The 144,179-nt window shown below is 48.0% G+C and overlaps 1 protein-coding gene across 1 annotated transcript; it reads right to left on the minus strand.

Moving 5' to 3' along the window:
- Positions 1 to 211: 211 nt before the first annotated feature.
- On the minus strand, positions 212 to 71,960 carry LOC102448833 (ovostatin-like). Its single transcript, XM_075902489.2, has 36 exons — positions 71,802 to 71,960; positions 68,456 to 68,639; positions 67,525 to 67,681; positions 64,532 to 64,584; positions 62,494 to 62,514; positions 57,068 to 57,236; positions 55,709 to 55,793; positions 51,472 to 51,586; positions 49,413 to 49,527; positions 49,031 to 49,140; positions 48,254 to 48,412; positions 46,712 to 46,936; positions 46,079 to 46,136; positions 43,717 to 43,862; positions 43,212 to 43,361; positions 40,540 to 40,710; positions 37,905 to 38,019; positions 33,558 to 33,642; positions 22,509 to 22,737; positions 21,643 to 21,769; positions 19,718 to 19,821; positions 18,138 to 18,189; positions 17,138 to 17,221; positions 15,862 to 16,038; positions 15,446 to 15,527; positions 14,385 to 14,541; positions 13,846 to 13,920; positions 10,944 to 11,109; positions 10,226 to 10,446; positions 8,335 to 8,550; positions 8,072 to 8,196; positions 7,703 to 7,793; positions 4,623 to 4,691; positions 3,929 to 4,031; positions 760 to 835; positions 212 to 308 (listed from the first exon to the last, which is right to left on the minus strand). The coding sequence occupies exons 1-36, from the start codon at positions 71,870 to 71,872 to the stop codon at positions 257 to 259; spliced, it is 4,395 nt and encodes a 1,464-aa protein (XP_075758604.2). The 5' UTR covers positions 71,873 to 71,960; the 3' UTR covers positions 212 to 256.
- Between the last annotated feature and the right edge of the window lie 72,219 nt (positions 71,961 to 144,179).

The following is a 144,179-nucleotide window of genomic DNA, read 5'->3' on the forward strand; positions in this document are numbered from 1 at the left end:
CACAGGTGCTATGAGTGCGACTCTCCTGAGCACCTAACAAACTGACACCCTGAGCTGAAGGGAAACCAGCAGAGAAGCAGCTGCCAGCCCGTGGGCTGTGGTGACTGTGGGAGGACGATTTTCTGTGTGACCAGAACTCTCCCTCAGCCAGGAACACTGGAGAAAAGGCGTCGGCTTCACTTCATTGCAATTAACCAGCCCACACACCCTGTGATTGTAAGTGTGGCATTTATTAAATGGCCCTCGCCCAGCTAAGTCACTGAGAGCAGGAGGAATCCATCATCACGCTTTCACAGCTGTCACTTCTCCTAGTGACACAGGGAAGGGAAAAGAGACTGATTAAAATCTATAGACTTTTTCATGCAGAAATCATTTTTCACCCTACAAAGTATTATTTTGGAGGAATCTTCTGCCAGAAATGTGATTTCCCAGAATCTAGTCTTCTACAGGTAACACCCGTGTACAGTGTGGACCTGCCCCCCTGGGTGGAGTAGGGTCTCTGGGACAAATCACACATGTACCAGTTTTGTTAGGCTTTATCAGCAACTTCTGGTAATGATCTTCAGGACATGCAGGTAAAATCCCCAGGTGGATCCTTGCAAAGGTTGGCAGAGATCACCCTTTCCTGATCCCCAATAATGTGTGTGGATTTATAGCACCGCTAGCTCTATTTTTCCTTTTCCTCCCCCTGGGCAACCAGCTCTCTGATACTCTCCTTTCCCCATTCACACCCCTCAGGCATGTCTTACTCTCAGTTACCTTCTCCTGACTCCTAGCAAGTTGTCACCAGCAGCCTGGGCACAGGGTGTGTTGTACTCAGCAAGAGCGTACTCATCTGGGAAAGCAAAGGAGGAAAACGTTCTATTCCAGTGACAATTTGCCCCATCTGCAGCACAGGCACCTCTATCCTCAATACGTATTCCAGGCCCACCAGCATCTAATGGATCTTCTTGTGGCCTCCCCAGCTGTCTAGGGCCTTGTTTCCATGGGGGATGTGGAACACATGGTCAGCACCGGCTGCATTCTACTGAGCCCACTGACAATGTGCCAAAGGGAGAAGTGTCAGTGAGCACAGAAGCCATTTCTGAGGCTGGTTATGTCGGTGAGATGGCAGAGTGCTCGGTTACAGGGAGCAGAATCTTCCCTCCCCTCCTCTGGACATCTCTCCTGCTCTGGGCAGAGGTGGTTCCCAGTGGTTATCCCAACCCTGGGCAACCAACATGGGACTTCAATGTGTAATAGTAACTCTGTAGCCCTTGGCACTGCATGATGACTGAGACCACAGAAGCTGGTTGAATAACAGCTATTGCCTCCCCCACTTTGTCTTTCTGTCACAGCCATGAGTACTCAGCTGGTGGCTACTCGGGCCTTGATACTGTGGGTGGGTCCAGGCCAGACCAGATGAGACAGAAATGCTGATTTATTTTTACCATCCCGTCAAATCTCTGTTGTGATGGAAAAGTCACACACTGAATGAGATCAAGGGCAAACATCCCTCTAGTGCATGGGTTCCCAAACTGGGGGGCATGCCCCCGGGGGTATGTGAAGAAATTCCACAGGAGGGCATGAGGCAACCCAGCCCCCCGTCCCCAATCAAGTTTTGCTGCTATTTTTTGAGGAGGGGGCAATGAGGGTTTTTCAAAAATCAAAAAGGGGGCATGATGCCAAAAAGTTTGGGAGCCGCTTCTCTAGTGACTGTAACAATAGTCCTGGGGGTGCCGTTGTTCTTCCTTTCTTGTGTTCAAATGAAACAAGAAGCAGGGGGAGAGAGAACACCCAGTGTCCCCTCCTGGGCCCAGCATGCTGTCTAATAACCCCTAAGAATTGGAGGAGCCAGGGAATGCTGGGAAAACCAGTAAAAATTGAAGCTTCACTGTGACCCCTGGCCAGAAATTGTTAATCATTCTGCAGGGTAAATCAGCCAAATTCAACCCCTATGGACATACTAGCAGATAATGGTTGTGTTTTTGTGTGTTTACATGTATACCATTAGAGGTTAACAATGGGACCAAACGGTTCCTGTCTAAACCATATTCATCTCTCTTCGAAGCCGTAGCCAATCACGTGGAAAGGATGAAACACGGGCAGTTGTTTTATGTTAATCTGTGTAGTTAATTACCAGTGATGCCTAAGAAATAAGACTCCAAGATTGCCTACTGGTCACCTAAGGCAGGGGTGGGCAATAATTTTTGGCGGGGCACCACTCCAAGATTTTGGAAAGTGGCCAAGGGCTGCACTTTTCTGTGAAGGAGGTGCAGGATCTAGGGTGGAGGTTACGTGCAGAAAGGCACACAGGGTAAGGGCCTGGGGTGAGATAGTGTGAGGCCTGAGAGGGAGTTTGGTTGAAGGAGGGGGTTATGATCTGGGCAGGGGATTCGGGTGCAGGAGGGAGAACAGGGTCTGGGAGTGAGTTGTGACCTGGGGGAGAGGGTTTGGATGGTGACCTGGGGGAGGGAATTGGGATATGGGAGGGGCTGTGATGCCAGAGGCAGGCTGTGGCTGGGAGGCGCTCATCTAAATGTCTTCCAGCCAGCAGCCCTGCAGCACCCCTAAGGCAGGGTGGACTCCCTGCCTCCCGCAGCCCCAGACAGCTTAAAACTGCAGGCTCCTCTCTCCATGTGGCTCTCAGCTTGGGGAGCAGGGAGAGGCTTGCACTGCCCCCACCCCACAGGCCAATCTCTCAGCTCCTATTGGCCGGTTGTTTCTGATCAATAGGAGCTGAGGACTGGGCTTGGGATGGGGAGATCACACGAAGCTTCCTCCCCCCTTCAGAGCACCACATGGAGCAGCCACTGCTTAACACAGTGGCAGCTGCACGCCTGAGGGTCCTGCCAGGGTGTCCCCGGGCCAGATCCAGAGGCTTGATGGGCCAGATCCAGCCCATGAAACGTATCTTGCCCACCCCAGACCTAAGGACTCTTTTTATCTCAGATCTGCTTGATGCTTTATCAGGGGAAGCTTTAAGCCATCAGACAGATCTCCAGTCTCATCTGGCTCAGCCTGAACATGGACATTGGACTGTGACCAATGGACTAATTCTGTAAGAAATCTGCATCCACAAGGCTCATCGTTTCTACAATGAATCTGATCTCAGAACGGTCCTGACGTCTGCCTGCATACTGGTCTCTCTTAACCAATGTTTTTTTTTTCATAAAAAGTACTTTAGTTAATAGGAATTGGCTGTTAGTTTGGACTTGGGGTAAGCTCTGAAATATTTGTCAACCTGGGAGTCAATGGGTCTGATCCTTTGGGTTAGAGAGAACTTTTTTATGGGATGAATAAGATTTTCAGTAATCTGCATCATATTTGACTTGTGAGTCTGGTTGGAGGCTTTAAGAGAACTGTCTTGTTGGTGTCTGGTAACCGATGAGGCATTATAGCAGCTGGCTTGGTACATCTAAGTATTGGAACAGCCACCAGCTTTGGGGAGTGGCTGCCCCATTCTTTGCAGTTTGGTTCTAATTGAGTAACCTCAGCTTCCTTTTGCTGAGGGTGGGTGGGTGTCACACTGGTGCTGAAAATGGGAAGGGGGCAAATGCTGAAAAGGAGAGAAGGCTGCATCTGAGCACTTGAGGAGATGGGTCAGATTTTGCAGTTAATCAGCGGCTTGCGTTGTGCTAAATCTTAGTTCTTGAGGGACACATCTTGCTGTGGGTGGTTGATCTTTCAGTGTTTGATTTAGTAGGTCTAGTAAAGACCCACCAAACCGAATGCTGAGGACACCCATTTGAACACTGCTACTCCTCACAAGGAGTACAAGAAGTCAGTGGGAGTTTTTTCTCCCATCAACCTCCCACTGTGAGGACAGTGCTGAAACTCATTGTAACATACTTTTCTTTCATACCCAGAATTGTGACTTTTAAGGCGACCTTCCCCCATAGTATGGACTTGGCCTAGGTCTCTTCTTAGGCTCAGGCAGGCCTCCTACCTGTTTCGTAGTAGTCATAGATGTGCACTGAAGCAGGTTTGATATCAGAAACAGGAAAGCTTTGCTCAACTGAGAAAGAGAAACGGATCTCTTTCTGAGTCACCTGGAAATAGGATGGAAACAGGCATCAGACTTGGGTTCATTTAATATCCACTTTATCTCATCATTCCGAGCAGAGATTTCTAAGTCCCTTTGTCTCTTCTCTCCACCATAAACAGCTTTTAGTTTCTGTCAAATGTTCCCTTTCTTATTTTTCAAATCCCTGTGTAAAGTGCTGTGTTTTAAACCGTCTGCTTTTGGGGGCAGGGACAGAGGCTTATCTCTGTGGAAAATGCTGTGAAAATGAGCAGCTCTTCCATAAAGGTTAGTGATAAATCCAGAGCTCCCTTTTCATGGCACAATATTGCTGTTGTGTTCCTGCACTGCACTGTACTCATTTGTAGGTCTCAGAGCAAAAAATATGCAACGTAACTGCCATTATTCTAACTGGATTTATGTAGAGTGGCTAGGTAATTTGAATAGCCCACCCTACTGGTTATATGCAATGGTAACAAACACGTGAAATATCCACGTAGGAAACAATAAACAGGCTTGCTGATAATGTGTGGCTTTATTTCTGTAGGAATGTAGTATAAGATTTTACATAAACTATAAAGAAAAAAAAGAAAAAAGCCACATTCTTCCCCAGACTTACGTTCCGTAAGTAGAAGAAGACATGGTTGTTCTTGGTGTCCACCTGCATTACTGTGCGAGTCTTCTGATGCTTTAAACAAGGCAAATAATATCAACTTTCAACACAAGAGACATCTCCAAACCTATAATAATTTGTAGCTAAGGACCTGCACGAATCCCAGCGTGTCTGTAGTGCCACAATGACATCTAGTGGGCAAAATTGGTAATTAAAAAATGATATGTATTGCAGGCGTCCTAAGGGTATGAAAAAATCACCATAATGAAACACAGAACTTTTCAAACTTCAACCTTTTTTGCATTTTATTATGTACTCAGAATTAGACCCATATTAATCTAAAATTTTCCATGTTCCCATTTTTAATGAAAAGTGCAATGTCTCTAACACTAGGTACTTGTTTAAGCAAAATGAATAGACAAATATGTTTTCAGAGCTAAAAAAATAAGAACTTTCTTTCAACTAAGCTCAGGTAAAAAGTGTGAAGGATATACAAATTCCACACAATATTGCCAAAAATCAAGTTCTGGGTTTCATACAGCTCCAGACCCAAAGGATAAACCCAACCCCAGTATAATAAATGTGATCTGAATGCCCACTCATGCCCAGAGAAAAGCAGACCAGGATTGAACAGGCTCTGAAAAGAACTGCTTTTCACCACATCCCACCCTCTCCTTTCACTTCTCTGGAAGTTAAGTTGCATGGTTTGATGTTCACAAATATTTCTGTGGTATACGCCAATCATAGCTGCTGTTGAAAGGCATTCGGGGTAGACAGGCCTGAGGTTGAAAACCCACTGCCAGCTCAGATTTGAGTGTTTGATCTCAGGATCTGAGCCCATCACTCAGTCTCTGTATGGAGAGGGGGATAGCTCAGTGGTTTGAGCATTAGCTTGCTAAACCCAGGGTTGTGAGCCCAATCTCTGAGGGGGCAATTTAGGGATTTGAGGCAAATTTGTCAGGTATGGTACTTAATCCTGCCATGAGGGCAAGGGACTGGATGCAATGACCTTTTAAGGTCCCTTCCAGCTCTATGAGGCAGGTATATCTCCATAGATTAGCCAGGCTAATGCAAGCAACAGACTGGTAACCATACCATCACTGGCAGGGGTGTGTGTGCCTGTCTATCTAAGCATAGGCTAACTGCTTTCCCATTGTATTCTCAATAAACACAGCGCATTACCTTTTCCGCATATAAAGATCCTGTGTGGTTCTTAGGGTATGTCATGATCATAAGAGATGGCCAGCAGCCTGGGGACTAAGGGATTAATTACACCTAAGGCAGGTAGAGTGGTCAATTGGAATGTAGGTAGGAATTTCAAACTGGGACAAAGGAATTTTTGGTTTTTCCCTCCTTTGTCTCTGGGCGGTGCCTCTCCAGCTACTGAGGGAGACAGACATGTCTCTCTCTCCAAGAAACAAGTCTACACTTTCTGTAAGTCAGGTAAAGTTTAGATAAATCCGTCAGGTTTCATTGTTTTATGGTTTGGGAAATGGGATCTGATGTCTGTGCACTTTTAAAAAATGTTTTGGCTTCCCTTTGTAACTAAGTTCTAGGCCCATGGTGGAGTTTCTTCATGAGTATATTATTTTGTTACTTTTCCATCTAGTCATTATGCTTGCAACAGGAATACTGTGGTGATAATAAAAGTTCTTTCTCTTTTCTTTTTATTAACCTGGTATTGGTTAATGGTTTGTGTCCTGGTTTGTACTTTAGGGGTGAGATTTCCCAAGTGATTTTCATATCAATACGTGGGTGGTGGCAACGGAGATTTTATTCCCAAAATCTAGATTTTGGGGGGAAGTTTTATACCAAAGCCTGGTAGATAAGGTTTTGGGGTATTTTTGCTGGCCTCCACTTCTGCATTTATCGTGCCAGAGTGGGGAAGGAGCCATGATATGGCATGTCTACACTACAAAGTTTTTATATGCACACTGCAATCACATCCTTTCGAAAGAACAGAGGGGTTTTTTTCTGACACTGGTAAACATCTTTCTATAAGGAAGAAGCCTTTTTCCAAAAGAGCTCTTTTGGAAAAAGGCAGGTATGAATGGGGAAGAGGGAATTCTTTCAGAAGAAGAGGAAAGAGAAAAAAGCACAGGTGCTCTGGTGGCCATTCCATCCATAGCAATCACAGCTTACATGGGAGGTAGCCTCCATCCAGTGCGGACACTATCTTTCGAAAAAGCAGATGGCTGTTTCAATGCGCTTTCGCGGGGTGGACGCTCTCTTTTGGAAGTTTTTTCAGAAGATCTCTTCTGGAAAAGCTTCTTCTAAAAGAAGCCTGCAGTCTAGATGTAGCCTTATAAGCATAAAACAGTTTTCTCCAAGACCACGGTAAGTAATATCCCTGAGCTCTCCCTCACACAGTTTAGAAAGGCACCAAGCCACTCCCTGGTATCAAAACGGTTGAGAAACATTTCCACAGTGTGCGTGGCTGGGAGTTGAAACTAATTAAATCCAGGCTACCAACAGGGTGCACATTTTGAACAGCAAGGGATATGAACCATTGAACCCCTTTCCCAAGACATGTACTGCATCCTCCATCATGTGGAGGCTTTAACTTGAGATTTAGTGATTTTCTAAGACATGGGCTTTAGCTCAACTGCAAGTTATGGCTTTGCTACAGGACTGCCAGGTGACGTTCTCTGGCCTGTGTTATGCAGATGGTCAGACTGGATCATCTCAGTGGTCCCTTATCCTGTGATCTCTGAATTATAACCTGGGGGGTGAGTCTATATACAACAGAGGTGGGTAGGGAGATATAGGTTCTTCCAGGCTTGCTAAACTGCACTGCGTACATTGGCATCATCCCATGGCAAGGCCTGGGGACCACATACCCCATGTGGATGAGGAGGCACAGTGCCCAAGGCCAAGCACACTTACCCTCTCCAGGGGTAACTACCCTACTTGAGCACAGGGCGTCAGTGGCTAGACCCTGGGCACAAATAGTTTAGCAGAATTCTCCACGTGGCTTAGGACACCAGTTCGCTACTCAGCCCCTCTCCTTTTCCAGCCCCTGGCGTAATGGCCTCTGACCCTGGCTGCCCTTTGGGCGGATTACTGACAGCACCCTATTCCCGTACCTCCTGCAAGGACGACCTGACAGGGACGAAGCCCGAGAGCATCTTGACGTCGATCAGGGCCATGTTGGAGGCAGTGCGCTTCCCGGCATAACTGAAACAGGAGAGACTGGGTCAGTCTGGATCGTGACTGGGGAGGAAATACAATGACACGTGCAGAAATCTCACTGCGCTGTGGGGCCCTTCCTGCCCCTGCAGTTCCACCAGCGGGTGGAGCAGTTAGCGGTAGGAGTCAGTGTCATTCCGCAGAAGGCCCTGCATGCCTTCCTGCAGCCACGCCATGGGCTGTTAACTGGTCTCCTCTTCCAGTCCCTCCCCTGAGACTTTGCCCTTTGTGGGCTCCAGAGAGCCAGGGCGGTGGCATGAGCTTACCTGGCGGAGACGACAAGGTCAAACTTGGGCAGGAAGCTGCCTGCACAGGAACCATTCACTGTCTGCACGGAGAGAGAGAACCCAGAGGCCTTTTGGGGAAGGTGGATGTTGTACCTCAGGGTTGTCTAGAGGAGAAAGAAACTGTCATGTAGCAAAGTAGCCTGGGCAGCCCCTGCTGTGATGCTGCAGCACTGCTGAAAGGAAGCAAGGGGAGAGTTAAGAACTGAAAGGGCTAGAAGCCTGGGGGTGGGAGTCTTGTTTACCTGCAGAAAGACACAGCCACTGCCCTTCACTTCCACGCTGTATGTGCCAGGGAGGCTGGGCAGGGACACCTGCTGCAGCAGGAAGCGGTTCTTGTTGTCCACCTGGAAAACCTTCTTCGGAAGTTCCGGGGAGCTGATCGTGACCGTGTTCCGACCGTCTTTTGAGAAAGTGAGATACGCGTAGCGGGCCAGAGCTTGCAGAGCAACAACAGTGTCCTGAAAAATACCAGGCCCCTCATTAGAGAGCTACTCTGCTGAGATACAGTGTTTGAGATGGGAACCGCTCCTATACTGCAGAGAGCCCAGCACCTCCCGTTCTGAGAGGGGGAGCGAAGGCGAGTCTGTGGCTTGAACTGAATTAGGACACCTGCACCCTGCTGCTGATTGCCACTGACTTGCTGTGAGAACTCAGGCAAATCACCACCTCCTTCCATGTGAATAGGTTACCAGGACGCCTGTAGCAGAACTCGCCGTGCCCTGGCAAGTAGTTACAGCAGCACAAGCCACCCAGCAGCATGAACAACAAAGGAACATGAATTTAGGCAGCTGGTGAATCAGCTCCTAGAAAGGAGGCTCCTTCCCCACTCTGGCACAATAAATGCAGAGGTGGAGGCAGCAAAAGTACCGCAAACCTTATCTGCCAGGCTTTGGTATAAAACTTCCCCCAAAATATTAACAATCTAGATTTTGGGAATAAAAAACTCCGCTGCCACCACCCGACTAATGATAAGAAAGTCAGGGCAGAGATCACTTGGGAAAGCTCATCTCTAAAATACAAACCAGGACACAACCATTAGCCAATACCAGGTTAATAAAAAGAAAAGAGAAAGAACTTTTATTATCACCACAGTATTCCTGTTGCAAGCATAATGACTAGATGGAAAAGTAACAAAATAATATACTCATGGAGAAACTCCACCACAGACCTAGAACTTAGTGGCAAAGGGAAGCCAAAATATTTTTTAAAAGTGCACAGACATCAGATCCCATTTCCCAAACCATAAAACAATGAAACCTGATGGATTTATCTAAACTTCACCCTATTTACAGAAGAGTGAAGAATAGTTTCTTGGAGAGAGAGACATGTCTGTCACCTTCAGTTGCTGGAGAGGAACTGCCCAAGGAAAATGGAGAGGGAAAAACCAAAAATTCCTTTGTCCCAGTTTGAAATTCCTACCTACATTCCTATTGGCCAACTCTACCTGAGTTAGGTGTAGTCAGGGCCGGCCCGAGGTATTCTGGCACCACAGGCATGGGCGCGCGGTGCCACCCCCAGGCACACGGCACATGCGTGGGCCCACCCATTGGGAGCGGGCCCACGCCCGGGGCACAAGGTGCATGCGTGGCCCGGCTACAGCTGCTGGTGCGCAGCGCAGGGCCCACCCCTAGGGCGCATGGCGCAAGCAGAGCCCAGTCCGGCCCAGCTGTCGCTGTTGGCTTGTGTGCCGGACTGGCCAATGCCACGGGGATGCGGGCAGGCCGGCGCTGTGGGAGCCAGGCACATGGTGCCTGATGGCAGCTGTAAGGGACGCTGCGTACCCCTTACAGCTGTCATCAGGCGCCCCTCATTGGTTGGCGCCCTGGGCAGCTGCCCGGCTCGCCCATGCCTCCGTCTGGCCCTGGGTGTAGTTAACCCCTTAGTCCCCAGGCTGCATGATAGCATCCCACTCCCTCACTTCCTGGACCCTGCCCTACACCTGCTCCAAACCTCCTGTCAGATACATGGCTTTGGCGCCTGATTTGGGCTATTTTGCACCTAAAGGAGAAGGAAGCTTCAGAATCTCAGAGTCCTCTCTGGAAGCTCCCTCCCAGCAGTAGAGGGGCAGGGGACTCAGCTTGAGGGTTTTGACTGGTTTCAGGGTCTATTCCTTTGAACAGAAGCAATGGTCACCTGTGTGGAGGAGAAGCCTCCGTATGGATTCTGCTGCTTAGCAACCCACTGCACGATCTGAGCTGCATACGATAGATTCTTCTGTGTCAGGGTGGGTCCCTGGAGCAGCGCCAGCAGCACATAGCAGGTCATCTCAATCTCAGCAGAGGCAGCGCGGGAGTTGAAGGAGGGGGATATTTCTGCCAGAGGCTTGTCTTTCCGCTCCCAGTATATGGAGCCACCTGAGAGGAGAAAGGATATTGTGAGAAGCCCGATCAAGAACCTATTGGTTTTTGTGCAATGCTGCCCTGTGGGAACTCAATGCTGGTACCTTGCTCCCATCCCTCTTTCACACAGGGCTAGGAGGTCTGGGAAGTTGTGGAGGGCAACTTCATTTCCCAGTAGCTACATTTTTGTGCTGCAAGAGACTCAAGATGCGTTTCCAGAGAAATGGAGTGGAAAGGAAAGGAAAGGAAAGGAAAGGAAAGGAAAGGAAAGGAAAGGAAAGGAAAGGAAAGGAAAGGAAAGCTGCAAGAACATCCCACCTTAATTTCCCCTTCTGCATAGGCCACAAGGTAAAGAGATATTCACAGAATTCACATTCTACTTTGAAGAGAAGCCCAATCAAGGCTGCAGCGGAATAAGAAATAACAGAGGCCAGACATTAAAGGCTGATGTTTTTCATACTACAGACTATTTGCCCAAACCACTCTTAATGGGAAACTCAAATGACACTCACCAACTTTTTTAGCTGATTTGTCCAGCTTATCTAGAAAGAATCTCCATTTCTCCTTGTTACCCGCTAAGCCATACGTATAAGCCAGGAGCGCTTGGTCATAAGTGTTATCCACATTCTTGACAGATGCAGCATCCAAGCAGGACAGGCCTTTGTGGACCACTGGGTGCTATCAATACAGATGTGTGTGAGAGTTGTTTGGAATACAGTTTAGTGCAACAACTTCTTAAAGATGTCAACCTCTCGTTAGTCATTCATCACTAGACACTCATGCTGTGCGTGGCATGGTCCCTCTCACAGGTAGCAGTGTGCAGGAAGATCTCTTTAAGAGGAGGTCTTTTCTGAAAAGTGACCATGAGGAAATGGCACCTTCTTACTCAACATATCTGCTGGACTAGACCTGTGTGGACCAGAGTTTCATTCCTAGCTCTGCTTCTTGCCAGCTTGGTGATTTAGTCACTTTGCTTTTCTGGGCCTCCACTTCTACATCTGCACAAAGATAATGATACTGCCCTCCTTTGTCAAATGGTTGGGGATCAACTGATGGAAGGTGCTAGATGTGAGCTAGATATTATTTATTATTATTACTGTTATTTACTTGATGACTTTAATGACAAATAATTTTTCACTTCTGTCAGATATGTGGAATTATTCCAACTCTGGGAGAATGAGCTGGACTCGGTTTTGGCTCATACAACAACAAGGACTTGTTAACTATCCTCCAACTGCACAATCACAGATACATCAAATGAATATTAAGAAGGTGATAATGGGATTGCACAGGTGTAACTAAAGACACAGCTCAATCCTGGAGAATGTTTTATTGCTGTCTATCTTGGACTCTGATCTTGTCTCCACCATACTATCTGGGTGCCTCTCAATCTTTAAGGTATTTAGTCTTACAACTCTTCAAAGAGCAATAGGAAGCTCCATTCATGGATCAATGACTGGTTAAAAGTCAGGTGAATGCATCATTTTCAGAATGCAGAGAACTAAATAGCAGTGTCCCCCAGGGATCTTGTACTGGGACCAGTGCTATTCAACATATCCATCCATTATATGGAAAGGGGGATAAAAGTGAGGAGCAAAATTTGCAGAGAGAATCCTCGAACACTAGAACTGGAAGGGACCTTGAGATATCAAGTCCAGTCCCTGCCCTCATGGCAGGACCAAGCACTGTCTGGATCATCCCTGACAGGTGTCTGCTGACCAGCTCTTAAATATCTCCAGTGATGGAGATTCCACAACCCTCCCCACCCCCAGCAATTTATTCCAGTGTTTAACCACCCTGACAGGCAGGAAGTTTTTCCTGATGTGCATCCTAAATCTCCCTTACTACAATTTAAGCCCATTGCTTCTTTTCCTATCTTCAGAACCCAAGGAGAACAATTTTTCTCCCTCCTCCTTATAACGCCCTTTTAGATACTTGAAAACCACTATCATGTCCCCTCTCAGTCTTCTCTTTTCTAAACTAAACAAACCCAGTTTCTTTCGGTCTTCCCTCATAGGTCATGTTTTCTAGACCTTTAATCATGATATAGAATTACTGAGGATAGTTAAATCCAGAACAGATAGTGAAAAACAACAAAGTGGTCTTCCAAAACTGGATGTGTGAGCAACAAAATGGCAGAGGAAATTCAGGGTTTATAAATGCAAAATGATGCATATTGGAAAATACGATCTCAACAATACATATAAAATGATTGGGCCTAAAATAGCTGTTATCACTCAAGAAAAATCCTGGAGTCATTATGGGGAATTCTCTTAAAACTTCTACTCAATGTGCAGCGACAGTTGAAAAAACTGAGAGAATGTTAGCATCCATTAGGAAAGAGTCGATGAGATCAAAATATCATAATGTCACTATATAAAGTCATGGTATGTCCACATCTCACATACTATGTGCTGTTTTGGGTGCCCCCTCTCAAAATATATATTTCAGAAATGGAAAAAATACAGAGAAGAGCAACAAAAATGATTAGAGGTATCGAACTGCTTCCATATGAGGAAACATTGAAAAGACTGTTCAGCTTGGAAAAGGGACAGCTAAGGGGGCCTATGATAGTTGTCCATAAAATCATCAATGGTGTAAAGAAAGTGAATAGGAAAGTGTTATTTACCCTGTCACATAACACAAGAATGAGGGATCACAAAAGGAAATTAATAGGCATCAGGTTTCAAACAAACAAAAGGAAGTATGTCTTCACACAACACACAATCAACCTATGGAACTCCTTGCTAGGGGATGTTGTGAAAGTCAAAAGCATATCTATGTCCAACAAAGAATTACATAAGTTCATGGAGAATAGGTCCATATGTGAGTATTAGTCAAGATGGTTAGGAATCAAACTTTGTGCTCCAAGTGTCCCGAAACCCCTGACTGCCAGAAGCAGTAACTGGATGACAGGGGAAGAACTGCTTGAAAGTTGCCCTGTTCTGTTCATTCCCTCTGTAGCATCTGGCACTGGACATTGTTAGAGGGCAGGATACTGACCATTAATTGGACCCAGTATTGCCATTCTTCTGTTCACTGACCAAATCTGAGCTGGAGTCTGCCTTTAAGGAACTCTGCTTTCTAGCACAACTGGGATATTGTTGACAGCTAAGACTGGCTAATGATAAGTGGATCCCTAACCGCCGTTAGACTGGGGATGCAAGACATGACTAGCTGATATAGTGCATGAAGTGCCCAGTGCATTTGCAAAGCCATTGACACATAATCATTCCGATACATCATTGGATACAATATAGACCCCTTGATACAGCCAGATACAAGCTTAGTGTGCAAAAGCAAGTGTTTAAGGCATCAGTGAAGAGTAGAAAGGAGGCACAGATTTGCACTTCCATGCTCTTTGTGACGTATGCCTGGCCAGTCTAATAATGCAAGTTAGCACTTTATTCTTACTGAGCTGAGGTGTCCGGCCTTGAGCAATGCTGCAGTAACATAGGCTGTGAGTGAAAGTCCATCTTCTGTTTCACCCTGAGCAGAATACAAAGAGATCATTATAAAGCAAAATGTAGACAAGTGAAATACTCAGCTACCAGCAAGATTAGGACAAGCATTGAATGTTCATACAAAGACATAGGGTCAAATTCTCCCTTCAGGTGCCCCAATATAAAGGGAGAAGCATTTTAGTAAGTTTACTCACAGCTTACACTTGGATAATAAAGCAGAAGGTGTCCCCATACGCCTTAGTTATAAATGCATGTATGCAGCATAGAGGACTAAAACTAAGACTCTGTGGCTCATGAACCCATCCATTTCTATTGCATCATCTGTCAGTACTAGTAGGATTTATAGTCTGTCCGGGGAATGGTGCTGGAGGTAACTTATCCCAATGACATGTCTGAACATTTGGGGATTAGAATGCCATGGGGCAGTGGTTGGACAGTTATAGCCCAGTGGTAGGACTGGAAGCTTGGAAGAAAGCTGAGATCACTCACATGCAAGGCATTATTGAAATGCTTCCCTGCATTTAGGAAGCAGCCATCTGCATTCTGCTTACTCGCCAGCCAGTTCAGGGCTTGAGATAAGACATTATCATCAATATAGATGTAGCGTTTGGCTTCTTCAAAAGACTTGTATACGAAAGCAGTGAGCCTGCAAGGGAAGCAGACAGCAGGAGTGAGGAGCAGGAGACAGAGAATCTCTCTTTTCTGCTGCCACTTTCCATATGGGGGATGCTGGAGGAGAATCCAGAGCCCAATCTGGTCTCATTTAAACCTCCGCTCCATGGTTTTCCCCATAACCATCCTCTGGTGAGCAATGCTACATGGAGAAATCTGTACAAAGGACAATCACCTGGGACTGAGGGAACATTGAACAGAGGGCCCATGTTTCAAGGCCCATTTTCCACCACCCCCAGAACTCTCCCTTAACAAAGCCATTCCTAGAACAAGGACAGGAACACTGGTATGTTCCCTGCTGGGCAGTCAGAGGCTAATATAGCCCCACATATAGAAAGGCAGGAGGTCCCCAGTCACTCAGCTGCAAAAGGTGCAGGATTGACAGGCAGCCATGCAGACGGGATTGACAAACCCTACCCTACCGAGTGATGTTCTCTGTTCATGCCCAGAAGAGGTACGCTTCACACTGAAATGGTGTACTGAGCTAGCCATTCCCCTCACCTGCACACCCCACCCGGACTGCACCGAAATCTGGAGGTGAAAAGCAACATTTGCCATTGCCCAATTCCCTCAAGCAACACAGCCCCCCTGAACTGGGGGGAGAGGGTGGGAGTGGAACGATGCTGTAGAGGTGAAAGGCTCTATCGCCCATTCCCTAGTCCCAGGCCATCTGTTTCTCCCCAGCCTCAGGAGACTGTAAGCAGTGCCATACAGGTGAAAGGCTCCATACAGCCCTGAGCCAGTCAGTCTTCCTGCTGGCACTTCCCTCCCTGACCACAGTATCCGGCTGTAAAAGTATTCCTGTTCCAGCCCACAAACAGCTTCTTTCCCTATCCTGGGACCCTGCACAGCTTCCTGTGCTTCCCTGCACAGCTTACCAGATGCTTCCTTCCTCATCACTGTTCCCAAAGGAACTGAAGGACCCATCCCAGCGTTTGTAGACCAGCTGCCTCTGGTACCCTGGAGCCAAAACACAAAGGACATACGCTCAGTGGACCTTTTATTGCTTTGATACATTGAAGCTGAAGAGTTTTGGATTGAATAATGAAGGCAGTTTGGGTGACTGATCTCACTGGCTAATTGTTTGTGCCCTGCAATGTACCATCACACACATCTCTGAGGCTCTCTGAATCTATTGTTTTAGTTGGGGTTGGTCCAGCTTTGGGCAGGGGGCTGAACTTGATGACTCCAGAGATCTCTTCCAGCTCTAGTAACTATTGCATGTACACTGGGACTAGAATGACATTTTAGCAAACTCAGCTACAGGATTAGAAGGAATCTTAGTATTTCTCACCGCTGACTAAGTAGCCAATGCCTTTGAGTTTGGTCTCTTCTCTCAGCTGTCCCGTCTTATTCAGATAGTCCAGGATGTAGATGTTGGGGGCAAACAGGGCCATGTTCTGCTCCCCGCAGCCATAGGGCATCCGGAGGAGATTCTCCAGGTTCCTCATGGCCATGCCCAGGAGATCCCCTGAGCAACAGAAGACAGAGGGAGTGAGTGGAACTCTTAGCTAGTATTTAACACGTTACATGATACAGTTTTATTCCCCCAAATTATGCATTTGCAGAGGAAAACAGAGAAGTTTCAGTGAAGACCAGAAAGGTTGGGTGAAAAAGGAGAAATCCCCACATCTCTCCACATGGGTAGCTTCTTCGGCCATTTATTTTTACAATACAGAGCTGCAGACAAATGAGATAAATAAGAAAGATCTAAGGAAATGGAAATCAATAGTAAAGAATGTCTGAGCATCGGTACTACGTTACGTGCTCAGAAATAGCTGTTATCCTTTAACAAACAGGTTCCATTCTAGGATCCACATTCTGTCTATGCTGCAATTTTAAAGTGATTGACTTCCAGTGAGTTGCATGGGCACATCTGAGTGCAGCAATTGGCCTAGGAATATGTCACGGCTAGGAGTATGTCACTGCTTCAGTTTGGTCACTGGGACCAGCCATACTACAACTCACATTGAGCCGGAAAAAGACTGAGCCCCAGTTCAAAATTATGCTAATTCATTCCAGATCAACAGTTCTCATGGGTCAGTATTTCCACTGCCTTGTACCTTGTATTGTTGTGAGAGTTCCTCAGATCCTAGATATCCTTTTCAATGGGAAATTCTGAATTACCAATTTTCTTTTCATTCCAAATGGGAATGAAAAAATATTAAAATTTCAACATTTCCCACAACTCTCAAGTTTTGTTTCAGAAAAATAAAATGACATTTTTTCAAACTCATCAAAGCATTGTTCTCATTTTAACAAGACTGATTTTTGCTGAACTGACATTTTTTTGAATTTTTTTCAGCAAAAATCTGATACATCCCAACAGAATGGTTTGGTGTTGTTGAATCAGAGCCTTCCAACAGAAAAACCATTTTATTGGAAAAATTTGGACAAGTTCTTAGTTATTTATAGCTGTGCAAAATGGGTGTGAAACACTAACAGCTCCGAGTGACAGGATTGTACAATCACTCTACACTCCCATAGCACTGGAATCAGTGAGTGACAAGGTAAGATTGAAGCCAGGGGAATATCAAGCCCTTTATTGTTAGTATGAACATTAAACCTACCAAGGACAGAAAAAAAGGCTCTGGCAGATCCCTGCACCAGGTTTTCTGGGAGCTTTGGAGAGATGCTTTCAGAAACAGCGCTGTCTGTTGATAAAATATAACAACAATAAATCATTTTAGTTGGTTTCTTCCCTAGCTACTAACTATCCCTTTTATAGTACCTATTTTCCAACAATTATCACACAATTTAAGCATCACATCATCCAAGCATTATTATTCTCAATCCAGATGGGGGAAGCATGAGAAAGTGAGGTAATACATTTTATATGGTGACTTAGCGGCAAAGCGGAGAATCCGGACTGCCAGTCCAGTGCCACAGCCACATGACTGTGGCTTCTCTCAATATAACAAACAGGGTGTCTAGGTAGGTCTGCGCTGCGTCGAGAGATGTGACTGCCACAGACATCCCAAAGTAGCTTTGTTCCAGTTAACTAGAGTAACAATAGTAGCAAAGTGGCAGCAGCGCAGGCTGTAAAAGACCCTGCATAGGTACTTGAGTGGCCAGCCAAGGCTGTCAGGGCTCCAGTACTATTGCTATTTAATGTAGTGAAACTAAACTAGCTAGTCAGTCTCCAGATGCTACAGACGCCCTCCTCATTTCCACGCAGATACATTCTATGGCATGCAGTTGGGTGGTGTTAATATAATCATGAGGGGGTGGCTCTGCACCATCCCACTAGCCATTACCTGGCAAGGGCTGTGCTACTGCTTGGGGGCCTGAATGTGAAACCCACCACACTGGTTCAATGATCCAACAGGACTGATATGTGGAAAGCAACAACCAACCACAAGTGAAAAACATTGCTTCAGCTCCCTCAGTTTCAAAGAACCAAGGATTATTCATAGGATCATAGGACTGGAAGGAACCTTGAGAGGTGTTCAAGTCCAGTCCCTTGAAGGGCAGAGAAGGGCCTTGGTTAAAACAGTCTTCATCTGGACGTCTCTCATACAGTGATCACTTGCTGAATTTAACAAGAGGAAATTGGAGGGATGCTCTTACTTTTGGTACAAATGAGGGAGCTCTGGGTCTCTTCCTTTCTGATACCTTCAGGCTGACCACAGCAGGGAAGTGCAGAGGGAGGAAGAGAAGAGGAACAGACAACAATGAACAAAATAATTCTGGACAGCACATCTTTGTAGCAACCAGTATTGCCCAGGGACATCCAAGGGAAGGTGACTGCCCTTTCAATCCGGGGCGGTGGGGAATCACTCCTTCTTTCTCTTGGTAGCCAACAGCGTTGGCCCTTTGTATGCTATTCCCCTCCTCCAGGAAAGCAGCGGGGAAGTGGGCAGGAGAAATTCACAGCTGAGGAGGAGAGCTAGGCACAGTTCCAGCTTTCTCTGATACGGCGGCTGCCAGACACTTCACATGACAAGTTCTGCCCCTTTCTCTTCCCCCCTGCAGCATTCTTACAGAAATGGGCCAAAGGCATCAAATGTATAGAAAAGAATTTCCTCAAAGTCTGAGATCATCTCTTCCCCACAGACTTCCCTAGGCTTCCACAGGTGTTAAGAAAAGGCAAATTGGCCCCATGAGTGTCTGGTTCCAGACAAGTCTGCAATAATATGCCGGATGCCATCTAATAATGCAAATTCTATTCTCAGTTCTAGCTGGACTGATGGCCACTCTGCACCACACTGGCTATGTGCCTGCAACCATATCTCATCACCCTCTGTTGAGAGACAGGGGACAGCCAAAGAAGATACTCAGGTAGAAAAGCTTGTGGTTTTAGTGATGAAGATGCCTGGCTCTGGCTCTGGCTCTGGTGACTATAGAAGGTGGTTTCTTTAGACGTGCATGGATGTACGGCTTGAACGACAGCCAAATCCAAGCAAGTGAAGCCTGTCACAAAATATGTGGGACAGTGAAATTCCATCAGAGGCCATTTTGGTGCAGTGTTTGGCAACTAGTTTGGAGAGAGTAGGTTGAACTTTGATGCCATAACTCCTGTGTGGATTGCAGCCTGGCCCACTACGTCCTCTGACAAGTATCAGAGGGGAAGCCATGTTAGTCTGAATCTGCATAAACAATGAGAAGTCCTACGGCAAAGACCCACTTCGTCAGATGCCACAGGATTGTTACTTCCTCTGAGTATCACATGTATTCCATGGGCTTCCCAGGACAGCATTTGTGTCAGTCTCAGGGACTCTCTTAAACTGCCTTTACGTGTAGCTTAGCACTAGACAGGTGAGAAAAATAGAGCTTGTGTTAGACCCAGAGTTGATGCTTTCACTAGATGCTTTGGGAGGGAGAGCTTCATTAAGCACAGACACTGTAACTGACTGTTCTTTTCCCATTTTTTCTCCTCTCCTTTCCCTCCATGTCCCTTCTCTTTCTCTGCTATTTATTTGGAACCTGAACCCCCTTAACTCCATTCATCTAAAGAAGTGGGTTGTGCTCACGAAAGCTCATGATCCAGATACATGTTTTTTTGTTCTCTAAGGTGCTGCACGATTCTTCACTGTTTTTTAAGTTTTTTCAGTTACAGATTAACACGGCTCCCCCTCTGAGATTAGTGAGAAAGAGTCAAATAGAATTTAAAGAGACGCATACCCCAGAGACACCATTTTTTATTATACCTCAACTAACAACAGGTTGATGACTGTGTCCACGCGTTCCAGTCTTTGCTCCTGAGATGCATCGATCGACCTTGCTTCAGCAGTAACGGTAAAGCTCACATTGCCTGAAAGAAACCCCCGATTCCAAGAAAGAAAATTAATTTAATGCCAATGTAATCCTAGGCTTTTATATTCACTCCTCCTTGGCTGGCCTGAAGGAATTCTGGGAAATTCCCTCCCTTCCAAAGCAGCCAATAGTGTTTATGAATTCTGGTCATTGATTTTACTGTTGCAGTTCATCACAGATAGAATAAACTACTATTGGTGAATCTTGTCTCTGACACTTACAGGGCAGCTTGGCAGAACTTCACCGAGCCCCTTGCAAGTACCAGCAATGTGGAAATTGGAAGATGATGCCAAAAGCTTTGTAATCAGTATAAAATGTAACTTAACAAAAATCCTATTACTCTGGAGACACAGAAGCTTTTCTATTGTTACCTTTGCAGCTAGTAATCTATTACAAGCCTGCACTTTACCATGCTGTAATTTTGGATAGAAAAATTATTTTGGCTTTAGAGAGTTCACAATTACACTATAGAGTCGATAAAATTCTTTACGCACCAGGCTTTTTGAATGCAAGTTTGAAGTAAAATGATCTCTTGTTTATATTTTTTTGGATATTACAAAAGATCCTTGTATAAAATTTGGACCACAATGATGATCCCTTTGGGGAAGTCTTTGTAAGTTAAAAAATCATGTTACACTTCCAACATTCTACACATAACAAAACTCTAAGCCATTTAACGTAAAGGCTACTTTTGGAAAGAAAATATTGAAAACTTAGAGGCAGATTCTTAGCTTGGACTTTACTGTAGCTAATGGAGCCAATTTATATCAGGATCTAGTTCAATATTTCTGTCACACTTTGTTGTTATTGAAAGATTTCTGAATTTGGGTGCTTTCATGTAAATTTTCTATTTCTGCTGTGGGTTTCAGTGAGCTAAGAGTGTTTAAAGAGCATGTAAAATTCTTTGTTAACAAGGAGCAAGTTCCCAGGATTGGGCAGAGGTGGGGTTATGTACAGAAATCCAGGACAAGTAGGCTGTCCTGACAAAATCATCTGATTTTGCGGAAAAACTTGCCAGCTGTCTACACTGGCCGCTTGACTTTCCGCAAGAACACTGACGATCTTACATGAGATTGTCGATGTTCTTGAGGAAATACTATGCTGCTCCCGTTCGGGCAAAAGTTTTTTTCTGAAAGCACAGTACTGTTTTCCGCAAAAAAGCCCCGATCACGAAAATGGCGATTGGGGCTTTTTTGCGGAAAACCGCATCTAGATTGGCCACAGACGCTTTTCCGCAAAAAGAGTTTTTGTGGAAAAGCATCCTGCCAATCTAGATGTGCTTTTCCAAAAATGCTTTTAACGGAAAACTTTTCCATTAAAAGCATTTCCGGAAAATCATGCCAGTGTAGATATAGCCGTAGAATCCTGAAGATGTGTCACATAAAATCAGATGAGCTCAATGGTCTTTCCTGGAGCATAGGAGGACTGAAATGTTGGGAACAAAAAGCGGTAGAACACAGGGGCTTACTTCACTGTCACGTGCCTGCAAATACTGAGGCAGGGGAGATCAGCAGAGCTGCTTCAGTGAAGTCTTGTATGGCTAGCAGAACTTCCCAGAAGTTCCTGTCCATAGGTCAGCGGGTGGGTGATTGCAGGGCCAGATTAAGACCTTTAGAGGCCCTAAGCACTGAAAAGTTTATGGTGCCCCCCATATGTAATTCAAAATAAAAACAATACTATACCATAAAATATCTTTTTTTATGCCCCTGGTTTGCTTGTGCCCTAAGCACATGCTTAGTCTGCCTATTGGGTAATCCAGACCTGGGTGATTGGATAAACCAGCAGTGGCCTTGAGAATGACAAAGGCAAAGAAACTTACCCAGTTTTTGGGGGATAATAGTCCAGGACGAGGTTTTCCTCTCGTTGGCACACACCCTTGCAGTGTTGCCTCCTGGGGAAACAGGCTCTATCTTGTAATCCTTGGACTCTTTCAGGATGGTAGTGACCTGAGAGAGGGAGACAAAATAATATTTCACTGGCTGTTCTGAGTGCCAGCATGAGGCATAAGAAGAGGTTGGTTTCCTCCAGAGACTGTTTCTGCCCTGTACCCACTGAGCCATCCTGGGGCAGAGAGGTACAGCACATGTAGGAGGGATGGGGCATTCTTCAGAGGTGATAATAAACCCTGTCTTCAGCCCTTAGGCACGTCTGCAGACACCATTCAAGTAGAAAGTGAACTGTACTTTTCAGAATGACTTATTCCAATACCCTGGCCAATGTCCTCTGATGGTTGTCTACATGGTGAGGCAGTACCTGGCAAGCCATGGTATGAATCTACAGCACACTAGCATGCTGTGCACTAACTGGCTGCATGGGCCATGCTGCCATGAAAATTCTGTCTTGTGCTTTGAGAACACCAAATGCCAAAGGACAGACCCCTGCAAGGAGGACAGTAGCAGGATGTAGATACCTCTCAGAATGAGTTCTCATTTATGATATGGTCTGTCTGCACTGAAGGATAGAGCATCAGTCAATAGACAGAGCCAGCATAGCGCCCCTCCCCCCCCCCCCACACACACCCCATCACCGTGTGAGAAGCCAGTGCAAAGAAGGCTGAGCGGTTGGAATGAGACTGGGAATGCTTCGCTCTGCACTGCTGCTTTCTGCTCTAGCTGCAAGAGGTAACACCTGCTGGAAACACGACTGAGAGCGGCTCAGGAAGGACAGGGTAAGGCCATACTGTACCTCGATGCATTTGTCCAAATAGTTGAAGGCATTGGCTATTAAATTAAACGTTTCCCCTCGGACAATGGAGTAGGGCATGGTCAGATCGACAAAGAAGGGCTGGAAGGCTGTGAGGGAGGTAGAGGGGGCTATGCCAAACCCAGCCTCCTTCTCCAGGCAGAAGGCGCTGACTTTCCATTCTGTGATGGTGTCAGGGATGGTGAATGAGACACTGGCCTTTCCATTGGAACTAAAAGTGCAAGAGACAAAGCGAGAAGAGAATTGGATCATTCACCGGGTATTTTACAGCGAATCAATAGGAGAGACTCTGAAACCATGTTCTCCTTTCCCACTTCACAGGATACCCCACTCCCTACTCAGAAAATGTGGTTAGCTTGGAGGTAGAGCTGAAATTCATAATTGTGACCACAATGTTAGAGCCCTTGTAAGGATGTTGAAGTTGCTCTTTTTTAAAAAAAATTAGAGAAGTAGGGGATTGGTTTTAAAAAAAAAGAAACACAAAAGAATGCTGTAGTTTTGCAACCCCAAATATCCATACCCACAAATCAGACATGGCACTGGATGGGTGACATTAAACCACAGAAATATACACACTCAAGATCAATAGTTTTTAGGCCCTTTTCCTTGCTTTTTTGTTGCAGATTCTATTGGCAACCATGGGAGAACGCTGAAAGCAACCCACAGTTTTTCTTGATGCTGAAAATAAAAAAAAGTATTTCCTGACCCTTTTTGCCCTTTAAACAAACAGCCTTTGATGCCATAAAGTTCCAGCAGCGAACTATCAGATTCCAGAGACTTGGAGCTGGGTAATATATGAGGGTACGTCTATACTACAACGTTAATTCGAACTAACTTAGTTCGAATTAGTTAATTAGAACTAAACTAATTCGAACTAACGCGTCTAGAACTAAAAACTAGTTCGAATTAGCGTTTTGCTAATTCGAACTAGCAAGTCCACATTGAGTGGACCCTGAACAGGGCTTAAGGATGGCCGGAAGCAGTGCCGGCAGGGCATCAGAGGAGGACTTAGAGCGTGGAGATGCTGTGTCAGGCTAGCCGAGGGCTGTGCTTAAAGGGTCCCGACCCCCACCCCGGACAGACAGTTCTAAGGGGTGCCCCGCTTGCAAAGCAGTCCTGGCTTGAATTGCCCGGAGTACCCACACTGGGCACATCACACCACTCGGCCATTAGCCCGGCTGCACTTGCCGCAGGCTGCCATCTGGGCAGAGGGAGTAATCGGGGGGCTGCAGGAGAGCTTCCACCCCCAGAAGCCCGCAGAGCCAGCCCAGTCCTCCCCATCGGGGGCTCGTGCCCCATTCCTCCCTCACCTCCTTCCACTTACCCTTCCCTAGTCCCTTTTCTTGATGTACAAAATAAAGATAACGTTTCTTCCAACATTGACTCTGTCTTTATTGAACAAAACTGGGGGAGACTGGGAAAAGGAGGTGGGAGAGGGGAAGAGAAAGGCTGGGAGAGGGGAGGGCAACTAACATGATCAGGGGTTGGGAACAGGTCCCAGATAAAGAGAGGCTACAGAGACTGGGACTGTTCAGCTTAGACAAGAGGAGACGGAGGGGGGACAGGATAGAGGTCTCTAAAAGCAGGGGTTGGGTGGAGAGGGTGCATTCAGAAAAGTTCTTCATGAGTTCCCATAAAGAAGGACTAGAGGACACCAAAGGAAAGGAATGGGTAGCAGGCTTCAAACTAATAAGAGAAAGTTGTTCTTCCCCCCCCCCCCAAAAAAAAGACCAAAGAGTTAACCTGTGGAACTCCTTGCTGCAGGAGGCTGTAAAGGCTACAACTAGAACAGAGTTTAAAGGGAAGTGAGATCAAGTCATGGAGGTTGGGTCCATGGAGTAGTCTTAGCCAGGGGGTAGGAGTGGTGTCCCTGCCCAAAGTTTGTGGAAGGCTGGAGAGGGATGGCACAAGACAAATGGCTTGGTCACTGTCTTCGGTCTATCCCCTCCAGGGTCCCTAGGGTTGGCCGCTGTCGGCAGACAGGCTACTGGGCTAGATGGACCTTTGGTCTGACCCAGGACGGCCATTGTAAGCTCAGGGCTCAGGGTCGGGGGTCTCAGTGGACCCCCTTGATTTTCATGCACACCTGCTCCTGGGTGGCCAGGCTGGCAGCTCTCCTGCCCTAGACGGCCACTTTCCTGTGCCTAGTACGGAGATCGTGGACGAGGTCCACAATGTCTGCACTAGCCCAGGAAGGTGCCCGCCTCTTGCGGTCCAGGGCAAGCTCCCGGGAGCCACCAGCCTGGTCCCGGGAAGAGGGGGAGGGCTGGGGGACATCGGGTGGGTGGCTCTGTTCCGTGCCAGGTGCAGGGTCTGCTGGCTGGGTGCTGGCAGGCTTGCACCTGGCACGGGCACCGTAGCCAGCCTGTGCCCCTTTAAGGGGTCCGGGGCTGGGAGGGGGGCATAGAGTTTCCCTGGTGTTGGCCAGAGTGGCCACCAGGGAAACCTGGGTAGGGCTAGCCTCCCACTAGTTCGAATTAAGGGGCTACACACCCCTTAATTCGAACTAGTAAATTCGAACTAGGCTTAATCCTCGTAAAATGAGGTTTTCCTAGTTCGAACTAAGCGCTCCGCTAGTTCGATTCAAATTCGAACTAGCGGAGCGCTAGTGTAGCGGCTATGAATGTTAGTTCGAACTAACGTCCGTTAGTTCGAACTAACATTGTAGTGTAGACATACCCTGAGAGTTCATAGAGGCCTGGAAAGCAGCCACATTACAAAACCTTCCTTGAGACCTCCAGCGAGTACTGGGCAGTCACTCAGAGACTCTCTTAAAGATGGGTTGAGCTCTTGAGGCAGGAAAGAAGCAGCCACCTTGATGAGGGGGGCTGACTTGTCCTAAGTGGCCAGTGTTCCAATGTTCTGGCTAGATACAGATAGCTGCAGCGGCACAGGAGCCAAGCAAACAGAGCTGTAAACAGGAGAGTTTGAGTGGGAGTTTGTAAGGGGAGTTTGGATATTGGAACTTGTTTGGAGTTTGTTTTTGCTGTGGAGGGGGTGTTTTGGTTTGTTTTTGTGTTCACCGGACTAATAGGATTTTGGTGAGAAAATAGATAAAACACAGAGGCATTAGTGGCCATGGCCCAAGTAGTAGAGAACACAAGGAGGATGATTGGATGTGGTAGCTGCGGTATGTACATGATGGAGGGGGTACCTGAAAGGAGTTTTGTTTGCATGAAGTGCTGCCTGATAGAGCTGATGGAAGAAAAGATCCAAGGACTGGAGATGCAGGTGGAAACTCTGGTAGAGTTTAGAAGGGGGTTTGAGCAGATAATGGGGCAAAGGCATGAGGTGGCTGAAGGGGAAAGTTTAGATATTCAGATGGAAGCAGGATCAAGGGCCTCAGAGGGGGGACTGCTGGGCGAAGAAAATGGACAGTGGAAGCATGTGACTCAGAGGACCAGGCAGAGGAAAAGATGGGCCAGTGAAGGAAAAATAGAGCTCAAGAACAGGTATGTGGAGTTGGAGAATGAAGAAGGGTTATAGCAGGCAGATAATGAAGATGGAAGGGTGAGGAAGAAGAGAAGAGTGGCTAGTCCCATAGATAAAGGGGAAGAGTTAATGGGGACAACACCAATAATGAGCATCAGGAGGATACAGCGTGGGTGGAAGAGGATTACAAGGGAAAACATGAATGGCAAGGACTTGCAGCCAGAGGAAGCAAGAGATAGACCAGAGAATTGCACTGTCACTAGGAAAAGGCAGGTCTATGTGATTGGGGACTCCTTATTGAGAAGAATAGACAGGCCTGTAACCAGAGCTGATCCAGAGAATAGAAGGATGTGCTGTCTGCCAGGTGCTAAGATACGAGATGTGGAACTGAGGTTGAAGAGGATTATTAAGGGAGCAGGAAGGAATCCATTGATCATCCTTCATGTAGGAACAAATGATACGGTTAGATTCTCGCTGGAACGAATTAAGGGAGACTATGCTAGGCTGGGGAGGACGCTCAAGGAAATTGAGGCTCAGGTGATCTTTAGTGGGATTCTGCCTGTTCCTAGAGAAGGGCAACTAAGATGTGACAGGATTATGATGATCAATAGATGGCTTAGGCAGTGGTGCTATAAGGAGGGCTTTGGGATGTATGGTCACTGGGAGGCATTTATGGACAGAGGACTGTTCTCTCGGGATGGACTTCACCTAAGTAGGGAGGGAAATAGACTTCTAGGATGTAGGCTGGCTCAACTGATTAAGAGAGCTTTAAACTAGGAATTTGGGGGAGATGGTTGGGAGATGCCCAGGTAATCTCTACGCCAGATTTTAACACTGAGAGGGAGGAAAATGAAGTAAGAAAGGATATAGCTGGGGGTAGGAGAATGAACATGAAGAAGGGTGGGGTGGATACTAGTCTAATAGGTTATATTGGAGGTATAACGTCCGTACCAAATTGGGTAAAGAATGTGAATGAGGCCAAACAGCAAAAATTAAGATGTTTGTACACCAATGCGAGGAGCCTAGGTAACAAAAAGGAGGAACTAGAGCTATTGGTCCAGGAAGTGAAACCAGATATTATAGGAATAACAGAAACATGGTGGAATACTAGGCATGACTGGAGTACAGGTATTGAAGGGTATGTGCTGTTTAGGAAAGACAGAAATAAGGGTAAAGGTGGTGGAGTCGCATTGTATATCAAAGATGAGGTAGATTGTAAAGAAATAAAAAGTGATGGAATGGAGAAGACAGAGTCTGTTTGGGCAAAAATCACATTGGGGAAGAAAACTATCAGATCCTCCCCTGGGATAGTGCTTGGGGTGTGTTATAGACCACCAGGATGCAATTTGGATATGGATAGAGACCTCTTTAATGTTTTTAATGAAGTAAATACTCATGGAAACTGCATAATCATGGGAGATTTCAATTTTCCAGATATAGACTGGAGAACAAGTGCTAGTAATAATAATAGGGCTCAGATTTTCCTAGATGTAATAGCTGATGAATTCCTTCATCAAGTAGTTGCTGAACCAACAAGGGGGGATGCTATTTTAGATTTGGTTTTGGTGAGTAGCGAGGACCTCATAGATGAAATGGTTGTAGGGGACAACCTTGGCTCGAGTGATCATGAGCTAATTCAGTTCAAATTAAATGGAAGGATAAACAAAAATAAATCTGAGACTAGGGTTTTTTATTTCAAAAGTGCTAACTTTAATAAATTAAGGAAATTAGTTAGGGAAGTTGATTGGACTAAAGAAATTATGGATCTTAAAGTGGAGGAGGCCTGGAATTATTTTAAGTTAAAGTTGCAGAAGCTGTCAGAAGCCTGTATCCCTAGAAAAGGGAAAAAAATTATAGGCAGGTGTGTTAGACCAAGCTGGATGAGCAAGCATCTCAGAGAGGTAATTAAGAAAAAGCAGAAAGCATATAAGGAGTGGAAAATGGGAGGAATCAGTAAAGAAAGCTACTTTATTGAGGTTAGAGCATGTAGGGACAAAGTGAGAGAGGCTAAAAGTCGGACCTTGCAAAGGGAATTAAAAGAGTTGGACCTTGCAAAGGGAATTAAAACCAATAGTAAAAGGTTTTATAGCCATATAAATAGGAAAAAACAAAAAAAGAAGTAGGACCGCTAATTACTAAGGATGGAGTGGAGGTTAAGGATAATCTAGGAATGACCCAATATTTGAACAAATACTTTGCTTCAGTCTTTAATTAGGCTAATGAAGAGCTTAGGGATAATGGTAACTTAACAAATGGGACTAAAGATATGGAGGTAGATATTACCATATCCGAGGTAAAAGCCAAACTTGAACAGCTAAATGGGAGTAAATCAGGGGGCCCAGATAATCATCATCCAAGAATATTAAAGGAACTGGCACATGAACTTGCAAGTCCATTAGCAAACATTTTTAATAAATCTCTAAATTCAGGGGCTACGTCTACACTGGCCCCTTCTTCGGAAGGGGCATGCTAATTTTGAACTTGGGAATAGGGAAATCCACGGGGGATTTAAATATCCCCCGCGGAATTTAAATAAACATGGCCGCCGTTTTTTTCCCGGCTTGGGGAAAAGCCGGAAGAAAGCGTCTAGACTGGCGCGATCCTCCGGAATAAAGCCCTTTTCCGGAGGATCTCTTATTCCTACTTTCAAGAGATCCTCCGGAAAAGGGCTTTATTCCGGAGGATCGTGCCAGTCTAGATGCTTTTTTCCGGCTTTTCCCCAAGCCGGAAAAAAAGCGGCGGCCATGTTTATTTAAATTCCGCGGGGGATATTTAAATCCCCCGCGGATTTCCCTATTCCCAAGTTCAAAATTAGCATGCCCCTTCCGAAGAAGGGGCCAGTGTAGACGTAGCCAGGGGTTGTACCATTTGACTGGAGAATTGCTAATATAGTTCCGATTTTTAAGAAAGGGAAAAAAGCGACCGGGGTAACTATAGGCCTGTTAGTTTGACATCTGTAGTATGTAAGATCCTGGAAAAAATTTTGAAGGAGAAAGTAGTTAGAGACATTGAGGCTAATGGCAATTGGGACAAATTACAACATGGTTTTACAAAAGGTAGATCGTGCCAAACCAACCTGATCTCCTTTTTTGAGAAAGTAACAGATTTTTTAGATAAAGGAAATGCTGTGGATCTAATCTACCTCAACTTTAGTAAGGCATTTGATACAGTACCACGTGGGGAATTATTGGTTAAATTGGAAAAGATAGGGATTAATATGAAAGTTGAGAGGTGGATAAGCAACTGGTTAAAGGGGAGACTACAGTGGGTCATATTGAAAGGTGAATTGCCGGGTTGGAGGAAGGTTACTAGTGGAGTTCCTCAGGGATCAGTTTTGGGGCCAATTTTATTTAATCTTTTTATCGCTGACCTTGGCACCAAAAGTGGAAGTGTCCTAATAAAATTTGTGGATGACACAAAGTTGGGAGCTATTGCCAATTCAGAAAAAGATAGGAATATCATACAGGAAGATCTGGATGATCTTGTAAATTGGAGTGATAGCAATAGGATGAAATTTAATAGTGAGAAGTGTAAGGTTATGCATTTAGGGATTAATAACAAGAATTTTAGTTATAAGCTGGGGACACATCAGTTGGAAGTAACGGAGAGGGAAGGACCTTGGAGTCCTGGTTGATTATAGAATGACTATGAGCCGCCATTGTGACATGGCCGTGAAAAGGGCTAATACGATCTAGGGATGTATTAGACGAGGTATTTCCAGTAGGGATAAGGAGGTGTTAGTGCCATTGTATAAGGCATTGGTGAGACCCCGTTTGGAATACTGTGTGCAGTTCTGGTCTCCCATGTTTAAGAAGGATGAATTCAAACTGGAACAGGTACAAAGAAGGGCCACTAGGATGATCCGAGGAATGGAAAACCTGTCTTATGAAAGGAGACTCAAGGAGCTTGGCTTGTTTACCTTAACCAAAAGAAGGCTGAGGGGGGACATGATTACACTTTTTAAATATATTAGAGGGATAAACACCAGGGAGGGAGAGGGAGAGGAATTATTTAAGCTTAATACCAATGTGGATACAAGAACAAATGGATATAAAATGGCTAGTAGGAAGTTTAGACTTGAGATTAGACAAAGGTTTCTAACCATTAGAGGAGTGAGGTTCTGGAACGGCCTTCCAAGGGAAGTAGTGGGGGCAAAAGATCTATCTGGTTTCAAGATTAAACTAGATGGGTTTATGAAGGGGATGGTTTGATGAGATAACATGATCTTGGTAACTAATTGACCATTCATTATCAGTGGGAATAGGTCAATGAAGGGATGATAGGAATTACTATAGAGAACTTTCTGGGTGTCTGGCTGATGAGTCTTGCCCACATGCTCAGGATTTAGCTGATCGCCATATTTGGGGTCGGGAAGGAATTTTCCTCCAGGGTAGATTGGCAGAGGCCCTGGAGGATTTTCGCCTTCCTCTGTAGCATGGGGTACAGATCACAGCTAGAAGATTCTCTGCAACTTGGGGTCTTCAAAGTATTTGAAGGCTTCAATATCTGAGATATAGGTGAGAGGATTATTCTGGGAGGGGTGGGTGAGATTCTGTTGCCTGCACTGTACAGGGGGTCAGATTAGATGATCATAATGGTCCCTTCTGACCTTAAAGTCTATGGGTATGTCTACACTACCACCCTAGTTCGAACAAGGGTGGTAATGTAGGCAACCGGAGTTGCAAATGAAGCCCGGGATTTGAATTTCCCGGGTTTCATTTGCATAAAGCCGGGCGCCGCCATTTTTAAATGTCCGCTAGTGCAGACTCAGTGCCACGCGGCTACACGCAGCACGGACTAGGTAGTTCGGACTAGGCTTCACGAGGAGTAACAGTAGTTCGGACTAGGAAGCCTAGTCTGAACTACCTAGTCCGTGCTGCGTGTAACCGCACGGCACGGAGTCCGCACTACGGACATTTAAAAATGGTGGCGCCCGGCTTTATGCAAATGAAACCCGGGAAATTCAAATCCCGGGCTTCATTTGCAACTCCGGTTGCCTACATTACCACCCTAGTTCGAACTAGGGTGGTAGTGTAGACATAACCTATGAGTCTAGATGGGGAGGTTGCACCTCTCCTCCTGTGGTTTGCAGAGTCTCTGAGGGTGTGTCTATACTACAAAGTTAATTTGAAATAGCAGTAGTTATTTCAAATTTATTTCAATAGCATCTACACAGCCATACCACTATTTCAAAATAAATTCGAAATAGCGGAGCTCTTATTTCGAATTTGGTAAACCTCATTCTATGAGGAGTAACACCAAATTGAAATAGCTATTTTGAATTAAGTGCTGTGTAGACACTTAATTCGAAAGAGAGGGCCTCCAGCCCCTCCCAGAGAGCCCTGCTGGCCACTCTGGGCACAATCAGGAAAACTTACTCTCCTCTCCCTGAGCCCCGGAGACATTAAAGGGGTAGACCCTGGCCACAGTGCCTGTGCCAGCTCCAAGCCTGCCAACCCAGAGCCAGCAGTGGCCACCGGGGCCCCTGACCCAGTGGCCCCAAAACATGAGCCAGAAATCCATTGGCAGCCAGCCCTCCACCGCTCCCCAGGAGCAGTCTGCCAGCTCCCAGGAACCTGACAGGTGCTGGAGCAGGCGGGTGCCTTCCTGGTCTAGGGTGGAGATCATGGATCTTATTCAGGTTTGGGGGGATGCCCCCAATGTCCATGATCTCCGCACTAGACAGAGGAATGTGGCCACCTATGGCAGGATAGCTGCCAGCCTGGCCACATGTGAACCCAGGAACAGGTTATCATGAAAGTCAAGTTGTCGAGAACCCCAAGCCTGAGCCCTGAGCTTCCCCTCCCCCTTCTTCCCCTTGCTTCCCCCTTCCAGCTTCCTCCTTCCAGGTTTCCCCCTCCCCTCTCTCACCCTCTCTCTTTCCCTCTCCCACCTCCTTTTCTCAGTCTCCCCAGAGGTCAATTCTCCCCTCCCCTCAGTTTGGTTCAATAAACCCAGTTTCTTTTTTTGAACATATGTGTCTTTTATTTGACATCAGGAAGGGGGGCTAGGGAGGGGTAAGTGGAAGGACATGAGGAAAGAATGGGGCACGAGCCCCCAGTGGGGAGGACCGGGGAGGCTCTGAGGGCTCTGAGGGCTGAACACTCTCCCTCAGGGCCTCCTGGATCCTGACAGCACCCCAATGGATGATGGACACCCTGGATGGCAGTCTGTAGCAAGTGCAGCCGGACTGATGGCAGCTCTGGCTCCATGTGGCCGAGTGCTGTGGTGTCCTGAGTGTGGGCACTCAGGGCACTCCAAGACAGGACTGCTTTGCTGTCCCTCATCGAGGCAGACAAGCAAGCGGGGAACCCTGAGAACTGTCTGTCCGGGGTGTGGGTAGGATCCCTTTAAGCACGGCACTCAGTTAGCCACAGGCAGCAGCCCCAAACACTAAACCCTAACCCGGTGCCCTGCCGGCACTGGTTCCGGCCAGCCTTAACTTCGGTTCAGGGTCCACTCAGTGTGGATGCACTATTTCGAAATAGCAAAACGCTATTTCAAAATAGTTTTTGTGTATAGATGTGTTATTTCGAATTAGTTTAATTCAAATTAACTATTTTGAATTAAGTTAATTTGAAATAGTGATGTAGTGTAGACGTACCCTTATTAACCTTGAACCTGTTAGGGGAAATGACGTGTTTGCTGCTGATTCACCTAATCAGAGCTTGTTACAAAGGCAGCAGTCTCTGAGACCTCAGCCTCCTCTTCCCCTTCCCTTTTGGAGGTCGCCAGTGAGACTCTGTTGCCCTCTACCACAGGATAGGCACTGGACCCTGAGATCCAAACTGTGGTAAAGGCCACACAAAGCCATCCACAACTCTTTCTGTTGAGGGTGAACGGTAACAGCTACACTGATAATGACCCTTGGGATTGTCTGCTTGTTAACCCCCTTAAAGAACTCTAGTAGATTAGTGAGGTGTGATTTCCCTTCACAGAAACCATGTTGGCATTTCCCCCAACAAACTATGCTCATCTCTGTGTCTGACCATTCTGTTCTTCACTAGAGTTTCAGCTCATTTGCCTAGTACTGATGTTAGACTTACAGGCCTATAATTGCCTGGATCATCCCTAGAGCCCTTTTTAAATATTGGTGTCACATTAGCTGTGCTCTAGTGATTTGATATAGACACTGATTTAAAGGACAGGTTACAAACCACCATTAGTAGTTTTATAATGTCTTGGAATGTAAACACAAGACTACAAGACAGCTCACAGTGGACTGTGCAGCCATTAGAGTGACGACAGAACTGAGGGTCACAGACGTTGCATTTGAATTAGAGAACTGGAATGGGAACGTCCAGCCCTTGCAAGATGATCAGCTAAGTTCTGTACATTGCTGTCTAAGCAGGATCTGAAGTCAAACACTGTTCCATGAGGTCCTTCCCCTCATGCGAGAGCTTTCTGCATCTTTCCAACTCCTTTTGCCAATCTCGCTACCCCTCCTGTTTCATAGGAATCTCATAATGATTATGATAATTCATGATCACTTTCATTGGATGGCAAACTTGGTTGGACAGGCCAGCAAAGGTTCATCCAACCCCAAATAACCTGTGTTGATTTTACAAATAGACAATGAGAGAACAGAAGAACACTCACTCAGTGGAAACTTCATCCCAAATCCAGGTCTCCGGGAAGAATTTTCGAATTGTCGTTATCACACGATTTTGAGCCATTATGTCATCTAGAGCCAAAGAAAGGAGTTGTATTTATGGTAAAAGTGTCATATAGGGTGGGATGGGTAACAATATCTAATGGGATGTGCCTGGAATCCATTGAGGATGTTTGAGTTGAGGCAATACAGGGTTTCTTACCTATGGGATTTCTCTTACTAAGGAAATATTTTTTTTAGAATTTTCCTGCAAGAAAAAAAGTAAGCAAGTTTGGGAAGGGGGGAAACTATTTTCTACTTTCCAACTTGCAATGGTTTTCCCCATTTCTGCAATCTTTTCATTGGTTTCTAGTTGGAAAACAGGAAGGTTTGGAAAGTATTTTCCATTTTTTTCCTGTTGGAAAATTAGCCATGTTCACTGGCTAGTCAGAGTAATTGGAGAGACATATTTCCTGTGATCTAAACCAGGCCCTGTTCTGTAGCAAAAAGTGAGGCAAGGGATGGAGAGATAACTTCTGGCCCTGCATTCTCTACGAAGACCTACCAATTCCTCACCAATGGGACCTATCTAAGACTCTGATCAGTATTTAGAAGTGAGACAGTGACTCATAATTGCCTCTGACTATCATCCCCATGGGGGGGCTACTGTGTTTCAGTTGGTTAAAGCACAGAACTGGAAGTGGATCTCTATGTCCTGTTCTCAGCTCTGACACCTAGGGTATGTCTACACTACCCCGCTAGTTCGAACTAGCGGGGTAATGTAGGCATACCGCACTTGCAAATGAAGCCCGGGATTTGAATTTCCCGGGCTTCATTTGCATAAGCCGGCCGGCGCCATTTTTAAATGCCGGCTTGTTCGAACCCAGTGCCGCGCGGCTACACGCAGCACGGGCTAGATAGTTCGAACTAGCAAGCCATTCCGAACTATCTGTACACCTCGTTCCACTCACTCAGTGGAAACTTCATCCCAAATCCAGGTCTCCGGGAAGAATTTTCGAATTGATGTTATCACACCATTTTTAGTCATTCTGCCACCTAGAGCCAAAGAAAGGAGTTGTATTTATGGTAAAAGTGTCATATAAGGTGGGATGGGTAACAATATCTAATGGGATGTGCCTGGAATCCACTGAGCATGTCTGAGTTGAGGCAATACAGGGTTTCTTCCCTATGGGATTTCTCTTACTAAGGAAATGCTTATTTTTTTAGAATTTTCCTGCAAGAAAAAAAGTAAGTATGGGAGGGGGGAAACTACTTTCTACTTTCCAAGTTGCAATGGTTTCCCCCAATTTCTGAAATCTTTTCATTGGTTTCTAGTTGGGAAACAGGAAGGTTTGGAAAGTATTTTCCGTTTTTTTCCTGTTGGAAAATTAGCCATGTCCACTGGCTAGTTAGAGTAATTGGAGAGACATATTTCCTGTGATCTAAACCAGGCCCTGTAGCAAAACGTGAGGCAAGGGATGTAGAGATGACTTCTGGCCCTGCATTCCCTACCAAGACCCAATGGGACCTATCTAAGACTCTGATCAGTACAGTATTTAGAAATGAGACAGTGACTCATAATTGCCTCTGACTATCATCCTCATGGGAGGGCTACTGTGTTTCAGTTGGTTAAAGCACAGAACTGGAAGTGGATCTCTATGTCCTGTTCTCAGCTCTGACACTGACCTACTTGTTGTATTGAACAAGTGACAGAATCATAGAACTCTAGCTTAGAAGGGACTACAGGGGTCACCTGCTTTTACCTCCTGCCAAGGTGTAGGGTTTCTTGGGTCATAAGGGACTTAATGGGCAACATGGATTCACCAAAGGCAAATCGTGCCTGGCCAATCTGGTTGCCTTCTATGATGAGTTAACTGGCTCTGTAGACATGGAGAAGACAGTGGACATGACACACTTTGACTTTAGAAAAGCTTTTGATACAGTGTTCCACAGTATTCTTGCCAGCAAAATAAAAAAAAATTGATCTAATAATGGACGGTACGGTGGATAGAAAGCTGGCTAGTTTAGTGGGCTCCATGGTAGTGATCATAGCCTCCATGCCTGGTTGGCGATCTGTAACAATTGGAGTGACCCAAGGGTTGGTTCTGGAGCCAGTTTTGTTCAACATCTTTATTAATGACCAGGATGCTGGAGAGCAGGGATAGGGTCCAGATTGACCTAGACAAATTGGAGGGTTGGCCCAAAAGAATCTGATGAGGTTTAACAAGGAGAGGTGGAGAGTCCTGCCTTTTGGACAGAAGAATCCCAAGCACTGATACAGGCTGGGGACTGACTGGCTAAGCAGCAGTTCTGCAGAAAAGGACCTGGGGATTACAATGGATGAGAAGGATGACAGTCTATAGTGTGCCCTTGTAGCCAAGAAGGCTAATGGCATATTACGTTGAATTAAGAGGAGCATTGCCAGCAGATCCAGAGAAGTGGTTATTCCCCTTTATTCGGCTCTGGAGAGGCCACATCTGGAGTATTGTGTTCAGTTCTAGGTCCCCCTACTACAGAAAGGATGTGGACGCATTGAAGAGGGTCCAGCAGAAGTCAACCAAAATGATTAGGGGGCTGGAGCACATGACCTATGAGAGGCTGAGGCATTTGGGCTCATTTAGTCTACAGAAGAAAAGAGTGAGGGAGGATTTGATAGCAGCTTTCAACTTCCTGAAGAGGGTTTTCAAAGAGGATGGAGAGAGGTTGTTCTCAGTGGTGACAGATGACAGAATGAGGAGCAAAGGTCTCAAGTTGCAGTGGGGGAGGTCTAGGTTAGATATTAGGAAAAAGTATTTCCCTAAGGATATGTCTACACTAGCCCCCCAGATCGATCTGGGGAGGCTAATGAGGGCGACCAAAATTGCAAATGAAGCGCGTGATTTAAATATCTGTCTAAACATGGCAGTGAAACTGGATTCCGAATTAAAGCCCTAAATCGAATTAGCTGGTAAACCTCATTGCAGGAGGAATACCAGCTAATTCGATTTAGGGCTTTAATTCGGAATCCCGTTTCACTGCTGCGTGTAGACGCGGATAGTTACTCTGGGCTAGTCAATTTCTAAAATGGCGACCAGCCGGGAACATGCATATGAAGCACGGGATATTTAAATCCCGTGCTTCATTTGCAATTTCGGTCGCCCTCATTAGCCTCCCTAGATCGATCTAGGGGGCTAGTGTAGACATACCCTAAGAGGGTGGTGAAGTATTGGAATAGGTAACTAGGGAGGTGGTGGAATCTCCATCCCTAGAGGTTGTTAAGTCCCACCTTGACAAAGCCCTGGCTGGGATGATTAAATTGGGGTTGATCCTGCTTTAGTCATGGAGTTGAACTCAATGACCTTCTGAGGTCTCGTCCAACCCTATGATTTAATTTGTCCATAGCTCAGCTGTGGTACTTCCACATCTTCCTGGTACACAGAGAGGGATAAAACTTTTCAAAATGCTTTGAGCCTCAGAACTGTAAAATGCCATGTGAATGCTAAATACTACAGGGAATGGCATCTACATTATTAAAGGCCCTATCCTATTTTCTGAGACTTCCTTGCTCAGATTTTAAGTCAGTAATGAGCTTGGGATAGGCTCTGGACCAAAGAACACTAGAATCTACCCTAGAGAATCCTAGAAATCTTTATCGTCTCCTGAAAAGAGGCAGCATTGCAAAGCTGCCTTAATTTCCCCTGTACACAAAGACTATGTCTAGATTACATCCCTTTTTCATAAAAGGGATGTAAATTAGACATATCGCAATTGCTAATGAAGCAGGGATTTAAATCTCCCCTGCTTCATTAGCATAAAAATGGCTGCCGCTTTTTCTCGGCACAGAGCTTTGCCAGAGAAAAGCACCAGTCTAGACGCTGATCTTTCGAAAAATAAAGCCTTTTCCAAAAGATCCCTTATCCCTCTTGAAATAAGGGATAAGGGATCTTTCGGAAAAGGCTTTATTTTCCGCAAGATCAGCATCTAGACTGGCGCTTTTCTCCGGCAAAGCTCCGTGCCGAAAAAAAGCGGCAGCCATTTTTATGGTAATGAAGTGGGGGAGATTTAAATCCCCGCTTCATTAGCAATTGTGATACATCTAATTTACATCCCTTTTACGAAAAAGGGATGTAGTCTAGACATAGCCACTGTGAATCAGACTCCATGCAGGTGTTTTTGCCATTTATTTCAGAAAAAAAGCAAAGAGGCACCCACTGAGGCACACAGACATGGAGACTTGTTCCTTTAGAAGCTGGGCCATGGATTGGCCAGTTCATACACACAGAAGACATGGTTGAGGTACAGGCAGATTGGAACTGGAAGGCAAAAAACTTTCTCCAATTTCCAAAGCCACCCCCTTTTCATTCCTTACATATTACCTTCCTGCACCGAAGAAGAAGTTTTACGTCGGAAATATGTCGAGCATCGGTCATCATACAGACAGAGGACTGGCTTCCGTATTGTAGAATTAGTAAACACCTTTAAGCCCATATCCTTAAAAAAATAATAAAACAATTAATTATATTACTGTGTATGAATATACAACCAAACAACTTCAGTTGTCCCACATACTGTTCCTTAGCAGCAGTTCAGTCCATTCATGCCACATGTTTCCTCTGCAAGAGGGACACTGCAGTATCATAGGGAAGCATGGCATAAACGTAGATTATGGGGCTGTCTGAGAAACAGAGCTGGTTGCATAGTAATTGATGAGCAAAAAGTTGGACAAACTTAAGTCTTTTAATTCCCAAGTCATTCCCAAATCACTGCACACTTCTGTCATTGTATTCAACATCAGTAAGCATTTGTATTAATAAATGATTAATGTGTTCATAAAACTGTAATTAGTTGTTATAAATTATTAGAGTTAAACAAGTAAATAAATTGCTTGTAACCTTGGATTTTAAGCACTTAAAGAACCTTCTTCTGAGGTTCTCATAACCATACATGACTTACTGCTCATGTCCATCACATGCTTAATAATATCAATTAATCATTTATCAATCTTTTAAAATCATCTATACATGAAACCTTAATAGAATCTGTGACAAATTTCGCTGAAACTGCCTCCCTGCCACCCCCCGGACATGGAACAGCCCTGCTGAGCTAATACCAGGAATGAAATCCTGGGCTCACTGCAATCAGTGGCAAAACTCTCATTGATTCCGTGGGGCTCGGATTTCAATCCGGGTCATTACTTTTGTCATCCAATTCCTTCCTCAAGGCCCTAGTTACCATGAAGTCAACAATGCATTAGCCTGCTAGTAGCCACTAACTATTAGAGCATCTATGGGTGGTTATATGCACAAATAGAAGCTACAATTGGAACCAACAGCTATCTCCCTGCCCATTCCATTTGTGTGCTGCACACTTTTCCCTTTTCTTTTTTCTTTTTTGTAAGAACAGAAGAATGGCCATATTGGGTTCATATTGCCCAATATCCTGTCTCCAATACTGGCCGTTACCAGAGCTTCGGGGGAATGATTAAAACAGGGCAATTATAGCTGATCTGTTCCATCTTCTGCTACCTTCTGACAGTTGAAGATTTAGGGCTTTCCCCTGCACTGAGCTGTGTCCCTGACCATCCTGACTAATAGCCATTGATAGACCTATCCTTCATCAGATCCACTTCTTTTCAGAATGCAGTTGTATTTTTAGTCATCACAACATCCTTTGACAATGAGTTCCACAGGTTAATTATGTGCTGTGTGAAAACCCCCCACTTCTTCTTGTTTGTATTAAACTTGCTATTTAGAATTTCATCAGAAAGCCCCTGATTTATGTGTTGTGTGAAGGGTGTAAGTAATACTTACATATTCACTTTCTCTACACAGTTCATGATTTTATAGATTTCTGTCATATCTTTTTCTAAGCTGAAAAGCCATAATCTTTTTACTCTCTTCTCAGACAGAAACTGTTCCAAACCATTGATCATCTTTGTTGCCCATCTCATCTGAATCTTTTCCATTTCCTAGGGTATGTCTAGACTACATGCCTCTGCCACTGAGGCATGTCAATTAGACATACTGACATAGTCAGTGAAGTGGGGATTTAAATATCCCCCGCTTTATTAGAATAAAAATGGCCACCACGTTGTGCCTGTTCAGCTGTTTGTTGGCACGAAGCAGCAGTCAAGTCAGGGATCGGTCGGCAAGAAAGCCTTTGCCGACCGATCTCTTATGCCTTGTGCATAAATCCCCTCTTCATTGACTATGTCGGTATGTCTAATATACTTATCTTGGTTGGCAGAGGCATGTAGTCTAGACATAAAGAGGCTGTGTCTAGACTACCCCTCTCTGTCAACAGAGAGATATAGATTAGGCATGTCAAAATTGCTAATTAAGCGGGGATTTAAATATCCCATGATTCATTAGCATAAACATGGCTGCAGCTTTTTTCAGAATGGAGCTTTTTTTAAAAAAAAACAGCAATCTAGATGTGGATCTGTCGAAAAATAAACCCTTTTTCAAAAGATCCTGTTTTCCTCAAAAAAAGGGGGTTACAGGATCTTTTGAAAAAGGGTTTATTTTTCGACAGATCTGCATCTAGACTGCCGGTTTTTTAGAGGGGGGTCCGAAAAAGCTCAGTTTTGAGAAAAAGTGGTGGCCATGTTTATGCTAATGAAGTGCAGGATATTTAAATCCCCACTTCATTAGCAATTTCAACGTGCCTAATCTACATCTCTTTGTCGACAAATAGGTGTAGTTTAGACATAGCAAGGGAGTGTGTCTTCTTTAGGAAATTCCCTACCTTGCTGTGTGCTCAACCACAATAAGTATAACTGAGCATAATTCAGGAAACAGTCACCACAAGGGCAGAATGGGAGACCCATTGAGACATGACAAACTTTCCCAGTGAATCCACCTTCCCCCTAGAGTGGAGAGACATTGCCTGAGCAAGGCTTTAAGATCAGAGACATGTACTTCTACACCTTCATTTCCCCACCCCCCAGCTTTGCCTTTTCTGGAGCCAATACAATAGCAATAATATTAGGGGAACATTCAGAATACGTACCCTGAAAACCTCATAGACGTCCCTGTCACAAGCAACACTCACAGGCACGTAGTATAAGCCATTGAAAAAGGTTTCTTTGACGGGGATGCATGGCTCTATGTAGCCATCTTCCAGGTTGTACCCATTGTAGTAATAGCCATAATAGTCATATACACGGAGCAGGTTGTACACCTGGTGGGAGAGGATGAAATCCGGTGAGCACAAGAAAATGTCTCAAAGGTGTAAATTCCTGTGTCACCACTGGCAGTTACTGGGCATGAGCAAACTCCACATTGGACCCTTTTCTTTTAAGGAAGATAGAAGAAGTGCCTCAGCTCAGTAAGAAAACTGTCCTGGGAGACTTCAGATTGAGTTAGACTCACATGCTCAGCCTCTGAACACAGGGTGGACTAACAGTGACTTTGGAAAACTGCAAGAGAGAAAACACAGTGAAGCAGAAACCATCCTGATTATGCAACTCTCTGCTTTCATGTGCACAGTGCTAATTTGCTCCAACTTGATGAGAAACCACCTCTGTTATGGTAGGGGTCTCTGAAAAGTGACTCTATAAAAATGGTAGCCTGGGCTCTGTTTATGGTTTCCCAACAATTCCAGATTCTTTTCTCAGATTGCCAGCACCACACATTCTCTGGGATCTGAACATCAAGATGGATTCTCTCTTTCTTGAACATCCTCTTCAGTAATATAGACAGTGCAGGCCTTTGGTGACATCTGTGCAGGCCCATTGCTTGTGGTAGTTTTGCACTGCTCTGACTGGTTGGAACTCAGCAAACAATTCTGTCGGGTGACATCTACACTGCAATGCTATGTTGGGATACCTCTAGTATCCCCAGATAGCTATTCTGCCTCTTTTGAGCGCACCCATTATTTTGAAATATAATGGGCTTGCTATTCCGATGCTCCTGAAAACCTCATTGCATGAGGAGTAGGGGATCTTATGGACTAGCAGGTGTTTTCAAAATAAGGCTTTGTCTAAACTGCACCCCTCTGTTGGCAGAGTGATGTAAATTAGACGGTTTGAAAGTGCAAATGAAGCAAGGAATTAAATATCCTGCGCTTCATTTGCATAAGTGCATCGTGGCACTGTTTTGAACAAGCGCTGTTTTGAAAGTGAAACCGTGGTTTAGACACATTTTTTTCGACAACAGGGTGCTTTTTTGAAAGATCCTGTACTTCAGAGTACAGGATCTTTTGAAAAAATGCCCTGTTGTAAAAAAAAAAGTGTTTAAACTGAAGTTTCAGTTTCAAAATGGCGCTTGTTTGAAACAGTGCTGTGACGTGATTATGCAAATGAAGCGCAGAATAGTTAATTCCCTACTTCATTTGCATTTTTGAAATGTCTAATTTACATCCCACTGCTGATGGAGGGGTATATTTTAGACTTAGCCTAAAAGTGCTGTGTAGACAGTACCAAATTTTAAAATAAGCTATTTCAAAATTGACGCGAAATAAGTTATGCATTTTGTGTAGCTTATTTCAATCTCTGGGTGCAGTGTAGATGCACTTTTGGTGATGTTCAAGAAGGAATTGACTCCATCACCTTCATTGTGAGCTGTGCTGGTACTGCAGGGTGTATGGGAGCAAAACTCAGCAAACATGTTTTTCTTATTAAAGTGACTAGATATAAACCTGAACATTTCTACACAAGGAGCCCGATTCAAAGGCCCCTGACATTAACTGAAAGGTTCAAGTGACTGCTATGGATCAGGCTCAACAAGCAAGCCCACTTGAGAAAAAAGATGCCATTCTTACACAATTACTTACTTCCCTAGACAATACCAGTTTTAATTGCATGAAATGACCCTAGTGAAGTAGATTTCAGGTATTACCACATAAAAAGAGGAAAACCTCCCTCTTCTACTGTGCTTTTCATCAGTAGCGCTATGTCTAGACTTCAAGTTTTTGTCGGAAAATGGTATTCTAAATGTGCTTTGCATTTTGTGCGTACCTTTTTCAGATTCTTTTGTTGGGAGAGTCTTTTCTGACATTTGGCCTTTTACACTTGGCAAATGTCAGAAAAAAAACCTCTTTTGGAAGATCCCTTCTTTCTCATGGAATGAGGAAGACAGGGCTTCTGAAACAGCATGTCTGTTCTTCCGCAAAAAAAAAGTGGAAGAGCAGATGTGTTCCCTTGATGCGGCAGAGGTGTTTTTTTTTAATACTGGAGGTATCCCGAAATCCACCCACCCCCCACAGTCTAGACGTATCCTAGATTTCAAAGCACTTAAAGGGAAATGAATGTCATTGTGCCCATTGCACAGATGACATGACAGAGGCACTGAGACTTGCTGAAAGTCAGCCCACAGTCCAATGGCAGGAATAGAACCTCGGGGTTAGAAGTTCACTGCTGCAGCCAACAGACTACCTATGAACTGAGAGGAGATGGTCACAAGTTGCAAAACAGTAATAAAAATGTTGTAATAAGTTACAGTACAAGTGAAGATTTCTCTCTGTTCCTGGAAGTACGTGGCCCAAGCTACATCCTATCATACCAGTGTGCAGTTGCTGAATAAAGGCTCTTTGGAAGCACAGTGATGAAGCTGATCTCAGAATTGTTTCTTGGCACTTCCCTGCCATGCTAAGCTACAATCCCCCCATCCCACACCCTGGAGAAGCACAATATTCTGCACAGCTGTGGGTAAAGAGAAGAGAAGGTTTGCAGCAAGGCTTACAGAGTCAGCAGACAGCTCTTGCTCGGGTCTCAGAAGCAACACGCTCTGATCCACGGCCCGCAAGGCACAGTAGGAGTTGGCAGCAGCCACAAGATGTAGGCTGACGTTAGAGGCTGGGAGCCCTTGCGTCTTAGAGAACTGCAGCTGGACCTGGAATTGAGCAGAGAAATGAAGCCCCTCCAGAGAATCACATTAACGTGTAAATGTCAAGCTCTTGAAGAGCTGATGAGCAGGCCTCTCCATCAAACACAATCTCCCAGAGTCCTTCTTCTAGGGCCCTGCAAAGCATCCCTGCTCCTCTCTCCGCCTACATCCATCCATGTCCCTCACACAAGCCTCCCCTGCTTCCCATGTGAGTCCTCAGCATTCACTTGTTCAGTCTCCCAGATACGTTTGCACTTTCTTTTCTTTCTGGAGCCCGAGTGCAGGGCTGGAGTCCTGTCTTCTCCGGGCCCTAAGCCTGTGGTGACTGGGCTGGGCCTTCACGAGACAGCGGAGCTCTCACCTTATTCTTGAAGCACTTCTCAATCTGGAGCCTGGTGCTGTCAGCCACCAGCTCGCCCCCAGGGTGCACAGTGTAGACCAGTATCTGGGCAGTGGGAGCCAGCTTCTCACTGGCAGTCAGTGGGATGAAGAACGTGTCATAGGGAGCTGCAGGAGGAACATGGAGCCAGCAGTAAGAAAAGCCAAGAGAAGAGACAGCAGGAATCTGGGTGTTAGAGGATGAACGGACATTTTTTGCATGGAGGCTAAAAGCTCTTTAAAACAAGATGGCTGGCTGTTGGGAGACCCAGCTCTCAGCAGCCTTCAAACAGCTTCTGTCAGGGTATGTCTACACTAGCCCCCTACTTTGAATTAGGGAGGCTAATGAGGGCGACCGAAATTGCAAATTAAGCATGGGATTTAAATATCCTGCACTTCATTAGCATGTTCCTGGGCGGTTGCCATTTTGGAAATTGACTAGTCTGGAAGAACTGCCCACGTCTAAACCTCATTCCATGGTCTAACTGGTAATTTGAAGTAAGGGGTTTATTTCGGAATCGCCCTTCTCTGCAGGCAGTTCTTCCGGGCTATTTAAACCCCGCATTTCGTTTGCAATTTCAGTCACCCTCATTAGCCTCCCTAGTTCGAACTAGAGGGCTAGTGTAGACATATCCTCAGTGAAATACCAGCTGCCAGCATGAAGATGCTGAGCAGCAGGCACCTTGCAGGATGATAGTTGAGCTGCAGTCAGATAGGAATTCTCTTAGCTTCACTTCTGAGTAGGAAAATGCGTGTGTGGGGGGAGGAGGGATGCTAAGTCTGGTGCACCCTGGGAATGCGAATACTGCCCACTGAGATTGAACTCAGGACCTTCAGCTCCCAACAGACCGAGACTCTACCTCTAGGAGAAGTTTCTTAGCTGGCTGAGATATGGTAGCTGGCTACGATGGACATGAAAGGGACTAATGTATTACCCCAGCACCTGGAAGATGAGACAGGGTGAGAAACTCACAACATAGGTATTTCTGTTATACCAGGAGAAAAAAAGCAGACTGAGGAGCTTCAAAAAGATCTCACCAAACTAAGTGATTGTGCAACAAAATGGCAAATGAAATGTAATGTGGATAAATGTAAAGTAATGCACGTTGGAAAAAATAACCCCAACTATACATACAATATAATGGGGACTAATTTGGCTACAACTATTCAAGGGACAGATCTTGGAGTCATCATGGATAATTCTCTGAAAACATCCACCCAGACTATGTCTAGACTACAGAGTTTTCCATTAAAACTTTTCCATTAAAAGTATTTGCGCAAAATCATGCCAATCTAGACACAGCCAAAAAGTATATATTGGCATTGAATAAGGCTCAGAAAAGGACAACAAAAATGATTAGGGGTTTGCAACGGGTCTCATATGAAAAGACATTAAAAAGACTTGGACTCTTTTTCTTAGAAAAGGGGGGGATATGAGAGAGGTCTATGAAATCATGACTAGTGTGGGAAAAGTGAATAAGGAAAAGTTATTTACTTATTCCCACAATATAAGAACTAGGGGTCACCAAATGAAATTAATAGGCAGCAGGTTTAAAACAAACAAAAGGAAGTTTTTCTTCACTTGGAGCACAGTCGATCTGTGGAATTCCTTGCCAGAGGATGAGGTGAAGGCTAGGACTTCAACAGGGTTCAAAGAAGAGCTAGATAGATTCGTGAAGGTTAGGTCCATCGATGGCTTATTAGCCAGGATGTGTAGGAATGGTGTCCCTAGTCAGTTTGTCATGGAAATGGGAGACAGGGGAGGGTCATGTGAGGATCACCTGTTGTGATCCCTCCCTCAGGGACATCTGGTATTGGCCACTGTAAGCAGACAGGATACTGGGCTAGATGGACCTTTGGTCTGATCCAGTATGGCCGTTCTTATGTTCTAAAACATGCACACACTTAATGTTGACAAGAGACAGATCAGTCTCCAATCAGGGATCAGAAACAATATCATGGGACTTAGATGATCATTCACACCTTTCAGATTATGAATGGTGAGGAGTCCTAGTGAACACTTTGTAAATTCCCGTTGAAGAGAAATCAAAGAGAAGGAAGGAACAAATTCACATGGTGTGGCACCCCCAGCTAATCATTCAGTTTAGGAGCAATGGAATTAATCTGGCTTTGATGCCATGGGATAGACCACATGCTGCAGTAAAGTCCCCTTCCAGTGTTAATAATGTAGTGGTTGTGACTTATGTGGGAGATAGGCCTAGTAACTAACTTATGGAAACAGATTCCGACCAACTGCTGTACTCCATTTTTAGCCAATTTCACTCAATACGTGTATTCTTTGGTGTTCACATCTTTGTTTTCCAACCCTGACATCTCAGACTCACCACTGCCGATGCTGACTTCCTGTTGGCCATTGAGAACAATTTTGCCTTTAGCCATTACCTGGGCACAAAGAGATACCAAAAGGCAGGATCAGTAAAGTCCAAACTGTCTCAATGGGCTAGTACATATCTACTTTTCATTAATGATCAGTATCGTGAAATTTGGGGCTCACTAAAATGAAGGATGGATAGTCTCATAGGAGTCAGACATAACTGTAGGCAGATCCTATGCTAGTTCCCCCCTCCCGCATTCCACACACACAGCTCTAGCAAGGCCCCCAGTCCTACCCTGCAACTCCTCTCTTTCTGCTATTCCAGCCCTGGGATCCCCTCACAGCCCTGCCAGTGCCCCTCAGCCCTGCCCTGTGCACTAGGGACTGGGGAAGAGTCCCTCTAGTGGTTATTTTCTGCTCTCCACTGCCTCATTCTCACCGTGCCTTGACATAAGATCAGTGTTTAATTCATTCGAGAAGTAAATGGGCAGAGCCCTGCTGGAACCCATTGACAAGACAATGGATCCATTCTGATATTTCCCCCTGCCTGGGGCAGGTTACATATTTCTGACTTGATCTATAATCATCCTTGGTTAACAGTAAAGAGGCTTATAAGGAAGCAGAGCAGGCACCCAACATTTACCAGGTAGTAGAAGTTCACATGGCTGGCATCCCCGTATCCCTCTTTATTCAAAACGTACTGCACCGTGATCCTCCTCTCCTGGCCACAGCTCAGCACCTCTGGGACCTGCTCAAGCTTCACAAAGCTATTTGTGCGGGAGTAGAAGCGCTGGACATAGTGGGAGGTCTCGGGTGTGTAAGGTTCCATCAGGCCAAGGTCTCGACAGTCATCTATGGCATATGTGGCCTAGCACGGAACAAAGGAAAAAGCAAACAGAAGATTTTATGAAGAGGAATTAAAGCTTCAAAAGGCACCTGGGGCAGAAATGTTCATTGGCAGCTGTTGCTCAGAGACACTGTGTAAAGCAATGGGAATGGGCTTTAGGGGCTAGTCAGTCTAATAGCACAACCAGTATTTGGAATATGAGCTTGTGTGCACATTCCCACACAGCAAGTCCAGCCCAGCTAGGATGCATGCTGAACTAGGCTAACCTTATGCAGATCTCTCCGGTGTGCATGGGCAGGCAGGTCACTACGTACACTTGCAGGGCTGGCAACCACTGCATGCGCTGTTAGGGGACTCTGCAGAGCTAGCATGGCACCAGTTCCAGATAGACTGGCTTTGCTGCTACCTCTCTTCTCCCCATGCCAGGGCAAAGTAAAGGACAGAGTGAGTGTGTACCTAGGGATGTGTGTCTGGAACAGTCCTGTAGGGAGGGAGAGAGGCCACAGTGACACCACAGTTGGCTTGGAGATCAGTGCACCCAGGTTGGATGGGGCAAGACGAAGAGGCAGGGGGCAGGTTCTGCACTGAGAAGGCAGGAAGGAACTGGTGTTGCTTGAGCCCCACCTGGTCTTAGTGATGCAGTGTGTCACTCTCAGCATGCACGCCACCTGCTAGCCAGCTGCTCTTGCAGTATCCAGAGGTATTTGTGACAGTGACCAAATCTAGCAAGAACCTCTGTCTCCTGCACGGCCACTTTGCATTTTAGTTTCTTTTTTGCAATTTGACTCAGGATCAAATTAGGGATAACACCAAAATCAAGGGAGGCACCAATCATACAGGAGGGGCCAATACCAAACTGCAGAGCAAGCTGGAAAGATTGGAGCTGGGTGGGTGGGCAGCAGGCACTGAGGGGGTATTTCATCCCAGTGAGGGCAGAACTCTGTGCCCAGGGAAAGGAAACAATTAGAAGACACAATGGCGGAGCCAGACAGCTGAAACCACCGTATGAAAGTAAGTTAATTATCATCTTCTCTGATGAATGTTGTCCTCGTGTCATCCTTTGAGAGGAACACGTCCACGGTTGCTGAGGGATCCATATTGGGAAACCAAATGAAAATGAGCCCACTGAGTTCCTCTAAAAACAGTTTTCCCTTCCTTCTCCTCTACTATTCTTCCCATGGAGGCAGATGTCCCTGGAGAGACTAGCCACTTCCCCACACACTGGACTCACCAGAACAATATTTCCCGTGTGAATACCAGCTTGGATCTCCCTCCTCCCATGAGTGAATGACCCTGTGGGGAATGGAGCCTTTCCCCGTAGTTCTCTCAGTTACTTACTCGCAACGTAAAACTGGCCTCAAAGAGCTTGGAGGTGTCGATGGAAAACCAAGCAGTGCCATTCTCGTTTGTGATATAGTTAGCCATATACGCCTCGTTGAGCATTAGCCTGATGGTCTCATTGGCAGCAGGGACGCCATCCTCTTTTTCCATCTGAATCTGAACAAATAAAGATGCCCAGGGAGTTCAGAAAATGTACATGACAGGTAAGGCCCCATTTATTGGGTGCAGGCTACGGGGAAGAGAGCAGGTGTTGTCACCAAATAGTGCAGTGTATTTGAAATACATGCCAAAGGTATTTCGTATTGTTTCTCTGAAGCACAGGGAGGGAAAATTCCCTGTGGAGCTTCCCGGGGCGACAAAGGAGAAATAGCCCTGCTGTGGAGGGGAGAAGGAAGAGTTTATATACAGGATCAGCTATAAACTATTCTCGGGGAAGCCCCCCCGCCCCATGACTCTCCAGTGATGGTCAGTTCACAGCCCCCAAAATGTTAAATGCTACCAAGTGGGAAACAAAATTCAAATCCTCACCTCAGGCTCTTGTTCCCTGGGCCAGCCAGGAAGGGCCTTTGCAGGCTGCTGATCTGTGAAACCTGCACTGCTCAGGCGACTTGGAACCCTTCCTGCCCAGTATAAGCACTTTCTTCTCTGGCCCCCAAAAGGCTCGTGTCATTTTGTCTGCACAGATCCCCTCCCAGTGACAGGTTCCCAAGGGGAATAGGGGTCACTTCTGTGATGCCAGACTTTGCCTAGCACATTCTCTCTTTGCTGTCCTACCTCTCCATAGAAAGGGATTCCCCTCTTGTAGTAGGTGTCCACGTTCTTAAACCACAGTGACTCCCTTGCCTGGTAGATGGAAATGTAGTCCGTGCCTGTGATCTGCACCCCTGAAGGAGGGAGAGGGAGAAGAGACAGGAATCAGAGCTGGGGCGAGATATGGCTGCAAGGAAACTGCCCTGAATGATCAGATGCAGACCCAGCACCTGGACAGGACACCTACTCTTAGAAAGTCATTCACTTGATGGTGAAGTGAGTCTCATGCTGGGACATCAGCGATTCCCATTCAATAGAACCAGCTCTCCCAGAGGCATCCCAAAGGCAGCCTGCACCCCTGCCGCTACCCCAGCCATATTCCAGTCTCCCTTCCCAGCAGCGTTACCTGTTCCAGCCTCTGTGAGAGTTGCCTCCACTTCAAGGTACCCAAACATCCTGGCGTGATAAAGCTTGAATGTTTTGGTGCTGATGACGTTAGTTATGCAGCCATCTGTCCCCAGCTGAAAAGTGAAGGGACAACCCAGTCAGCATGACGGGAAAGAGCCCAGGTCTCTGAATGGTCAGGAAGCTGCTCTTTGGCCTCCTCTGTGAGGCTCTGCAGACCTTAGCACTTCTGCTCTCGCTCCTCCACCTGCCTTAGTGCTTCCCTGTTGCTCCATAGCAAGCCAGCCCTTCAGCACCATCACTCCTGTGCCACTGCCTTCCGCCCGGAAACCCTCCTTCCCTCCCCCATTCCCTGAGCTCAGGTAAAGACACAATGTTAGTAGTTCTCTCTTCCTTGATGGAATCTTCAAGGGCAGAAAAACTGAATTTCTAAAGTTTTAAAAAAAGAGAAAGAAGATGCACAATAAATGCTTTGGGGAAAAAGGGCAAAAAATCTCACTCTGTTGGCCGTCCTCACAAATATAACGTTCATAAGACAAAAAACAAAAAGGCATAAGGCCAATTTTTGTGGCCTTTTCTAGATGCCTTCCATACATAAACAAGAGCAACAAGGCTCTGTTGATCTAAGACAGGGGTGGCCAACCTGTAGCTCTTCTGAAGTTAATATGCAGCTCCTTGCTCAGGCACCAACTCCAGGGCTGCAACTTCAGGTGCCAACTTTCCAGTGCTCAAATCCTGGCTCTGCCTCCTCCTCCAAGTGTAATGCACCCTCACTCCTTCCCGCCCCCGCAGAGCCTCCTGAGTGCCATGAAACAGCAGATTGCAGTGGGCAGGCGGTGCGAAGAAGGAAGAGGAGGCACTGATGGGTGGGGTTGCTGGTGGGCAATAGATGCTGGAGAATGGAGAGGAGGCACCTGATGGGAAGTACTGTAGCTCTTTGGCAATGTCCAAATGGTGGCTCCTTCAGGCTCAGGTTGGCCGCACCTGATCCAAGAGAAGAGGTGACTGCTTTTGTCCTACCCTCTTCCCTGAAGTGGAATTATTTCTCTTTGAGTTAACAGGCTAACAGTTTTGGTGTTAAATCTGATAAAACACAATTCAGCTGCTTGCACTCCCATTCCTAGGGTAGGTTGCTGTAAATTTATGCTCTTTGCTAAAGAAAAACACATACTGTTCATCAAGAAAATATGCAGATGAGGCGAAGCATTGAATATCGCTGTGCCTCATTTGCATACTTAATGCCATTTTAGCTCAAGTGGCTTTTGTGCAAGAGCCATTCTGCTGATTTTTCCAGGAAGAATGGCTCTTGTATAGGAGTGGTTTTTTGCACAAAAAGGAACTGTGTAGATGACTCCTTTTTGCGCAAAAGCCCCTTGCACAAAATGGTGACTCAGTAATGAGGTGTAGTGATATTCACCACTTCACCTAATTTGCATATTTTCTTGCACAAAAGGGGGCAGTTTAGATGTAGCCATAGGGTATGTCTACCCTGCAGCCTTGGCTCAAAATAAGCTATGCAATTTCAGTTAATTTTGAAATAGCATCAAATTAGGAAATAAGCTGTATTCCCTGTATGGTGCTCATGGAATGAGGTTTACAGGGACGTCAGAATAGCGAGCTCATTATATTTCAGAATAACGGGCTTGCTTCAAAAATGCAGAATTGCTATTTCAGGATAGCAGAAGTATCTCAAAACAGTGCCGCAGTGTAGCTGTAGCCCAGGGTCTTGGTCCTCACTCAATAAAACAGCCTATAACATCTGAGGCTGCACATGAAAAACAGTCATTGGATTTGTCTGCACAGTCACTCCACTTGCAGTCTAGCCCACCTCTCTGTGGTTCCCATATGTAATGGGCCAAATTAATCAACAGTGTATTAAAAAATCCTTCCCATCCAAAGGCCTCCAACCATGCCCATGAGCTATTGCCTGTTTCTGGCAGTGCCTCTAGCCCCACCCCAAGAAATAGGAAATGCAGCCAATAAAGCCTCCAAACGCCATGTAAAGTCCTAGGCGATGCCATTTAGAAGAAAAGAACCAGCCAGGCCAGCATGTGTCCTACCTCCCCAGTAACAGCTTCACAGATTCCTTTGGGGCTTTCGTTACACCGGTCGTAATAGTGCTTTCTGCACACAGTGAGCTGGACTCTCCCTTGCACAGGCTGGCCATAGGTGTAGCTAGAGGAGAAGTGCAAAAATGAATCAGTTTGCAGCCCCCGTTGCCAGGGCTGTCAGGAAACCAGCATAGGCTGAACCATATTTTGGACTAGAAGCCACCTAAAATCCAGATAAGGCTACTTCTGCTGAACTCAGCTTCAGACATCTTTCCCTCCCCATTCCCTGCCTCTCATGGAAATGCCATTACTGCCTTACACAGCGTGTGTCCCATGAAGGTGTCAAGTAGGCACTATTACACAGGATTGCATGACACTTCTCCCTGGTCATTGCATGATGTGATTACATGGGAATTTCCTCTAATACCTTTTTATTAATCCCATGTCTGCCAGTTTCCTCCTGTCCATGTCATTGCTGTCCCGTGGGGGCTAACGCATTATCAGTTCTGGTAGTGCAAAGGACGGAGAGGTGAAAAGCAGGGAATAAAGAGCTGATTTTGAGGAGAGGCTGTGCTGCACCCACCTGCGACTGATGAGGTGTGTCTACACTACATGGCTTTTAGCAACAGGGCTGTGTGGATACAGGCACGTCACTAAAAGTCAGACAGTGTAAGCCATGTTTATCCACACTTATGGGGACAAAAACCTTCCACTCCCTGGCTACATCTACATTGGCCCCTTCTCCGGAAGATGCATGTTAATTTCCAACTTCAGAATAGGGAAATACGCGGGGGATTTAAATATCCCCCACGGGATTTAAATAAACATGGACACCGCTTTTTTTCCGGCTTGGGGAAAAGCCGGAAAAAAGCGTCTAGACTGGCATGATCCTCTGGAATAAAGCCCTTTTCCAGAGGATCTCATATTCCTACTTTGAATAAGGAATAAGAGATCCTCTGGAAAAGGGCTTTATTCTGGAGGATCGTGCCAGTCTAGACGCTTTTTTCCGGCTTTTCCCCAAGCCGGAAAAAAAGCGGTGTCCATGTTTATTTAAATCCCGCGGGGGATATTTAAATCTCCCGCGGATTTCCCTATTCTGAAGTTGGAAATTAATATGCCTCTTCCGGAGAAGGGGCCAATGTAGATGTAGCCCCTATGTCCAGTGTTTGCTTTGTGGGATAAAACACTGTTTACACTAGTACTTTGTCATTGTGTGTGGTGGGGAGGATGACAAAAGCTTTGTTACTCAATCGCTAGCATAGACAAAGTCTGACTAAGACACAGAGAGCCAGAATCAGAATAAAAAATAGATTTCACAGCAGCTTGGCCAGCTAATTGCAGTTCTGGCCCGAGGGATTATGCCTTAGGCTATGTCTACACTAGCACTTTCGTTGGTAAAATTTTCAGGGGTATGAATAAACACACCCATAACTGATATGTTTCACTGAGGCTATGTCTACTCTACAAGGTTTTTGCACAAAAAGCCGTGGAGTGTCCACACTTCAAGTGCATTTTTGCACTAGAAAATTTACAATAAAATGGCAAAACAGAGGGCTTTTTGTGGTGTAGGTAAACCTCCTTTTACGAGGTATAACTCCTTTTTGCGCTAAAGCTCTTGCGTAAAAAAGGCACGTATGGAGGCTCTGCAGAGGTTTCTTGTGCAAAAAAAGCCTATCTGAAAAAGCACAGGTGCTCTGATGACCATTCTGTGTATGGCAACCAGAACTTTCTTGCACAAGAGTGTTCATGCAGTGTGAGCGCTCTCTTGCGCAAAAGCACATTCCTTTTGTGATGCGCTTTGAGGTCTGGACATGTTCTTGCGCAAACAGTTTTTGCGCAAGAACTCTTCTGCAAAAGGCTTCTTGTGCCAAAACCCCGCAGTGTAGACAAAACCTGAGGATGCATCTACACAGCAAAGTTATTTTGTAATAATACCCATTATTCCATAATAACTATGTGCATGTCCACACAACAATAATGTTATTTAGAAATAATTTCAAAATAATGGGAGGCTTATATTCTGTTTTCTGCAAACCTAATTCTATGAAGAATAACACCTATTCCAAAATAGCTATTTCAGAATAGGAGCTGTGTAGATGCACCACCTCCACTATTTCAAAATAGCCCCTCAACAGGGCCATTCTAAGTTATTCCTCCCCAGTGCCTCCTGGGGCTCTACATCGAGATAGCATGTCTACCTTAGGGAAGCCTGCCTCAGACTAATTTTGAGCCTTCCCTGCAGTGTAGCTGTGCTATTTCAAAATAAGCTGTTTCAGAATAACTATTCCAGAATAGCTTATTTTGAGATAGCTGTGCAGTGCAGACGTAGCCTGAGATAAGCACCCGTGTGGATAGTGCTGTACCAGTGGGAGATACTCTTCTGCCTATGCAGCCACTGCTGCTTGTTGGGGGTGCTTTGCTTATGCTGCGCAAGAGCGCTCTCCTGTAGGCATAGAGCAAGAGCTCCTATAGCAGCCCCAGTGTAGCTCCATCAGTCCAACTGTGCTGCTATAAGGTCTGTAGTGTACACACCACCTTACCCTTCATTCCTCTGTACCAACCTAAGGACTTCCGATACGCTGATCCATAAAACTTATGGGCTACGTCTAGACTGGCATAATTTTCCTGAAATGCTTTTAACGGAAAAGTTTTCCATTAAAAGCATTTTCGGAACAGAGCGTCTAGCTTGGCACGAACGCTTTTCCACAAAAGCACTTTTTGCGGAAAAGCGCTCATGGCAATCTAAACACGCTTTTCCGCAAAAGAGCCCCGATCGCCATTTTCGCAATCGGGGCTTTTTTGCGGAAAACAAATCTGAGCTGTCTACAATGGCCCTTTTGCACAAAAGCTTTGCGCAAAAGGGACTTTTGCTCGAACGGGAGCAGCATAGCATTTCCACAAGAAGCACTGATTTCTTACAGTAGGAAGTCAGTGCTTTTGCGGAAATTCAAGTGGCCAGTGTAGACAGCTGGCAAGTTTTTCCGGAAAAGTGGCTGATTTTATGGAAAAACTGGCCAGTCTAGACACAGCCATGCTGTTTTGGAAAGGCTGCCTGGTGTCATTGCAGTGCTTGCTGAGATGCATTGCACACTGACGTGTACAAATCAGATAGATGTCTGTCTCGGCCTCGCTGGGCAGCGCTCATGGCATTAGGCAGGAGTGCTGGAGCCCCGAGGCTGAGTCTCAGATGTGGTGAGGCTGCAGGGCCTCTCCCAAAGGAAGAGTGAGCACACCGAAGGGATTTTTCCAAGACTCTTCAAAGAAATTGAGGGGTAGCACTGAACTTGTGAATCCACGACAGCGAACCTTAATGTGAGGCATGCTAATGTACTGACTTACATACCTCTCCTTCCTGCTTTCTTTGCTTTCTCTCCCCTCCTATAGGTCTCTATAATGATCAAAGCCAGTGCCTGGGTGTCTTCAGACTGTGCAAACGTTAACACTCACAACCTTAGCTGCACAATGCAGATGAATATCATATATATAGTAGCCCAATGTCTGTGACTCTGTAACGCTGAAATGCTGGCTGTTGACTCTGGGCGGCCCTGTTGACTGAATCACGTCCTTTGCCTCCCGCCATGGCGCTCGGCTGATTTCTGTGCCGCTCAGCCAGGCTGCTGCGGGGGAGCCCGAACGGCTGCTTCCTCCACTGGCTCCCCCGCGGCAGCTTGGCTGAGCGGCACAGAAGTCAGCCGAGTGCCACGGCGGGAGGCGAAGGAGGTGACAGGGAGGTGACGTGCGGTGTGACAGCGGATCCAGGCCCCGCCTCCTGGTCATGGACGTCACCGCCCCGCCTCCCTTCACCTCCCACAGTGGCACTCAGCTGACTTCTGCGCCGCTCAGCCAGGCCACCGCGCGGGAGCACATGGCACAAGTGACCATTTGGGCTCTGCACACCCCGCGCAGCACGGGGAGCGAGGAACCCAAATGGCTGTTTGGGCTCCGCATTCCCCCAAGTGAGAGGCAGGAGGGAGAGGAGAAAAGAAAGAGAGAAATGGAGAGAGAGGGAGGAGAGCTGAGGGGGGGGGGAGGCAGGAGGAGGAGGAGAGAGAGAGAGAGACGTGGAGGAGAGACCCGAAAATCCCGTCTTATGATGGGCTATTGGCTAGTTATTAATATCATGCTTCAGTGAGTGAAAGTGAGATGCAGGGTAAATGTCTTTCAATGAATCATGACTAGAGTCAGGATAGAATTCCCAGACTATACTACATATCTCAATTTACACTCTTTCCTGCCAGCTACTTACACAGCACAAACATTCACTTTGAGTTCTTGATCCAAGAAAGAGACGCTCTTTGGTACTTTTAGCTTCACTTCAAACTTTGGCAACACTGAAAATGAAAGGTAAATGTAATTGCTAAGTGACATCTTAGGGCTGTGGGTGGGGGAAGGGGAGAAGAAATAGGGAAACCTAACTACACCAATATTTGAGGGGCATTAGCACCAAAGTAGAGGAATTGTTTGAAGGAATACAGGCAGGCAAAATGGGGTTGATGCTTTTAGATTTAATAGTAGGAGAAATTCTTCTTTACAAGGAGCTGTATTATCACTTTTATTATAATACTAATTTAGCATATTTATCTGTAGATCTCAAAGCATTTAACAGATGATAAGTGTCACTCACTAACCTCATTTGACAGGTGGGGAAACTGAGGAACAGCACGATTTTTTTTTTTAATGACTGCCCAAAGTCACCTACCAAGACAGTGGCAGACCTGGGAATAAAACCAAGATGTTTTCAGGGTAGTGCTAATCCACTAGCCCATGCTGCTCCATTTGGAAACTGAAGAGCATAGTGTCCCAAGAGAACTGGACACCCCAGTAGGGATAGGAAAGGAGCTTTCCCTTCTACCATAGGAAGCTTGGGATTATTAAAGCTCTGCCCAAAAAGCTCACAGCAGACATCCTGCCAGGGAAAGTACTAGTGACAAGATGAGGGATGGCAAATTCGTAAGAAAACAAATCAAAGGAGTTGTTCCACATGCAAAATTACAGACACCGAGAGATCACTGAGCACTGATGGCTTTTATTGTTCTATCTGTATACAGGATCCTTCCACACTGCTTACTCATTGCCGCCAGCTATCAGTCTATTAAATAATAATTCTAACGTAATATAACCAATGAAATAGCTTTAGACTTCTAGACTACATTATATGCCTTGCATGCAACACCTACCTCACACAGTCATATGAGGTTAAACTTAATTTTATTTCCTACTGTATAACTGGAGAAACTGAGGCAAAAAGAGGTGACATGACTTGACCAAAGTTACACAGCAACTTAGTGACAAAGCCAGAAGAAAACCCCCAAACTTCCAATTCCTGGTCTTCTGCCCTGATCACTAGGCCATATACCTCAGTATCTAGCAGGCTGGCCACCACTAATCCATCTCCTCCATTGCCTCAGTCTCTCCTCCCTGCCTCCATTCCTTGCCTTAGCTTTCTTAACCAGTGAGTTCAATAAGAAAAAAGGTATCCTACAGTGCTTAAGGTCTGCTCTGCCTCATGCCTGTCTTTGACAAACAGCTCATCACAGACTCTGGCTCTTGGCTATGAATCTTGGCCATATAAAAGGTGCAGATGAGAGCCACTGCAGGTGCTTACCATATTCTTCCACAGAGAACCAATGATACGTTTTGTCACCTGAATTCCTCTCAGCGATGATTTGATAACTCCCCAGCATTGGCTCTTGGATTAATGAGAATGAGAGACTGACAATGCCATGCTTAGATTTTTTATTCAGCCACTGAAAAATCCGGTTGCTCTGGGGATCCTAGTGAGTATGGAGAGAGAAATATGAATGTTTTTTTTGCCTCTCTCTTCACAGACAAGCTCAGCTCCCAGACTGCTGCACTAGGCAACACAGTATGAGAAGGAGGTTGGCATCTTCGGTGGACAAAGAACAGGTTAAAAATTGTTTAGAAAAGCTAGACATACACAGATCCGTGGGACCGGATTTCATGCATTCAAAGGTATTGAGGGAGTTGGCAAATGTCACTGCAGAGCCATTGGCCATTATCTTTGAAAACTTGTGGAGATCAGGAGAGGTCCCAGATGGCTGGAAAAAGGCAAATGTAGTGGCCATCTTTAAAAAGGGGAAAAAGACAATCCAAGGAACCAGGGGCAGATATAGGGCAGGGTGAGAGGGGCAGCCGTCCCGGGCCCCGCACTTCAAGAAGCCCCGCGCATGCACAGGGCACCACCGCGCATGCGCCGTGTCAAAGGGGGGCCCTGCAAAATTGTGCTGCCCTGGGCCCCACAAAATCATCATCTGCCCCTGCAAGGAACTATAGACCAGTCAGCCTTACTTCAGTCCCCAGAAAAATTAGAGAGAGGATCCCCAAGGAATCCATTTTGAAGCAGTTAGAAGACAGGAAAGTGAACGGGAACAGTAAACATGGATTCACCAAGGACAAGTCATCTCTGACCAATCTGATTACCTTCTATGATGAGGTAAGTGATCTGTGGATCTGGGGAAAGGAGTGGAAGTGATATACCTTGACAGTAGCAAAGCTTTTGATGCGATCACCCACCATATTCTGGCCAGCAAGTTAAGGAAGCATGGATTGGATAAATGGACGGTAAGATGGACAAAAAGCTGGCTAGATTGTTGGGCCCAACAGGTAGTGATCAACAGCTCAATGTCTGGGTGGAAGTCAGCTTCAAGCCGAGTGCCCCAAGGATCAGTTCTAGGGCCAGTTTTTTTTCAACATCTTTATTAGTGACCTGGCTGAGGAGATGGATTGCACCCTCAGCAAGTTTACAGATGACACTAGGCTAGTGGGAGAGGTAGATATGCTGGAGGGCAGGGATAGGGTCCACTGTGACCTAGGTAGATTAGAGGATTGGGCCACAAGAAATCTGATGAGGTTCAACAAGGACAAGAATAGAATCCTGCACTTGCGACAGAAGAATCCCAAGCATTGTTACAGGCTGGGTATCAATTAGCAAATTAGCAGTTCTGCAGAAAAGGAGCTGGGTATTACAGTGGATGAGAAGCTGGATATGAATCAACAGTGTGCCCTTGTAGCCAAGAAGGCAAATGGCATATTAGGTTGCATTAGGAGGAGCATTGCCAGCAGATCTAGAGAAATGATTATTCCCCTTTATTTGGCTCTGGTGAGGCCACATCTGGAGTACTGTGTCCAGCTCTGGGCCCCCCACTACAGAAAGAATGTGTACACACTGGAGAGGGTCCAGCGGAGGGCAATCAAAATGATTAGGGGGCTGGAGCACATGACCTATGAGGAAAGGCTGAGGGATTTGAGCTTATTTAGTCTGCAGAAGAGAAGAGTGAGGAGGGATTTGATAGCAGCCTTTTACTACAGGAAAGAGGGGGAGTTCCAAAGAGGATGGACAGAAGCTGTTCTCAATGAAGACAGATGGCAGAACAAGGAGCGATGGTCTCAAGTTACAGTAGGAGAGGTCTAGGTTGGATATTAGGAAAAACTATTTTCCTAGGAGGGTGATGAAGCACTGGGATGGGTTCCCTAGGGCAGTGGTGGAATCTCCATCCCCAGAGGTTTTTAAGTCTCGGCTTGACAAAGGGACCCCCTAGTTTGACCTATGCAACACAGGCCATAGAAATGACCCCAAAATTATTTCCAAAGCAGATTTTTTAGAACAAATTACCATCCTGATTTTAAAATTGCCAGTGATGGAGAACCTATCATGATTCTTGCTAATTTGACCAAACATTGAATTATTCATGCACTTAAAAGACACACCTTATTTACAGTCTGATTTATCCAGCTTCAGCTTCTAGTCACTGGATCCTGTCATACCTCTGTCTGATAGACTGAAAAGCTCATTATAAAGTATTTTGTTCCCTATGGGTATGTCTATGCAGCAGCATTATTTCAGAATAAGGGATATTATTTCCAAATAACAAAATGCACATCGATACAGCAAGCTATTATTTTGAAATAATGTCGAGCTGGAGGACCTTTTACCCCAACTTATGGTAACCCTAATTTCATAAGAAGTAAGAGAAGTCAGAGTAAGAATGCTCTTCCTTCAACTTACTGCTGTGTAGACAGCACTGAAGTTGAATTAAGCTATTTTGACTTCAACTATGCAATTGACATAGCTGAAGTCACGTAGCTTAATTCGACTTTTATCCTGATGTGTAGGCATGCCCTATGTAGATACTTAGACTTTAATCTCTGAACCTTCTCTTTGTTAAAAGTTAAATAGTTGAGCTCCTTGAATCTAACACTAAAAGGCAGGATTTTTAATCCTCTAATCATGCCAGATGCCCCTTCTCTGCACTTCTTTCAGTTACTGATCTTCTTTTTGATTTGTGAGTACCAGAACTGGACACAGTATTCCAGCAGCAGTCATACCAGTGACAAATACAGAGAGAAAATAATCTCTCTGCTCTTGTTCAAGATTCCCTATTTATGCATAGTTACAATGTTGCACTGGAAACTCATTATTCATCATAGTCCCCACATTTTCATCAGAGTCACTGCTTCCCAGAATAGTTTCCCGTCCTATAAATAGGGCCCACATTCTTTGACCCTATTTACAGTTAGCTGTATTAAAACACACACTGTTTGCTTGTGCCCAGTTTATCAAGTGATCCAGATTTTTCTGATTCAGTGATCTGTCTTCTTCATTATTTACCACCCTCCCAAATTTTGGGTCATTTGCAAGTGTTATGAATGATGATTTAATGCTGCCGTCCATGTCTTTGGAATCATCCCTGCTAGATGTTGATTCCTTATTTACAATTAGATTTTGAGACCTATCAGTTGGCCAGTTTTTAATCCATTTAATGTGTGCCATGTTAATTTCATGGTTAATTTCATTTGCTCTAGTTTTATACAGGCAGTCCCTGGGTTACGTGCAAGATAGGGACTGTAGGTTTGTTCTTAAGTTGAATCTGTATGTAAGTCGGAACTGGCATCCAGATTCAGCCGCTGCTGAAAGTGACCAGCGGCTGACTACAGGAAGCCCGAGGCAGAGTTGCTCTGTCCCGGGCTTCCTGGAATCAGCTGCTGATCAGTTTCAACAGGCTGAATCTGGACGCCAGTTCTTACATACAGATTCAACTTAAGAACCCCAGGTGTCCCCAAGTCAGCTGCTGCTGAAACTGATCAGCGACTGATTCCAGGAAGCCTAGGGCAGAGCAACTCTGCCTTGGGCTTCCTGTAGTCAGCGCTGGTCAGCTTCAGCAGCGGCTGACTTGGGGACGCCTGGGGCAGAGCAGCTTGGGTGCTGCTGGGTTGCCCAAGCTGCTCTGCCCCAGGCGTCCTGATTCAGCCACTGCTGAAACTGACCAGCAGTGGCTGAATCAGGACTCCTGGGGCAGAGCAGCTGGGGTGCTGCCGGGTTGGTCCAGTAGCGCCCAGAGCGGCGCTACGGGACCAACCGGCAGCGCCCCAGCTGCTGTACCACAGGCGTCCGAAGCAAAGCCGCGAAGCACGGGGGCAGCGGGACAGCCCAGAAGCTCCAGCTGTTGGAGACCAACAGACCAGGGAAACAGGGAGCAAAGCAGAGCAAAGCCGCGGAGCATGCCGGCAGCGGGACAGCCGTGGCGCGTCTGGGCTGTCCGCTGCCCACGTGCTCCGCGGCTTTGCTCTGCTTTGCTTCCCGTGTCCCTGGTCTGTTGGTCTCCAGCAGACCAGGGAGATGGGGAGCAAAGCCACGGAACACACCGGCAGCGGGACAGCCGGCGCATCTGGGCTGTCCGCTGCCCACGTGCTCCGCGGCTTTGCTCCCCGTCTCCCTGGTCTGGGGAGACGTGGAGGAAAGCCGCGGAGCACACGGGCAGCGGACAGCCCAGACGCACCGCGGCTGTCCCGCTGCCGGCGTCCTCAGAGGCTTTGCTTCCCGTCTCCCTGGTCTGCTGGTCTGTCAGTCAAAAAGATGGGAGAACAGATGGGAGAACAGAGCCACTGGTGTTCAGTCCAACGTTACACATAGTCTGTGGCAGGAGGAGGGGGCAAAGAATCTAAATTTTCTGAGTCTCAGTCATCTCCTATAACCACAGCTCTTCCCCTAAACAGCGAGGAAGCTCATGCACCATCATATAAATGAAAAACCTTTCTTCTGTCTTTGATTCTAAACAGATGTTCTTGTATATAAGAAAATCAGAGAGGAACCTAGCTTATTCAGGTAGCATCATGCCATGATAGTACTAACGCAGCGATGAAGGTTTTTCTTCCCTTCCTGGAACCCTTTATTGACAATTTACTCCAATGCATAGTGCCTGTCACTCATTCTAAACATATTCTGCCCTTGTTCCAACTGCACTGGGATCATGAGAAGAATACATTCTTAGGGTGACAATTTGTCAAGTAAACATTCTGGCTGTGTCTACACTGGCACCCTTTTCTGTAAAAGGGATGCTAATGAGACACTTCGGAATTGCAAATTCCACGGGGGATTTAAATATCCCCCGCGGCATTTGCATGAACATAGCTGCCGCTTTTTTCTGGCTCGGGGTTTTGCCGGAGAAAAGTGCCAGTCTAGACAGGATCTTGCGGAAAATAAGCCCTTTTCCGGAAGATCCCTTATTCCTACTTTCATATTTAAATCCCCCGTGGAATTTGCAATTCCGAAGTGTCTCATTAGCATCCCTTTTATGGAAAAGGGTGCCAGTGTAGACACGGCCTCTGATTCTGGAAAATGAGGCTATGTCTAGACTATGGGGTTTTTCTGGGCTACCAGAGGTATCCAGAAAAACTCCGCTATGTCCAGGGAATGGGTGTCTCTTTCATTTTTTTTTTATTTTTATTTTTTTTTTTGGTGGAAGAGCTGACATGATCTTTCGGAAGCCCTTTCTTCCTCCTCCCATGAGGAAGAAGGGTTCTTCCGAAAGAGGAGATTTTTCCTAAATTTGGCCCAATGTAGACAGTCAAATTTCAGAAAAAACACTTCCAACCAAGCTATCAGAAAAAGGTATGCAAATCGTGGAATGCAATTTGTGTACCTTTCTCCAATAAAACCCTGTAGCGCAGACATAGCCTGAAAGAACTCTGTCTAGAAATAAGCCATACGGTACAGTATCATGCATATCTTACCTGAAGGATGATCAGGGGATACTGAAAAAGAGAAAGGGCAAAAAGCAGATCAGAGCTGAAGGAAATTAGTTACTGAATTACACTGAATTATACTGGGTGGTAAGGCAAGATGGTAGCTGCTCCTTTTCTGGGGACACAAGGTTTGGTTTAAGTCTTACGATAAGAACAGTCCTGATATCAACTGTCTGTGAAGATGACAATCAAAAAAATCTCTTGATGTGGAGACTGGGGAGATGACAGATTAGTTCCTAGGGCAGTGGTCACCAAACAGTCCTTCGGGATCTACCAGTAGATCTTGGAGCCTCTGCCAGGGGATCCTGACTGGTTTGGCCAAGAGGCTGTCAAGTACCAGCACTTCAGCTGCCCCTCCCCCTGCTGTTGTGAACCTCCTGCCCTTTGCCTTGGAGCTGCCTCCACCCACCCTCAGGAGCCTCCTGTTTGCTGTGCAGAGCAGGGGAGGGAAAGGAGGGTGCTGATGTCAAGGTGCCCCCTCTCCCACCCTGTATTCTATCTCCACAGAATGGAGGGGGGCACAACAGGGCTTGGGGTGGAGATAATTTGCTGGCTGCTTTTGGGAGTGGTGCAGGGCCAGGGCAGACGTGAGCTACCTTACCCCCCTGCACCACCACCCAGGAGCCACCTGAGGGAAGCAGTGTCCAGCTAAAGACTGCATCCTGAACCCTGGCCTAGTCATAAACTCCTTCCTGCAACCCAGTCATCTGCCTGAGCCCTTGCTAGACCCAACTCCCTCACAGAATCTTACCCTGAAGCCACACGCCAAATCACTTCACTCAAGACCAGAGCCTGTGCCCCAGCCCTCTGTCCCTGCCTGATGAAAGGGAGGGACGGAGGATGGAGTGAGCAGGGGCGGGGCCTCAGAGAAAGGGCACAAAGCAGGCGGGGCAAGAGAATTCGGGTTTGAGGTAGAGCCTCGATTGCACTTAAATTCAAAAAGTGATCTCGTGCTTAAAACAGTTGGAGACCACTGGTCTCGGGAAATCCCAGCCCCTTTCACCTATGTAAAGGTGGGGCAGTGACCAGTGATGTGAATTAGGGGTGTAAAAGTGTAATCGATTAACCGATAAGGAAAAGCTTATCAGTTAATGCTATAGACTACACACATTCCACCCCCTCACCACCACTTGCCAGTACATTTTTTAGCAGGCTGGCCAGCAGCCCAGCTCAGTCTTGGCTTGCGATGGATCTGGGACCTCCCCCACCCCCTCCTCCGTGGCTCTGCATTTAGTGTATTACAAGCCAGGCGGACAGGTAGCCCAGCTCAGTTCTGGCGCATGCTGGGTCCGGGAGCTAGGACCACCCCCTAGACTGGGGTTGCTGCCACCCTGCATTGGTGCCTTTTTATCCCAGACAGCAGCACAGGGCATCAGGCAGTCCACAAAGAGAGCTGGTTTTTAAACTGGCTCCCTCGTGGACCAGCTTCCACCTGGAACCCTGCGCTGCTGCCTCTGATAGTGGCAGGGGTCTTCTCGGGGCTGAGGCCACAGTGCACTGGCTGCCAGCCTTGCCCCTGGGGACTGTAGAATAATCGACTAACTGATAAGCATTTATGAGGTTATTGACTATTCAATTAACCGATATTTAACATCCCTAAAGTGAATCCAAGGAGCGTCTTCACTTTAGAGACATCCGGAGATCTCCTGAGCACAATTTCACTATATAAAGGACAGATAGTGATTGATTAAGGCCAGATCTACACTAGACTCAGAAGCTTGGCTTACGATACGCAACTCCAGCTATGTAGAATAAGTAGCTGGAGTGGACTTATCTTATGCCAAGCGTGGTGCCGTCCCCACAATTGGAGGTGAGGGGGAGCCAATTAACCTATTGGCTTCCCTTGCTCCTTGCAAGAGCAGGAGTACCAGCCGCTGGCAGGGGCACCCTCTAGCCTTAACTAGAATTGATAAATCCAACTCTGGAAGATTGATGGTAGCAGTGACAGTCTTCCATGGAGTGAAGACAAAAGCTAAGTGAATCTAGAACAGGGTCTTAAAAAATATTGATTCCCCATCACACTCACCGTCTCCTGAACAGGTTTGAAATCATTATCCAAACAGACAACTCGGAAATTCACTGAAAAGAAAAGAGATGGTAAGAGAAAAAAAAACAGAATAACTTTAGCAGCAGAATATCATTTTCTAATAGATGTTTTGAAACTAAGCTTCTTCGGATGCGTCACTGAAGGTAAATTTGAAGTGTTAACGAGAAGGTGAGTTATTCTAGAAGCAAAAAAGCATATGACTATCTTTCTAAAGGTACATCTAGACTGCAGAATTTTTCCGGGATACTGGAAAAGCTCTGCCGCATCCAAGGAACGTGACTGGTTTTCCGAAAAAAATTCAGAAAAGCAGACGCATGTTTTTGGCATCCCTATAAACCTCGTTCTATGAGGAAGAAGGGATGTTCCAAATGAGGCTTTTTTTCTGACATTTGGCCCAGTGTAGACGGTCCAAATGTTGGAAAAACCTCTTTCAGAAGAAAAGCAGAAAAAGATACAAAAATTGTGGTTCACAAATTGCGTATCTTTTCCCCACTTTTCTTTGGAGTCTAGACACAGCCTAACTGGTAAAAAACTACTATCAACTAAACTATTTCCCACATGAATCAGCTGTGGTCAAATATATCTAATAAGTACACAGACATGATCATATTAATTTCTGAGCTCCTGCTCCATTTTACCAGGGTGATATTCCCCACATATTGCTTGTGCTTCCTGAACTTAAATCTTCAAGCAGTGGAAAGATAAATCTACAAATAACATAATCCTAAATTTGAAAGTTTGGAAGAAGAGAGAATAATAGACTTTCTTCCATCCTAAGGCTATGTCTAGACTACAAAGATAAATCAGAAAAAGAAATGCAATTTGTGGTATGCAAATTGCATATCTTTTTCTGATTTACTTCTAAAAGAGGCTTTTCTGACATTTGGCCCATCTACACAGGGTCAAATATCAGAAAAAATAGCCTCTTTTGGAACATCCCTTCTTCCTTGTAAAATGAGGTTTATAGGGATGCTGACAAAACACGACTGCTTTTCTGACATTTTTTTTAAGTGGATGCATTCTTTGGACGTGGCAGAGCTTTTCCGGGATACCAGAGGTATCCAGGAAAAACTCTACAGTTTAGACATACCCTAAACCAATTGGCAGACTATACAAACTGTTTATCATGCATTATTTTATTTGTTCTGTATTTTATTGTCATATGTAGCAACAATGATGACCACTTCATTTACACAAAAGCAAATATTAACTACACTTTAGTGTGATGGGGTGCACTGTCCACACAGTCTCAATCAGTCAATTTTGCTGTGAAGGACAGAGAATCAGGCTGTGTGGAGGGAACTAATTAAGAGGAAGCTCACAGGTGAGGAAACAGACAGGGCTTCTGTGAAGCCTGGGAGTTGATGGCAGAAGAGGCCTGCCAGGAAGCAGGCTGCACTCATCCCCTGTGAGAAAGGAGGTAAGGAAGGTGTGTCTGAAGGCTACAGAGGGAGGTAGCCTAAAGTTAGCCCTTGAGAGGCAGGAGTTGGGAGGATGGCAAACCCAAAGGAGGTAGAAGCCAGACAAGAACAAAAGGCTCAAGGAAAGAGTCAGCGAGGTCCAATGGAGCTGGGGAGGGGAAGGAACAGACCTGAACTGCTGATTAAAAGATCCCTGATGTAGAACCCATAGCAGAGGGCAGGCTCAAGGGAAAGGGCACTGGCGGGACAGAAAATATGGAAACTGCCTGAGCCTGCGGATAAAGAGATGTTGGTACTATGGACAGGGAGGGCCAGGTCCCAAGGAGACAGCAGCTCTTCTTGAAGTGGGAGTGAGAGAGAGACTGCAGATGGAGAGAAAGGGGAAGGAGTTTTGCAGTTGCAGGAAGGGGTGTCATCTGTGCAGAGCTAATCCCCAGAATAGTCAGGAGGAGGCACCATCCTCCAGTGACAAGAGCATTTCAAATATGGCAGAATATTTTTATTAGGAACATTAAGAATAAATGCTGCTTGTGTTAAGACACACCACGGATTCCTGCCCCAAAGTTATTGTCAGAAAATATGAAGCATCTGAAAATATCTCATTACAATGAAAACTGCTCAGGAAGAAACCTACAAGGACCAGCAGGTCCGTTTTCTATCTATCTTAGGAAAGTACATGGCCCCAGCCACTATAGTATTAGAGCATCTTACAATCATTAATGTATTGATCCTCACAACACCCCTGGGAGATAGAATAGTGCTGTCATCCATACACAGATGGGAACTGAGGCCCGGACAGGCTGAGTGATTTGCCCAAGGTCAACTAAGGGGTCTGTTGCAGAGCAAGGAGTTGAACCAGCATCTCCCAAATCCAGGACTAACACTCTAACTACTAGACAATCCTTTCTCTCTAGCAGCAGCAAAGTTTTGGAATACTCTAATAATATAGAAATAGAAGAACCCATCTCTCACTGCTTGCTGTCTTTAGGCCATGCTCCAAAACATACCTCTTCACCAGAGCATTTCCCAAAGGAAAAGAGTAGAAGAAAACCCAACTGGGAGATCAGTGGTGGAAACCACAGAGTAAGAGAGAGAATTGATTCTCTCTTCTGGACACATCTCACTGTCCTTATTCTATATTTATTTTGTGTCCTGTAAATCTTGTACAGTGCCTAGATAGTACTGTGCTAACTAGTGTAGAAATGATAACTGGATCAGAATCTCAGGCTCAGAGAAGCATAAACAACAAAAGGGCTTGATACTCCTTAAGGGACGGATTTCTGTAGATCCACAAAGTCACATCTCTCAGAGGAAACTAATTTAATCGGGAACATATAAATATAAAGCTTTTTATGCATTAAAAGTCTATGCATGAGTTACTTTCTCCACTTTTGATGGTCCCTATCTGGGGCTACACTCTGAGACCCTCAGGAACTGATTATGGATATCCTGTTCTAGTTCTTCTTCTTAGCACAGAGACTCCACCCTACGTCCCCTGCCACCTGTCAGCCACACTCCCAGGTCAGTAAGTAACTCATACTCCCCACTTACCCGTTTGTGACGGCTTGTAGATAGGTTTGTCTGTCTGGATGAAGACCTCATTGTGTAGGTTCTGAATCGCCACGGATCTTCTCTCTGACAGATGGACTGTGTTGCCTTTGGCAGAGAAATTGATGAAAGCCAAAGGTTCAGAGGTAGCGAGAGAAACCTGGGAAGAAGCAAACCCCCCAAAGACAGAAAGTCTTTTAGTGTGTCCATGTGATGGGTTCCCAAGTGAGGGTCATGGTGAGTTTGGGGGGGCAGGGTATCATGAGAGACTGTTTTACTGTCAGACAATCTCTAAGAGTATGTCTACACTGCTGTTGAGGTGTAATTTCCAGCTCCAGCAAACGGACACACACTAGGGCTGCTGTAATAAAAATAGTGTAACTGTAGCAGTACAAGCAGTGGGCGGGACTAGCTGCCCCAAACCTGGAATCTCAACTGGCATTGTACTCAGTCCAAACGTTTCTCATACCACTGCTGCCTCACTGCTAGTTTTAGTGTGCTAACTCCATCAAAGCTGTGTGTGTGTGTGTGTGTGTGTGTGTGTGTGTGTGTGTGCGTGAGTGTTTATCAGAGCTGCTAATTACACCTCTTGCTCCATGTCCCCTTGCAGTTTAGCTTCAGTCATGGCAGAAGGGACTGGACACCCAAGTAGTTCCTGAAAGTTCAGACCAGATTGTGCTCTGGGCTGCTATACCCTTCTGCCCCTTGTGCTGTTGCAGCTACACTGCCATTTTTAGTGTATTCGCCCACTCAGGACTAGTGTGGATATGTCTCCTCAAGGGGGAATTTACAACCCCAGCTTCCTTTTCATTCCCCACCCTCATTCTGCTTGAGCCTTTCTCTCCTTCAGCTTCAAGAGTGGGATCAGTTTGGACCATAGGAAGGATGCATCCAACTTTGTTTCTCTTTGATTGAACTAAAATATGAACGTTACCTGGAATTTGCTGCACTGGAAGTAATTCTTCTCTTTCACGTGTGTCTTCAGCAGCGTGGTGTTGATGCCTTGATACTGCAAGGCAACTTTCAGGGACACTGGCTCACTGAGGTTGTAGAGCTGCACACACAGGCTCTGCGGAGACGGGCTCTGCAGCACTGAAGGCACCATGAGGACATACTGACTACAGACAAACAAAGCCAGCCAGGTCAGTCAGCAGAAAGGAGACAATCCACAGCAACATTCATTTGGAGGAAAACTCGTGGCTATTGAGAATTCTGATCCAAAGCTTTTGAAAACAGCGGGAAGACTCCCCATGTAATGAGGTTTGGATCAGGCCCTAAGTGAGCACAAGGTATTTTCCCTCAAGCTATTCCACTATTAGATTGTTCCTGCCCTCCCCCCATCCAGCTTCTAACTTGAAGTGCAGAGATTAGCTGGGGGGGTGGGTATTAAGCATACTTATCTGGCCCTCTCTCCAGTGTGTATGTGCACCTTATGTTCTCTAAGGCTACATCTACACTGCAGCGCTATTTCAGGATACAAGAGGTATCCCGAAATAGCTATTCCCCGTCTTATTTCAAAATATAACGGGCTCGCTATTCTGACGTCCCTGTAAATCTCATTCCACAGGGATTAAGGGATGTTTCAGAATAGCAATTTAATTTGAAATAAGAGTTGTTTAGACAGCATCACATTTCGAAATGAGCTATTTTGAAATAACACTGAAATAAGACATGCAATTTGCATAGCTCAAGCTGCTATTTCAACCTATGGTGCAATGCACTCTGCTGGGTTTATATCTTCACACGCTGTGAGGGAAGGAATAGCTGTTACCACGGAGAAGCTAATGGCCTTAAAGTCACTCGGTTTGTGGCAGAGCAGGGAAATGAACCCATATCCTTATCTAGTGCCTTAGCATCAGTGCCTCCTATGATAGAGAGCTGTTTCTGTGGCTTAGTAAGATATGAGTTTATTCCCTAAGATTATCAGCAAAAGTACCAGTTAGTGCTAACTGTGGAGGTAGCTCTGGACATATTTCTATTGAGAAAGGAACTGCCATGTTTCAATGTATTGGCCATAATATGCAGGAAATGCACTTCAGTTTTGGCATGCAACGCTTGGCTATTCCAGGAGGAAAGAGCACCCAGCTCAGCCTGCATTTTGTCACACTCTGTCCTTTCCCCACCCCTCTCACTTTGTTGCTTCCTTTATCTCCTTCTGCCACTGTGCCTTAAAAAAAAAAAGTCTCTCAGCTCTCTAGTGGTTGGCACAGCTTCCCTCTCCCTGTGACCTCACTCTAGCCCAGGGGTTCCCAAACTTTTTGACACGGGGACCAGTAAATCCATCCACGACCTTTTGGAGGACTGGTAACATTCATTTGCATATTTGCATATTCATTAATCAAATTATGAATATTCAAGTAAGTTGTTTCTGGTCCTCCTAAAGCCCCCAGTGCCAGCTTTAGCAAATTCTTGCCAGCAAGTTAAGGAATATGGATTGGATGAATGGAGTGTAAGACAGACAAAAAGCTGGTGAGACCAGGGTTTCCCAAACTTTTTACTTTAGTTGGAACCCTTTTTTTTCCATACTGTTTTTTGCAGCCCAAAAAAATAAACATATAAAAAACAAACTGAGAAAATACTAGACATATAACATGTCTGGTATTTTCTCAGTAGGTAAGTTGTATTATTACTAGATGTATCAGTTTGTAGTTTCGAACTGCCTGGCTAGTAAATGTGCTCGGGCTGCATGAGTGTGTCTTCCAGCCAGATAGTTCGCAACTACTCAAGCGGGTGTGTTGGGGGGGAAGGGGCACAATAGAATCCCCGAGCCGGACTCACTTGTGCTTTCCGGGGGAGGAGGGCAGCGACCTGAGATCCGCATATGGTCGGGCCAGTCCCACTCCCCTCTGGCCGATTTGCTCCCCCCGCTGTGCCTCCAGCCAGCCCCACTTCCCCTCCCGGACAGCCAGTTCTCCCCCGCTTCTCCTCCCAATCTTCCTTGGCCAGTCCTGCTGCCCATGTCCAGCCCTGCTTCCAGCGGCCGCTTCTCCCCCCCGCCTCGCCATCTTCCCCAGCCAGCTCCCTACCCCCAACCTCGCGCCCCCCGGCAGCCCTGCTTCCGCCAGCCCCCCAATCTCTCACAGACAGTCCTGATGCCCCAGACAAGCCCTGCTTCCAGCGGCCACTTCTCCCCTGCACCTCCTCCCAATCTCCCCCGGCCAGCCCCCTGCCCAGCTCTGCTTCCGCCCGCTGCCCCTCCCCCAATCTCCCTGGCCCACCCCGATTCCCCCGTCCAGTGCTGCCTCTGATGGCCGGCTCTCCCCTCCTCCTTCCTCTCCTCCCCCTTAGCTACACCTCTGACGGGAGCCAGAAGATCCAGCTGCAGACTCCGCCCAGGCTGGCCAAGGGCTTGGGGGACCCGGCGCCACACAGGCACTCTGGGAGCCTGGAACACCCCGGCAACCATGCTGTGGCCCGGTACTTTTTTCCTGTGGCCCAGTATCGGGCTGCAGTCCATAGTTTGGGAAATGCTGCTCCAGCCCTTCAAGGCCCTGCTGTGTCTGGTTAGGCTGCTAGCCTTCTTTCTGCTCTCCTGGTTCTTTTGTTAAAATAAAAGACAAAACTGAGAAACTGGACATGCAACCTAAACTGAATCACTTCACATTTTTTTGTAATCCTGGCCCTGCCCTTCCCTCCCACGTCTTTCCTTGTTTTCATCTTTACCTGGGCTTGCCTGGTGTAGACTGTGCAATCCTCAGAGAACAGACCAGGAGTAACATTTTCAAAGATGCCTAAGTGACATAGTCCCATGAACTTTCATAGGGTGCTGTGCTCCTAAGTACCCAGGACCCCTGGGTCCTAAGTCACTGAGGTGATTTTGAAATTTTATCCCAAGTCTTCAATTTCTGTAAAACCCTGAGCACTGTTATAAAGCTAAATAATCAAAAATTATACCACCAGCCTCCAGCACAGCTCTGAGATGCCTCTACATGGCCTCCTACTAGCCTAGTCCCACCACTGCTCCAGCTGTGCCAGTGCACACTCTCCCGCCCACCAGTACAGTTTGCTTATGTAGTCCTAGGTCTCTGCTGCTGCCCCCGTTATTACAGTCTGGGATTCCTGCTAAACAAATCAGATTTCATACTAATTTTGTGAAAACAAGATTCATTCCACACTGAAACATCGTCCACATTCAGTCACCTCTTCAACTGCCGTTTGAACCTAAATCTCCAGAGACAAATGTCCTGGCAAATCATACCACAAAGCCCCCAGAACAACAGAAATAATAGAACAGTAATGAGATATTAGATAATAAAAGCAAATAATATGTGATTGCTTACGGCCCATGAGACTCTGCAGCAATCAAGTGAAAGACAAGGCAACTCAGAAAAACCTTTGACCACATCATCATCCACAGAGATGAAGAGAGAAAGTTTAAGGTGGAGCCTCTCCCAGGGAGAGTGCATAGGATCTGGCTTTTAAATGCTCACGACTGTCTCCTCCTCCTCACTCATATTCCAATGAAAAGACAAAGAAATAAAATTCACATAGATTAATTTCCCTCTAGCTTGTTTTCTTCACACCCTTTCAGGTGTTGCTTCATAACTGTAGTTTAGGGAAGTTCCAGTGTTGCCAGTGAATTCATTTTTACCAGCCAAACCACTTCCTGATCCTGATGGTTCACTTATGCTTGCCTCTCTGATTTTCTCTGTGATAGAACTTGTCATCAGCTGAAAAGATGCTGCAGCTCGTTAACACTTATCATTGCTCAAGTCCTTGTGTGCTCATCAGGTACAATCCAAAGAAAATCACAGAACAGATTTGCTAGTAAAATAAAATGTTGATTTTACATATATTATGTATAATTTATATTAGAATATTTTGGCATTTTGAAGCAATATGACTTGATGTTTTCAAACAAAGGTATTTCAATATTTCCAAACAGAAAATTTTGGAAATGAAAAGATCAGAATGAATGGAATGAAAAGATCAGAGTTAGTTATTTCTTGAAGAAGGGACATTCTGAAAATTTTCCCATCCCTTGCTGTAAGGACTTGTGTGTGAATTGCTTACACTGAGCGGTTCTCCCTCTTCTCCTCCACAGCCGGACCTGCTGTTGCTGACCGCCGAGCGACACCTGTACCACCACCCACCTGGTCTCACAGTACCCGCAGGCATTGGAGGGCCTATAATGACCTCTTGCGGAGGCATGTGGAGGTGATGGAGAACATTGAGGGAACCATGGCCAAAATGCAGGAGACCATGGCCGAAAGAGCCAGGGAGGAGGCTCGCTGGCATAATTGCCTGCTTGAGGACTTCCTCCCACATTGGAGCGCAATGTGTGCCACCGTCCGGGAGGCCCTGGGTGTGCCAGGTCCTCTCCCCCTGGGGACTCCTTCTGCCCATCCAGCTCCAGCCCCCTCTGATGCCCCTTCCTCTCCCTCAGCCCCTGCCACCCCTCCAGCCCTGCACCCCCATTCCCCGCTAGAGCAGAGTCATCTGCAGCCACTACTCGAGCCCGAGGATGGCAGGGTCCACGGACAAGAGGTGGCAAAGCCTTGCGGCCCAGGCGATACCGCCATTACCCTTCAGTTGTCTGCCCTCCCTCCCTCCCTCCCTCCCTCCAGGTTGAAATCCCCCCTCCTACCACAGTTATAACACATGTTAATAGTTCCAAAAAAGTTTATTTTTTTAACAGTTGTTGAACAATACTATGGGTATGTCTACACTACAGCGCTAATTCGAACTAACTTAGTTCGAATTAGTTAATTCGAACTAAGCTAATTCGAACTAACGCGTCTAGAACTAAAAACTAGTTCGAATTAGCGTTTTGCTAATTCAAACTAGCGCGTCCACACTGATTGGATGCAGGGGGGCATTTAAGGGCAGCTGAAACCGGTTCTGGCAGGGCATCAGGTCAGTAGTTGCTTTGTGTGGCTGCTGTCTGAGGCTATCTGAGGCTCGAGCTTAAAGGGACCCCCCTGGACAGCCGGTTCTCAGCTTTTCCTGCTTGCTTGCCAACCTCGCCGAGGGACAGCAAAGTGTTGGTCTCTGTGCCCGTCTGTGTCGGTACTTCCCTTCGGGGATGCCGCCGCAGGTGACAACATGGAGCCACAGCTCACCCTGCACCTTCTGGTGCATTTTCTGGACTTGCTGCTGCAAGCCTGCCACCAATGGCTCGAGGCTGCCTGGCACCTCCTGGTGCATGTCAGCCCCCTGCCTCTCCGCCTGGCTGCCCTGGGAGCCGTGGAGGAGCCGCGGCGGTGCCCCGGCTGTGACGGAGCGTCCCCCGCCCGTCCCTGGGGCACCGCCGAGCAGGCATTCCTGGGGTTAAGGGGGGGGCCCTGCCGGGGTTGCGCGGCGTGCACGCGGGCCGCGCCGGGGCAGGGAAAGCCGGCCGCCCCCCCCCGAAGCGGTAGCGCCGTGGCGGCCGACGCGGCGGTAGCGGGGGCGGCATTTCCCCGCCTGGAGTGACAGGGGAGCCGGCCAATGGGGAGACAGGATGGGCGATAGGGGAGGCGCCCGCCTGGTGACGTGAGCAAAGGCGGACGCCCGGCGGGGGATTTAAGATGGACCCCCGTCCGCTCAAGAGGGAGAGAGAGGAGTCGGGCGGCAGCCGTGAGGGGGCTTGTCGCCAAAGAGGCGGAGGGCGGAGCAAAACCACCCCCCTGTGAGTCCGGCCACGACAATCCTCGGGGCTGGGGGGCCAGCCCAGAGTAAGTGGAGGACATAGGGACGCTCAACCGCCAGCCTGACGGACGAGCCCAAGGTGACCGCCACGAGGCGAGGGAGGAAGGGCTCCTGAGGAGGGAAAGGAAGCAGCCCAGGGCAGAGCTCATTGGAGCTGGCGGGCTGACGCGTTTCGGCATGGAGCCCCGTCAGCCGGACCGGAGCTAAATACCTCCGTGTCCTTAGGGCCCTGGGCTGGGGCCCGTGAGTGAGGGCGGGCCCGGGCCCCCCTTTCCCTCCCCCCCTCCGTAAGGGGGGGGAGAAACGTGCGAGCTAGTGATCGGCCGTGCAGTTGCACGAGGCACGACCGACAACCCACATCCCCCGTCTTGAAAGCGGGAAGACTAGACATTGCGTGGGGATCAAGCCCCCACGGGACGTGGTCAGAGGACCCCGAAACGGGGGTCAGTGGGGGCCCCCCTTGTATACCTGGTGGAGAATGTGGGTGCATTGGGGTAGAGGTCCCAGCCCCTGGTAAGGAGGGGCATAAGCACCACTGAGCGGAGCAAATTGACGAAAAAGGTTTTTTTCAGCCGAGACCGGGGGGGAGCCGTGAGGCCCGCCGCCTCCGGAAAAAGGCCCAAGGGATGGACCCGGCCCAAGTCCTGGAGTGGATGAAAGCCGCCCACCGGGAGAGCCAGCAACAACAGACGGCCCTAATCCAACAACTGTCTATGCAACATCAGGAGCACCAGCGGCAACTACTGAAGGAGTTAGCCGAGCAATTCAGGGAACAAACCCGACTCTCGATGGCTCAGATTCCGACGGCAGTGGCACGAGAGGACGACTCGGAGGAGATGGGAGAGGCAGGTCCCCGCCCGAGTATCCGGCTGACCAAGATGGGAGCCACCGACGACCCAGAGGCCTACCTGACGACCTTTGAATGGGTGGCGACGGCGGCGAGATGGCCGGAGAGCCACTGGGCGACTATTTTGGCCCCTTACCTGACGGGCCAGGCCCAGTTAGCGTATCGTAGTCTCAGTGATAGAGATGCATTACATTATTATAAATTGAAGGAAGCCATCTTGGACCAGATGGGGATCACGCCGGAGACATATCGGCAAAAATTCAGGGGCGAGCAATACCCCCCCGGCACACGGCCCCGGGTCGTAGCGCAACGACTGAGGGAGGCGGCGTGGAGATGGTTGGACCCCGAGCAATGCACTGGACCGCAAGTGGCCGAGCTCGTGGTCCTGGAACAGTTCGTCAATATTTTACCCAGTGGGGGCGCCCGCTGGGTACGAAGACACCACCCCTCCACGTTGAGTGAAGCAATAGAGCTAATGAATGACTACGAAGCCGCCGAGGGGTGGGAACGAGGCCATAGGCCGGAACGGCCTCCCCCCCCCGGCGGGCAGAACCGGCAAAAAGCCCCCGCCCCAAGGGAAGCCCCGAAAGGAGCAATAAGTGGGACGTCAACAGAGGACCGATCAGGCGACCATTGGCGCCGTCTTGGTCACTACCACCCCGGGAAGGCCAACGAGAGGGCGGCGGACGTGCGATGGGAGCGGGTGTAAGCCCTCCGAGACCACCTGCGCCCAGGGGGCCCTGCTTTCGCTGCGGGCAGGAAGGACATCACATTAAAGATTGCCCCTTCATGGACTGCTCGTACGCGCAAGCCCTGGCCGGGGATGGGGTACCCACCACGGACGGTAAGATATTGCGTGAGGTGAAGATTGGGGATGAACGGGTGACGGCCCTAGTAGACTCGGGGTGCAGTCAGACTATGGTGCGGGCCGAGCTTGTTCCTCAAGGAGGGCCCCGGGGACCACCAGTGCAGGTACAGTGCGTGCATGGGGATACGCACCAGTACTCCACAGCGTGGGTACAACTGCACGATGGAGGAGAAGATAGTTGGTGCTATGTGGTCCTCGCACCTCGACTAGCGTATCCGGCCCTACTGGGACGTGATTGGACTGGGTTTTGTAGGGCGGTAAGAGAGTGGCAAGAGGCCGGGGGCCCGGGGGTGGAGGGCGACTGCCTAGGGGCCCTTGGGGAGGCGCCAGCAGGCAACGCCCCCGTGACCCCGGAAGAGGAAGGGCCGAACCCCGGGGACCTAGGCCACCTGGAGCTCGACGGTGGGGACTTCCTCCAGGAGCAGAGAGAGGACCCCACGTTACGCCATGCCTGGGAAACGGCACGCGAGGAAGCCGAGGGGCAAGTGGAGGCAACCGAAGGACCGGCGGGACCCCACTTTGAGGTACGAGCGGATCGGCTGTATCGGGTAGACATGGGGGGGGTGAACAGGGCACCCGATGGCAACTGTTGGTACCACGTCGGTACCGGTACCCCCTCATGGAGGTGGCCCATGCCAACCCATGGGCCGGACACTTAGGGCAGGAGAAAACAGTAAAGCGGATATTACAACGTTTTTACTGGCCTGGGGTGTACCGCGAAGTGCGGGACTTTTGTGAATCATGCCCCCAATGCCAGAAAGCGGGCCCCCGAAATGTACCAAAAGCGCCCCTGGTCCCACTCCCAGTGATCGACGTTCCCTTCGAGAGAATAGCGATGGACATTGTGGGGCCCCTGGATAAGTCAAAAGCAGGTCATCAGTACATACTGGTCATCCTGGACTACGCCACACGATACCCGGAGGCGGTACCCCTCCGAAACACGCATGCTACCACCATAGCGACAGAATTGATGAAACTATTCTCTCAAGTCGGGCTGCCCAAAGAGGTCCTAACCGATCAAGGCACTAATTTTACCTCCCGGGTAATGGCGGAGTTGTGCCGCCTGTTCCAAATTAAGAGTATAAGGACCTCGGTGTACCACCCCCAGACGGACGGGCTGGTCGAGCGGTTTAATCGAACGCTGAAGGGCATGCTACGACGGTTCACCGAGCAAGATCCGCGAGACTGGGACACACTATTACCAGCCCTATTATTCGCCGTGCGAGAAGCCCCGCAGGCGTCCACCGGGTTCTCACCCTTCGAGTTATTGTATGGGCGGCAACCGAGGGGCATATTGGATGTAATCAGAGAAAGGTGGGAGGATCAAGAAACTCGGGTGCGAGGGTCGGTACAGTATATTCTAAACTTGAGACAGAAGTTGAAGACCCTCGCGGAGGTGGCGAGGGACAACTTAGAAAGTGCGCAGGAGGTGCAGGCCCGGTACTACAACCGGGGGGCCAGGCTTCGGGTTTTTGAGCCAGGCCAGCGGGTCCTACTGCTCCTCCCTACGCCAGGGTCAAAATTGGTGGCTAAGTGGCAAGGGCCCTTTGAAGTAGTAAGACGCATCGGGGAAGTAGACTATGAGGTCAAGCTGACAGGAAGGGCAGAAGGCACTAAGGTGTACCACGTAAATCTACTGAAAGCGTGGAAGGGACGGGAGGCTATGTTTATAAACCCCCTGCCCCCAGACCCAGAACTAGGCCCGGGAGGGGTAGAGCAAACCACCCCAAGTCTTTTACAGCTGGGGGACGACTTAGACCCAGAACAACGGACGGAGCTGGAAGCCTTACTGCACCAATTCCCCGATGTCATGACGGAGCAGCCCGGACACACCACGGTAGCCTACCACCACATCGAGACGGAACCGGGAAAGAAGGTACGAGACCAGGTACGACCCTTACCCCGAAAGATGTGGGAACCGGTGAGAGAGGAGTTACAGAAGATGATCCAGTGGGGCGTGGTGGAAGAATCATATAGCGAGTGGCGTAGCCCGATAGTTTTAGTACCCAAACCGGATGGGTCGATGAGGTTCTGCATCGATTTTCGTAAAGTGAACGCCCTCTCCCGATTCGATGCGTATCCCATGCCACGGGTAGACGAGCTGTTGGACCGCCTGGGGGGCGCACAATATCTGTCCACCCTCGATCTGACCCGGGGCTATTGGCAGATCCCCCTGTCCCCTCCGTCCAGGGAAAAGACGGCCTTCTCAACCCCCTTCGGGCTGTACCACTTCGTCCGGATGCCCTTCGGGCTCCATGGAGCAGCCGCCACCTTTCAGCGGCTTATGGACCGGGTGTTAAAGGCCCATGACCAGTTCGCCGCGGCATATATTGATGATATTGTCGTGTATAGTAAATCCTGGACTGAGCACCTACAGCATGTGAAGACCATACTACAAGAACTCCGCCAGGCGGGGCTGACGGCGAACCCACGGAAATGCCATTTCGGCGAGAAGGAGGTCTCCTATCTGGGCTACACAGTCGGGAGAGGTCGGCTCCACCCGTTGGTCGAGAAGGTAGAGGCGCTGCGCACGTTCCAGCCGCCACGAACCAAACGACAGGTTAGGCGGTTCTTAGGGTTGGCCGGCTATTATCGCCGCTTTGTTCCCAATTTCGCAGCAATAGCGGCCCCCCTAACGGAACTGACACGTGCAGCACTACCCCAGAAGGTACGTTGGTCGCCGGAGTGCGAAAAGGCCTTCCAGGAGTTAAAAGATCGCCTAACTCAGGCCCCAGTGTTAGCGCAGCCCGATTTTAGTCAACCCTTCACCCTATACACAGACGCCTCGGAAACTGGAATAGGGGCTGTCCTAGCACAAGGGGAGGGTGCAGACGAACACCCCGTCATCTATATCAGCCGCAAGCTGTTTGTACGGGAGCGTAAGTACGCAACAATTGAAAAAGAAGCATTGGCTGTGAAATGGGCAATTGACTTATTAAGATACTATCTCCTAGGCAACAGGTTCCAAGTCGTGACGGACCACGCACCCCTATGCTGGCTGCAGACAATGAAGGACACAAACGCCAGGGTGATGCGGTGGTATCTGTCCCTACAGCCATACGCGTTTGATGTGGCCCACAGGGCTGGAAGCTTACATCAAAACGCAGACTTCTTTTCGAGACGGTATGAGGAGGAGGAGGAAACTACGGAACGAGGAAGGGTAACTGACTTGGGAAGGGGGGGGTGTGACGGAGCGTCCCCCGCCCGTCCCTGGGGCACCGCCGAGCAGGCATTCCTGAGGTTAAGGGGGGGGCCCTGCCGGGGTTGCGCGGCGTGCACGCGGGCCGCGCCGGGGCAGGGAAAGCCGGCCGCCCCCCCCCCGAAGCGGTAGCGCCGTGGCGGCCGATGCGGCGGTAGCGGGGGCGGCATTTCCCCGCCTGGAGTGACAGGGGAGCCGGCCAATGGGGAGACAGGATGGGCGATAGGGGAGGCGCCCGCCTGGTGACGTGAGCAAAGGCGGACGCCCGGCGGGGGATTTAAGATGGACCCCCGTCCGCTCAAGAGGGAGAGAGAGGAGTCGGGCGGCAGCCGTGAGGGGGCTTGTCGCCAAAGAGGCGGAGGGCGGAGCGAAACCACCCCCCTGTGAGTCCGGCCACGACAATCCTCGGGGCTGGGGGGCCAGCCCAGAGTAAGTGGAGGACATAGGGACGCTCAACCGCCAGCCTGACGGACGAGCCCAAGGTGACCGCCACGAGGCGAGGGAGGAAGGGCTCCTGAGGAGGGAAAGGAAGCAGCCCAGGGCAGAGCTCATTGGAGCTGGCGGGCTGACGCGTTTCGGCATGGAGCCCCGTCAGCCGGACCGGAGCTAAATACCTCCGTGTCCTTAGGGCCCTGGGCTGGGGCCCGTGAGTGAGGGCGGGCCCGGGCCCCCTTTTCCCTCCCCCCCTCCGTAAGGGGGGGGAGAAACGTGCGAGCTAGTGATCGGCCGTGCAGTTGCACGAGGCACGACCGACAACCCACATCCCCCGTCTTGAAAGCGGGAAGACTAGACATTGCGTGGGGATCAAGCCCCCACGGGACGTGGTCAGAGGACCCCGAAACGGGGGTCAGTGGGGGCCCCCCTTGTACACCGGCACAGGCGTGCCCCGCCGCGTCTGGTGTCTGGACACGAGCACCTACTGGTGGGACTGTATCGTCCTGGAGCGCTGGGACGACCGACAGTGGACCCAGAACTTTAGGATGAGGAGGGACACCTTCCTGGAGCTCTGCGAGTGGATCACCCCTACCCTGCACAGAAGGGTCACTTGCATGAGGCCCGCCATCCCCCTCCAGAAGCGGGTGGCCATCGACCTCTGGAAGCTCTCCACGCCAGACAGCTACCGATCCGTCGGGAACCAGTTTGGCGTGGGGAGATCCACCATCGGAGCGGTGCTCATGCAGGTATGGCACTCGTCGGCCACCGAACCGGGGGGGAGGAGGGCTGCGAGGAGGGGATGGGCCACCACAGGGACAAAGGGGGGGCGGGAGGAGGCGAAAGCGCCCCGCACCGGAGGGGTAGGTCTGACCCGGCCGTACTACACGCCGCCAGGGGGGTTGCTTCCGGGAGTGGGGCACGGGGCACTGCCAGGGCACGAACGCTCCCAGCCACCCGGGCGCCCCACTGATTGGCGCTTTGCTGTGTCTCTCTCCGCAGGTGGTCAAGGCCATCAACCGGGTGCTGCTCCGCAGGGTGGTCCGCCTCGCCAACCTGGACGCCGTCATCCGGGGGTTCGGTGCCCTTGGCTTCCCCAACTGCGGGGGGGCCATCGACGGGACGCACATCCCCATCCGTGCCCCGGAACACCAGGCATCCCGGTACGTCAACCGCAAGGGGTACTTCTCCGTGAACCTGCAGGCCGTGGGTGACCACCGGGGCCAGTTCACGGACATTGATGTGGGCTGGTCCGGCAAAGCACACGATGCCCGGGTGTACCGCAACTCCTCCGTGTGCCAGCGGCTGCGGGCCGGGACCTTCTTCCCCGACCGCCACATTAGGGTCGGGGACGTGGACATGCCTGTGTTTCTGGTGGGGGATGCCGCTTACCCACTGCAACCCGTAGCTGATGAAGCCCTACACGGGGCACCTCAATCCCTCCCGCCAGGCCTTCAATGCCAGGCTGACCAGGGCCCGCATCGTGGTGGAGGGGGCCTTCGGGCGACTGAAAGCCCGCTTTCGATGCCTCCTCACCCGTCTGGACCTGGCCGAACACAACATCCCTCCGTGGTGGCAGCATGTTGTGTGCTCCACAATTTGTGTGAGCGAAAGGGGGAGGCTTTCCTGCCAGCCTGGATGGCTGAGGCTGACCGCATGGCTGGACACTACGGTCAGCCCTGTACCACCGCCATCCGGGAAACCCTGCGGGAGAGCTTCCAGGTGGAGGAGGAGGACTGACCTCTCCCTTGCATGCCCCACTGGGGCCTTCTTCCACCCTACCCCCCTTCCTCTTTCCCCTCCCTACCTACTGTAAAATAAAGACACCTGTTTTTCAAACAAAAACGTATGTTTATTTCACATAACTAGGGTGGGGGAAGGGAGGAATGAGGGTGGGAGAGGGGAGGGGGAAACCTGGGACGAGGGAGCTGGAAGGGGAGGGAAGGGAGGAAGGGAAAGGAAAGCTCAGGGGTGGGAGTCCGGCTGCCTCTCCCGTCTCACCACACTGCGGGTCCGAAGGGCGTCGGTGGGAAATGGTTGTGGGGAGGGGGGCAGGAGGGACGGGTGGTGTGGAGGAAGCAGGAGGGGGAGCAGGGGGAGCAGGGAGAGCAGGGGGAGCAGGAGCAGGAGCAGGAGCAGGAGGAATTGGGAAGCGGTCGAGCAGGCTCTGGAGGTGGCCTCGCAGGGCATGGCCCTGCTCCTCCAGGGCCTCCAGACTCCTCCGGCGCAGCCTCAGGTCCTTCTGGACCCAGTGGTCCTGGAGACGGAGCTGGTGATCCAGGAACCGGAGGTGCCGCCTCTGGTAGTCCTCCTCATTCCTGGCTCTCCTGCTTGCCCGGCTACGGGCAGCTGCTGCAGGCGGTGTGGTGCGCCCTGCAGGCCCAGGTGCTGCGGCTGTGGTGCAACAAGACCAGCGGTCAATTACCCCAGGGGCCCAGGTGTGTGAAACCCAGCTCCCCTCTGCAAGGCCAGGGCCCCTGCAGGATCCCCAGCTGCTGCTCCGTGGTGGGCAAGGCCCAGGCGCACGGTCCCGGGGCTCCCTCTCGCCCCAGCTCCCCGTACACATAAGGGGAACACGAGGGTACTCACAGGTGGACGCCTCACCGGCCTACGACGACACAGGCGAGCGGTTCTGTGGGGTGCCTCGGGAGTCCCGGGTCCTTGGCAGGCTGCCGGCAGGCTCCTGGCTCTCGGAGCCCTCCTCCTCCTCCTCCATCTCCTGGAGCGGTCCCTCTGCTCCGGGGTCTATCACGTCCCGGGGGGCAGGGACGGCATGAGCCCCCAGGAGGCGGTCCAGGGCGTGGAAGTGGGGGCACGCCTCCGGGTTGGCCCCTGGCAGGCAGGCCCGGGAGTAGGACTGCCGCAGGTCTTTAATCTTGCAGCGCACCTGCTCCCGGCTGCGCTGGTGGCCCCTGGCGGCCAGGCTGTCAGCCATGCGGCTGCAGAGATCGTGGACATTGGAGTCTTCCCCCCACACCTCGATGAGGTCCACGATCTCCGCACTTGACCAAGCGGGTGCCCGCCTTTTGCGCCCCCGGGCAGGCTCCTGGGAGCCACCAGGCTGGTCCTGGGGAGCAGTGGAGGGCTGGGTGTCCTCGGGTGGCTGGCTCATGGTGTGGCAGGTGCAGGGTGTGCTGGCACGGGTGCTGGCAGCCTTGCAACTGGCACAAACTGTGTAGCCAGCCCGTGGCCCTTTAAGGGCTCTGGGGCCGGAAGGGGGGCAATAGAGTTTCCCTGGTGTTGGCCAGAGTGGCCACCAGGGCAAGCTGGGAAGGGCTAGCCTCCCACTAGTTCAAATTAAGGATCTACACAGCCCTTAATTCGAACTAGCTATTCCGAACTAGGCTTAATCCTCGTAAAATGAGGTTTACCTAGTTCGAACTAAGCGCTCCGCTAATTCGAATTAAGTTCGAACTAACGGAGCGCTAGTGTAGCGCCTAGGAAAGTTAGTTCGAACTAACATCTGTTAGTTTGAACTAACTTTGTAGTGTAGACATACCCTGAGTTTTATAACAGTTCCTAATTCTAACTTTACTTGTTAATAAATATTATATTTTTCATATTTAACATGATGTGTGTGTCTTAACTGCTCGGAGGCTGATGCAGGGATGGATTATGGGAGGAAAGGTTTTGGGATCGGGGGGAAGGCCCACAGACCCCATTGGGGATACCTTGGGGAGTCATTGGGCTCCAGCTGAGAAGCGCTCACGCAGAGCCTCCCAGATGCGAACCCCCACCTGATGGGCTTGGCGAACGGCAGCTGTCTGAGGCTGCGCAAACCGCCTCCCCTCCACTTCAGCCATTGGCCCCCAACCTGGGAGGAAGGCCTCCCTTTTGCTCTCCACCAGGTTGTGGAGGATGCAACATGCTGCCACCACCTCTGGGGTATTGTGTTCCCCCACGTCAAGGCGAGTTAGCAGACACCTAAATGTTCCCTTCAGCCAGCCAAATGCGCATTGCAGCTGTAAACGTGCGTGTCAGGTGTGCGTTAAACACTTCCCTGCTCGGGGTCAGATGCCCTGTGTGTGGCTTCATAAGCCAGAGCATGAGGGGGTACGCCGCATCAGCCATAATGCAGACCAGCATCTCTATGTCCCTAATAGCAAAGGTTCGCTGGGGGAAGAAGGTTCCTGTCTGCAGCCTTTCATACAGGTGTGAATTGTGGAAGATCCGAGCATCATGTGCCCGGCCCGACCACCCACACCAAGGTCCATAAATAGTCCACAGTGGTCAACCAGGGCCTGCAGCACAATGGAAAAGTACCCTTTTATGTTGATATACCGGACGGCTCCATGGAGTGGTGCACGGATGGGAATGTGTGTTCCTCCGCAGTTTGGGAATCAAAGCCCTGCAAAACCGGCCATGATGGTGTCTAGGTCTCCGAGGTGGACAATCTGGTTCAGCATCTGTGAGTTGATGGCCCTCACCACCTGCAGAAATAGACACATACAAACACACACAGAATATGAAGTAAGAGGGGTTGCCCAAGTCCTTGGGAGACCATCCCCCCCAAGACCTCAGTATCTCCCTCCCCCCAGTGATTGCTCCGAGTAGTATGATGATGTAAGGCACAGGAGCCCTCCACCACCTCCCCTCCATTGCCCCACACCCACACTTTTTCTGTTACAGTCCCCTTACGGACTGCCCCCCTCTGCCCTCAAGGGACTTATCTCTATCAATACAGAACCAACAGTAGATCTCCCCACACCAAACTGGTGTCCCACTGGCCGGTATCTGTCAGCAGTGGCCAGCTTCCAGAGGACAATAGCTACCTTCTTCTCCAGCAGGATGGCAGGGGGCAGGTGGGTGTCCTGTCGTTGCAGGGTGGGGGCAAGCAAGTTGCAGAGCTCCAGAAAAGTGGACTTCCGCATCCTGAAGTTTCGGAGCCAAGCCTGATCATCCCTCTGCTCCATTACGAGCCGGTCCCACCAGTCCGTACTTGTTTCCATCCTCCAAAATCGCCTCTCTGGGAAAAAGTTTGGAGGCAGGAACAGTGCTGCTGCATCCTGAAGAAGGGGCTACAATCTGGGTTCAGGATCTGGACCAGGCATTTACAGCATGAAAGTCTCATGCAGTTGCAGCATCATTTGAAGCACTGTGGAGTGGGGCCAGTGCCTGCCCAGGGGCAGCTCTCACTCCGTGGCAAACAAAGGTTTGGAAAAACCTTCAAAAAAAATCACATTGCTGTGCTGTGCTGTGCTGTGCCAGGAAGCAGGGCTCTCCAAGCAAGCACTACAGAACCTTTGCTGTCCCTCTAGGAGGTAAGCAAGGCAGTGGCAGCAGCAGAGCAATGGCTAGTCGGGGGTGGGGGTCCCTTTTAGCACGTGTCTCTGCAAAGGGCAAAATGCTGCCTCTGTGACCTGGCAGAAGCAGTTCCAGGTACTTTCTTCTGTTGACAGAGCATCCTTCAGTCTGGACGCTCTCTGTCGACAAAGCAAATAGTTTAGTCTATCTGCTTGATGTAGTCTAGACGCTCTTTGTCGAAGGAAGTTTTGTCAACAGATTCTGTAAACAAAACTTCTGTCAACAAAAGCTTGTAGGCTAGACGTACCCTCTCTCTCTCCCATCAACTACCTCTCTAAACATAGCCTCCTGACCCTGCCCTATGTAAACAGTTATATGGTTACCTAACATTTGTAATCAGTTTCAATTTAGATTTAATATTGTAACTGTTTGATATCTGTTCACTACTCAGAAATCAATAACTTTCATTGTTAAACTGGTTGCTTCTCTCTCTCTCTCTTTCTCTTTTGCTCACTCTTCCTCAAGGGGTAGCTTCCCCAATCGCTCTGCAGCAACGCTTCCTGTACCCAAGCTAAAGATCCCTGTAGTGCCCAAAGTCCTGTGGGGTTTGCTCATCGTGTGGTTTACCAGTGAATGATTGTGGTGTGAAAGCGAGGATAGGCAAGTGCTGAACCTGGGGGTATATGAAGATGGCAGCTTAAAGTGCTGTTTAATCCATCCGATTGAGTGCAAAGGCACATGAGGGTGCAGCATGGCATTGCTGTGAAACCCAGCCAGCTGAGTCCAGGGACATATGAGGGGTCAGCTTGTGAGTGCTGAGTACCCAGTCCTCTCAGACATGCTCTGGTAGTGGGTGTGAGTGTCTGTGTGTGTTGCTAAGGTGGGAAGAACCCCCTCCTGAGGAACCTAGTTCCTGCAGGAGAGCTCCAGTGGGAGGGAGAATTGGCAGCAGGGAGAATTCAGCTCCATATGGGTATGTCTACACTACCCCGCTAGTTCGAACTAGCGGGGTAATGTAGGCATACCGCACTTGCAAATGAAGCCCAGGATTTGAATTTCCCGGGCTTCATTTGCATAGCGGGGAGCCACCATTTTTAAAACCCCACTGGTTCAAACCCCGTGCAGCGCGGCTAGGTAGTTCGGACTAGGATTCCTATTCCGAACTACCGGTACACCTCGCGTTGCACGGGGTTCGAACCAGCGGGGTTTTAAAAATGGCGGCTCCTCGCTATGCAAATGAAGCCCGGGAAATTCAAATCCCAGGCTTCATTTGCAAGTGCAGTATGCATACATTACCCTCCTAGTTCGAACTAGGAGGGTAGTGTAGACATACCCTTAGAGAGCACAAGTAGCACAAGCAGCACATTGATAGAATTGTTAACCTCCCCCCAGTCCCATATGAGTAACCCTAATAAATTAGCATACCCCAGAGTATTGGGCAAATCTGGTAACACCAGAGGTGCTCACCTTCTGCCTTATCCATTCCCACCTCATTCACCCCACAGGGACAGTCTCTGCTTCACTTGTCCTAGGGAGTGTGACAGACCGGGCCGGTCTGGGCACTGCTGAGGGAGTCCGCTCAGGGCAAATTGCTCAAACTAGGGGCTCCTTACAGCCCCCAGACTGGTGACCTCTCCAACCAGGCCACAAACCAGTCCCACAGAGCGCTTCAGCAGCCTGCCTAAAGCCTCACGAGCAAAACCCCTCCGACACCCCAGCAATATCCGTGCCCCAGATGGCCCCAGGCTTCATACACAGGTGGAGGGGTCCTAGCACCCAATCCTACCTACCCCGAACAAGTTCTGTCCGGTTCCAAGAAACCAGCCACATATCCCTGGTCAATTTACCCTCTGGATCTTACCCACAAATCACACTGAGCCAATCCTTTAGAATCTATCCTCTAAAGGTTTATTACCACAAAAAAGAAAAGCATGAGAGTAAGGTTGCTAAAGAATCATACATTACATGCATCGAATCTCCCAGTTCTCGATGCAGGCTCTAGCAGAGATGTTACAGCTGCTGGCTTAAGAGTCCTTGCTGCACACCCTAGGATCAGGATGGGTCCACAGTTCTTCCTGGCTCATCGATCTCTGCATTGCTACCTCTGGGATGAAGTGCTGAGCTGAAGACCAAGATGGGGTCCACCACATGGCCTACTTATCCCTCCTTCCTGGTCTCTTCTTGGCTACAACAGGTCAGCTGGCCCACGGCTTATTCCTGTGTCCCCTGACAGTAGCCCTTAGGTATGAGTCACCACTCATTCTTTAGGTGTGTCCTTGGCCCATTTAGTACCATTGTCCCACAGGGCCTCGCTGATTAGCATGTCCATAGGCCGACTCTGCCCAATGCTCAACCACATGCAGAGAAATATTCAGTATCTACACAGATTACAGACTCCTAACTACACACACAGACATTATACAATCACATGACTAGCATACATAGGATTGGCAAACAGTAAGCTTCTATTCAACACCCCACATGGCCCCCTTTTATACCATTTTTGGGGCCAACACCCCCACCATGGGTGCAGCGGTGATCTGGCTGCTCCCTTCAAAGTCCAGTAACGTGACACCCCCAACGCAAAACTGATGCAGGAAGTGATGCTAGTAACATTACTGAGGGCATCACAGGCCTCCCCATGTTTTGGCTGTGTCATCATGTGTTCTAACCCAATGTTAGAAACAACAGCACAGAGCTGGATGAGAGTATGAGAACCCAGTGTGCCCAAAATAGGCTTCATTACTGCAAGGTCTGTCCTAGTGACAACCACGTCCTTGCACTGTCTCACCAACCCAAGGTAGAACTTGGTAAGAACCACAGCTACTTGGATCTGCTTTGGCAACATGATCCCTAAGTGTGTCAGGTGATTTTGCCCCGAGCTGGCAAAAGTAGTGAATTTATTCAGGCCAGCTCTAGCAACTCTCTGAACAACAATTAACACTGTGTGAATGCAGGTATTCTCACCCCAAATCATGTAGGCATTTTTGCACTTATCCATGAAAACAAAATGGTGGCATGCCTCAGTTTCCCTTATCATGCAGGACCGTCTGGCTGGAACCTTTTTTGTCCTGTAAGAAGTTCCTTGACCAGTTACAAGCATTAACCATGAATTAGCAACATCACAATGTCCCTTTACATACCGTCTATCGTTTGGTACATCTCCAGACAGATTACATGGTATTTCCATAAGCTCATGCACACTGTATGCCCTTACAATTCTCTGCAACAGTAATACATTGGTTACAAGAATTAACATGAGTTACAAGAACAATACTATATCAGGTGTATATTGACATTCTCCATCAGGCCCCTTCTCTGGCCCCACACCATTGCAGTTTTGGCCCTTCAGGTTTAAACTGCAAATCTTCTTGGCCAAATCAAGTCCTGCCCCTCCCCCTTGTCCTGTGGGCTGAAGGCCTGAAACCTCTGGCCTGACCAAAACAAAGGGCTGGCTGGGTGTGACTCCCTGGCTCACAATGGCCCTGGAATTCTCCCCCTTCCCCCACTCAGAGGGGTAACAGCAGTAAGCTGTAGACTCCCAAGTCTCTCCTCTGTCCACCTCCAACCTCTGTTTCCACATGGAACCAGATATCAACTTCCCTGATTGATTATGAGTGTCCACCGTGACCAGAGATGGGAGCGTAACTGTCATCTTCTGCATCCTAGAGAGAGTGACCCCACAGCTGTTCTGCTCTGCATACTTGGCCACCCAGTCCTTCTCCTGAACCTGAGACACTAGCTTCCCACTCTCCTCATTCACCTGGGAATAATCCTGTCCCATACCCACTGGCATCCCAGCAAGCTGGTCACACACAGTTCCTTGTTCATCAGACTGCTCCAATTCTCTGGCTATTCCTGCCTCATCTGGAACAACCCTCAGTCCCTCTGAGACCTCTTTACAATCATCCATGCTGGGTTTCTCTAAACCCAAGTCAGTGGAGTCACTGCTAACAGACAAATTCTGTCTGTCAGGCACTGACACAAGTGCCTCACACACCAAGCTGCTGCCCTTTTCAGGCAGAGCTTTCTCCTGAATGCCTTCTCCAAGCAAGGCATCGTCACCTCTCTCAGTCACAGAGAACTGCTTGCTACAAGCATTGCCAGGACTCTCTTCCCTATGAGCTTTCTTAAGCAACAGTTCACCCTGCTCTGGCTTTGCAGCAGCATTGCCCTGCTGAGCCCCAACCAACTCCTCCTGCAATTCCCTTACTCCCTGAGTCATCTCTGGCCCCTCTGGTGGATTCACAGACAATCCCCTCTCAGGCACACAGACAGACTCACAAGATACAAGGTCAGAAGCACCTTCTCTCCCTTTACAGCTCTCTAGATGGCTGTAAACTTCCATACCATAATTAGGCTCCAGAGTTAACATGCTCTCACTCTCCTCCTGTGCCTTGGCTACAGGGTCACCCTGGTCCCACAGAGTTGCTCCCCCATCCTCCAGCAACACAGCAGCACCAAGTACAACGTCAGTGCCACAACTGTCCGATCTCTGGGGCCCAGGCCAGACACTGCCTGGATCTACCCAAGTCACCGCATCCACCCACTTCCTGGGCCTTAGCCGTATTGACACCCAAGTCTGGGACAACAGCACTGCTCTCAGCCATCACAGGCTGTGGGGCACCTTCCTCAGACAAAGGAAGAAACTCTTCCCCACACACAGACAGACAATCAGAGACAGTTTCTCCCTTGTCCCAGCAACCCTGGCTAATTTCAGGCATACAGCTAGCCACTGAGACAGCTTCCTTTACTGACCCACTGCTACTTCCACCAGCCAAATTGCCAGCTTGCACACACTGTGCTTCTTCACAGAACTCAATTTCAGCTTGCGCAGGTTCAATTTCACAAACCTCACCAGCCAACAACTCCTCATCCCCCAAGACTTTATCTTTTTCCTAAACTAAAACTTCACTCTGGCCAGCCACTCCAAACTGCCTCAGAGAAACCTTTCCCTGTTTTCTGGGCTCTTCTTGCCCCATTTCTGATTCCAGCCTCACCCCCGAGGCATCAGACAGGGCCTTAGATCCCTCACTCACAGGTTCATTGCCCCCCTGCACAGACACACAGCTATCTGCCACAGGCACACATTTAGAGACACTTTCCCCTTGGTTACAGTGAGACTGACCAGCGCCAGAAAACTTTCTCTGATTTCTGGGCTTTTTCTGCCCTGGTGCTGATTTCAGCCTCGCCTTTGAGGCACTAGACAGGCCTCACTCACAGATTCACGGCTACCTGCCACAGGCAAACATTTAGAGACACTTTCTTTCGGTTACAATAAGATTGACTAGCCCCAGAAAACTTCCCAGAGTTACCTGTACCCCCCTCACAAACCCCATACATGCTTCTGGCCTGTGTTATAACATTACCCCACATGTCCACACATGTCCACACAGTCACACATCGAACTTTCAGGAGGTCACAGTTCCTTTTGTGCTTCAATTCTCTTAGGTTGAAGTTCAACTCCGGCAGCTTTTTCCCGGCCTTGATTGATTTGTCTGTCCAACTCTGCCATTCTCTCTGCATGTTCTGCCATCTCCTCTGAATATCTTGCCCACTCTCACTCCATCTCCTGCCTTAGTCCAGCAATTTTTCAGCTAGCTTCCGATCTCTTTCAGCCGTATCTTTGGTTTCTAACATACATTCCAGTTCTGGTTTAGAGGCTCTTTCTCTAAACATAATGCCTCTCTCCCAGCACAAAAGTCTCAGAGCCCTTTTGTCCAGACTCTCATATAGTTGCTGGCTCATTGCAGCAGCTCTTTAACCAACCCAACTCTCAACACCAAAAATCAAATTTAGACAGCGTGGGGTCTTGATCCAAACCTCAATTGACCAAGATCTGTGGATCCTGCCGACTACGCCACTGTGACGGACCGGACCGGGCCGGTCTGGGCACTGCTGAGGGCATCCGCTCAGGGTGAATTGCTCAAACTAGGGGCTCCTTACAGTCCCCAGACTGGTGACCTCTCCAACCAGGCCACAAACCAGTCCCACAGAGCGCTTCAGCAGCCTGCCTGAAGCCTCACGAGCAAAACCCCTCCGACACCCCAGCAATATCCGTGCCCCAGATGACCCCGAGCCTCATACATAGGTGGGGGGTCCTAGCACCCAATCCCATCTACCCCCGAACAAGTTCTGTCCGGTTCCAAGAAACCAGCCACAGATCCCTGGTCAATTTACCCTCTGGACCTTACCGACAAATCACGCTGAGCCAATCCTTTAGAATCTATCCTCTAAAGGTTTATTACCACAAAAAAGAAAAGCATGAGAGTAAGGTTGCTAAAGAATCATACATTACATGCATCGAATCTCCCAGTTCTTGATGCAGGCTCTAGCAGAGATGTTACAGCTGCTGGCTTAAGAGTCCTTGTTACACATCCTAGGATCAGGATGGGTCCACAGTTCTTCCTGGCTCATAGATCTCTGCAATGCTGCCTCTGGGATGAAGTGCTAAGCTGAAGACCAAGATGGAGTCCATCACATGGCCTATTTATCCCTCCTTCCTGGTCTCTTCTTGGCTACAGCAGGTCACCTGGCTCATGGCTTATTCCTGTGTACCCTACTGGTAACCCTTAGGTATGAGTCACCACTCATTCTTTAGGTGTGTCCTTGGCCCATTGAGTGCCATTGTCCCACAGGGCCTCGCTGATTAGCATGTCCATAGGCCGGGCTCTGCCCACTGCTCAACCACATGCAGAGAAATATTCAGTATCTACACAGATTATACACTCCTAACTACACACACAGACATTATACAATCACATGACTAGCGTACATAGGATTAGCAGACAGTAAGCTTCTATTCAACACCCCACATGGCCCCCTTTTATACCATTTTTGGGGCCAACACCCCCACCTATGGGTGTAGCAGTGATCTGGCTGCTCCCTTCAAAGTCCAGTAACATGACAGGGAGTATTCTACCAAGACATAATACAAAGTTTCTGTGTAAAAGGACACAATACAAAGCTAAAAACTTCAATGAGAGAATGATCAATACTGAGACGTGTCTACATCTGCTGCAGGGAGACACTTCTGCCTGCCTTAATCCCACTCCCCCAGAGTCTACAGCCCCACTGGAAAGTGGGGAGGGGAATGAAAGAGGCTGAGGCCTATCAATGGGACTGAAGCAGTATTGAGCAAGCTATGCCCGGGAGCCATTCTCCTGTCCATTGCTGGTGCCCTGTTGCTTCAAGCACACTGAAATGCAGTCACCTCTAGGGTGGGCTGGACAGCTGTTTAACACCTGCACAAGGTTTCAGGAAGGGGGCAGTGCGGGCTGCCTTCTTGCAGAGCCCCAATCAGAATTATTGTGCCCTCCTGGCTTAGGAAAAGAATAAACAGGAGGATTGGAAATTAATCCACCCAGTCTCACGTCCCCTAGGCAGGGAATGAGCCATCTACATTAGGCCCCAGCTAGAGTATCATGTCCAGTTCTGGGCGTCACATTTCAGGAAATATGGAGACACTGGAGAAAGTCCAGAGAAGATCAACACACATGATGAAAAGTCTAGAGAACATGAGCTATGAAGCAAGGCTGAAGGAATTCGCCTTGTTTACCTCAGAAAAGAGAAGGCTGAAAAGGGACATGAGAGCAGCTTTCAAGTATCTAAAAGAGTGTCATAAGGAGGAGGAAGAAAAATTGTTCTCCTTGGTTTCTGAGGATAGAACAAGAAGCAATGGGCTTAAATTGCAGCAAGGGATGTTTAGGTTGGACATTAGGAAAAACTTCCTGCCTGTCAGGGTGTTTAAACACTGGAATAAATTGCCTAGGGAGATTACGGAATCTCCATCACTGAAGATATTTAAGACCAAGTTAGACAGACACCTGTCAGGGATGAGCTAGGGCAACTCAACTTTGGAAGCCCCAGTGGCCACACTGATACTTAAAGAATGTGCAGAGGGCCTCAACTTAAGTGTGGTTGCATATGCAAGAAAATATATACAAATAGCTTCTCTCACACTGACAGGCATGAATACAAAGATTAAGGCAGAACTATACAACACACAGGCCCCATTTAAATCAGTTCTGCTGATATTAATAAAATGCAACATTTACCCAATTTCTACCTGTGACAGCACTTTTCATGAGCAATGACAGTCCAAGAATTTAACTACTAAAACACATATCAACAGAAGATCATTACACGGACTACTTTTTTGTTTTGGCTCTCTCTCACCGGCCATGTGCTAATCCCTACATAAACTTGTCGAAGCAAAAAGACTTCTCTGTGTTTAGGCGGTTAACAAACAGCTTTATTGATCAATAAGGCACAAAGGAAGCCAAACGTGACCCCAGCAGAACCGGGCCTAGTAAGGCTGTTCAACGCAATCAATCCCAGTATTTTATACCCTTGACCAAACAAGTCTGTCGTCAGGGCAAGAAATCAAAGCGAACTTCAAAGAGAAACTACTTTCTTCAAAGAAAGAAACAGGTATCAGGGAGTTGGAGCTCCAGCTCAAAATAGTTCATTAATGCCTTCCAACAGCTCATCCTTCTGGCTTTTCTCACATCGGTGAAGGTCAGTTTACTCTCTAGTATACATGCAGAAGCAAGAAACTTAGATGGCTTCTGTTATACAAAGTGGCTTCTAGCTAAATATGAAATGGCTTCCACAAACCCAAACTGCACCGCAGGGCACAAACAAACTGGCCGTGGACAACATGCCACGTTATTAATAAATATTTTATAAACTTTCACCTTTTCTCTCTGCTGCCATGTCTCCTCCTCTTGCTCCATCAGCTCCCCTGGTGCCTGCTGCCCCCCAACTCCTCACGCTCCTCTGCTGTCCTGACTCCTGCCCTTCTCACTGCCCTCAGCCCTCCTGCCACTTGCCCCTCCTCCACCAGCCCTTCTCTCCCCCCCCGTGCCCACTCCTCCAGTAGCCCTCGTCTGATCATGTGAGCTACCCCTCTTCATCCCCTCTTCTAACACCTCCCTCTACACTCCTGCCCTGCCTCTCTCCTCTGGTGCTAGTCCCTCCCCTGCAGGTATCTGCCCTTTTGCTTCACCCCCAGAATCCCCTGGCACCTGCACCTTCCCTTAGCCCTGCACTCTCCTGGTGCCTCCCCCTTCCTTTACTGCCCCTGCCCCCTTTGCCCTCTTTTCCCCTGATGCCCACCCCCTCAACACTCTCTTCCCCCATTCCTCTCACGCCCCTCTGTGCCCTCACACATGACTTGCTCCATCCCCACCTTTCTCACGCCTACTGCTTCTTTCAAGCCTTCTCCCAGAACCTCCTCCTCCCCCTTCTAGATCCCAATGCCCTTACCCTCTCCTGTCCCAGCATCACCCTTTCCCCCCTCCCACTGACACCTCCCCTCCTGCCCTTTTCCTCCTTGTCTGCACTTGGCCCCCTGGCATTTGTCTCTCCTCCAGGCTGTCCCTTGGTGCCTTACCCTTTCTTCTCCCTCCACACAAGTCCCTGCCTCCCCCTCTTCCTTCCCCTCCCCACAAGCCCCTTCCTTTCCCACCCCCTCCCCACAAGCCCCTTCCTCCCCCCCCCAGTTTTCCCCCTTCCCTTCCCTTCCCTTCCCCTTCTCTGCTGTACCGTACCTTCTGCCTTCCACTTTGTGGGACTGGAGTGTGTACTTGGGCCCCAGAAGTCCCCAGACTCCGAACCCAGAGCTAGGCCACACAGTATAACATGGCGCTGAGCAGTTTTAAAGTCCCGGGCCATGATGTCACGTCATGCCCAGGTGTTTCCCTGGTCACCTGGAAACGCTGCATGTGGCAGCAGCAGCTGGTAAGGGCGAGCAGTCTGAACACTGTGCATGGCAGGGACAGTCCGAGGCTGGGGGGGGACACTCATATAAGTCATCATCCATGCCAGGTGAGCCTGTACAGTGTGTGCTCGCTCTCTCCCTGGCCCGCCTCCCACCCCCCAGCGTCCCCGGCCTGGTGCCCCCCCAAGGGCAATTGCCCCTCCCACCCCCGTTCCTCCTTCGCTACGCCTCCGTGTTTTGGAAAGTGCTTTCAGCTCTAAGTACTGTGCAAATTCTATGAAGGAGCCATGAAAGGAAAAAGAGAGTAGATTAATTATATATGATTCCCTCTCCCAGGTTCATCACTGTAGTTCTGCCTGTGTTTTGTGGAATAAATTATCCTTCTGTAGAAATGAGGAACAACATGGAAGGAACAAAAACCTTTTTCAAAGGGAGAGAATGTCTTATTTCCAGTATAGAAACTTGGTACATTCGAAGCTCTAGGCTTGTGTAGCTAGACATTTTTTTGCAGTTTTATTCCATATTCTGACATATTTACTGAAGCCATAGAATCATAGAATCTTAGAACCATAGAGCTGAGAGGGTATGTCTACACTACCCTCCTAGTTCGAACTAGGAGGGTAATGTATGCATACCGCACTTGCAAATGAAGCCCGGGATTTGAATTTCCCGGGCTTCATTTGCATAAGCGGGGAGCCGCCATTTTTAAAACCCCACTGGTTCGAACCCCGTGTAGCGTGGCTACACGGGGCTCGAACTAGGTAGTTCGGACTAGGATTCCTATTCCGAACTACCGGTACACCTTGTTCCACACAGCAATTCCATTATTTCAAAATAATTTCAAAATAACAGATGGCTTATTCTGACTTCTGTAAACCTCATTCTATGAGGAATAAAGCCTATTCCAAAATGGCTATTTCGAAATAAGGCGTGTTGATTTAGTTGGGATTGGTCCTGCCTAGAGCAGGGGGCTGGACTCGATGGCCTTCTGAGGTCTCTTCCAGCTCTATGGTTCTATGATTCTATGATTCTATGTCATGGAATCTCCATCCCCAGATGTTTTTAAGTCCTGGCTTGACAGGTCCGTGCCTGGGATGATTTAGTTGGGGTTGGTCCTGCCTTGGGCAGGGGACTGGACTCGATGACTCCTGAGGTCTCTTCCAGCCCTAGGATTCTATGAGTCTATACTTTAACACCAGGCATGCCAGACCCATGCTTCCCATACCTGTGCAGGTACAATGGCAATGCATTGGAGCAAGATTTCTTGCCTAGACAGACATCAGAGAGCAGAGTGGGCTTGCATCTTGCCACCTTTCAGACACAGTTCATTCTCTGCACAGAACCTTTCTTCAGTCATGGTCTGTACCATCTCCCCTAGAGGGCACATCAGCAGTACTCAGCAGTACGGCAATCTCCAAGAATGTTCCCACTTAGGAAACTGGTGCAGTGTGATGAGAGGAGAAAGGTTGGTCCCTTTTTAGACAAACAATCCTATTCTTGCTCATCTGTGTGTCTTCCAGATATTGTGGTGATGGAAACATTGAGAAAATGTTACAACAGATAAAAACAAGCTTCATGAATGAATTGAAGCCAAGAACAGAAATTAAAAATGTGCATAGCTGTTCCCCACTATTCAACACCATGCCACAACCCGTGCTGGCTTCCAGTTTATTTCTGGGTGAAGCTGAATGTGTTGATTTCTTTTAATTTACAAAGCCCTCATTGCTTTGTGTCGAAGCAAACGCCTCACTCAGTTTACGCGGCTAAACAGACAGTTTTATTGGCCAATAAAAGCAAAGTGAGCCAAACGTGGTCTCAGCAAAGTTGGGCCCAGTAAGGCTGGCTAATACAATCAATCCTAGTATCTTTATACCCTTAACCAAACAAGTCTGACATCAGGGCAAGAAATCAAAAAGAACTTCAAAGAGGAATTATTATCAGCATAGAAAGAAACAGGTTAAAAGGGAGTTCCAGCTTCAGCTCAAAATAGTTCATTAACACATTCCAACAGCGCATCCCTCTGGTCTCTCCCCATCTCGGTGAAGGCCAGTTCACTCCCTCGTGCAGACACAAGAAACTGAAATGGCTTTTGTTAAACAGAATGTCTTCTAGCTAAATATGAAATGGTTTCTACATTTGTATCTTGGCTACCTCAGAAACCGTATCTCTCCCTATATGATATCCTGGCAGTTGCTGTTGTTGGGACCAGGAAAACAAGGCCTGGTCAACATTATGCTAAGGAAAGTTAACAAAGGCTAATTACGTAGGCCTCTGGATATTCTTGACCAGAACCAGGAATATGGTTCAATCAGAGGCGCACCCTCCATGCTGGCTTAGGTTATAAAGTAAGATGCGTGATAAATTACATATTTGTACCTACTGTGAGTAGAATGGCTTGCTTTGGTAACTGGTCAGTAACTCCCTGTTTTTGTTCCTCTTCACTAATCTTACCTCCCTATTTTTGCCCTTTGTTTGTACCCGACTCTTTTGTCTCCTTGTTCCTGGTACCTGCCTTTTGTGATTGATAAGAAAGTTACTGATGCATTATGAAGCGCTTTTGGCCACAATGTATAGTTGGCTAAGATATGCATAGATATTAAAAGTTTCTAGAAAGGGGGGTAAGTGGCTTGGGTGAAGAGCTTATGACGCGACAGAACTGTCTTTATAAGCCTACCTGTTACTAAAATCGGGGCTGGTTCTCTTTGGAGACGGGCCGCTCTCTATTGTTGTGTGCACTCTTCAATAAAGAGCTTGTGATTGAACTTTGCTGGTGTTGCCTGTCTCTTTGAGGTCAGACAACGAACTGAGCCATCTGGGTTAGAGTCCCTGACACTGTGAGCTGAGGAGCTTGAGCTAGGAGCCTCCATTCTGCCTAGCTATAAATTAGAAGGGGCTGTCAGTAGGGCATGTTCCCTCCAGGGATCCTTTGCTGTAGATCTTATTCCCCCTTCTTCGGAGAGTGCCAAGATGTGCTGAATATTACAGCTGGTTGGCAAATGGAAATTCTGTTCTGTGGAATTCTAATATTTTGAAGTTTGTTTTTGTTCTGAATTGAAATGAAAAGAATGGGAATGTTGTTACTGATAGGCCACATCTGGCCCTGACAGATGCCTCGGCTGCACAGGGGCCCCGTTGTAGCTAGGACAATGTTCACCTCCATCCCCTACATCCTCCCGCCCCCCTCCACCATGGCCATCCAGGCCAGATCAGTGTGCAGCCACAGTAGGACAGAGGCCTGCAGCACCTTGGGTCTCCCATGGCCCCCACCCACGTACCCACCACCTGCCCGCCTGCCGCTGAATATTTAAATCCCCTCTTCATTGACTATTTTGAATGCCTGCATTTACATCCCTAGTTCGAACTAGGGTTCAAGTGTAGACATACCCATACTGAGTTCACTCCCTAGTGGCACTGGCCACTGTAAGACAAGAGGATAGTCAGCAAGGTGGACCACTGGTCTGATTGAGTAGAGCCATTCTCATATTCTTGAAGAATTTATGAATACCCGTTGTTATGGGCTGGGTCACCATATAATTATAAAGGTTTTAATCTTCCAGTACATCATGCTGAGCCTGTACATGTGTGTGCACCACTCCTCTTTTTGCACAGTCTGCTTAAGGACAAATTACAATCAACACTTGGGGGTTCCTTGGACCACTCCTGTCTCCTACCATATACCTCGGAGGTCACAAAGTGCTCCACAAGAAGCAGGGAGGGGTGAGGAGGAGGCAGCGCCTTCCACAGTATGTAGACAGAGCAAACTGTGCCCCGCATTGGAGCGTAGCCATCAGTATATTCCCCCTTGGCCTCTTCCAGGGCAGTGCAGAGCTTCCCTTCCCCCAGCTATGCTCAAACTGCACAATTCTTCAGATGATTCGTGTTTTCAGTGTCTGATGATTGCTGGTTATGTATTAAGCAATTGGTAATTAAAGTTTCCAGTGTGACCTGCTTAACTGCCTGAGATAGGGAGTCCAGGTGGAAGAGGTAGTATATTTTGTTGTGCCAGCATCTGTTGGTGAAAGTGATAAGTATTCAAGCTTGCATAGAGCTCTTATTGAAACAGGGAGTGGCAGAGCTGGGTGGGTCATAAAGAAACCTGTCCTAGCAAAAGGAACTGCAGGGGAAGGAGAGGTGTCACTGCTCAGATTGCTAGGTACAATGAAGCAGTTGCTGAGTATCTCTACATTGCTGCTGGGCTCAAGACTCCTAGCTCGGATAGACAAACCCATACTAGTGGGGCTAGAATCAGCACATTAAACCTACTATGTTGAAGTTCTAGCCCAAGCAGGAGCTCTGAAGCCCACCTGAATCCTTGGGTTTGAGATGCTGAAATCCATCAAGGCATGCACATTGCTATAGCGTGCTAATTTGAGCCCCACTTGTGTGGAACTGTCTACTCAGCTGAGAAACTCATTCCAAGATGTAGCACTGAAAGGCCCATAGGTGGGGTATATGACAGGGTGCGGTCCCCTTCCTTCCCTCTGTCTACATGGGCTATTCAGAGACCTCCAATTGCTAAACACCATTATCCGGTTTATTTACATAACTTACCTTTGCCAATCCATGCTTGCAATAATTTACAGCATTTGTTGTACCTCACCCCTTTTCAAAGGAGTAGAGAGCGATAGTCTGATGAGACAGAAACTCTTCCTCCATATGCCTTCCTCTACTTTGTGGGAATAGGCTCCCTAGCTCCTTTGTTCTCTCCAGCCCTTTCTAGTCTGCTAATTAGGCACAATTAGGGGTAGGAGGGATTAATTGGCATTTAATCAGTGTGCTGTCTTAGCAGTTGGTTCACAGTATTGTTTACCTCTTGTGCTATTCTTGAGACGGTTCTGCAGGAAGGTCTTCCCTGCCCACCCTTCACCCCTGGCCTTCCAGATCTTTTCCCGGGGCCTCATAAACCTCCCCAGATGTTCTTCCTGAATACCTCGAGCCATCTGAACAACCTTCAATTGGTTTTCTTCTGAACCACAACCACGGCACCTCTGAACAGATCTGTGCTTCATATCATGTCCCACCCCAGGACCTATTGCCACCTACTGAGGTAAGGAACTCCAGTGGGCCAGCCTGTATTCTTCCTTGATCTCCCAGCTCACCTTCATGGAGCCATGAGCACAGATGTGTATACAGTGTGGTTCACTCCTGACCCAATGTCTGTCCCTTTGGCAGCATGAAATAGACCCTTACTGCACCATAACCGGGATTCAGGGAAGTCGGCTGTAGTCACTCAGGTGCAAAGAATGAGGGAGCCACTTTCTAATGCTGGTGATCACGCCGATACTTAGATTTACCAAGCCAGCACAAAACAAGCCTCTATGATACTTACTGCTTACCCAGAAGCCAAGAACACAGTTCCCGTAAACTAAACAACCCAGCCTTAGTCTTCCAAACCAAGTCAAATATAGTTCTACCAATCCAAAAAGATCAAACACATTCCATTCCAGGTCAATGACTATTTCAGTTCATATCCTAAATACATGCTTGCAGACAATTTTTATTAAGTAAACTAAAATTAATTTTAAGGAGAGTATTGGTTAAAAGATCAATATACATAAAACATGGATACAGCTCTGTGATCAGATTCATGGTAGAGATGATGAACTTTGCAGTGGCAAAAAGTTCTTTTAGAGTTTGGTCCACAGGTTGTAGTCCAATATTCAACATCATATCCATGTGTACCAGCTTAGGACTGAATTCTCATTCCTTATGGCTGTGGTGGCAGGGAAAAGGGAATTTGTGTGCAGCCATCTTGATCTTGTTAGCAAGAGAGCAAGAGTCAGGCTAACTTTGTGGCCTGACAACGCGAGAGCAGACTTCCCCTTCATGAGTAGATCTAAGATGACAGGTTCAGGAACCAGTGGTCCTATACAATTTTCTGGCAGCCTCTTGACCATACAGTCCTGGATGAACAACAGGCTTTTAATGTCACCTTCTGTTTTCTAAACATCATGGTAATTAAAATAAGGTAGTTTATACATTGAACAGTTTATCACAAACTGTCAAGAGAATTATAGTCAATGCAATTATTTTCCCCAAGAATCATTTAAATTTTAATATTCCACTTCATCGCCTAATCCACAGCTATAGTAATCGACAGGAACTGTCTATTTACCTGGCCAACTTCGAACAAGCTTCTGAACCTACCCTGTTTTTCTTGGCGTTCACTATTGTAGGAATTCATCTCCTTGGTGAAAACCAAAACAAAGAAGTTATTAAGTACCTCTACCATTTCCACATTTTCTATTATGGTTTTTCCCTCCCTACTCTGTGATTTCATGAGCCACCCCTCCTTGCATTTATAGTCACATAATATTCTGTGTCAGAGTCCCCAGGCTATGGGACCACTAAGCCCTCTCTTCCTCCAGTCTCTGATGGTCTTCCCACTGTAATGCTGATACCAGGTTATAAACCTCTGAGAGACACTGTACTTACAGGCAACCACAGCAGACTGTATTCCATGAATGATCTCCCAGCTTAAAGTGAACAGATGTGCCACATTTATAGGGACAGTCTCAATGTTTGGGGCTTTGTCTTTTATAGGCACTATTAACCCCTACCCATTGTCCTGATTTTTCCTCTCATGAACCATCAAGAAAGGGGCTCCAGACAACAGCCCCCAGTTCTCCAGTCTTGTATCCCAGAACTATACTCTCTTCCATGGTCCTTACTGACAAAGAAATGCTTGAGCACTGAACATTCACAACCTAGTTTACCACTCTCTGAATATGGAATGGACACACACTAGCCTTTGTAAACTGAGCTGAGACTTCCCAAGTACTTCAGTCAAAACACTGGTTTAGCTAATCTAAGGAAGAGACGGATTAATGAGATAGATTTAGGCAGACAGGCAGAGGTGACAGGAAGGAGGTGCGCCCTGGTGCACTGCTCCAACAAGACTGCACTCCAGCAAGAGCTGGTTGGGCCACTTCCACTCTGCTGCAGGCTGTGCTGGTGACAGCAGCCAGGTGGGGCAGGCAGCAGGCTAAAGGGGTCAGCGTGGCAGCTGAGGAAGGAATGCCCCTCCTGCAGCCTAAAACTAGCCCACCTTCCAACCGGATGGCCCCACTGAGCGCCAGCCCAAACCCTGCCATAGGCAGCGCAACACCAACTTGGCTTCTGCCCATCCAGCCGTGGCAGCCTTGATCCGGGCCTTGCCATTTGGTTGCAGTGGCCTGACTCTGGTGCCACTCCTGCTGCATTGTGCGTATGAGAGAAAATCGGCTTGCATCCGGCCACAGTGGTCTGCCCCCACCTCTGATCTGGCTGTGGCAGTGTGGTCATGCCCTCACTCCTGCCGCAGCAAGGGGAGCAGAATTGCTGAACCTGGCCCAAACCCCATTCAGCTGCTGTGGCTTTGATCCTAATCTGGCCATGGCAGCCAGACCCCAGCTTTGATTCCTGGCCTCATCTGCAGTGGCAGGGGCTGGCGGAGGTCCTCTTCTAGCCACATCATCCTGGCACCAGCCCCAATCCTGAAGAAGGCCCCAAGGGCTTAGCCCCCATCTGGACACAGCAGTACCCAGGATTGGACTGGCTCAGTGGGATACTGGGAATTTCCTGGTGGGTCGTCATCCAAATGGCCTGCTGCTGGAGAAGGAGGGGGATAAAACCAGGAAGCCACCCCTGGGAGCTGCTGCTGGAGTCCTGGCAGAGACAGTGCAGAGCCCGGCTGGAGCACTGCATAGCTGGGTATGTTCGGTGCCCCTCCCCCGTGGAGTAGCAGTGCACGGACCTGCTTACACAGTTGTACTCCACATGGCAGGTCTGGGAGGGTGAGGGAAGTCAGGATAACAGAGGAGGTTGAGGGGCTGGGGGACAGCAGGCACCAGGGTAGCTGATGGAGCAAGGGGAGGAGACATGGAAGCAGAGGGAAAAGATAAAGATTTATAAGATATTTATTAATAACTTGGGTGCCACAGTGGCACATCCAAACAAGCCACATGAACTCAGTACTGGTGCACAACACAAAATTCATTCTGCTCATGGGGGGAAATTCTTAGGCTATGTCTACACTGGCGGCATCTTGCGCTGTTGTACTTAAAAGAAGTACTCGGGATCTTTTTCAGAGGGATAAGGCAACACGCCACATTTATTGAACACACATAGAATAATCAATACTTATCATATGCATATGTCACTCATGCACTCACACACACACACACACACACACACACACACTCCGTCTTGCTGTTGTTACCAACTAGTTGCTCCCCTTAACTTCAGTGGCCAGGTGAGTTAGATGGGGGAGGGGTGATCGATGCTCCGATGGTGACAAGACGAAACCCGGGGTTCTCTGCAAGACACCTCACTTTTATAGCAGCTTCCCTCTTATGCAAATATATCCCAGATTCAAAATCTGGGACAGTGTCCGTTGGTCCCTTTGTGCTGCTTCTCTCTGGGTGTTGTCCCGATGCTGTTCAGAGGGGGGTTTTTCCAAAGAAGGTGCTTGCTTCTAATCCCCAAGGCCATCAATATGTCTGCTCTTCTTTCTTGAGCCCACTTGACACCTTGGGTCTGGCTTCTACCCCCTCTTCAACTGTTGTAGCTGTCTGGAGGTGCTTGGCTCCCAAGTCTTCATTCATTCAACAGGGCAATTGATTACAGAGTGGGGGGAAGATCTTATTCTACTCCTAGCAAAAGACATTTTTACCACTTTAACTAGATACTCAGTTTTCTACAAGTTTGCTATATAGGGTTCTAATACAAAGTTACAAGGTTATATGGAGAGGTACAATGCCAAGTCATATGAAATAATATACTTAATACATAGATTTATCTACAGCGCAAGGGTTCTTGTGCAAGAAGTCTTGCTCAAGAACACGTCCACACTGCCATGTGCGAGATGTGCTTTTGTGAACACCACAAAATTCACTTCCCCCAGCCTCTCCACCCCCTCTCCTCTGCTTCCGAGTTAATGTCACACACATTGGGTTAATGCAATTGTAGGATAGTTGCATGATGGAGGGTTTGGTGGGGGCCAAACTCATGCCTATTGGTAGGAGGATGGTGGGAAAAGTCCTTAGAGGGGAGTCACATATCACCTTTTACTTCTAGTCATGTGTCCATCTTGACCCCGAGAGTGTTACCTCCAGAGGCGAGGCTAATGGGAATCAGGGGGTATGGCTAATGGGGGTCAGGAGCATGGTTAACAAGAGGTCAAGGGGTGTGGCTAATGTGTCCCTAATTTTAGTTCAGAAAATATGATCACCATAACGATAATATCCACTGTAAAGCTTCTAAGAGTACACAGTGGTTGGATGAGTAAGTGCCGACGTGTGCATATTGTAGGTGTTGCATGAATCTTGCGGTGTGGCGCAGTGTGACACGTCATTGTACATGGTTGTTGTTGACGATATCAGTTGGTGCTTGTACGTTGTTCCAGTTCTGGTTGTGGGTCTGTCGACCTCCTTTGCAGCCACCGCAAACATCACCACCGTTCCTGACAATCTGGTGTTATTGACAAGAAGAATTATAGTAGTATATAAGATAAGTACAACAAAAATAATATAAAATATGCCAAAAAGAAAAGTGCAAGGTGGTTGGGAGAAATTAAAAAAGAAAAAACAGGCTATTTTACAAGCCAAAGTGAAAAAATCTCAGAAATTAACAGACATATTTTCGAAAACCACTTCTCAATCAGATGATTCTTCCATTGTGACCAACCAGTCTTACCTGTTGCCATCACTAAATGTAAATGTTGCTACACACATCGTTGGTACTGGTACTTCTCAGTTTGACGAAACACAGACATTTGATTCTGCAACTATATCTGCACAGTCTTCATGTTCTGCATTGCCGTCATCAGAATCACTAATAAATAACAATTCAGACTCTACTCCAAAGTTATTCCCACCATTCCATCGACTTCACAAACTCTTGATAATTCAATTCTCGAACCTGAACAATTGTTGAACTTACAATCCTTTACTGGTAACCTTCATGATTTCGTTTCTTTCATGCTGTCGACCTTTCCCTCAGATGAATATGGGCATAATGAATTTGAAAGTATGTATTTCTTATGACCCAAACAAGAAAATCTAAATAATTTTCTCAAATTACATCCAAAGCAGCCCTGTTTTAAAGAAAAATTAAATTATAAAAAGATTTATTTTTGACTAGATGGTTTATGTCATCATTGCTTGATGTATAATACTGAAATAGAAAATTTATTTTGCTTTTTTTGCCTTGCATTTAGCAACGATTTGGATAATTCTACATTTATCAGTGAATTCGATGTAAATCACACTAAACACATTTACCAAAGAATCTTAGAATATGAAATGTCTTCACTTCATGCAAATTCTACTGAAACATATATTTTAAAAACTAACAACAGAGATCTGTTAAGTTTTTTTACAAGAAAAACTTGAAAACTCACAACACAATTGTCAAATTATGCGAAGGATAATTGAAACAATAAAACTAATCAGAAAGCGAGGGCTCAGCTACAGAGGAAGTGCAAATGAGGCAGTATATATATTATTCAATGAAAATGTTGATCACGGTTACTTCTTAGAGTTACTTTTACATATTAGTAAATTTGATCCAATATTAAAAGTACATATTGATGAGGTAGTAGAAAAAAACCAAACAACATCATGACACAAATGTGAATAAAAAGAGGTGAGGAAATCTGTAGACAGTGTTGTCCAAAACAATTGCAAATGCAGTTATTGATTCCATCACACTCACCTTAAAGAAAATGCTTGCTGATGAAATTAGAGATGCAGAAATGTTCAGCATACAAATAGATACAATACGGGTTATTAATGTTCATGATCAATGTTCGATTGTTATAAGATATGTGACAAATACTATCCACTGCTACTGATGGAGCAGCCAATATGCAAGCTGAATATAATGGGTTTTCTGAGTGGCTTGACAACGCTACACCTGGCCAAATGCATGTGTGGTGCTATGCATATGTTTTGAACTTAATTATAAGTGAAATAACACAGATTACAGTGGAAACTATTTCTCTCTTCAGGATTATTAACACCTCTGCAGTTTTTCTCAAAGAATGGTACCTACGCATGAACATGTGGCGTGAATTTAGTAAGTAAGATGAAGTATATATTTCAGTTCTTGGAGATACTCGCTGGTGGGTAGAGCTTTAAGAATTTTTTTTGGCCCTTTTAACACTACGGCTGCGTCTAGACTGGCATGATTTTGCACAAAATCTTGCCCCTGTCCACACTGGCTGCTTGTATTTGCGCAAGAACACTGACTTTGTAATGTACAAAATCAGTGGTTCTTGCGCAAATATTCCGATGCTCCTGCTCAGGGATAAGCCCTCTTGCGCAAGTATTCTTGGGCAAGAGGGCCAGTGTAGACAGCCACGTTTATTTCTTGCGCAAGAGGGCATCTACACTGGCACGGATACTTTTGCGCAAAAGCAAATCTTTTGCACAAAGGCACATGCCAGTATAGACGCTCTCTTGCGCAAACACTTTTAACGGAAAACCTTTTCCGTTAAAAGTATTTGTGCAAAATTTTGCCAATCTAGATGCTGCCTGTAGATATTACATTTTATTGTGGTATGTTGCAAACATTTTCCAAAATTTCAGAATCCATTAAATTTAACAAAGATGTGCGTCACAAAGCCAAAACTATTTTGGATTCTCTGACCCATTTCGAAACAATAGTAACCGCAGAACTATTTTTAGAGATTTTTTTAGCATACTTCTCCCTTATTGGAGTATTTACAGTCGAATAACATGTACATTAATGGTCCCCAACCATTAGAGGCTGCCGGGCGCCAGGGGGCATGGCCGTTTGCCTGCCGGGCGCCAGAGGGTGGGGATACTTGCATGCCCGGGGGCGGGCCCCCCGTATAGCTGCGTGCTCGGGGGCAGAGTCCCCCCTATGCACCGTGCAGCCGGGGTGGGGCCCCCCCATGTGCCATGCACCCGGGGCCCTCCCCATGCGTCGCGCGCCCGGGGCCCTCCCAAGAGCTGCGCACCCGAGGCCGGTGCCCCACCCCAAGAGCCGCGTTCCCTCCAAGCACCGTGCACCTGGGGCCAGCGCTCCCCCCATGCACCGTGCGCCCAGAGCACGGACAGCCAATTCGCGGCGCTCCCGGGGCTGGCGCTTACCGTGCACCATGCCCCGGGGGCTGGCTCCGGCACCATGCATGCGCCACATGCCCGGGGCCTGGCCAGCCCTGAGCACTTGGCGGGCACCGTGTTGGGGACCACTGATGTACATTATAAAGCATATCAGATGATTGAAAGTACATCTGAAGAATTCTCTAAAATATTGAGAAATTTTGAACAAGTCCTTATTGCAGCTATAAAATTTGTAACATCAGCAAATGAACAATTAGAAATCAGAAATGTAGGTGTTTGTTGAAACAGATTTTAAAGAAAAATGGATTAAAATACAGAAAAAGTTACCTGGGGAATTTGGTCTGAATGAAATACTACGAAGTGCAAAAGAAACTTATCGCATAAATGTGTATGATGTTACAATGGATAGAGTAGTCAGCATTTCAACACTAAGTATCTAAAACACCACAATCTTCACACAGATTTTTCTCATTTGGATCTGAAGAATTTTGAAAATATTCTAAACAATCTCCCCAAAAACACATTTGAAAAATGAAGTGAGTTGTTAAAAAAAAATTAGCAAAACGATCTCAAAAGAAATACTACATGCAGAGATGATGGATTTCACAAAGAAAATGGAGGAAATTCAGGTAAACTCTTACGGAAAATGTCTTAAATGACACTACTGAGAATAGTGGCGATTGCGAAGAAACTGCTCTGGAAAAATGTAAATCCTGCAAAGGCATGTAGTCTAGACATACCCTAACTTAGATGGTGGCAGTGTGCCCAATGTCCTATTTAGGTTTTGACCCCACAGATCCCAAGATTGCTAAATCTTGTAGTATTGCCCACATGTGCTTTTGCAAAGTTCTGTGTGCCTTTCAACACTTTGTGCATCAGTCTTGTGATCATGAAAGCTAGCAAGAGTGCCTTCTCTAGGCTGCTAGAGAGCATCTCTTTGCACCCCCTAGAGCCAGGCACCCCCAGACTCCTCCCATTCTAACCCAATGCCTGGGTCTCACAGGACCTGCCACTGCCACAGCCACGCACTTCTGCCTCCATGAACTGAGGCGTGGGCACAAAGCGGGCACACAGGTCCAAATGAGCCGTAACCCTTTGCTCATTTCTGTGAGCAAAGAGCCACACGTGGCTCAAAAGCCACAGGTTGGCCACCCCGATCTAAGGCCTCACCATAGGGAAGTATTTACGTATTTAGTTACCTTTCAAGCAGGAAAAGTTTTTTTAGGGTCTTTTTTAAAAAAGACACAACTACATAGGTACAGACTATTTTGTCCTTTATTTTTTCTGTTTCTCAGAGAGAATGAAAGGGAGCCAACACTAGGTATCAATTCACCAGTATCAGCAATTGTTTAGCATACTAGTTTGAAAGCTAGAAGCCCATATCTCCATATCTGTTTTAAGACAAGTCCCTATTTGTTAGTTTCAATTGAAACCTTGAAACATGACAACCTGACAGTGATTAATACAGCAGTACCTGCTTATGCTTGCAGAGATCCTACTTTAGCTCTGGGGTATTTAAATGACAATTATGATAGTGTATGATACTGATATTTAAAATATTTCGCGCTCATCAAAGCAGGGTGGAGTGCAGAATATCATAAGAAAGATCTGCAAAATGTATTTTGCAAAGGATTCTCATTTTGGGGAGGAACCTATTTGTATTCAAGAGAATGTGTACTTCATTCCATTACCCTTAAAAAGAGCAAATCTTTCCAAAATGTGGGAAATGCTTCATTAATGAATACCTAGTTTGAACACCTTTCCCCCACTTCCTCTTGAGAGAAATCCCATATTTACAAGATGGAGAAGTTGAGGCATAGTGACTGGAAACCAGTCACAAGGGGCATCTGAGAGAATTTGGATTAGAACACTGCTATCCTTACTCGAGAGCTTCAAGAGGTAGCCAAGTTAGTCCCATCACCTGAAGAAGCTGGCTGTGCCCATGAAAGCTCATGATCCCATCTACATGTTTTGTTAGTCTACAAAGTACTACCAGACCATTTGTTGTTTTTTAAGTTTATCCTTACTCTTACAAGTATCAGAGGGGTAGCCGTGTTAATGTGAATCTGCAAAAGCGGCGGGGAGTCCTGTGGCACCTTATAGACTAACCCCGTGGTCCCGCCAAGTGCTCGGGCCTGGCCTGGCCCCGGGCATGTGGCGCATGCATGGTGCTGGAGCCGGACCCAGGCACATGGCGCACAGTGAGCGCCGGCCCTGGGTGCGCCGCAGATTGGCCGCCTGCGCTCTGGGTGCGTGGCGCTTGCAGGGGGCGCTGGCCCCGGGCACGCGGCGCTTGGGGGGGGCGCCGGCCCCAGGTGCGCGGCGCTTGCTGGGGGGAGCGCCTGCCCCGGGCACGCAGCGCTTGAGGGGGGCACTGGCCCTGGGTGCGTGGCCTTTGGAGGGGGCCCCGGCCGCATGGCTATGGGGGGACCCCGCTCCCGGGCATGCAGCTATGGGGGGGGCTGCCCCCGGGCGCGCAAGTGTCCCCGCCCCCTGGCACCCGGGCGAACGGCCATGCCCTTTGGCGCCCCGGCAACCTCAAATGGTTGGGGACCACTGGACTAACCAGTGTTGGAGCATAAGCTTTCGCGGGCAAAGACCCACTTCGTTCTGAAGCTTATGCTCCAACACTTCGGTTAGTCTATAAGGTGCCACAGGACTCCTCGCCGCTCTTACTCTTAGGCTACGTCTAGTCTGGCATGATTTTCTGCAAATGCTTTTAACGGAAACGTTTTCCATTAAAAGCATTTGCAGAAAAGAGCGTCTGGATTCACACGGACGCTTTTGCGCAAAACCACTTTTGCGCAAAAGCATCTGTGGGTAATCTAGATGCACTTTTGCGCAAAACAAATCTGAGCTGTCTACACTAGCCCTTTTGCGCAAAAGCTTTCCGCAAAAGTACTTTTGCCCGAACGGGAGCAGCATAGTATTTCCGCAAGAAGCACTGATTTCAGACAGTAGGAAGTCAGTGTTCTTGAGGAAATTCAAGCGGCCAGTGTTGACAGCTAGCAAGTTTTTCCACAAAAGCAGCTGCTTTTGTGGAAAAACTTGCCAGTCTAGACACAGCCTTACAGTTTCTTAACTGAACAATTATTCTGTCATTCTGAGGAATTAACTGAAGTGGTTAGGTTCTTGAGGGAGTTTTCCCATAAACTAGGTACAAGTGAAAGGATTGTTTCAATAAAGGTAGTTGAATATGCAAACTAGATGGTCTGTGTCTTCAAACAACCCTTCAATTAAGTTAATGAGAAACCTTGTTATATTAATCATCCTGCCTCCTTCCTTTATCAACAAACTCCCTGCCCCAAAGGCAAAACTGGGAGCAGCACAAGCTCTTTTGCAATTAAGAATAGTGATAGAAATGCAGCCGTGTTAGTCTGGTGTAGCTGAGACAAAATACAGGACTATGTAGCACTTTAAAGACTAACAAGATGGTTTATTAGATGAGCTTTTGTGGACCAGGCCCACTTCCTCAGATCAAATAGTGGAAGAAAATAGTCACAACCATAAATACCAAAGGATACAATTAAAAAAATGAACACATGAAAAGGACAAATCACATTTCAGAACAGAAAGGGGATGTTGGGGGGGGGGGGGAGGAAGGTGAATGTCTGTGAGCTAATGGTATTAGAGGTGATAATTGGGGAAGCTATCTTTGTAATGGGTGAGGTAGTTGGGGTCTTTGTTGAACCCCCCTCCCGCCCCCCACAGAGAGTGTGGAATTTTAGCATGAATTCGACACTCTCTGCGTGGGGGCGGGGATTGAACAAAGTCCCCCTGCTTCCCTTAAGCGGCTCTCCCACAAGATACATATTAATACAATTAAATGTATGAAAGTGACGCCCATGGAGCACCACACAGATGGAAATGACTCTGCTTATACCCAGCCAGTCACACCTCGCTTGTGTCGCGGGGCACTTGGCCCTGTCAGGTCCGGTGACGATTCAGATGAACAGGGTGGGCGCGAGGCGGTCTCCCTGCGCTGGCCACGAGCACGTGCCGCTGGGTCACGTGTCTTGAGAACGATTCCTCCTCCCCCCGGTCTGCCCATGGGCAACGCCCCACTGCCGCGATACCGTCTCGCGCTGCCTCCGCCTAAGGCCAATGATGCGGCTACCCAGCCCTCCCCCCTGGCGGTTTTTGAAGGCGGCTGCAGGCCCCAAACACGGGGCCGTCCCTGGCCCCAGCCCCCGAGTCCAGGCTCAGGCCTGTGGAAGAAAACAAGCCTTCACTCTGTGTTGTGTTTAAGCAACAAGTTGCCAGAGGCAGTTTATTCGAGCAATATTGCAAGGGAAGATATCCATAAGCGGATCTTCAAATACAAAACAATTAAAAGCCAATATATATACTTTTCTATTACATATAACATTAAACAATTACTTCCCTGCCCACTCAGTTCCCATCGGACACTGTCTTATCTCAAGGCTCTCACTGAGGTAAGCATTCCACTCTTATCAATATGGGAGAGACAGAAAGGCGAACACAGCGTCTCTTCTGGCTCTCATGTTAGCAGGAGTCAGAGTGACCCAGACTCTTGCTCTGCTAATGACAGATTTGGAAATGGTCACCCAAATCCCCTTTTCCTTAGTCCTGCTTCCACAATCCCCCCTTTTGTGCTCTAGGCACAACTACTTCTTCAAATCTCTATATTCATTAAACATTGTATTTCTGTTTTAATATCGAGAGGGTTGACCTCACATGTATGGATTGATTGCAATGGTAATATACGATTAGTATAAACATGAAAACTATTTCTATTAGTACATCCTCTATAACAACAATAAAATAATCCTACAATAAGCAAAAGCAATATAATCATTAATATCCCCACCATAACTCTATGATGGGGTCGCTGCATAGCCTTAGTTACATAACACGATACATCATAATCAGTACACAGGAGAGATGTTCTATAAACTGTGTGGAAAGCATGTGCCTCAATTTGATAGGTATTTTGGAGAACATGAATTTGACCTTGTAATTCAGAGATTTTCTGGACCTCTGGTATGAGTGAAAGTAAATTCTGGAATCGGTCGGGTATTAGGGTAGTCCAGTCGAGGGGTATTTGGAATCTAAGGGCTGTTTGTAGGACCTTGTCTGCGGGCCAATAAATGACATGATTTCCCATAACTGTGGTGAGATGAAAGTGCATGTCTTGTAAAATGGTGGTATTAGTGTGTACACAGCTATCATTGGCCTGAAAGAGCAGATGTCCTGCTAGGGTGCATCCTTGTCCCATACCTTCCCAGCAAATGCTGTCGTGCACAGTTACAACTTCACCTGGTCTCAGCTTTCGTATGCACTGAAGCTGAGGGGGTTCTAAAGGCCAAAGCATCCATTGATTTCCTATCCCTATCCAAATATCAGGTGTTATTCCAGGAGCACTGACTATGAACTGGCTGGGCGCACCAGGTGGTTTAATTTCCCAGATGTCTCGGTGAATCACCCAGTCCCACATGCATCCTCCCAACGGACCCGGCAAGATTCGGTATGTGGGGGCCCACACCCCTCCAACCGGCCCGTATGCTTGGAAGGAGCACTGTGAGTGCCTGCATCTCCACCCTGAGAATCTCCAAGTGTGTCTCCAGGGCCACAGTTCTGACGGTATCCCTGAGGCATTTGCAAGGGCAGTGGGCCAGGTCTGATGCCCAAGATCACTCTGAATGGCCATTAGCTGGTCACTCAGGAAATCCTGAATTTCCGAACAAGCCAGATCCCACTGCGATTCCTTCTCTGCCTCAGTGATATCCAGTATCATTTTTGTTAGCAATTCCTGGGTCATTGAACTGAGGGCGGAGATAACATGCAATTCACCGATTCCAACCTGAACTTGGGTTAGCTGTGCTCCAGTAATAAGCTCAGTGGCTTCCTCTATCTGTCCCAGCCTTTCCTCATGTTGTTGGCCCCTGTATATGTTCCACACTGCTGCTGCACTATTGGCACCGTCCCAGAGGTGGTCTCCTAAGTCCCTTTTCCTCCTAGTGGAAACCCATGCCCTCTTTTGTGCCAACCGAATGGCAGCCCCTTTAGAACAGTTTGGAGACAAAGAGGTGACCTGAAAGCTGGGCAAAGGCAGTGTAAATTTTACAGTCCCTAGTGTGGCATTAACTATGGTCCATCGATATCCTAACACATCATCTCTTTTAGACACAGTATCATACCACATCTGTTGATTAAAAACTCTAATATAATTTTTAGCAACATTAATATCAATAGCATAAGAAGGAGTATATTGCAAAATAGAGCAGGCAAAATTATTGGTTAAGGGAATTATCTTAGTACAGGTAAAATTTCCATTAGGTGAACACATTCTCTGAGTCTGAATTTGGCCCTTTGCTAACTGGGTAACCAAATAACAATAGGGCCCTCTTCCTGTCAACAAACTACAAACCCCGGGGATGGCCATCATGTCAACCCCATCAAAAAAAACCCTAACCTCAATGCTAGAATTTAGTGGCTCACGTTCATATACAGTAATATCATCAACCCTTATCTCCACTGATCCATCTGACTTCCATTTAATTGTTCGCTCAAATGAAAAATTTTGAACCTTGAAAAATAGATTTTCCAGACAATACTTAGCTATGTCACTCAGATGTGATGGCCTTGGCCATTGAATTTCATCAGAATACACAATATCATCAGTATTTGGTTACCGGAATGGCAGTGGAGGTGGAGGAGGTAGTGAGAGCAGTGGCATCAAGGTGCTTTTGGTAATTGTGGGAGATTTCAAATAACTCCAATTGTGTCTAAAGGGGGGACTGTGCAGGAAATCAAAACTCTCTAAAAGAAAACTGCTGTAAGGGTTAAAAAGTTTTCCAGGCCTCTCTCCCTGTAACAGAGAGAAATCAAATTAGCTCTAATCAAGACCCTTACAATGCCTATCTCAAGTTCATGGATACTCCTAGTCTGTCACAATTTGTCATGTAAACCCTTATCTTTGTCACAGTTTGCCTCCACTCCACATTCTCATGCGACTTTGTTTTGTAAAACTTACTTCTAGCACTCCTGGGGTGAACAGAAGTCTCAGAGTACTTCTGCTGAGACTTTGATATGTTAAAGAAAAACAATCCACAACTGAACTGTCTAAGCATTCTGTATAAAGGATCCAAAAACCTGTAACTCAGGGCTGCTTTCACTCTTGGTGTGACAGCCTGCATGCATGCATCATAAAGTTTTTCCTTCTAGATTTCTCTCCTGCCTCACTGATTTGACCTCCGGCCTCGGACCCTTCTGGGGGCTCTGTGCCCCAGGGGAGCGAGATTTCCCCCTCATATTCATCGTCCGAAAGCCAATTGGGGAGTGCAGTACATTCTGCTGGTATTTGCCCATAAGCACAGATCGCAGCTCCTGGAAGAAACCCACCAAACCACTCAACACCACACTCCCAACTGCGAGTCCCACAAGTCCCTCCTTGCCGGTGTATAATGCTCCGCCTTTTCCACCAGGGCCAGTTCTTAATGTCCTTTGTTGTTAAAAAGTTCTGGACTATGGCAGTGTCAGGGGAGCGAATTTTTCTTCTTCTTTCTTGAAATAGTAGTAATTCATCATGCAAGGGAGAGGTTACTAGCACATCACCCTGTAACAATTTGGTCCTTCTGACATATACCAAAGGTATATTAGTTCTGTTAGTGGGCAAGGGAGAGGTTACTAGCACATCACCCTGTAACAATTTGGTCCTTCTGACATATACCAAAGGTATATTAGTTCTGTTAGTGGGCAAGGGAGAGGTTACTAGCACTTCACCTTGCCCTCATTTCCTGCTATTTAGTAGGAGAAGAAACAGGAACAGGAAGAGGGACAAACCCATCAGTAGTCGAAGTCGAGTCATCTCGAGGTAGAGGGGTCCTTTTACAGTGAGAAGCATGGGTCCAAGTAGGCAGCCCTTGGCACTTCACAGCGGTGTTGGTGGTCAGCAGGACCTGGTAAGGGCCTTTAAAGCATGGGGCTAGAGCAGTCTTTCGCTGATGGACCTTTATGTAGACCCAGTCGCCGGGTTCCAACAGATGACACGGTTGCTCAGGGTCCTTGGGTAACGCTTCTTTCTTGCGTGAATAAAAGGACCTAATACTCTTCATTAAAGTCTGGTAATACTTAAGCATAATATCATCCATTAAATGAATGTCCATTTGAGCAAGGGTCAGCGGGGGCGCTGCTGGTAATCACATCGGGCGCCCTGTCAGGGTCTCATGTGGGCTAAGTCCAGTTTTCCGATTTGGGCTGGCCCTCATGCTTATTAATGCCAATGGAAGGGCATCTGGCCATTTCAAGTTTGTTTCTGCACAAATCTTGGCCAGTTTGTTTTTCAAAATCCCATTCTGGCGCTCCACTGTCCCAGCAGACTGCGGGTGGTGGGGGCAGTGGAGGTTGTGCTGGATCTGTAGAGCTGTACACAATTCTCTTACAATCTGTCCAGTAAAATGAGTACCACGATCACTGTTAATACTAACAGGTATACCAAATCTGGGTATAAAATCCTTAAGTAAAAGTTTCACCACAGTCTTGGCGTCTGCCTTCCTACAGGGAAAGGCTTCAATCCAGCCTGAAAACACATCAACTAATACTAGTACATATTCATAATTACAGCATTTATACAATTGAATAAAATCAATTTGAATATTTACAAATGGTCCCCTAGGATGGGGATGTGCTGCCTGTTTTACCTTAACAGCCTTACCAACATAGTGCTGTTGGCAAATCGTACACTGTTGGCAGTAGTGCTGGGCCACAGAAGAAAAATCTGGTGCAAACCAGTCTTGACTAACAGCATTAATCATCCCCCCTTTGCTCACGTGTGCCACACCATGGTGCACGCGACCAAAATAGGGCAAGAGCACCCTAGGCGCAACCAGGCGGCTGTCCGGGGAGCGCCAAAGGCGATCAGGGCGTAATATGCACCCAGCAACACTCCAAGAATGTTTCTCAGTTTCTGGTGCCATCTCCTGAATCCTAGCAAGATCGTCCAGGGAAGCTAGAGGAGGTTGTTCCATTAAGGCAAAAGTACATTCAGCCCGAGGGGGGGCAAAAAGGGCAGCGTGATTGGCCGCCTTATCAGCCAAAGCATTCCCACGCGTAACTTCATCATGAAGGGTTTGATGTGCAGTGCACTTTACAACAGCAATAGCTTTGGGTAACAAAAGGGCATCTAAGAGAGCAGACACATATTGACCATTCTTGATAGGGGAACCAGAGGATGTAAGAAAGCCTCTGTGTTTCCACAGCAAACCATAATCATATCCCACTCCAAAAGCATATTGAGAATCAGTGTAAACAGTGACAGTTTTATGCTGAGCCAAAACACACGCCCTAGTCAAAGCAATGAGCTCTGCAATCTGAGCTGACAGGACAGAAGTCAGAGAAGCACTTTCAATCACGGCATGTAAAGAGCATACAGCATATCCAGCAATTAATTTCCCCTTAGAATCACGCGAACAAGAACCATCTACAAAGTACGGTATATAAGATCAGGGTTCTGCAGGGGCATGTCGGTAAGGTCATCCTGTGGACGGGTAAGGACAGAAGTTACAGACACACAGTCATGAGGTGAGCCGTCTGTCGGCCCGGGCAGAAGGGAAGCCGGGTTTAAGACAGTGTGGAAGCAGGACTAAGGAAAAGGGGATTTGGGTGACCATTTCCAAATCTGTCAGTAGCAGAGCAAGAGTCTGGGTCACTCTGACTCCTGCTAACGCGAGAGCCAGAAGAGACGCTGTGTTCGCCTTTCTGTCTCTCCCATATTGATAAGAGTAGAATGCTTACCTCAGTGAGAGCCTTGAGATAAGACAGTGTCCGATGGGAACTGAGTGGGCAGGGAAGTAATTGTTTAATGTTATATGTAATAGAAAAGTATATATATTGGCTTTTAATTGTTTTGTATTTGAAGATCCGCTTATGGATATCTTCCCTTGCAATATTGCTCGAATAAACTGCCTCTGGCAACTTGTTGCTTAAACACAACACAGAGTGAAGGCTTGTTTTCTTCCACAATTTGGTGCCGTGACTCAGATGGCAACGCCTGGGTGAGGGCAGCGGCAGCTGCTGCGGGCCGTCTCCCCTGCTAACCCCAAGGCGCCTTGCGAGAGGTAAGAGACCTTTTGAAATCTCTGAGGGGGTCAGAGGGAGGACTGCCTGTCGAGCCGTCTGCCTCGTTGGGCTCACGCCATCCGAACGTCTTGAATCTGCAACAAGGTCAGACGCAAATCGGTTAGGGGGAGGTTGTTTTTGTTACCCCCGAGTAGGCCTACGTTTATGCAGTGCTGGGAACTGCTGTGGTATTGGTGGTGCCACCTCGGGTACGGGAGGAAATTGTATTGCGTCCGGACATAAGGCACCTAGGTTTATGCAGTGCTGGGAACTGCTGTGGTTCTGGGGGAAAACGTGATGTTTGCCGCCCCTGGGGGGAACAGTGTTGGTTGCCGCCCCAAATGTGGACGAGGTCCACAAAGAATGATGCATCTAAATGTTTAAGAAAATTTCTGTGTAAAAAGCATGCTGAGTGTAAATGTAATGAGTATGAATGCTGCTGCCCAGGTCTCTGAGAAGTAAGCTGATTCTAGCCGCCCCAGGGCTCTCCCACGAGGGAGTTCTGAAAGCAAGGGGGGTCAGCTGAACCTCGAGACCGAGTGGATATAGGAGAGAGTGACGACTCTCCTTATTTTATGAACTGCTGCTAACGTCTAATTCTTAAGTACTAGGATGGGGGGGAGGTCAGTCTAAGCAAGGTTCTTTGCCTTCGAAAGGCACCACTGCACATTATATGTACATGCATTACAATCCAAACACCTGCAGGTACGTGAAAGATTGGAATCTTTTCACAAGTGGTAATCCATCTAAACAGTTTCCACACCAGGGTACTTTTGATTATGATAAGATTCTATACCTCAGAGAAACCCTTAGTTCACCAAAAATCCCAGATGCGCAGTGGGGACCATTTGTCTATTGGTGGGAGGAAGCCACAAAGAGACTCCATGAGTCCCGAATGCGGAGTCTAAAGGACTCTCAGGAAAAACTAAAAACACAAGTACAGGATTTGAAATTAAAATGTAAGGCATCTGGATGTCTTCCCATCCAATCCACCTCCTTAGCTCCCTTGGCTCCTTTGTATCCCCACTTAATTAAGGCTAAGAGCGAGGAAGAGACAGCTGAAGATATAGTGGATTTCTTTAGCGTTGCTCCAAGGCCGCTGCCGCTGCCGCCGTTCCATCCCCCTCCAACTTTCTCTTGGCAGGCTGTGTCTCCCTGTAGCATCAGACTCATCAGCCCAGGCTTCACCCCCACAGATTAATCTTTCTGGAGAGAGTTTTTCTTCACCAACACTGCCTAGCAGTCAACGAAACGGGGGGTTTGATTCTGACCAGTCCCCCGGTTCGTTTAATTCTACCGGGTCCTACACCCCAATTGCAGCACGCACTAGAAATCAAATAGCCACAACAGTCCAGGGTACCCCTTTAGTCATGGCTCCCTTACGACAATTACCTGGTGCTGGAGATGTCCTAGTTACTGTACATGCCCCTTGGACACCAGGGGACCTTAAAAATCTAGCTCAGGGATTTCCAAAATTCAGGGAGGAACCTGGGAAATTTAAAGAGGAACTCAAGATAGTATTCCAGTGTTATGATACTTCATGGGCTGACGTTAACCAGCTCTTACGAGTCATATTGCCACCTGAAGCCCAAAAACGGCCCACAGCTCAGGCAAACTGGCCAAATGCTGACCCTGGAAATGGGCAACCCCTGGCTGACGCTAAAGGCCGTCTGTTGGACGCCATTTCAGAGGTTAGCCCGAAGAAAACTGATTGGACAAAAATCAGTGGCTGTAAGCAAGACAAAGGCGAACTCCCTGCCGATTATTTAGATTGTCTAACAAGGGTATTTGAGCAACCAGCTGATAATGCCAAAGAGGCAGTTGGGGCTGCTTTTGTAGGGGCTTTTGCCAAAGGTTCAGCAACAGCTAAAGACAATTTGCATTGGCTGGCAAGCCAAGCCCCTTTCTGAATTGGTAGTAGTTGCAAATCATTGTGCAGCTTGCTTAGAGCAGAAGAAGGAAAATGCTGAATCAAAGCTTATGGCTTTACGGTTACAGACCTATGGAGGAAGGGGGGGAAGAGCACGGGGTGGAGCACGGAGGAGAGGAAGAGTTTCCTCATGCCCTCCCCAGCTAAGGAGTACGGCATGTCATTACTGTGGCCAGGAGGGTCATTGGAGAAATGAGTGCCCGAACCGATCATCTCCACACCCCTCGTTGCCTCTTCCCCCTCCTCCTTTCCCAAACCCTGTTGCACCTGCCTTTCCTCCGCAAGTTAATTCTTACTAGGTCAGCCTGAGGGAAAGTAATTGCATCATGAATCCTTTACTCCCCATTTCTCAAACAGGGCCATATGTTAATTGTGAAATAGCAGGTCAGTCTGTAGCTTGTCTTGTAGATACTGGTGCTAGCAGATCAGCTTTAAGGTCTGCAGATTTCCCCTCTGTTCCCTTGTCATGCTCATCTGTCACTGCTGTTGGTATTTTGAACCAACCCGTTCCTCATCCTGTCACAAAATCCCTTTCTGTTATCTTGGGGCCCATTTCAGATCAGCCTTTTTACTTAGTGCATCCTCCCCTGTGAATATACTGGGACGAGATATTTTGTGCAAATTGGGCTGCACTATCTACTGTACTCCAGATGGAGTGTTCTTAAATGTCCCTGATGAGAATACCAATCAAGTGCTGGCTACCCTGCAAACCGAGGAACCAGCCCAGCAGGGTTTGCCTCTCAGTAACGATCTTGTTGATTTACTATCACAAGTCCCCTCTTACTTATGGTCCAAACATGTGAATGAGGTGGGGCAGATTGGGACAGCTAAACCAGTTAAAATTCTTGTTGATCCTTTGAAGCCTCTTCCTAGAGTGCCACAGTATCCGCTGTGCCCTGAAGCGGAAGAAGGGATTGCTCCAGTAATAGACTCTTTAATAGCACAGGGTATAATTGTTCCTGTTTCTAGCCTTTGTAAAATACTCCTATCTTCCCTGTGAAAAAACCAGGAAAGAATACCTATCGTTTTGTGCAGGATCTCCGTGCAGTTAATGCTGTTGTCCTGCCATCTTTTCCAGTGGTTCCAAACCCAGCTACCATTCTTTCTTGTATACCCTCTACAGCCACTTGTTTTACTGTTGTGGACCTTTGTTCAGCCTTCTTTTCTATTCCTATTGATCAAGATAGCCAATATTTGTTTGCTTTCACCTATAGGGAACGTCAATATACTTGGACCCGGTTACCTCAAGGGTATACTGAATCCCCATCTCTATTTTCTCAAATCTTAAAGAAAGACCTCGATGACATAGTCTTTCCAGAAAAATCTGTACTCATACAATATGTGGATGATCTTTTGTTAGCTTCCCCTTCTTTTGAATCCTGCAAAATTGATACTCTGGTTCTTTTGAAAGCATTGGCTACAAAAGGCCATAAGGCCTCCCGAGAAAAGCTTCAGTTGTGCCAGCCTAGGGTTCATTATCCAAACTTTCACGTACCTGCAGGTGTTTGGATTGTAATGCATGTTCATATAATGTGCAGTGGTGCCTTTCGAAGGCGAAGAACCTTGCTTAGACTGACCTCCTCCCATCCTAGTACTTAAGAATTAGACTTTAGCAGCAGTTCATAAAATAAGGAGAGTCGTCACTCTCTCCTATATCCACTCGGTCTCGAGGTTCAGCTGACCCCCCTTGCTTTCAGAACTCCCTCGTGGGAGAGCCCTGGGGCGGCTAGAATCAGCTTACTTCTCAGAGACCTGGGCAGCGGCATTCATACTCATTACATTTACACTCAGCATGCTTTTTACACAGAAATTACTCATCATCGCGGAGCAGCCCCGCCTCCGGGTCCGGGCCGGGGGAAGTGGGCGGCCATGACAGCTACCGAGGCAGAAGTGCCCGGGCCTGTGCCACAGGGGGCACGAAGGAAACAGGCGCCAAGAGGCGCAGCAGCGCTTTACCGCCCAAAGCTTTCCCGCGTGGCCCCGCCCCTTTCCTGGCATCACAGGCTCCGAACCTCTCTCGCGCTGCGCCCACCACTCACGTGACCAAGCGGGGCCAATCGCCGGGAGCAGAGTCTGCAGCGGAGGCGGGTTAATGCGATGTAGGTGAGAGAGGAGCGGGAAGTGCCCCCATCAAGCTGTCGTCACCAGCGCTGCGCGTGCGAGGCTGGAGGGGGTTGGTTGCGAAATCTGGCGGGGCGGCGCTTGGCTTCTGGGGGAGGGGCGCTGCGCCTCGTAGCCGCTGCCCCGCGAGCCCCCCCCCAGACCCGCGGGCTCAGTAATGCGCTGGGAAGGATGCGGCCTCGCGCAGCGGGGTCACGTGCGCTGCAAATTGTTCTCTCCATTGACAAGCCTCCGCCTCCCGAGTGCCCCGCTGCCCCCAGCTCAGCCGTGGGGGGGCTGGAGGCCGAGGCCCAGAGAGAGCCCCGGGCGCGGGCGGGGGGTAGGTATGAAGATGGGCCGGGGACACAGATTTGCAGAGTGGGGCTTGTGCAGCAGTGTTGTGGCAGGAGATGTGAGGGGCTCAGGGTTGGAGGGTGTGGGCGGGTGCAGTGCTGTTATGATGCTGCAGCCAGATGGGGGCTTGTTGCAAAAGGACTTTTGCCTGAACAGGAGCAGAATAGTATTTCCGCAAGAAGCACTGATTTCTTACAGTAGGAAGTCAGGGTATGTCTACACTACCCTGCTAGTTCGAACTAGCGGGGTAATGTATGCATACCGCACTTGCTAATGAAGCCCGGGATTTGAATTTCCCGGGCTTCATTAGCATAAGCGGGGAGCCGCCATTTTTAAATCCCTGATGCTTCGAACCCCGTGTAGCGCGGCTACACGGGGTTCGAACTAGGTAGTTCGGACTAGGTTCCCATTCCGAACTACCGTTACTCCTCGTGAAATGAGGTGTACCGGTAGTTCGGAATAGGCACCCTAGTCCGAACTACCTAGTTCGAGCCCCGTGTAGCCGCGCTGCACGGGGTTTGAAGCAGGTGGGATTTAAAAATGGCGGCTCCCCGCTTATGCTAATGAAGCCTGGGAAATTCAAATCCCGGGCTTCATTAGCAAGTGCGGTATGCATACATTACCCCGCTAGTTCGAACTAGCGGGGTAGTGTAGACATACCCTCAGTGCTTTTGCAGAAATTCAAGCTGCCAGTGTAGACAGCTGGCAAGTTTTTTCGGAAAAGCAGCTGATTTTCTGGAAAAAATGGCCAGTCTAGACACAGCCAAGGAGCTTGGCTTGTTTACCTTAACCAAAAGAAGGGTGAGGGGAGACATGATTGCTCTCTTTAAATATATTAGAGGGATAAATACCAGGGAGGGAGAGGGAGAGGGAGAGGAATTATTTAAACTTAATACCAATGTGGACACAAGAACAAATGGATATAAGCTGGCTAGTAGGAAGTTTAGACTTGAGATTAGACGAAGTTTTCTAACCATTAGAGGAGTGAGGTTCTGGAACGGCCTTCCAAGGGAAGTAGTGGGAGCAAAAGCTTTATCTAGCTTCAAGATTAAACTAGATGGGTTCATGAAGGGGATGGCTTGATGAGATAACATGATCTTGGTAACTAATTGACCATTCATTATCAGTGGTAAATAGGCCAATGGAGGGATGATAGGAGTTACTATAGAGAACTTTCTGGGTGTCTGGCTGGTGAGTCTTGCCCACGTGCTCAGGGTTTAGCTGATCTCCATATTTGGGATCCGGAAGGAATTTTCCTCCAGGGTAGATTGGAAGAGTCCCTGGAGGATTTTCGCCACCTTCTATAGCATGGGGTACAGATCACAGCTGGAGGATTCTCTGCATGTTGGGGTCTTCAAACTATTTGAAGGCTTCAATATCTGAGATATAGGTGAGAGGATTATTCTAGGAGGGGGTGGGTGAGAGTCTGTGGCCTGCATTGTGCAGGGGGTCAGACTAGATAATCATGATGGTCCCTTCTGACCTTGGAGTCTATAATTATCCCATCATTCAAGTGATTTCTAACCCACCACTAACCAAAATTGATAACTTGGGCAATACTGGGATGTAACTAGTTGACAAATGGGAGATGTTGGAGAAATTGGGAAGGGTACACCCTCTCTTAGGGGGAGTTTGTGAAAATACCTGGTTTCACCTGTGTCTACTGGGCAGACTTTTTCAGCAAGCACTTTTCATGGGGAAAATCATGGAGTGAAGGTTGATATGAGTGGATCTAGATAGGGCTCTGAATTCTGCTTCATGGCCCTCCTCCAGTCACTTCTATGGAAGGTGTGGGCAGAATTGCCAGGCAATTTAGAGATTCTCCCCGCTCCTCACTCCTGTGTATCTGGTTCTTTTACAAGCTCAGCATCTTAATATTCAAATCTTTCATATAAGCTAAATGCTACATCTGTACTGCAACCATGTTCAATCTCAAACTCTGATCCGGCTAGAAAGTAAACAGAATCCAGATGTCAATTTCCAAAAACATTAGGAATCATTTTAAAATGCCTTGAAATGAAATGATCAAGGTAAGTGATCTGGGTTTTCTTCCAGGCTTCTGTTCCTGCCACTGGGATAAAACTGTCCGGTTACTGCCAAAGACTATCCTTACCCCCCAAATGTTCAGCCCAGCCATTGAGATAAGTTACTGTCTAGTGGCTGTCCCTTAGAGACCATTACTAGTGACAGGCAATGTGTTTTTGAGTTAAAGGCCAAAAGGGTTTTTAACCTTTTTTCTTCCATACTGCATATATGCATTTATAATTGAGGTGCTTGGCCCAATGCTATATTATCCTCTAAAATGCAAAATGTTGAATTTTGAGAAGTTCTAGGTTTCATTATGAATGAATCTGACGAAGTGGGTCTTTGCCCACGAAAGCTTATGCTCCTACACTTCAGTTAGTCTATAAGGTGCCACAGGACTCCTCCTCGCTTTTATTATGAATGATGATTGTTTCATACTCCTCAGGATTGTCATAAGTGCTGCTTTTGCATTACCCATCCTGGCCTTTAGATGCCATGGCACCATAGGCATATAATAGTGCAGATCTCTGGTTACAAATGGGTATTTGATTAGGATCAGGAATATCTCCTTTGCTAAAAGGTGGTGTCATTCCTTCTTTAAAGCTTCAGGTTGATTGCAAAATGATGGCGATGGAAACCAAGAAAAAAAAAAAGCCTGGAGAACGTAAACTTGGGGAAGAATGTGTGTTTTATTGTTAAATTTGAAACTTAAAACTCTCAAATAAATGAACCAATGCATCCTCAACAGATCAATAGGCAGCCTGTATTTATTATTTTCCACGGGGATACATAATGTGTCTGTTACCATTGCATATAATCCGTAGGGTGGGCTCTTCAGATGACCTAGTCACACTACATAAATCCATTTAGATTAGAATAATAGCAGTTGTGTTGCCTATTTTTCTTTTGTCTGAAGAAACCTAAAAATAAGTACAGTGCAATACAGGAACGCAACAGCAATATTGTGCTATGAAAAGTAATTTCAGTATATTTACTATCAGTCTTTACAAATGAACTGCACATTTTCACAGCATTACACACTGAACTCCCACACTGTTTGTCCAGCTTTGGGATAAACACTAGGAACTGTCTCTGGGGCCAACTTGTGCATGCCATGATGGGGAGGGGAAGAGAAGATAGAACATGGGGGGAGGGGCAGGGACTACGCACAGAGGCTTCAGCAGTGTTATTGAATATGCTGGCTACCTCTAGACTGGCATGATTTTCCGCAAATGCTTTTAATGGAAAAGTTTTCCGTTTAAAGCATTTGCAGAAAAGAGCATCTAGATTGGCAGGCTCCCCGTTGCATCCACAGGCCAGATCTGTGGCTTAGTGGGCCAATCTGGCCCATGCAGGGTATTTTGCCCAGGCCTGCATAACATCATCTAGCTAGGTCTCCTGTATGTTATGTTTCATCCAGATACCCCTTTATGAGCCTACTAAGGTGGGTTAAAACAAAGAATTTTAGTTCTAAAAGACTGAACTGTTGTGTTCCACAGGCAGAGAATGAGAGTCACTGAGATGTACCACCAATGCCTGAGCACCCTCTAATGGCAGGGAACTGGTGAGATATGGCAAGCTGATCCTAGTAGATAAGCCATAGAGAAAGGTGAATGTCCTGAATATCGCTGCCAATTTGTCCTGAGGGAAAATTTCTTCCCGACACAAATCTAGTCATACATTTGACCCTAAGCATGTGAGCAAAGCACACTACCCAAGCATCTAAAAATGGTTGTGCCAGCTCAGAGCATCAGTCCATTATCAGGTGTGGCCACCCCCTGATGCTTGGGGAAAGAGTATAAATATGGCCAACTGTACATTGCGGGGAAAATCCTCCTGACTCTTCCTATAGCAATTTGACTACAGCAATTGTCTTCATGCAGAGCTGCAAGGATGATGAGCATGTTGAAGGCAAAGAAGAGCTTTCTGTTTTTTCTCATTAGCAGACCCTACAAGATCTTGACAACTGATTGGGAGACAACAGCTTTTAAAGAAAAAAATACTGGGTTAACTCTGAAGACGCACAACTTTAAAAATGGGATGTTTGTGGTATGTTGTATGTTTCTCAGAGTGGGAAACATTTTTTTTCTGGTAATTTTGTTCCAAAGCCCCATCCCTACAACTCTTACCCCTATGGAATTGGTCCCTCTGGCTTCAATGGAACTATCACATGAAGGAGAGCTGCAAGAGCAAGCCATGCTTAGACTGTAAACTTCAGGGCAGGTGACATCTTCCTATTACATGTTTGTACAGTGCCTAGAACAAGAAGAAGAATAAATGCAGGAGACCTGTTTCCATTGTGGATCTCTGCAATGCAGTAGATATCAATGAGAAGCTCCCATTTTTCTGGGTCTTGCAAAAATTCTTTTAATATTGTCTGCTAATTTTGGTCTATATCATCAATCCCCATTCATGAGGAAATCCCACTTACTAAACCCAAGCTTAACTATCATCAGTCATAATCTAGTCAGCTGGGAATCTTCCTCAGATGTGCAATATTGACTTTCTCACAAATCCCAACCACACCAAAGTATCAGTATGTTCCAGGCTGGGGAGCAGTTATTGGAATGATGCCAGCACAAATGTGGCACAATCTTCTCGTACCTCCAGTTCTGAGACCAGTTATTGAGCTCACATTGTTTAACTTCCCTGACATTTGAAACCAGAAGTTTGCTCAATTCCTATTGCTAGTTGGAAACCTGAAATTATGCTCCCAACCTTGCATTATGTTCATAGCTTTATTTGTTCAGATCTAATAGTCAGGTGTAAACACAAGGCTGTAGGAGCTGTCGCTTGGAGCAATTACAACATAATCCCCAAATGTATATTTGTCTGTTCCCTACCGTAAGCCATGAAAAGCACATAAAAAACTTCCCCGCTAGCCAGGTTCATATTGTTCCTGCCCAGCTGAAGTCTACAGAAGTGCCCTTCTACACCGACGGAATAACTCCACCACTGGGACAGGCCTATGGCTTATGTTGGTGCAATAAGAGCAATGCAGTATCTGTGTAGACACTGCAGGCTACTTGCATTGGCTGTAGGGTGTCATTCTTGGCAATTTCATGCTCTCTGCTGGAGATGTGAAATTGATAAGAAAGCTGGGCTCACACCTCCAGCTGTCAACAGAGTGGGTGGGGGGCTGCCCCCTCCAGCTCCTTGTCCCCAGAAACTTGGGCTCTGCACTTTCTGTTCCTCAGTGAAAGCCCAGCTGTGCTGAAGCTCCAGTCTCCCTCTGGGAGTCTAGCTGCACCCGGCTCACAGCTCCATAGGTGGCTCCCAGGCTCCTGGCAAGAAGCAAGGAGCTGAGACCCCAGTAGGGCAGTGGGAAGCAGGGAGTCAAGAACTTGGGGGACATCTGGAGCTGAAAGGCAGGGCTCTCAGCCCGCCCCCCCCCCCCATCCCTTTTGAGTCTATGGATGCACTCCTGGATGCAGATCGCTGACAGAGGGAGGGAAGTGTGAACATTGATCACTGAGATAATTACGGTGCTGGCTGTATGTTGATCTATAAGCTTGTGAGAGATTATGGAATACATCTCCCCAACTGCTGCTTCAGTGCAGCGGGGACTTGCTCCTGCTCAGACATGTCATCCTGGCTGGGTGGTGTGGAAGAACTGCCTGGTAAAACCCCACAATAACACAGCTGCTGTGTGATTTATTTTGACATTGAAGTCCATTTATTTGTATGCTGTCCAAGGTTCCCTCTAAGCTGCATGGCATCATGGTCCAGCAGCTGCTTAATCAGCCTCGCTCACCCAGGGGCTCAGGGCTATGCACATGGAGCTGCCTAGCTGGGGTGGCGGGGGGTGCACTTCCCCCTCAGTGACAGCAGCAGCTCCCTGATGAGGACACAGTAGCGAGTCTCTCTCAGCTGTAGGGAGGGGACTCTCAGCTTAGAGGGAACCTTGATTCTGTCCCTATTTTATCAGTGTTCAACATGCTGCTGGATTTAGTGTTGGAAATACATCTCTGGGTTGCAGAAACTGCTAAGGGAGAAAGAGGAGTTATTGGCATAGGAGAGAGGTCAGGTTTTTGTCGGTATGAGAGGCAGTTGGAATTGTGTGGTACAAATGCCTGAGGCGCAATTTTCAAAGCATCTAAGTAAATTTGGATTGTAAATTTTGCTGTCAAAAATAGACATATGGGAGCCTTAAGATGTTGTGTGCCACATTAGAGCACAGGAGGGATCAAGGGGCCACCAATACCAGAGGCCTCTGCAATCACAAGAAGCTGATAAGGTAAGAGATTCCTTGTCAATCTTTTTTAAGGGGAAATCACTTCCTGATCTCAACTTTGGTAGCTAGGTTTTAAAGTTACCGACTAACATGACCACCCCTCTGAGACATCATAAACCAGGTTATTGTGCAGCCAGCTGAACCCATGTTGCTTGTTCGTATTATATTTTTATGTAAAGTGCAAATATGACACATACTCTTTATTCTTGTATTGTCCCTATATTCTGGGGTACGTCTAGACTACGTGGCTCCGTCAACAAAGCCATGTAGTCTAGACGTACCCCATAGTGTCTACGCTAATTATTTACTTAGGCCTATTGCTATGACTTAGAATCTATGAATCCCTCTGTTCACTCCTTTCCTTGCTAGGCCATGGGGAGAGCCAGATTGCCAGCACCATTTTCTTAATGTTTGCAGCTCTCCATTAAAGCAATAGCTAATATCAAACCTCAAGTCTCAGGGCTGGATGGTCACTTTCAGTGGTCAGGAAGAATATTCCAGTTGGACATCTGTCGGGTGGGAGTGTTGAGGACAGGGCCACACTGAGAAGTGAGACATTAGACAAGGGTGCAAGAGAGCTATGAGGTCATACAGAGAATCATATTTCATAGATGCCTGGCTGGTTTCTCTTGCTCACAGTCTCAGGGTCATACTAGCTGCCAAAGTTGAGATCAGGAAGGGATTTCCCCTTAAATCAGATTGACAAGGAATCTCTTACCTTATCAGCTTCTTGTGATTGCAGAGGCCTCTGGCATTGGCTCCAATGATGGTGCTCCAAAATCTATTAGCCTGCTCCCCCCCCATGCTTTGCTTCTCACTTGTGTGCAACCCCGACTGATGTTTCTGTGGGTTAATGGCCCCCGACCCAAAAACTGTTTCCCATCCCTGCTTTAAAACAAGCAGCCCTCTGGCACCTTACAGTATGTATACACTGTGGTGATATTTTGAGAATCCACATCTTTGAAGCAAGCCCGTTATTTTGAAATATAATGGGCTCGCTCTTCCGATGTCCCTGAAAACCTTGTTCCAGTAGGAGTAAGGGACATTTTGGAATAGCCGTTTATTTCTAAATTTGGTGCTGTTCTAATCAATTTTGTAGCACCAAATTATGAAATAGGCTATTTTGAAATTAATTTGAAATAAGCTATACAATTTGCACAGCTTGAATTGCATAGCCTATTTCGAGCTAAGTGTGCAGTGTAGATATCTAACACATATATTAGATCATGAGCTTTAATGGGTAAAATCCACTTCATCGGATGAGTTGGAGTGTTTATTACGTATGACCACATATGCAAGGCTGAGCCACACACACATTGCTTCTATGGCTGATGTCTGGCAACTTCTAGAACATAATGAGCATGTCAGAAGGGCTCATAAACTATGGAAAGAGATAATGCCACGCACCACAAGAACCAATGTTTTTTCAGGCCATGGAGAAGAAGCAATATTTAAGCCATGTTGAAGTATATCCAAACCAACCACACAAAACAGAACAAGAGACTTTAAAAAAGTCTGTTTGCCTTTGAACTTGGTTGTTTGAGCTCTGCTGTAGATATAACTGAGACATCCACTAAGGCTGCGTCTAGACTGGCAAGTTTTCACGCAAAAATTTGCCAGCTGTCTACACTGGCCGCTTGAATTTGCGCAAGAACACTGACGATCTAATGTAAGATTGTCAGTGTTCTTGCGCAAATACTATGATGCTTCCACTCAGGGATAAGCCCTCTTACACAAATGTATTTGCGCAAGAGGGCCAGTGTAGATAGGGGAGGACTGTTTTGCGCAAAAAAGCCCTGATGGCGAAAATGGCAAAAACATCTGTGCCAATCTAGATGCTCTTTTCCACAAATGCTTTTAACGGAAAAACTTTTCCGTTAAAAGCATTTGTGGAAAATCATGCCAGTCTAGACGCAGCCTAAATGTGTTTGACTGAATAAAATGGCTAGTGAAGAATCTTATCAACCAATGAAACCTACAAGAAGTGACAATGAATTGAACAAGGGTAAAGTTTGTGGAAGTTTGCAAGCCTGAAAACAGACAAGTATTTTGCTTAGCTGTGATTTCTGCATTTTACAAGAGGGAGAGGTCTCAGTGAATGATGGATGGGCCTCATTTTGACAGTGCCTATTAAGAGAAAACCCTCTGAGGGGTTTGTCATTTCCTTTCTGGCATGGGAACAATGCAGATTACAGCAAACTCAAATGACTTACTTTCCTGCCAGGCAGGAGTAAATTAATGGCATTTGAATATATGTTACAAATCATAAGACTTTGTTTGCTGGGACATTTACAGAAGAAGTTTGAGGGGATTGACAGAGCAGTGTGGGAAACCCAGGACTGGAATAGCAGAAAGAGGAGCAGGGGGTACAAGATACTGGCAGAGCTGATGAATTTTGGGAAGTGTTATCTGCTAATAATGGTTGTAAATTTGGCCCACTGAGTCAGGACACTTCCCAGCCTCAAAGGATTGATTCAACCTTTCTGTTGTTACTTACAGGCATTTCTACGGCTCTCCTTCTTCCTGCAGTGCTTGAACACCCTGCAATAGTAAAGACACATCATTACCTCTGGTGGGCAGAGTTCTCCTTCCCACTGCTACTGTCTAGCCAATGTCAGATCAGCTACTGACTCAGTGGAGCTCATACTCATGGGCGTTGGACAGCTGGGGTGTCCCCAAAAGAATGAGCATCTTTGTACCCCAGTCCTTCCACCTGCCCAATACTCCTCCGGGGAGCTGGGTTGAGGTGCAGGGAGTTGCCCTGCTCCTCTCGCCCAACTGGCAGCTGGCATGACAAGCTTCCTCGCCCTTAGCCCACTTTTGAGCAGAAGCGTTGGGCAGGCAGAGCAGAACAAGCCCCTGTGCTCTGAAGCCATTTCTCTGGTAGTAGAGCTGGGGAGCAGAGAGGACTGCAGGCAGGAAAGGTGAGGAGCTAAGTTCCCTATAAGCTGTGCAGTTGCCTTAGTGCTGTGCAGTGCTCAAGGAAGCCACACAGGCCAGGTACCTGCAGCAGCAGGGGGAGGGCCACCACACCCAGAGCCCCAAACTAGGCTACCCTCCTACCTGCCATGGCCAAAACTGCTGGGCCCAGGCCAAGATCCTGCCACAGGCAGTCAGTCCTGACCTGGCTCCTGCCACAGCAGCACGGCCTTGGCCCCCAACTGACTGTGATGGCCTGGCACTGGTTATTGGCCCAGCCTCCATCTGACCCTGGTATCCTGGCTCCAGCCCCTATCCAGGCCAATCCCTGTTCACCATCCAACCTTCCACATCCAGTCAAGGCCCTCACCTGGCTCTAGCCCCCATTTTGCCCCAAACGCCATTCAACTTCAACCCTGCCCCCCATCTGACTGCATCCCATCCCACCTGGGCGTCTTCAGTTGGATGTCCCATTGAATACAGAAAGCACAGTGGGACACAGCTCCAGAGGCAGTAACTGAGACAATCAGGCCCCTGATTTATTGGTGCTTTGCAGATGAGATTGAAGACCTTGAACAGGCCCCAGCATTCAATTTGCTATCAGTGCAGAATGTGGAGTTCCACTGTGATGGTTTCAGCCAGTGCTACTTGCATGTCAGGTCACAACATGCTGCACCAGGTGTGTCCCTTAGCATCAGTCCTTGGCAGAGTCAGTGGAAATCATCTACTCTGGAGGAGACACGTGCCTTGATCACACTTGTGGTTTGGAAAAAGCTTGTTAAAGGGATTAACAAAGGCTGCAGTTTATAAACCTCCCCTGGCGATCATCTAGTGGACCCGACAGCTTATTTGAGACCAGGTCAACTAGTGCTGCTGGCTGTAAATTGTTTTGTCCAAGCTGCCATACCACTGTTGGGGACTTTAACCCAGACGGCTTCAGTTCATTATCTGACCGCAAAGAGACAGGCAACACCAGCAAGGTCTAATCACAAAGCTCTTTATTGAAGAGTGCACATGACAATAGAGAACAGTCCATCTCTACTGAGAACCAGCCCCCGATTTCTATAACAAGTGGGGTTAAATAGACAGTTCTGTCGCGTCATAGACTATACACTTAAGCAACCCACCCCCCTTTATTAGTTAGAAACTTCTAGCGTGGATGCATACCTTGCCAACTACACAAGGTGGCCTTGATACATCAGCAACTTTCTTATTAAGTCAGAAGGCAAGTACTAGACAACGAGGAGACAGGGAGTTTTCTTATCAGTTTCTTAAGCAAGCTGTTTAGCTCAGCAAGTACAAAAATGCCCTTGCTCAACTCATGTCTCAAATTTTGTTCAGGGACTACCCAGAACCCTTTGCTGGACTCTTCTCGGTCTGTCTTAGCATAACCGCCCTAGGCCCAATTTTCTGTGGCCTAACAAGTGTAATCCCCACAACTGTTTTGCGAGGACACATCTTTTAAAAATTCAACTGAACAGAAATTCAAAGGCCTGCAGAGAGTTTTGGGGAGCTAAAAGAAGAGGCACAAAATGGGTTTTGGAAGAGATTGACACAGGAGTGTTCCTGGCAAAGCAATTCAGAGTGAACCAGCCTCCCACCCCAGCTCTGCAGATGCCCCCAGTCTTATACGGCAGCCCCTGGGACTCGGGAGCTGTTTGCACCAGTTGCAGGCTCCTGTCTGGGGGTATGTCTACACTACCACCCTAGTTCAAACTAGGGTGGTAATGTAGTCAACCGGAGTTGCAAATGAAGCCCGGGATTTGAATTTCCCGGGCTTCATTTGCATGTTGCTGGGCGCCGCCATTTTTAAATGTCCGCTAGTTCGGACTCCGTGCCCCGCGGCTACACGTGGCACGAACTAGGTAGTTCGGACTAGGCTTCCTATTTCGAACTACCTGTACTCCTTGTGGAACAGGAGTACTACGAAACTAGGTAGTTCGGAATAGGAAGCCTAGTCCGAACTACCTAGTTCATGCCGTGTGTAGCCGCGGGCACAGAGTCCGAACTAGCGGACATTTAAAAATGGTGGCACCCGGCAACATGCAAATGAAGCCCAGGAAATTCAAATCCCGGTCTTTATTTGCAACTCCGGTTGACTACATTACCCCCCTAGTTCGATCTAGGGTGGTAGTATAGACATACCCTGGGTGAGGGAGAGTTAATACTCCTCACTCTGCCTCGCTTGCTGGAGCAAAAGTGAAAGAGCCTGCCTCAGGCTCTTCCCCAGGCTCTTGCCAGCGTGTTTCGGGCGCAGATGCCAGATGGTTCCGTGTGTCTGTCAGGAGCCCCTGGGGGACATGATGCATCTCGGGCTCCTCCTCGCGTGTGGCGTGCTGGCTCTGGCGGCTGGTGAGTGGAGCAGGCGGAGGTGCCGCTTTGGGAGGCCTGGAAGCGAGGGGGGCCCGTCTACTCGCCAGCAGGCGCCCGAGGGGCAGATGCAGGACACCCGAGGGCGGGCGGTCCAAGCCTTGCGGCGGAGCTGCGAGAGCAGGAGCCAGAATTCTCCTCCCCCGCCGGCCCAGTGCTCTGGGAGGGAGTTTGGGGGCTGGAATGGGGCGGGGCAATTGGTGAGGCAGGATATGGGGGGGGCAATGGCCACGTGACTAGAAGGGAGGAGCAACTCCCTCCGCCTTAGGTCCCGCCGCTCCCCTCCTCTTCCCTGCCCTTGCACTGCCCCCCCCCTGCGCTCACCAGCGGGGGGAGCATCCGGCCCCAACTTGAGCTGCTTCCCGCCAGCGGGGAGGGGGGGGAGCGTCAGGCTCTGGGAGGAGGCTGGGTCCTGGGTGCAGGCTTAGCATGGGGCGGAAGATGGGGGTATACGAAGGGGCGCTGGGGTCAGGCTCTGGGAGGGACTTTGGGGGCTGGAGGCAGTGAGAGAGTTTGGGGACAGGAGGGGGATGGGGAAGAGGGTTTGGGCTCTCAAAGGAGTGGGGTGAATGAGGGTTTGGGTGGGGGAGATGCTGAACAGACACATCCCTCTCTGGCATCTTCTCCTGGGGAGATGGGGGTCTCCTCACACTCCTGCCCACCCACCACCCCATGCGCTCCTCTGCCCATGCGTCCTCCGTCCTGCCAGCTGCCCCCAAGCTATTTAAAATGTACCAGGGGTCCTTGCCCCCACCACTGGTAGCACAGTGGGGCTAGAGCAGCTTCCTGCTCCAAGGGTTACCAGGTAGTCTCAAAAAATACCAGACACACTTGAGCGGGGGCAGAGGGGGAGGGGAGGGACCAGCTGGGAGGGGAGTGGGGCTGGCCAGGAGGAAGGGGGGGAGGGGGCATGAAGCAAAGATGGGAAGTCTTGGGGGCAGCAGGGCTGGCCGGGGGAGATCGGGGGGTGGGGTGGCTGGCAGGAGCGGGACTGGACAGGGGAGATCAGGAAGCGAAGAGCCGGCTGGCAGGAAGCAGGGCTTGGGGAGCAAATTGGCTGGTGGGAAGCGGGACTGATCCAGGCACATGCAGATCCCAGGGTGCTGCCTGCACAGGCCTGGTGAAGCACGAGGGGTCCAGCTGCGGCTCCACCATGTGCTTGACCAGCGCACAGGAGCACATACAGGGCTTCTCCCCCTGCCCAAGGTGTCATACGCAACTAGAGGCTCCCAGCACCGATTGCGCCCCACCTCCCAGCCACTCCCCCATCCCCCCAGGCTTCCATCGAGCGCCCAGCTGGAAAACCAGTAAATAGCGAATATTGCATATTTCCAGTATTTTCTGAATTTTTTACTGGATAAAGGGCCCAAAATCCGGACTGTCTGGTAGAATACCGTACACCTGGCAAGCCTACGCTCCTCACTCTGCTCAGCTGCTGGTACATCCCTGCACATTGAGACACCTTCCTGCCCCCCAGGCCGCAGGGATATATATGCCAGCCTTGCTCTGCTGCTGGTGGTTGTGATATGGACCCCATGGCGTTTTAAATTTGCCAGAACAAACGAGGAGTCCTGTGGCACCTTATAGACTAACAGACTTATTGGAGCTTCAGGGGGTATTCAAGTTAGTCTGTTAGGGTATGTCTACACTACCCACGAGGTGTACCGGTAGTTCGGAATAGGAATCCTAGTCTGAACTACCTAGTTCGAGCCCCGTGTAGCCGCGCTACACGGGGTTCGAACCAGCGGGGATTTAAAAATGGCGGCTCCCCGCTTATGCAAATAAAGCCTGGGAAATTCAAATCCCGGGCTTCATTTGCACGTTCGGTATGCATACATTACCCCGCTAGTTCGAACTAGCGGGGTAGTGTAGACATACCCTTACAGAAAAAAACAACAAATGGTCTGGTAGCACTTTATAGACTAACAAAACATGTAGATGGCACCATGAACTTTTGTGGGCACAGACCACTTCTTCAGATGACCGGAGCATAAGCTTTCGTGGGCAAAGACCCACTTTGTCAGATGCATGTCAGTAACATTCTGAACAACTTAAATTGCCTGGGGGCAGCAGGTGGGTCAGTGGCTCCACAGTGAGGAGTATACAGGTGGCCAGGGCATGCACCTGGTGTGGAGCACACAGGGACAGCAAGTGGGGTTGAGGAGAAAAATAGAGGTTAGATGTGAGGCATCTTGGGACAGATGTTTTGGTACATGCTACCCCAAGTGGTCCTGCCCATGCCAGTCAGTGGCCCCGAACTCTGGTGGAGTCTGTCCCCAAGACAGGAATATTCCTGGTGCCGTGGCACCACTGCCTATGCCTGGAATCTTCCAAAAGGATGATGGCGGAGGGGGTTGGGAGTGGGGAAATAATACCACACTGGGAAGAGGGAGTTCTAGGGATGTGTTCCAGGAAAGAAGGGGAATTCTATGACAGTAGCATGCCCCTGGGCTCACCTGGATCATCCCCTTTTCCATAGGGCTGCCCTAGCAAAGGCAAGATTAAGTGCTATTTGTCTCATCCCGATGGAGCAGCAGGTGTTTGTGTGTGCACCCCACTTCTCAGCTGGTTCCTTTCCTTCTCAGCAGAGCTGCCAGGAGAGCCGGCCCCAGGCTTCCAGTTACGCTCTGTGGATGTGGTCTTGGACTGTCATTATATAGAGGAAGCTGTGGGAGGATTTCCAGGAGCCTTTGCAGGATCATTCCCCTCAGACACTGCCACCCTGGTGCTGAGAGGTGTCAGCATTGCTGATGATGGAAGCTTGGACAGTGTCACCAACTATGAGGTTCCAGGGACAAGTGCTGACTCCACTTCTCCCATCATCTTTGAAGTCTCAGGTGAGTGGGGAATTGGAGATAGCAGAATTGCCATGATAGCCAGTTGTCCTTGAGTGAACTGAAATCCGCACAGACTCAAAACACAGAGCTCTGCTGCAAGGGCGCACAGGACATGTGTTGGACAAGGGAGTAAAGGATTCTGTGTAAACAGAAACCGTTTCTATCAACTGTGACAGGGTCAGGCCAGGGAGCTGCTGCAGAGAAGGCCTATTTGAAATCATGGGAAGGTGGGCGGGCTTTGCCCGCCCACATTCTAAAAGCCCCTCCCCAACTTTATGGGAGGGACACTGGACCCATATTCAACTGAATCTGGGGGACAAAAAATGACAACAGGGTCAAGGAGTGCGGGTCACAGGTTTAAAATAAGGGAACCGGATGGGGACACCGAGCAGAGAACCCCGGACAGTGCCCACTGCTCCTCAAAACTGTCGATGGAGCCAGTGGACACCACCCAGAGGAACTCTGCCCGGATTCGTGACACGAGGGAAGAACGGAAATAGGCCCCACAGTCGCAGAGAACCCCCTCGTCTAACATCCTCCTCCTGCTATTATAGATGGCAGCTTTCGCTAAGGCCAGGAGGAAGTTGACGAGGAGGTCTCACGACTTTGTGGGGCCACGGATTGGGTGTGCGTAAATAAAAAGGTGAGGGGAAAAGTGCAGCCAGAACCTCAATAAGAGGTTCTGGAGGAGCCGGAATAGGGGCTGCAACCTGGCGCATTCGAGGTAGGCGTGCGCCAGGTTCTCCCTCATGCCGCAAAAGGGGCAGGTGTCTGGGATTGGGGTGAACCGCACCAAGTACACGCCCGTGCTCACGGCCCCGTGAAGGAGCCACCAACTGATGTCCCCGATCGGCTGCAGAATTAAGGTGGAATAGACGCTGGCCCATCGGGGTTCCCCACCCTCTATAGGTCTAAGATAGTCCCGCCACTTTGTATCGGGGCGGGACACGAGGGTGGGGAAATGCAGGGTGTGGAGCACGAGCGTGTACAGCTGTTCCCTGGGTGCGGTTCAGAAACAGACCGGCTGCAGATTTTGCAGCCGGCTGGGGGTCCAAAGGTGGGGAGTCCAGGGGGGCCTGCGGAACAGGGGCCCGATAATAAGGGACGGAGGCTTTGCAGGAAGGGAGGGGCGGGGCGTCCCCTCTCGCAGGGCTCTCTGTAGGAGATCGCGAGCGGGCTGCGACAAAGCTGCCTTCACCTCCTGGAGTAGGCGCAGGGAGGTTCGAGGGCCGGAGAGCCCCATGCGTTGAGCGAGCGCTCGGGGATCCACCCAGTCCCCCCTGTCGTAGTCCAGGAGGTCTCCAACCATGGTTGTTTCTGCCAGGATCAGCCTCCGGCGCACCGAGGGAGACTCCGTCACCTGCACACACAAGGCCGGATTGTGGAGCAGGGGCTCCACGAGGAGGTCTGCTCCCTCGGAGGTCACAACGGACCTGGTCACCAAAAACAGCTTCCAGGTCTGGAGGAGGTCCTGGTAGAATTCCGGCAGCTCTGAGAGGTCTCGCGGAAGGCCCCTCGGGTGGATAAAAAAGAGCTGCCGGTCGTATCGGAGCCCTCGGAGGCGGCGGAGGAAGGCATGCCCCAAAATGCTCCATGCCGGACTACCTGCACTAAAGAGGAGTCTCTGCAGGGCCTGGAGGCAGAAGGTCCGGACCTGGCTGCGCACGCAGACCAGGTCCTGGCCCCCCTCCTCCAGGGGGAGAGACAAGACCCCTGCAGAGACCCAGTGCAGTCCCACCCAAAGGAGATCAGGAGGCGAAGAGCCGGCTGGCAGGAAGCAGGGCTTGGGGAGCAAATTGGCTGGCGGGAAGTGTAGACATACCCTAATGGACTTGTGGGCATCTTCATCGCTACGTTGATCTTCCTTGCTGCTCTCATTGGCCTCATGCTCAGGAGAAGTAAAACTGGTAAGTGTGTAGAGCACTCCAGCCCTCCCACACCCAGAGCTCCTGTCCTGCTCCCTACAGTGCCCATCTGTGAGAGGCAGAGACTGGAGTAGCTGGAAGCACCTGCTACAGCCAGGATTCCTGCCACACTAATGACAGTGCTTCCTGTAGAGAGTACAATAGCTGAAAGCTCCCTCACAACCAGCTCTCCTGGCGCCTTCCTTACAGCAGCCTGAGGCCCAGACTGGAGTAGCTAGTGCGTTTATCTCCTTCCCATTGTGCCTCCTGCCAGGAAGAAGCTAGAACTGGAGTCGTTGGCAGATCATTGCAGAGTTAGTGCTCCAGCTTTTCTTCTTACCATGCCTCTTGCTGGGAGGAAGTGGGAGAATCATAAACTCATAGAATCCCAGGGCTGGAAGAGACCTCAGGAGGTCATTGAGTCCAGCCCCCTGCCCAAAGCAGGACCAATCCCAACTAAATCAACCCAGCCAGGACTTTGTCAAGCTGAAACCTAAAAACCTCTAGGGATGGAGATTCCACCACCTCCCTAGGTAACCCATTCCAGTGCTTCACCACCCGCCTAGTGAAATAGTTTTTCCTAATATCCAACCTAGACCTGCCCCAGCTTCTGTTTCTCATCAGCACAGTACCTGCAGAACATGGATCTGATCACTTTTGTCTCCCAGAATCTCAGTATTTTTCCTTCTTTTTAGTTGATGCAAAATCAGAGGAATCTCTGGAGACTTCAGGGTAAAAGGACAGTCCCTCTGATGGACGCCATCACAGGTGAAGGCCCAGCCACTCAGAAGCAAACTATATTATGGAGCTGTCACCTGTGCCAGGGACCCTCCTGCAGCTCTGTAGGAAGGGATTGGAGGACCCTTGTGACCCTGGAAAAGTGGAATCAGAGAAAAGTGGGCATCTCTCACATTTCCTGTGGGTAACTTCACTGTAACACTTTTCTTCTCACACTTTTAGGTACACAGAACTAGATCCTCAAAAAGATGTTGGCATTGGTGCCTAAGTCCTTCATTTAGGAACCACTGTCATACAATCATAGATGATTAGTGCTGGAAGAGACCTTTAGGGTGTCATCTCGTAAAACCCCCTGCTCAACGAAGGACCAACACAACTAAATCATCCCAGCCAGGGCTTTGTCAAGCTGGGACTTAAAAACCTCTAGGGATGGAGATTCTACCACCCCCCTAAGGAACCTATTCTGGTGCTTAACCACCTGCCTAGGGAAATAGTTTTTCCTAATATCCAACCTAGACCTCCCCCGCTGCAACTTAAGCCCATTGCTCCTTGATCTGCCGTCTGTCACTAGTGAGAACAGCAATACTCTGCCTTTGTCACCTGCAGAGCCTGATCCCAGAGGCATGCTCAGAGCTCACTTCTCAGTTTAGGCCTTGAATAAAGGATACTAGGAGCAAGCAGAACAGAAATTTGATGTATGTGTCTATGTGCATATGTACATGTATGCCATCCCAAGGCATCCTTTTCTTTTAACCCCTCCACTGCTCTGCCTTCTCTAGCATATCAAATATAAGCTGCTTCTATTCACCTTCTAGTCCCTTCTTGGCCATTCCCCCCCCCCCACCACCTATTTGATATTGAATTGCTGATGCCCATGATGCTGGCTTCCGTTGTCCACAGGTTCAGTTTTCAGACAAGCATCTCTCTACTTTCTCCCATGCTGTACAGCATACTTGGGAGGAGCTGCCTGTAAACATTTACAAAGCATCCACTTGCAAATACCTCTGCAAAACACTCTTTCCTAAGATGTGTGTAATGTAATGTGCTTGTAATGTGTAAACAGTGGTTAGAAAGCTGATCATCCTGACCATTGTTTCCTTATATTCCCTTACAAGTCTCTTGGTTTAAGCCCTTTGGGGCAGGAACTGTCTTTCTGTTCCATTTATACAATTTATAGCACAGTGGGATCCTAGCCAATAACGACAGCTCCTATGCGCTACAATAATGTAACTAATAACATTATTTGCCTGGTGCCTTGAGCACTCTTCTGCAGTGCAGAGGCCCAAGTTTCTATTCCTGTTCTGCCAGAGCCGAAACAGGGACTTGAAATCAAGTCTCACATCCCAGCTGCATGCTCAAACCACTGAGTTGTTGAGTATTCTGAGGTGGTTATGGCTTAGTCTGCCCTGCTGAAGCTGTTCCACTTGATCTAAATTAAATAGTTTTGAAACAGGGAACCTGACTCTCCCGCGTCTCAGTGGAATGCCCTGACCACTGAGCTACTGAGTCAGTCTCCTGCTTTTTCTCCTCTCTTCTCCAGTGAATATTTAATTATTTATATGAAGACATGCTTCAACAGGAGAGTCCGTTATAGTCCCTGTTAGTATCTTGTTGAAAAGCTGTGATTGGGGAGTGCGGGGTGTGTGTGGCTGAAACGAGACATGCTGTTCACTGCACTTCGTGCTAGTTTGAATTTGATCACTGAATACAACCCTGTGGTTATCTTTCTAATACTTTAACGCCGAACTCAGCTGAATTGGAAGGTATCGTTATCATTATGCCATCACCTCTTAGGAGGGGTACCAGGTTGGAATTGCAAGGTGACCGATCACAGTAGAGGTTTACTGCTTATTATACAGATCTCTTCTTGGCTCTTTTCCCACAAGTGTTCAGGTAAAAAAGAAGTATTTCATTCCCAACTTTCCTATGTAAAGGACTATTGCCTTGAAATGCAACCCCTCGGAAAGAAACTGGGATTAAAGGTAATGATCCCCATGTGGCTGTTTAATTCACAGTAGCAGAGAGAAAACTCAGCAAAAGTAAATGAGGGAAGGGCTTCAGGACCAGGAAATATTTACATACACACACCTACTTTGCCTAGGTGCTCAGCAGTTAGAGCTGGATTCCCAAAGTGAACAATTTTGGCTGGTTTGGGGATGTTCAAATCAATTTCATATTGAACATAGGGTTATTGAAATGTGTTCCTTAGTATGGCTACGTCTTCACTGCGAGTTCTTCTGGCAGAAAATATGCTAATGAGGGAGCTATTTGCAGAAGTTTCAACATCATTAGCATATTTTCTGCCATTTCTTTTTGCACAAGGGGTTTTTGCTCAAAAAGAAGCAGTGAAGATGGGTTTTTTTGCTCTTTCAACACTTTAGTATAGTCTAGGTGAGCCCTGACTGAGGGGATCACTCTAAACTCTGAGGGTATGTCTACACTACAGAGTTAGTTCGAACTAACTTAGTTCGAATTAGTTAATTCGAACTAAGCTAATTTGAACTAACGCGTCTAGAACTAAAAACTAGTTCGAATTAGCGTTTTGCTAATTCGAACTAGCGCGTCCACATTAAGTGGACCTTGAACAGGGCTTAAGGATGGCCGGAAGCAGTGCCAGCAGGGCATCAGAGGAGAACTTAGAGCATGGAGATTCTGTCTCAGGCTAGCCGAGGGCTGTGCTTAAAGGGACTCGACCCCCACCCCGGACAGACAGTTCTCAGGGGTGCCCCGCTTGAAAACCAGTCCTGGCTTGGAGTGCCCGGAGTGCCCACACTGGGCACATCACACCACTCGGCCATCAGACCGGCTGCACTTGCCGCAGGCTGCCATCTGGGCAGAGGGGGCAACTGGGGGGTTGCAGGAGAGCTTCCACCCCCAGAAGCCCACAGAGCCAGCCCAGTCCTCCCCATCAGGGGCTCGTGCTCCATTCCTCCCTCACCTCCTTCCACTTACCCTTCCCTAGCCCCTTTTCTTGATGTACAAAATAAAGGACAATTGTGTTCAAAAATGGAATCTGTCTTTATTGAACAAAACTGGGGGAGACTGGGAAAAGGAGGTGGGAGAGGGGAAGAGAGAGGCTGGGAGAGGGGAGGGCAACTAAAATGATCAGGGGTTGGGAACAGGTCCCATATGAAGAGAGGCTAAAGAGACTGGGACTTCTCAGCTTAGAAAAGAGGAGACGGAGGGGGGACAGGATAGAGGTCTCTAAAAGCATGAGTGGGGTGGAGAGGGTGCATACAGAAAAGTTCTTCATTAGTTCCCATAAAGAAGGACTAGAGGACACCAAAGGAAAGGAATGGGTAGCAGGCTTCAAACTAGTAACAGAAAGTTCTTCTTCACAAAGCAAAGAGTCAAACTGTGGAACTCCTTGCTGCAGGAGGCTGTGAAGGCTAGAACTAGAACAGAGTTGAAAGGGAAGTGAGATCAAGTCATGGAGGTTGGGTCCATGGAGTGGTATTAGCCAGAGGGTAGGAGTGGTGTCCCTGCCCAAGGTTTGTGGAAGGCTGGAGAGGGATGGCACGAGACAAATGGCTTGGTCACTGTCTTCGGTCCATCCCCTCCAGGGTCCCTAGGGTTGGCCGCTGTCGGCAGACAGGCTACTGGGCTAGATGGACCTTTGGTCTGACCCAGGACGGCCATTGTAAGCTCAGGGCTCAGGGTCGGGGGTCTCAGTGGACTCCCTTGATTTTCATGCACACCTGCTCCTGGGTGGCCAGGCTGGCAGCTCTCCTGCCCAAGCCGGCCACTTTTCTGTCCCAGCCTGGTCCCGGGAAGAGGGGGAGGGCTGGGGAGCATCGGGTGGGTGGCTCAATCCGTGCCAGGTGCAGGGTCTGCTGGCTGGGTGCTGGCAGGCTTGCAGCTGGCACGGGCACCGTAGCCAGCCCGTGCCCCTTTAAGGGGTCTAGGGCCGGGAGGGGCGCGTAGAGTTTCCCTGGTGTTGGCCAGAATGGCCACCAGGGAAACCTGGGGAGGGCTAGCCTCCCACTAGTTCGAATTAAGGGTCTACACAGCCCTTAATTCGAACTAGCTAGTTCGAACTAGGCTTAATCCTCGTGGAATGAGGTTTTCCTAGTTGGAACTAAGCGCTCCGCTAGTTCGAATTTAATTCGAACTAGCGGAGCGCTAGTGTAGCGCCTATTAAAGTTAGTTCGAACTAACCTCCGTTACTTCGAACTAACTTTGTAGTGTAGACATACCCAAAGCTACTAACTAAGCAGGGGTTGGGGATGCCACAGCCCAGTGAAGGTTAGAGGGGTCAGGTTAGATGTTCTTGTCTTATTTGATTTTCTCTTTAGTGTTGAAAGGGAGAGTTGAGCAAACTCAATTAAGAGTTCTTGTTTCTGTTGCACGATTGCGAGAGTTGATAGCACTGATGAGCAGCAATCAGTTTTACATGTGGTGTGAGGACAGCATTCTAATGAAAGACGAGAGGCAGCAGAAAAGAGGTTTCTCCTTGTCCAGGGAAATCACTAAGAGCTGGGCTAAGTGGTGGAGCCTCAGAACTTCAGATAAACTCACTGGTAAAGATAAACAGTAAAACAAGTTTATTGACTTCAAGACAGACAGGCAAAAAGTCAGAGTTGGTACCAAAAGAAATAAAATACCAGCACACAGTCTAAACTCTCAGCCCATTAGACTGGGCAACAACTAGCCTAAGCAATTGTTCTCACTGGATATTGCAGTTCATAGAACACAGGTTTCACGCTTGAAACTTGGGCCAATCTCCATCGTTGGAGTCTTCAGTCTTCTCAGTTGTCCTTGTTGCTTGCAGCACAACTGGGGGTTGGGGATGGAAAAGGTGACATGTGGGGTCATTATGTGGTGTTTTGTAACCTTTGTCCCAGCATGTGCCTGGAGAGCACAAGTGCAGGCATGTCTGGTGGGCACTGCTAGTCACCCGACAAGTGAGCATTTCCCCTGATGTGGCCTTGTGCAGGTGAGTCATTGCATTGTAGTTCCCTGGCAGGAAAATAGCTGTTGATGTACCATACCCCCCCACCGCAGGTGTTGGCTATCCCTAGGGCATTGTCTTTGGGGAGCTAGTATCTTGGTGCTTTCTAAACCCACAGCATGTTTTAGTGACAGTCATACAACACAGTTCTCATAACTTCATAGAAATTAATGATAGACATAGTTAGATGGAACAGTGGGTTTGAGCAGATCATAACCTTTCCCCCATACCTCACATATCATGCTTTATATGAAATATCAGAATTACACACAGATGATGATTATGGGGGCTAAAGGATGCTCCCCTGGGGTGTAATTGTCCCACATCTTCCTTTTCCCTCTTCTAATCTGCAGAAACCCCTCTGACACTGTGGAGGATGTGATGAAGACCCAGCTTTCCACGGTGAGGTATGGAAAGCACAAGACAGTCCTTGTTGGCATATACCCTGTGTTTAGCACAAGGCTGCTATTAAAAATAACCTTTCCCCTTATTTCACTCTAGTGTGAGTAAGAACATAATGAGAATCCCTCGCTATTCAGTGAACTGATTTGCTGTTCCAGCCATTGTGATTAGGGCCCTCTGGCATGGGCAAGAGGCCTTGTGATGCAAATTGTGGCAAATTTGTGTTGGGAGCACAGGTGGGCTCAATGCTCCATCCCCCTAGCTACATGGATGCTGCTTTGAGGCCAGGGACCAGCATTGAGGTTCCCAAATTGCTGAATTTGTCCAAGTTGGCTGCAGGAGGCAAAGGACTTGTGGCCTCAAGAACACAGGAAGCCCACGATCCCCCTTCCCTTTGTGCTGCTGGTGGTAGTTGCCATGGACTTGCAGAATCTGAGGTCAATGCCTATTCCTGCCAGTCAAAGCACTGGCGTGTTAGGGAAAATATGGTTGAGGGAGCCATACATTGCCATGGGTTGTGGAGCATGTGCTCTATTGTTTGCTGTATGGGTCCTTGTAATGGAAACTTCCCATCTCCTCTAGGGGCGTGTCTAGACTACATGGCTCCGTCGACGGAGCCATGTAGATGAGGCAGGACAACAAAGGGAAATGAAGCGATGATTTAAATAATCGCCGCTTCATTTAAATCAAAATGGCCGCCGCGCTGTGCCGATCAGCTGATTGTTGGTGCAGCGCGGCAGTCTAGATGGGGATCTGCCGACCCCAGAACCCTTTGTCAGCAGATCCCTGTCTAGATTGC

Source organism: Pelodiscus sinensis, chromosome 1, assembly GCF_052426305.1.
Source record: "Pelodiscus sinensis isolate ZL-2025 chromosome 1, ASM5242630v1, whole genome shotgun sequence".
Lineage (NCBI taxonomy): Eukaryota > Metazoa > Chordata > Testudines > Trionychidae > Pelodiscus > Pelodiscus sinensis.

What these genes read in the sequence shown, in the direction of transcription:
- LOC102448833 (XM_075902489.2), bottom strand. Translation starts at nt 71,872, where the DNA reads ATGATGATGTGGTCAAAGGTTTTTCTGAGTTGCCTTGTCTTTCACTTG. An exon ending in TCCAGTGCAGCAAATTCCAG is followed by an intron (nt 67,682 to 68,455) that starts GTAACGTTCATA and finishes GCTTCTTCCCAG; the next exon opens with GTTTCTCTCGCTACCTCTGA. An exon ending in CAAATCAGCTAAAAAAGTTG is followed by an intron (nt 10,447 to 10,943) that starts GTGAGTGTCATT and finishes TTCTCCTCTCAG; the next exon opens with GTGGCTCCATATACTGGGAG.